Source organism: Myotis daubentonii, chromosome 4, assembly GCF_963259705.1.
Source record: "Myotis daubentonii chromosome 4, mMyoDau2.1, whole genome shotgun sequence".
NCBI classification, from domain to species: Eukaryota; Metazoa; Chordata; class Mammalia; order Chiroptera; family Vespertilionidae; genus Myotis; species Myotis daubentonii.
In genome coordinates this window covers 40,846,974-40,991,152 of record NC_081843.1, presented here as the reverse complement: position 1 = coordinate 40,991,152, position 144,179 = coordinate 40,846,974, and the positions used below count along the sequence as shown (strand labels likewise).

The 144,179-nt window shown below is 42.7% G+C and overlaps 1 protein-coding gene across 6 annotated transcripts; it reads right to left on the bottom strand.

Annotated features, from left to right (window-relative positions):
• Positions 1 to 26,654: 26,654 nt before the first annotated feature.
• On the bottom strand, positions 26,655 to 134,960 carry ZNF608 (zinc finger protein 608). 6 transcript variants are annotated; one of them, XM_059693748.1, is made up of 11 exons: positions 134,703 to 134,960; positions 131,120 to 131,336; positions 130,245 to 130,883; positions 86,947 to 87,202; positions 37,838 to 37,925; positions 34,874 to 37,325; positions 32,846 to 33,263; positions 32,113 to 32,285; positions 30,409 to 30,562; positions 28,189 to 28,270; positions 26,655 to 27,628 (listed from the first exon to the last, which is right to left on the bottom strand). In XM_059693748.1, the coding sequence occupies exons 3-11, from the start codon at positions 130,704 to 130,706 to the stop codon at positions 27,622 to 27,624; spliced, it is 4,092 nt and encodes a 1,363-aa protein (XP_059549731.1). In that variant the 5' UTR covers positions 130,707 to 130,883; positions 131,120 to 131,336; positions 134,703 to 134,960; the 3' UTR covers positions 26,655 to 27,621. The 6 variants fall into 6 exon arrangements, with proteins under 6 accessions (XP_059549731.1, XP_059549728.1, XP_059549729.1 ...); XM_059693745.1 differs by having other exon boundaries at positions 130,245 to 131,336; XM_059693746.1 differs by lacking the exon at positions 134,703 to 134,960 and adding an exon at positions 132,354 to 133,084 and having other exon boundaries at positions 130,245 to 131,336.
• Between the last annotated feature and the right edge of the window lie 9,219 nt (positions 134,961 to 144,179).

Below are 144,179 nucleotides of genomic sequence, written 5' to 3'. Positions count from 1 at the left end.
ATGTTTCCCTTTCTATTGTGACTGAGCCTTGGATAATTATGAAATCCATTTTGTTAGAACCATGAGCAGATTTTTCAAAATGATTCTTTGTTCTCTCTCCTAACTTCATTGAGTAAAACAGAACAAGCTCTCTCTCTCTTACTTATTGCCAAGTGAAATAAGAAAAATCATGAGGCCGAAGTTGGGTGCCCTCCAGGTTGTCCTGTTTCTTCTATTCTCCTCTTTGGGTTCCAGGTTACAACAGGGCCATCCACGCTGCCCAGTACAGATAGCAGGCAAAGCTCAATGAACTCAACAGTCATTTTCAGCAGGAAGGCATTTGTTTTTTCTTTTGAGGAGCAAAAGCTGGTAGGCCAAGAACAAAATATAAACTACATTACATATAAGCTAAATTCCATGTTAGAATAACAGAGTTGTCTTTTTAGTTTATTGTGCCAGATGAATACTAGAATTAGTGAGGTGATCACATTGCAAGGCACAAAAATGTTGAATCACTATATTATACACCTGGAACTAATGTAAATAATACAATATTGTATACCAACTATACTTAAAGTTTTTAAAAAGTATTTTATGTCAATGGACTAAAATATGCAAAATGGTCAATTATGTTCCTTAAAATATGACCCTTGGTATATTGCCATGCACACCAAATTGTACAGAGGCCATTCTCACACATATTCCAAAAACCATATGAATACACAGAGTAGAGATGTCAGTCAGCCAGGAGTCTGTGTCACTCAAGTGACACACTCCTAACTCAAGCTCACCTAAGTAAACTAAGAAACAAGTGACAGAGTGGGGGAGGGATGTTTCCTGGTTCAGAGAACTGGAAAATGCAGAAGGAGATGCTTCCAACACTACTGGATTCAGGGGTTCAAGAAGGTGTCAGGACTGTTTCCCTCCATCACTTGGCTCAACTTTCTCTCCTGTTAGCTTCACACTCAGAAAAGCCCTCGGCACATGGAGGACCCGGTCAGACCCGGATTTATATTCTGTCTGTTCAGCAACTCCCCTGAAAGGAAGGTGCCTCTATCCTCGTAGTTGCAGCAAATTCTCAGACCTGGCTACTCGCCTACTCTGAACCAATCATGGGGGCAAGGAGGGCAGGATATGGGATCACCCTTCGGGGAGCCTTGTGCTCCACCTGGACTAGGCATGAGGAGAGGGGGGCCCCCAAAGGAGCAGGGAGCTCCAGTCACCCACCAAAGAAGGGGAAATGGACACCAGGCAAGAACAAATCCCACAACACTAAGAAACACGGTTGTAGTAAACTAGTAGTATTCCTAGTCGTACTTCTTAAACTCGTTCATTTGTATCTTTGGGATTTAATTAAAACGAGAGATCTTTTTCTCCAGAAAAGTGCAGATGTGACCATGTCATGCAGGATGCTGCCTGCTGTTTCAGGAGGGTTGGTGCGTCCCGGAACCCAGCTGATAACGTGGAAACTAGGAAACATTTTGGAAGTTAGAGACACTTTTAGAAGAATCTGCATCACATATCTAAGGGCAATAATTTTAGGCTTTCTTTTCCTTTCATTCTTTTTTTCTTATTTCCCCCCAAGCAATTCCATTCATGAAGAATTTCCCCTTTTAGCTGTGTAGTGGGTCTAAATTAGGAACTCAGCATGAAGACATAGCCTGCCAAAAATAGAGACTTTCTTAGATCTTCTGACTTCATGCAAGACCAAATGTGACTACTACAGAGGAAAAATTATACATAATAAGGCAACCTTTTTCATAATTATGGCCAGAAAAATAAGTTGCTTAAATACTAAAGTGACTGTCCCCCCAAAAAAATATTTCATAACGTCTTCCTTGGAAATGTAAATTTAAATATTTAAATTAAAATAATTCTCAAAATTAAAAAAAAAAGTTAATTGCACCTCAGGGTAAAAACAAACACTCTTAGCAAAAAAATTAAAAAAATACTTTCCAGAACATCTTCCTAGGAAGATGTCTTGTACTGTTTGTAAGGTGGGATTTTAGAAATCTGCCTGAAATAAAAATCAAAGACAGAGAGAGAGAGAACAAGGGGTGGGGAGGGAGTATAACTTCAGTCCTCACTTTCAGATTTTGGAAAGAGGAAGAATTTAAATGAAAGTCCAGATAAAATAAATGAAAAAATCGCCACTATCATAATGTTCCACTTTTGTTGAACATTTTGTCCTTGAAGATAGAAGGAATTGTATTCCAAGACCAATCATTTTTAAAACAACCTATATATATATAAGCCTAAGCGACCATCTGACCATCCAACCAGTAGCTATAATGCACAATGACCACCAGGGGGCAGACGCTCAACACAGGAGCTGCTGAGCTGTGGCTACTTGCAGCGGCGGTTCTCAGGAGACACACCCCAGAATCAGAGAGGAGGGAGCCCAATTCCGGCGTGCATCACCAGAGACCTGCCCTCTCACAATCCAGGACCCCTCGGGGGATGTTGGAGAACTGGTTTCGGCCCAATCCCCACAGGCCAGACCAAGGAACCCCACCTGCCAGAGGGACCCCGCTCACTCCACTGAGGCCCTTTGAGCCATGATGCCACCCTAGGTATGGCTGGCTGGAGAGGGACTGCTGGAGGTTGGCTCCAAGGCATGTCTGGCCCGTCTAGCCCAGCCCCACCCCACTGGCCACCTTCTAATTAATTTCCTTTCAATGTGCACAAATCCGTGCACTGGGGCACTAGTTTATCAATAATTCCTGCAGCTATAGAATAAAAATGAAGTTAATGGTAGGATGAGATAAGGAAACTGAAAGCAGAAAAACACTGAGTTTTAACAAAGGACAAGATTAAAGGTGTGAATTTGAAATATATAATATTAATTTTATATACACACACTAGTGGCCCGGTACACGAAATTCATGCGGGGGGGGGGGGGGGGGGCGTCTCTCAGCCCAGCCTGCACCCTCTCCAATCTCAGACCCTTCGGGGGATGTCCAACTGCCGGTTCAGGGATTGGGCCTAAACCGGCAGTCGGACATCCTCTCACATGGTGGCTCCTAACCGCTCACCTGCCTGCCTGCCTGATTGCCCCCTAACCACTCCCCTGCTGGCCTGATTGATGCCTAACTGCTCCCCTGCCAGCTTGATCACCCCCAACTCCCCTCCCCTGCTGGCCTGATCACCCCCAAGGCTTTTATTAGTATAGATATGACCCTTCACAGAAAATTTCACTAACCATGCTTTACAATTAGGGATTGACAATTGAATCATTGGGGCCAGATACCAAGATTACCTTTCTTTGAATAGTGGAGGGAATAACTATCTTGTCTTTAAGTTGCCCTGAACATCAAATGAGATAATGACTTAGAAAAGTATAAAAGCACCATATAAAGACAACTGTCTTTTTCATGTGCTGAAAAGACAATAAAGTGGTAAAATGAAAAACACTATTTCTATTCTGCCCCTTCCTTTCTTTACAGCCTTTATTTAAACTTTGAAATTTATAAAAATTTCACTCCTATTTTTATTTCTTTACATTCAATATTATTTTGTATTAGTTCCAGATTTTATATTAGTTACAGAATAGTGGTTAGACAATCAAATACTCTACAAAGTGTTCCCGATATTTTCAGTACCCACCTGGCATCATACCGTCATTACAACACTGTTGACTCTATTCCCTATTTAAGTGACAATAGGTTTACAGGTTCCTTCCGTCCGATCTTTCTTTTGTGTTGCTCACCCTTCCTTTTCTTTCTCATTTATTCACTCATTTTCTTTATATAGTATTTCACTTGGCCCTCAAAGCTCAGTGAAAGCACTGGGACACACTTAACACATTTTACAGAGCAGGAAACTGAGGCCAATTCCAGTTGGCTATGGAACTGGAATTGGCCTCACAACTGCGCTCTCCAGCTTTCCTAAGGGACAGCCACAGGGCAAACAGAACAAACCTCCTCTCCAGGCTTCTGAGCCTTGTTCTCCAGCACCTCTTCATCCTGGATGCTCCGTATTCTTTCCTCTCCCCCGCCCCCTTCCCCCATTCTTTGCTGCCCCCCCTTCTGGGGAGCACCTTGTAGGCTTTGCACTCACTGTGCAGGCAAGCGCCACCATGGGGTGGGGCGGGAAATGGGGGCAGGGCGGGCACAGGCTTGCTTTGGGGCCAAGGCGGGAGCAGGAGTCGGGGCCTCTCAAGTGCGCAGGCTGCTTGGAGGCCCGGAGCTATGCTGAACCACCACAGTGGGGTACCTGGCAGTGTGGCGCCCCTCCACTGACATGGCGCTGTCCCTGGACCCCCGCCTCAGGGTTGCGGGTCCACGTCCCTCCACCTGGGCATCCTTTTAAGCCAGCAGTCGTTGCCTCTTGTTTCCCGCGTCTTGGGGCCACTGCAGAACCTCGCTCTCCGTGGGTGAGGCACATCCCCGCCTGCCAGCCCCCTGCCCCAGCCCCCTCCTGTGCACCCCGCCTGGGCACCACTCTGCAACCCTTGGGCCCCCTACCTCCTGGCCCGCCGCTTTGCCAAAGCCGGGGCACTCGCCTGGGAGCCGCCCCTCAGGCAGAGGCCTGTCTGCCCATCTGCGGACCCCCTGGCCGTGGCTCCTGGCCCACCACTTCGCTGAAGCTTCCTCTTCCTTCAGGCGCTCTCCTCACACCCCTGGGAGCTTGGCTCCGGCAGCCCCACCCCTCAATGGCTCCCTACAGCCCCCACTCCACTTGGCTCTCCTGGGCAACCCGCGTTTCAGGATGCTGCTGGCAGGCCCTGCTGTGGGCAGCGCGGTCCTGGGGCGGCGGGTGGGGGTGTGGGGAGCATCTCCAGTAAAGTTCAGTAAACCCCAGGTCGGCATCGGGATTCAGCTACAGGCCGCAGGGGAGTCTGCCTGGGCGGCCGAAATCACTTAGACCTGGATTGCTGCCCAAGGGCCCTGCAGCCACGCCCACCCTGTGACCGGTGGGGATGTGATGGCAGCTGGACAAATTTGCATATCCCTCCATTATATATAGTCATAGAGAAGTATTCAGAAGGGTATATACAACCAATGAGACATGGTTATTTTTAAGGCTTGGGAGGGAGAACCAGGGAACTTTTATTCCCTGTCTTCTTTTTTTTTACTTAAAATAATTCTTAAAATAATTATTTAGTTACATATGAATTGTGCAATGAAAAAAATATACCTTTTATTGATTTTTTACAGAGAGGAAGGGAGAGGGATAGAGAGTTAGAAACATCGATCAGCTGACTCCTGCACACTCTCCACTGGGGATATGCCTGCAACCAAAGTACATGCCCTTGACCGGAATCGAACCTGGGACCCTTGAGTCCACAGGCCGACGCTCTATCCACTGAGCCAAACCAGCTAGAGCACTACAAACACTATGATTAACGCTGCCTCAAACAGCCAAGACCAAGCAGAGCCCTAGAAGCTGCTGCTCTGGATGCAGCTGGGGGCACCTGGAAGGCTGGATGGCCCACGCTGGCAGCAGATTTCAACAAGTACAAGCCCAAATACACCTAGAATGAAAGGGATCCACCAAGAAGTGCAAGACTAAAGAAATCGATGTTCTGAGATAGCTGAGATCACGCATAACACAGAGATAACGTATTGAAACAAAATGTCTCTAAGGCGGCAAAGGAATCTTGAGTTACAAAGCCTAGAATTTCATCCTGCCCTACTTCCCACCTCTAACAACATGTTCTATAAATAAGTGGTCCATGAAAATCTAACCCAATTAATCCAGCAAAACATAATCAGCACAAAATTATATATGTATATATATAAAAAAATTGAAGCATCAAAATTTAACAACAGATTAAAAAAAACTCAGAAAAATATTGGCATACAGTAGATAAAATTTTTCACCACAAATTTTACTGTGATATTAAAAAAATAATAAATTATCTCCATAAAGAAAGATTACAAATAAAAATATATGCAAATGCAGAGCAGAGGAGACCAAACACCATGGGTATGTAAAATATGTGCTGGCAGAAGTTAGGAAAGAAATCATCAAAAAAGAAACTTTTTTTAAATGGAAGGAGCGAAGGAGAAAATAGAAACAGCAGAAAAACCAAAAAGGAATATTAAAGATAGAAATGAAATAAGCTAATAAAATTAGAGAAATAAAGAAAAAGTTTAAAAGAATTTTTAAAAAGACAAAATTTATCTAATAGATATAAAAGTCAAAGGTTATCCAACACAGTATATAATTGGAATCCTCTAGAAGGGAAAATCAAACAGAGCAAGTATTTTTAAATAATCAGTAATAAAACTGTTTTTGAAAAAAATGAGGACTTATGTCTACATTTTCAAAAGGCATATCAATATACCAAGGAAAATTAAACCAGAATTAAAAAATTAAACCAACATTGATACATATGCTAATAAAGCTATGGGGATATTAATATAAAAATAAATCCTCTGGGTTACTAGACCAAAAAAATCAAGTCAAATATAAGTTTTTATGTATGGAAAATATCCTATATAATAAAGAGGTGATATGCAAATTGACCATCACACCCTCACAAGATGGCTGCCTATGACTAGGCTGGCAGGAGGGTTAGTGAGGGGTAACCAAACAACTGAACAAGCAGGCTGCGTGGGGCAACAAGGCCGGCAGGCGGGTTAGTGAGGGACGATCAAACGACTGAACAGCAGCCTGCATGGAGCAACCAGGCTGGCAGGGGTGGTAGTGAGAGATGACCAAATGACTGAACAGCAGGCTGCGTGGGGCGACCAGGCCAGCAGGAGGCTGGCGGGGGGGGGGGGGGGGGCAGTTGGCGGCAACCAGGACAGCAGGGGGTGCAGTTGGGGGCGATTGGGCTGGCAGGGGGGGGCAGTTGGAAGCAATTAGGCTGGCGGGGATGCAGTGAGGGGCAGCCAGGCAGGCAGGCAGGCAGGTGAGCGATTAGGAGCCAGCGGTCCAGGATTGTGAGAGGGATGTCCAACTTGGATCGGGCCTAAACCGGCAGTTAGACATCCCCCAAGGGATCCAGATTGGAGAGGGTACAGGCTGGGCTGAGGGGATCCCCCCATGCACGAATTTCATGCACCAGGCCTCTAGTTTTTATATATGTTTTATAAAAATAATAACGTAAAAATTGAGAGAAGATAGGAGGTAGAAAACAGGTGAAGATAAAAGAAAGTTATTTAATATTAACAAAACAAGTGTTGGAGTGAAAATATAATTAGCACTACAAAGGTGACAATATAAAAGATAATACTAAAGCTGAAGGAGGGTGAATACAGGGAGAAAGAACAGAACATAAGCTCATTTTGTCACTGGTGATGGTAATTGGGAAAGTTATATAATGGTAGGCTCTGCATATGGAAGCCTCAGTATGAAGTAGCCTTTGTATGAAGTTACAAAAGAGTTGTATAAAATATTTATACAAAAATAAAAACCTCCCCAAATACCATAAGAATTAGGTTGTTAAACTAAGCAAAAAGAAAGGTAACATAAAATGACAAAATAAATATATTCATAGCAGTAAGTAAAAATTAGCTAAACTTAACTATTAAAAGACATGGATGATCAAATTGAATATCATACAGAAACTAATTTTTATTCTCAAAAAAAAAAAAGATATATATCTAAAATAGATAATTGAGAAAGCTTGAAATGAAAGGATGGGTAAAGACATTACAGGCAAATGCAAAATATGTAAAATGCAGGCTTGCCTCTACTGTCAAAGAAATACATGAGTTTTACTTTTGAAGTTATAAGCAGGCTTACAGCTCTTGGTCCTATTAGTTACTGCCTGTCCCTAGATGCTAAGCAGGAAAAAATAGGAAAGGGAGCCTTTCTGTTACTCTGGGCATTAACTAACCTTAACTCCTCTTCACTGAATTCATTTCTTACCAAACATCTAAGCCATGGTATATCCTCTGTCTCCCAGGGTTCTACACTACCTATTCTAGAATGGCAGCCAGAATGCAGATGAGCCCTCCTTCCTCCTAACTGCCCATCACAGCTGGGTTTCTTAAAATGAGAAAACTCTATTATTTCAAAATGAGATGAAATCTCTATTAAAAGAACTTTGTATAGACTTCTTCACAATCAATATGTTCTATTTTTAACTCTGAGATATTAAGTATGGTAGGAGGGTATGTAACCTACCTATATATATAAAACCCTAATATGCAAATAGACCGAAGGGCGGAACAACCAAACAACTGGTCTCTGTGATGTGCGCTGACCACCACGGAGCATGTGTGAAACATGGTGGGCGTTGGCCACGGTGGGATGGTGGAGCAGGTGAGCGGGGGCTCCAGACCAAGGTGGAGCATCAGTCACTGTCATTGGGGTAAGCCTCTGGTGGTTACTGAAAATTCTTCACTCCTGCATGCTGTGGTCCTGCCCGGCGCTCGCACCTGCTGCCAACGCTGGCCCCGCTTGCACCCACTGCCAGAGCAGGAGCCACCATTCACACCCGCTGCCAACTGCTGGCTGCCATCGCCCAGTACTGGTCCCAATCGTTTGGCGCTGTCAGTGGGTGTGAGTGGCGACTGCCACCCCCATAACCCCTAAAAGCTTCTCCACCTTCCCCTGCTCCTGAGGGGCAATCGGGGCAGCAGCTACTGCCGCTGCCGCTGCCACTCCCACTTGCACCCGCTGCTGGCACCAGCCCAATCACTCCATGCTGTCAGCCCGTGGGAGCAGTGGAAGCTGTTGGCAGAAAGGGGATCGGAGACTGCAGCAGAAGGGGTCAGGCGGGGGCATGGAGGATGGTCCAAGACCTGCCCCTGTACCCACTGCAGCCTCGTGGCCACAATTCCTTTCAAGGTGCACGAATTCATGCACTGGGCCCCTAGTTATTAATAAAGACATTTGGTTGTTTGATACTCCATTTGAGCACTTCCCTCTTTAAGCTTATACAAGTATGCACGTGATGTTATTATGCTAAAATAAAATATTATTTGAAAACAGCAAAGGACAAACATTGTAAAATTAAATTCATAGCAAACAGTTCACAATTATACTAATTAAGAATAAAAGTCCTTCCTCCTATAGGCCACTTCTATCCAAATGCAAATATACTGCACAAACACACACACGTATGCACACAAACATACAACCCATCCAGACATTTGTATATAAATATGTACTTACAGATATGAGATTGTACTCCTATACATAATATCCAGCAAATTCATTTGTTAACAATATGTTGTGGCCCTGGCCAGTTTGGCTCAGTGGATAGAGTGTTGGCTGCGAACTGAAGGGTCCCAGGTTCGATTCCGGTCAAGGGCACATGACCAGGTTGTGGGCCCAATCTCTAGTAGGGGGCATGCAGGAAGAAAGCTGATCAATGATTCTCTCTCATCATTGATATTTCTATCTCTCCCTTCCTCTCTGAAATCAATAAAAATATTTTTTAAAAAAATGTGTTGTGGCCACCATAGAATGTGAATACATAAAGGCTAATTTTATCCTTTTCAAAGCAGTTCACTGTGGCTCTACCATTACTGGACCATATTGATGGACAGTGTAACTTTCGGTAGTTTAAAATGATGTAGTGGACATTTTTGTAAGGTATCTTTGTGTAATTTAGCCTGACTGTAGGCTAAATTCCTAAAAAGGAATGTTACTTTGTGCATTTATACTTTGGGCAAACAGTGCCAAATTTGCTTCTAACATATTTCTTATTAACAGTGTAGTACTTTGGCCCAGACCCTCATCAACATTTAACCTTTGTCACATTAAGGGATAAAAACTAATCCTTTGTCCTTTTAATTCACTATATGACCTCCCTTCCATATTTATATCAGTCATTGTTCCCCTCTTCTGTTAACTAGTTCTTTATATTCTTTGTGTAGCTTTTCTATGAGATTGCTGGTTCAATGCTTTTTAAAAATAATTTGAGTATAAAAATTGCCCCTTTGCCTGAGGTATATTTTGCAAATATTTCCCCTAGTTTCTTGTAGTTTGATTTTATGATGTTACTCCCCAAATGCAGCTTGAAAATTCACAATGTAATCAGATTATTTATCTGTTCCCTTATGACTTCTGATTTGATGCCACATACAAGACACATCACTCCCACTCCAAGAATATAAATAATCATTGTTTTCTTGTAGTACTATGACACTGTCACTAAATGTTTGATTCTTCTAGAAATGATTTTGTTTTTAAGGCTCTATGTTGGATTCCAGGTTACTTATTTTTTTCCATGTGGCTAACCAATGTGCCCAGGTATATTTACAGCAATAAAATACCACATTTGCTGGCCAAGCAATGTTTCATTACAAATAAAAATAAATTTACTTTTACGTCTTCATGTATTAATTTTACTTTTCAGAAGTATTAATAGTAAACTAAAGTAATTTCATAGGTTTTATACGGTTTTTAAGAAACATATTCTGCAATTTAAAAATAAACAAGCACCTGTGAGTTCTATGCTATAGGAACATGAGAAAGAAATAATCATCAAATTCTTTTTAACAAGAGAGACTCCTCAAAAAGTAAAACCAATTATATTCCACAAGAACATTTTCAAATGATTCTTTTCAGTAGAGCTTAACTTTTTAGGGTTATATACGAGTCAAATTGCTATGCTCTTTTGCTTTATAAACAAACACTAGAAACACTTTTATCAAAGTAGCAAGTATGCTAATCTTCTGCCCCAGCTAACCCAAATCATAAAAATGGGGGTAAAGTACACAGTATTGTATCTCTCAAAACTCATTCAAATGGCCAAAAGGAAATATGCAAGGAATGATTTAAATAGGATCTTTTTGGGAGGCAAGTCAAGCTTTTCACAAAGATTGAATGATTATGAAAGCAATGGTGCCTTTCAATGTTAAAGATGCTACTTTATCTCCTCCCACCTTGCAAATTTCTCCCATTAAACTTCCTTCCAGAGCTGGCTGTGTCTGTTCTCTAAGCTGACTCCTGTCCACTCTGTGCTCAGAGTGCCTTCCCATCCTGGTGGCAGGCTCATCCCACCCGTTCTTTCCCCTTGCCACCCTGACAAGGTCAAAAGAGCTAATAAGCAAACACTTGAAATTAATATCATTCCCCCCAGTAACCCATATCCCATATCCTCAGCACCTTTTAAACTACATCTCCCTACAAAGAATCTGCTGGCACCTGCCTTTATAATTTTTCCTACCTCCTGCCTTTCCTAAAATCTTCCATACATGTTTTAGGCCAGGGGTGGGCAACCCCTGGCACGCGTGCCAAACATGGCACGCCAGTAACTTTTGCTGGCATGCGAAACCCTCTCTTATAATGTTCCATTTACAATTTTTTTCTTAATATCGACTTTTTATTTTTCAGATAAATTCAGTGTAGGTGCATCTTAGATAAATAAATAATTTTACATAACAAGTTATCTTAAAGACCATAGACATGGATTGACGAGAGAGGGGAAGAGCAATTTCTATGCCTCTGCCTTAACTCTCCCTGCCTTCCTAGATCCGACCAGTGTTTTGGTTTCATCCACATACGCTTGTGAATCTTTGTTCTCAGTGATGAATTTTGTTAAGTCTCGCAATAGGAGTAGCCTGAGGGATGAAAGTGGTAGCTTATACATATCTCTGAAGGTCACAAAATATAAACTTAATGTAAAATCTCTGTCATCAGTGATGCAGCAGCAAAAGCCCCACTGATAATATCAAATGGAGTCATAAAGTTTTCTGTTGGACTATCAGTGTACATGTATACATTAAAAAATAAAAGTATTTTTCATCATCATATACTGTGTTTTTGTCGCTCGAATGAATTTTATTATTTCTTCAAGGTTCTTCACATACGTACACCTTAAGAGATAGCAAGTAGGTGTAACATGTTCTCAAAAAATTAGGGTTGGCCAAAACCGGTTTGGCTCAGTGGATAGAGCGTCGGCCTACGGACTGAAGGGTCCCAGGTTCGATTCTGGTCAAGGGCATGTACCTGGGTTGCAGGCACATCCCCAGTGGGAGATGTGCAGGAGGCAGCTGATCGATGTTTCTCTCTCGTCGATGTTTCTAACTCTCTATCCCTCTCCCTTCCTCTCTGTAAAAAATCAATAAAATATATTTAAAAAAAAAATTAGGGTTGGCACACAGAAGAATTTTTAGTCAGAGATTTTGCTGGTTTTGGCATGCACTCACAAAAAGGTTGCCCACCCCTGTTTTAGGCTCATCTAAATAGACAGCTTTTTGATCCCCTTCAGAGTAAAAATAAAGTCCTAACTATATATATATATATATATATATATATATATATATATATATATAGTAGCCTAAGCAACAGTTATGACTGAACAAATGGAATGAGCAGTCAACCAGTCACTATGACACACACTGACCACCAAGGGGCAGACGCTCAATGCAGGAGCTGGCCCCTGGTGATCAGTGCATTCCCATAGCCAACTTTCCATGGCTGGCTGGTAGCAGTTCCTTCCACACCCAGCCCGGAGACCATTGCCTCCTCTCCCAACCCCACCTGGGGCCTTCAGGCCCTGGGCTGGGATGGAGAACAGAGAGTGGGAGGTGGCAGATGTGACCCCTTTCCAGGAGTGGCCAAGGGCTGGCTCCCTCCTCGGGGCAGGTGGCCAACCTCCCACATCCCATCCCTCCCCCAGGCCAGCAGGCCCCAATCAGCCCACCACCTGCCTGCCATGGTGGCAGCGAGGGAAGAAGGGGGGAGGCGGGGAACCGTGCAGTGGTGGGGTGCTGGTGTCTGGCGTCTGTTCCTTCCACGCCTGGTGACCGTCGCCACTTCTCCCAACTCCACTGGGGCCTTCAGGGCCCTGGGCTGGGACGGGGAACCAGGGATAGGTGGTGGATGCGGCCCCTTTCCCAGGTAACCAAGGGTTGGCTCCCTCCTTGGGGCCAGTGGCCAACCTCCTGCTCCCTGTCCCCTGCCCTGGCCAGCCCTGATTTCTGGCCAGGCCTAGGGAGCCACCCATGCATGAATTCGTGCACCGGGCCTCTAATAGCTTATAAAACCCTTATAATATGCCACCTCTCTACCCCAAAACACACATCCATCTCTTGGACTTCATGCAGGGTGCATTTGACACATTGAGAGTATTCAGTTCTAGCACAGAAGACAAGAAAACAAACAAGATTGATGTAAATCATTAGATGTGTTAAGCATAGATCATTAAATTATTTACCTGGGAGATATGGTAGACAGATAAAGCAAGTAGAGCATACATGTGTGGACCTAGATAGAAAGGAACGGGAGAAGCAAGTAAATACTAAATATTCATGGCTCACTAAGTATACATGAGACACATGAAGCACTGAATATTCATTATCTACTAAATATACATGAGGACACGAAGCTCTCAATATCCATGAGATCTTACTTCAGCCACTCACTCATTAGTGATGCTCAGCCAAGCCCCACCTGCTGTGTGTCCTGGACATACAAATAAAGCCCAGAGCTCCTCACCAGGCCACCGCTCCAGCTCCTGGCCAGGCTCTCCAATGAGTGAGCATGAACTGCCACCAGGCACCTTCCATCTTCTTCGCCCTCATCTCTGGCTCTCGCAACCTCACCATCAGCAGGGAAGGCTGATGCAGCACAGAGAGAAATAGACAAATGAACATGTATAACAGAGTTCAAGTGGTGCGGCCTTCCACTTGCTTGTACCCCAACTAAGTGTGTTGTTAATCCACTCCATTTCTTGCCACTGGCTTCTAATTCTATGCTTCAGTTTAAATTGCTTCTATCAACTGCGTGATTTGTGCATCTTAAATCTGTGAGCTTTCTGTCCTGACTGTGGGATAGTTCCCCTGGCTGTGAAATTGGAGGCCGCCACAGCTAGGCTGTGCCCACACACATCTTATTCACCATTCTACTCCTCACTGTGCTCCAGCCACACTGTTCCCCTTGCTCGCCCTTACAGACTCCAAACATGTTAATACCTCAGGACCTTTGCACTGTTCTTCCTTCTGCCTGAAACATTATTCCTCCAGACATCTACATGACTTGCTCCTTCATTTCATTTTGGTATCTCTTCTCTGACCCTCCTATATAAAATTATGTAATTTTCCAACAACAATTCTCCCATCCTTTAGTATCTACTGGATGTTCTACACTTCAGTTCATTTCTGACACTACCTTGAGTTAGCACAGACCCCACAAGGGTTCAGTCCCATATAACTGCCCCAAATACAGATGCCAGCTACATATGGAGTCCTCAGGCTACCTGTACTTCCAGTCAACTACAAATCTGGAGGGTCCCACAATCCCCATCAGGTCTGATAATGTGCTGAATGAACCATAGAACTTAGGAAGGTATCATACTTATTATATTTTTATCCTAAGGATACAATTCAGGAACAGCCAAAGGGAAGAGATGCCTAGGACATGAGAGGAGGGCACAGGTGGTTGGGAGCAGCCATGCCCTCTCCAGACATGCCACCTTCCCAGCACATGGATGTATTCACCAACCCAGAAGCATCCTGACCCTCGTTGTTGCAGTTCTTTTCAAAGCTTCATTTCATGGCCATGATTTGTTAAGTCCTTGGCCACTGGCGACTGAACTCAACCTCCAGTGCTTCTTCCCTCTAAGGCAGTGATGGCGAACCTTTTGAGCTCGGCGTGTCAGCATTTTGAAAAACCCTAACTTAACTCTGGTGCCGTGTCACATATAGAAATGTTTTGATATTTGCAACCATAGCAAAACAAAGACTTATATTTTTGATATTTATTTTATATATTTAAATGCCATTTAACAAAGAAAAATCAGCCAAAAAAATGAGTTCGCGTGTCACCTCTGACACGCGTATCATAAGTTCGCCATCACTGCTCTAAGTAGTCCAACCCTCTAATCACGTGATTGGCTCTCTGGAGACCGCCTGCCTCCTGAAGCAATCTATTGAAGGGCTATTTTCCTCCAGAGTCACTTCATTAGCATAAACTCAGGTTTGGACAACAGGGGCTCATTATGAAGAATGGAAGATACTCCTATCATTTAGGCAGTTCCAAAGTTTTAGGTGCTTTGTGACAGGAACTCAGACAAAGACCAAATAGATACATTCATATTTACAGGTTTATTTTACCACAAAAATAGAAATTTTCCCTCCTCTCTAGCTACTCCATATCCTCTTTGCTGTACTCTAACTTGTCTCTGTAACTTGGTATTTTATCACTTGTTTGTGTATCTGTTTATGGTCATCTCCTCCCAATAAAATATGAACTCCATGAGGGCAGGGTTGGGTCTCTTTTCTTTACTGTTCTATCTCCAGCATCCAGAACAGCTTTTAGCCTGACACAGGCACTCACTATTTATCAACGGAGTGAGTGAATGTCAAGTCAGGACACAGTTGCGATGCCATAGACTCCCCTCCTGTCTCTGGGAGTCTGCGTCTGGAGGTGACAGTCCTGGGTCCTAGCTGTCTGATTCTGCCCTCTTTCCCAAGACTGGCAGCCACATTTGGTTATACTAGAGACAGAAATCCACTGCCCCAGCATAGGAATTGGAATGGGAATTAAAATGCCAAGTCAGTCAAATGATGGTGAAAAGTAGGACAGAGTGACCTCCATAGCAATCCTCAGCCACCTTCACAGCAGCAGGGGAACCATAGAGAGGTAGAAAGAGTCTGTCAACAGATGCAGGAGAAAGGGGCAGTTGCGCCAAAAGGAGCAGGAGTAAGAGATCGCATGGCACTCAAGAGAGACATGGGGTTTTCTAGATACCATCGCCACAACCTGCCAACACCCTCCTTATCCCTGGATATTATGAAACTGACTCATAAGCTTTCAATAAAACCTCTTTATAACTAGGTTGACTTGAATGTGCTTCTCTTTCTGGCCATGTATGTTCCTTGGACACAAGGCTTAGATGGCAGTGGTATAGGGCTGGTCAACAGAAGCCAAAGCTAGGAGATAATTAGCAATCTGTTCCCACCCCTGGGCTCCAAGTTCATTCTAACCTGCAGTACCCTGCTGGCTCCCTGGCCCCAAGTAGGGTCACTTGAATCTTCTCTCCTGGGAATTTGGAATCAGGAAGGCAGTCCATGTGCTTTTAGAATCAGAGGGTCAGTGAGCAGAGACAGAAAGACTGGGGCAGAAGAAAGAGAGCAGAGGCTGTGATGAGAGAGAGAGAGAGAGAGAGAGAGAGAGAGAGAGAGAGAGAGAGAGAGAGAGAAGAATGAGGAGGGGAGGAGAGAGGAAAGGGGAGGCAAGGAGAAAGAAGAAGAGAGTCTGAAGATCTCTCAGGCCCAGTGCCAGCCTTCTTGAAGCTTACACACAATTCCCACCTTTGCTCCCATAAATTCTCTCAGCCTTGCCTTCAATCTGCCTATTTTGCTTATTAATGTGAACAATGTAATTTACCACTGTTATTTACCACTTTTAAATATATATACATACACTGAGTGGCCAGATTATTATGACCACCTGACGTTTGTAGGCAAATTAGCCGTACACTGCATCGCATGGGATATGGAAGCCGAAGGCCTGTTCAAACACCTTTGCTGTCTGCAGTTACCAAGATAAAACGTCTCCAATTCGCACAGGAACACAAGGGTTGGACAGTTGAGCATTGGAAAAAAGTCATGTGGTCCGATGAATCACGTTTCCAGTTGCATCACGCAGATGTCAGAGTGAGAATTTGGTGGAAATGGCATGAAAGCATGCACTCCACATGCATGAGTACAACTCTTCAAGCTGGTGGGAACAGTGTTATGGTTTGGGGCATGTTTTCCTGGCATGACTTGGGCCTTTTATTCGTGTGGAACAATGTCTGAATAGCACAACATACCTAAGTATCATTGCTGATCAAGTTCATCCTATCATGTTGATGGCGTATCCCAATGGAGATGGTTTCTTCCAACAAGACAATGCGCCATGCCACGGTGCTCGTATTGTGCGGGAGTGGCTTCAAGAACATGAGGGAGACTTTTACCTTGCTTAGGTGGCCCCCACAATCACCAGATCTCAATCCAATTGAGCATTTGTGGGACGAAGTTAAAAGAGCCATCAGGCAGCTGGTTTCACAACCATCAAACCTCACAGGACTGGACGGTGCTATTTATCAGGCATGGTGTCAGATTCCTTGCATCACCTTTCAACATTTCGTGGAGTCAATGCCAAGAAGAATCGCGGCAGTATTGAAGGCAAAAGGTGGCCCAATGAAGTACTGATGGGGTGGTCATAATAATCTGGCCACTCAGTGTGTGTGTGTGTGTGTGTGTGTGTGTGTGTGTGTGTGTGAGTGTGTGTGTGTGTATACACACATATATGTATATATGTAAATATATATATATATATATTTATACACACACACACACCATGTTCAAAGGTTGTTAAATTGCGTTGTTTACCCATATCTTCAGAAAAAAATCACTTCTACTGTCATGGTAAACAACCTGCTTCCCTATTTATAATGGTCTGGCACTCTAGCAACTTCAGTGTGAAATTATAGCTAATTTGCCTACAAACATCAGGTGGTCATAATAATCTGGCCACTCAGTGTATATTTTTATTGATTTCAGAGAGGAAGGGAGAGGGAGAGACAGAAACCTCAATGATGAAAGAGAATCATTGATCTGCTGCCTCCTGCATGCCTCCCACTGGGGATCGTGCCCACAACCCTGGAACATGGCCTTGGCTGGAATCAACCCTAAGACCCTTCAGTCTGCAGGCCAATGCTCTATCCACTGAGCCAAACCAGCAGGCCTGCGGACTGAAGGGTCCCGGGTTTGATTCCGGCCAAGAGCTGTTATTTACCACTTAGAACTCCTTGACTAAGGCATGGTGGCGTTTGCCAGCAGGAAGTACACAGCTGAGCCTGCTGAGCATCCAGAGGAAGCCTTAGAGGCCCGCAGAGTCGCTTACGTGGAGTGGGACAAAGTTCAAGACACTTGACCTTCTGGGAGGATATCATGTTCATATTTAGCACCAATTCTTGTTTCCAGTGCCAGATGAGAAAAGGAAGCCTCTTTCTCTGACCTTGGGGTTGCTGCTTGGTCGCCATCGCCTCAGCATGCTTCACCCACCAGACGCAGTCACAGGAGCAGGTCTGGGCCCGAGACTGTCAGCTGGGGTTTCCAGAAGCGGCATTGCTCAGTGCCGGACTCTCAAGATAGCAACCACTTCCAGGCGGGCCACGGCGGGGCATTGTGCCTTCCCTGGGCTGGGCACGTTTTTGCCTCTGCCTCTGCTGCTCACTCAGATGCTGGACACAATCCCGGCAAGGGGCTGCAATGAGTCTCTGGAGCTTTCTACCTCTGGGCACATCTGCCACTCCGCAGTGGCCCGTGATGGCTGAGCTCACAACGCCGGGTCAGAGGGCCTTCGGAGCGGCCTGCTGGGCCCTTCCCTCCTCAGGCCCTGCGTGGGGGCAGGCAGCCCTGACAGGAGACAGTCTGGTCACCAAACTGTTACCATAAACTCCATCTTTTCTTGTCTGTCTATGTAGCATCTGTTCACCGAGGGGACGCTGGGGGTTTAGAGGCGGCCGGTACACAGGCACCTGCGATTTCTGAGGCCAGGCGCGTCAGGCCTGAAGGTTGACAAGCTATAGTCACAGGCTCCCCACAGGGAGTGCCCGTCTGTACTTGAGCTCTTCCCCATCAACAACGGGTCTGCACGGTCTGCTTCGCTCCGCGATATGGGGACCTGGCTGAGCCGCAGAGGGCAGGGCTGGCCCACTGGGTTCAGAAGGGCTGTGAGCACCCCGTCTGGTCACTCTGTCCCGAGGAAACACCAGGCCTGAGTAAGCACTGGGGAATGTTTACTGAATGAATTTGGCCTCTTTCGAAATTCCTTCTGTGGAAGGAATTCAATCCCACCCCAAGTGTTCCGGTCGCTAGACCTGCTGGGTGGGGCCGGAGACTATCCCTGTCCAAGTCAGCAACCACTACCGAGCCACCGACTTTCCATCCCCCTGCACACAGGCTAGTCCTGTGCACACTGGAGCCCGGGAAGGTGGGTGGAGGGGCGGGGCCCGGGCCATCCCTCATCTTCTTCCCCACCCACTGCTCTGCTCTGTGGGAGGAGAGGGGCGGGCAAAAGCAAAAAGGATTGTGCCCTTCCACCCACTTAGCCCCTGGGAGTCACCACCTACATCCCCCTCCCTCCCCCTGCACCCCCTCGCCCCTTTCAGCACAGCAAGGCTGCTCTCAGAGACCCAGTCAAGGCTCTTCCTCACCTCAAAGCCTCTGTGACTGACTCCGTGACCGCGGGCTACAGCCTGGTGTCTCTTCCTCAAGGAGAGTGCCTCCCCACCCCCACTCTTTCTGCCCAATCTCCAGACTCTGCGAATCTGTTACTGTTGCTCTCTGAGTTCTAAGTGCAAATGACTGCCTGCCTCCCACCCACACCCACCGTATGCAGGCTTCCACCTCAGGAGAAGCGGGGAGCACCTGGGAGAACTACCCCCCCCCCCCCGGTCCCACTGGCCCTAGGTTTATTCTCAGATAGAAAACATTCATCCAGGCTCTTCTTCTTTCCTAACAGAACCCTGCTTCTAAGCCATGACCCCTCCCATGCAAGGTCCAGGACAGTCTCCTCTCCCTTAGCCTGGGGAAGTCCCGGCTGCCTCGTCCTCCTGTCCATGAGGTTCAGGAGTGAGATCGCACCTGCTCTGGCCTAGAAGACACGTGGGGATGTCTACCAGAGGTCTCCAAGCAAGGTCTCTTCCCTTCTGAGAGAGACACAGAAAGATTCAGCCCCATCCCCTGGGCAGCGAGGTCTCTGGATGGGGCTCCTGGAACTTCTGTGGCCATAACATAAGGGACAAAGACAGGACAAAGCCAAGAGCATTGCAGAGTAGCCCGGCCCGTGTAGCTCAGTGGTTGAGCATTGACTCATGAGCGCTGACTCATGAACCAGAAAGTCACGGTTCGATTCCCGGTCAGGGCACATGCCTCGGTTGTAAATCTTCCAGCAACTTCTCCCACTCTCAGTCCCGTGGGTCTGGGCTGATGCCCAGCTGCAGGAAGGGCTACGCAGGGGATTTGCCTCACAAAAACTAGACACACAAACTATACTTACTCCTGTGCCCTCTTACGGTAACAAAAGCTTCAGCAAAGGAAAGGTGGCTAGCGCTGTTCATTACCTAGGAGTTGACAGTCTCTTCCTGAGACAGGATAGCACAGTGGTTAGAAGCCTGTCCCTGTCACTTACAGAGCAGTGGGAACTCAGGAAAACTGCTTCATCGCTGTGCCTCAGCTTTCTCTGCTCTAAAATGGGAAGAGTAGATGGAGAAACCAAGATGGCGGCATAGGTTAAAGCCGGAGATTGCTGCCCTCAAACAACCACTTCAGAGATATAACTAAAGGACAGAACAGACAGCATCCAGAACCACAGGAAGGCTGGCTGAGTGGAAATTCTACAACTAGGAGGAAAGAGAATATCATACCCAGACTCAGAGGAGGTGCAGTGCTGAAGTGAAATACTCAGGTGCGGAGTGCGCGTGCGGAGCGGGCTGGCGGCGGAGGCCACGGTTGTTGTTTTCAATCAGGAGGGAGTTTCAGACTCTGAGCTCCAGATCCCGGCGAGTCTCTGGGGACCCAGACTCAAACGAGAGAAGCGGGACTGTCTGGCTTCGGTTGGAACTCGAAGGCAGCTTTCTCTCCGAGGTTTGCAGCCATTGCTGGGACTCTGAGAGGCAGAGCCCCTGGGGAAGGAACTGAGAGCAGCCATAACTGCTCGCTCTGCCCACCCTGTAGATCCCCGGGGACCCGCCCCACCCAAGCCCGGCGCAGAACCATTTGCCGGATAGCCTCAGGCAAAGGCTAGATTAGCACCGCCCTAGAGATCCAGCACAGAAGCCCTCCCACTGCAGACACAGCTGACTCTCATAGCCAGTTAGCCTGGAGGTCAAATCACCCCCGGTATTGCCGACATCAATCAAGGCTTAAAGGCAACAAGACTGCGCACAAAGACCACTTGGGGGTGCACCAAGAAAGCATAAAAAATTCGGAGACAAAGAAACAGGACAAAACTGTCAATGGAGGATATTGAGTTCAGAACCACACTTTTAAGGTCTCTTAAGAACTGTCTAGAAGCCGCCGATAAATGTAGTGAGATCCTCAAGAAATCTAATGAGACCCTCGATGTTGTGATAAAGAACCAACTAGAAATTAAGCATACACTGACTGAAATAAAGAATATTATACAGACACCCAACAGCAGACCAGAGGAGCGCAAGAATCAAGTCAAAGATTTGAAATGCGAAGAAGCAAAAAACACCCAACCAGAAAAGCAAAATGAAAAAAGAATCCGAAAATATGAAGATAGTGTAAGGAGCCTCTGGGACAGCTTCAAGTGCACCAACATCAGAATTATAGGGGTGCCAGAAGATGAGAGAAAGCAAGATATTGAAAACCTATTTGAAGAAATAATGACAGAAAACTTCCCCCACCTGGTGAAAGAAATAGACTTACAGGTCCAGGAAGTGCAGAGAACCCCAAACAAAAGGAATCCAAAGAGGACCACACCAAGACACATCATAATTAAAATGCCAAGAGCAAAAGACAAAGAGAGAATCTTAAAAGCAGCAAGAGAAAGAAACCCAGTTACCTACAAGGGAATACCCATACGACTGTCAGCTGATTTCTCAACAGGAACTTTGCAGGCCAGAAGGGAATGGCAAGAAATATTCAAAGTGATGAATACCAAGAACCTACAACCAAGATTACTTTATCCAGCAAAGCTATCATTCAGAACGGAAGGTCAGATAAAGAGCTTCACAGATAAGGAAAAGCTAAAGGAGTTCATCACCACCAAACCAGTATTATATGAAATGCTGAAAGGTATCCTTTAAGAAGAGGAAGAAGAAGAAAAAGGTAAAGATACAAATTATGAACAACAAATATGCATCTATCAACAAGTGAATCTAAGAATCAAGTGAATAAATAATCTGGTGATCATAATAGAATCAGGGACATAGAAAGGGAATGGACTGACTATTCTTGGGGGGGAAAGGGGTGTGGGAGATGCGAAAAGAGACTGGACAATAATCGTGCACCTATGGATGAGGACAGTGGGTGGGGAGTGAGGGCGGAGGGTGGGGTGGGAGCTGGGAGGATGGGGGGGAAAAAAGAGAGGAACAAATGTAATAATCTGAACAATAAAGATTCAATTAAAAAAAATAAAATAAAAAGCAATTTCATAAAGAAAACATAAAAAATAAAAAAAAAAAAATAAAATGGGAAGAGTAATTGGATTATGAAAGTTTAATGAGTGGTTATACGCGAAGTGTTTAAGAACAGTGTCTAGTGCATAATAAGTACTATGTAAATGCTAGCTATTATTATTGTGTGACTACTACTACCCAGGCAGAAAGGAAATTTTATTGGATGGTATGGTGGCAGAATAATGACCAAAGATGTCTGTTCCTTATCCCTGTGACTATATTAGGTTACCTAGCAAAGGCAAGTTAAGATTGCAGATGGAATTAAGATTGTTAATCAGCTGACCCTGAAAAGAAGAGATTACCCTGGATTATCTGGGTTGGCCCAATTTAAACAGGGATCCTCATAAGAGGGGGACAGGGATTAAGAGGGGCTGTGATAAGGAAGTAAAAAAAGATAAAGAAGAAAACACCTCCATAAATCAGTAGAAAGATGAATCAACTAATATTCTTGTTCCCCAATTTTCCTGACAAAAGGGATAAATTGTTTTAAAATGCTGAAGATAAACAAAATAACCTAAATTTTTCAATAGTGGGGAAACAGTGCCATGTTAAGTCTCCTGCCTTGAAAATGAGGAGATTCTGATTTTTGGAAGAGAAATAAAGGTTGTGATTCCATTCATCAAGAACTGTTTCTTTTTTGGATGTCAAATAGGCTTTATTTTGCAAGATAACCTTGATCTGTTTTCAGTAGCTGCCTGGAGAGCGGAGCTGAGAAAAGTTACGATGCCTTGCCCATGTTTAGCTGGAGACATACTCAGGTGCGCACAGGTGCACAGAACAACATAGCTAACATAATTGTGTGTGGTCTGAGGAAATCTGAGTTCCATCCCAGCAGCTCACTTACAAACGACCTTTTCCCAGGTTTTTCAACTTGAAAGCCTTCTTTCCAGGGAAAAATAAAATGCATGTTAGAGAGCCTGGGTGAAGGTTTTTAACTACATATATAAAACCTATCTTACTAATTGATGCGCTGTGAGCTGAATTCGGCCCCCTGGCATGGTTTTTAGGTTGAATTCATTTTCAACCTACAAAAACTATTAATTAATATGTTAAAACCTGGACCATCAATTCTCCTTAAAAAGCTAGATCTGGTCTAACTTTATCCCTGTTGGAAAATGAGCATCCCCATTATGATTTCATGGGATTACCAGCAGCCATTGGCGAGCTTTCTATTTCCTAGAGCAGGGGTGGGGAACGTCCAGCCCTGGGCCCTATGAGGCCCGTGAAATCCTTTGGTCTGGCCCTGCCAAGGCATTCGGGGTTAATTAAATGTTTGACCAAATAGAGCAGGCTAATTTTTAAATTGATAATTTTGTATGGCCCACGAATGATGTTATAAATATACAAATGGCTGTTGGCAGAAAAAAAGGTTCCCCATCCTTGTTCTAATGCAAGAAAGAACAAGGGAAGTTAGCCTTTTATCTGTGGGCCAGAGGCTAGGCAGGAGATCTGAGTTTCAGGACCGGTTGGTGGTCACAACTTGGAGTGTGTGTGTGTGGGGGGGGGGGTAGCAGTTGCTACTGGCATCTGGTGGGTAGAAACTCCCACAATACACAGGGTCATACCCCACCTCCACCCTCCAAAAAATAATTTTCTGGTCTAAAATGTCAACAGTGGAGAGGTTGGGAACCTCTGCTTTAGAGAGTGATGTTATTAAGAAATTAAAAAAGAAATCCATGACCAAAGCACCTCTCACAGTGGCTACACTTTGTTTTCTCCCCTAAAGCTAATCAAAAGCAAACAGCATGCGTGACTCGGGCTCCTGCAGGAAGCAGGGAGTGGCTGGCAGCAGTTAGTGACAAAACAATAATAAATGGCTTTCCCTGTCTTGTCTCTTTTTCAGAGTCGGGGAGGGAATGAAATGGCCAGCAATTATCATTTAAACTGCTGTTTTGTCCTGTAATCAATCAGAGCTATTCATTCTGGTTATTCTCAGACTCTGGGGCTGAAACCACACTAAATCAGGCCAGGGCTGGTGTGAATGTGGAAGGCCAGCCTCGTTACGCTGTTGCCTTAGTGACGTGGGCGGAACATCAACGGTAAGTTTCCACGAAGAAGCCATCAGAGATCCTACTCTAGGAGCAAACGGTTCTCTATGGTGCCTATTACCTTGTTTTTAATACTCTGTACTCGCTGGGACCACAGCTGTAAACAACTCCTCAGCCTCCTGTCCCCATGAAGTTGATTTGCAGGTATCGGCACTGCAGGCTCTTTGCACGTGTTCAGGATAAGGTGATATGAGCAGGCCTGCAATGAACAATGTTTAGTAAAATCAATAAATCCTATTATTAGTCGCTAAGGGGACTGATTTTATGTCTATAAAAGTAAAACAATTAGAACAGTATTAATGGCAGATTCATCATAGTAACATAATGGAGCCAAGCGTGCTTGTCTCTTGGGAACCTTTAATTTACTAGGCAGGTACTCTGTGCTCAGCTAGAGAAATGGCACACATAATAGAAACAAGCTCTGGCCTTTGGCAATTCATGTTGTCATCAGCAAAAACAACACTGGAACAGTGAGGGGAAGAAACAAAACTTCATTCAGTGATTAATGTAAACCAGTCATGAGTAATGTTCCAGTAAAAGCCTAGGAGGAGAGAGTATTCAAATTGCATTGTTCCTTTGGTCACTATCTCTCTGCATTTATCAGCACTCTTGTTTATGACAGCAGCAGGGTTAAGCATGGTCTGGTGCCCCTAGTTAAACCCCATCTCGCTAGGCACCCACTAGAAATGATTATAAGCCTGGGATGTAATGAGCACACAAGCAGTCATTTTGCAGCTGAAAGGCAAGATTGGTTTCCATATGATTGCTCAAAGCAGAAAGTGATCAGGAGTCCACTGGACACAGGACTTCCTGGTCACCAGGGAACTTGGTAATTAACCCGGGGGGGGGGGGGGAGGGGGAAGGGGGGGATGTAAATTGACCTTAGCTCTGCTCCTGTGTTTCAACCATTGAATGGTTTGGTCAGTTCCCGAACCGGAGCAGCATTTAGGAAACCAACAGGCACACTTTAACCATATGCTGAACAGAGGAAACATACTTGTTTAACTGGGATAAGGCCAATTACATCAAGTCTTCAAGGACACAGCTGGATATGATGCAAGAAGTGAAGAAATTTGATAACTTAAAAAAATGATGAAAGTATGTGAAAAACTCGTGTAGCAATAAGCACCATAAACAATAGCTTCATAAACGACGAATGGATGAAATTCAAAAGGAAAACAAACTGAAACCTGGGAGAAGGCTCTGCCTAGTGAAATTTACTAAGAACATAGACTAGACCCATAAGGCGCACAGCAAACACAACAGTTCACGGTGGTTTCCCACCAGCGGCGGAAGTATTTCTTTTTTATTGTAAACATCTATTCACTTGTGAAGCATGGATCCCTAAGTAGGGAACTAAGCAAATTATACCAAGACAAATTTTGTCAACTTGAAGAACTTTTTAGAAAACCAAGTGGTAAAACTGTCATTAGCAATTATAGTAAAATCATAAAAACTTACAGCTGGAATGAAGCCTTGAAATCAACCAGCCCGAACAGGGAAAGCACACACCTACGTTAACGCCTTTGCTCCCGCATTCCATCTCCCTGCAGGGCTTTGCCCCTAGATGCACGCATGGACCTCTTCCTCACCTCCTTTAGGGAGGCCTCCCGGATCACTACTGCTGTTACAAACTCCCACTCCCATGCTTTATTTTTCTCCACAGTGTTTACCAACCATCGAATATATAGTCAAGTCCTCACTTAACATCAACAATAGGTTCTCTGATTTTAAGCCAATGACATATAAGGACACTTTTACCATTGCCTAATTGATATAAATAAGAGTCAAGTTCCTATGGCACCTAATCAATGTTATAACAAAAAGAAATTGAATGAAAGACTTTATTTGACCTGATGTACTCTGCACATTACTTATATATTTTATTATGTTTGCCCCACCTACTAGAAAATGAAAACTCTAAGACAGTAGTTCTCAACCTTCTGGCCCTTTAAATACAGTTCCTCATGTTGTGACCCAACCATAAAATTATTGTTGTTGCTACTTCATAACTGTAATGTTGCTACTGTTATAATCGTAATGTAAATACCTGATATGCAGGAATGGTCTTAGGTGACCCATGAAAGGGTCGTTCGACTGCCAAAGGGGTCGCGACCCACAAGTTGAGAACCGCTGTTCTAAGAGGACAGGAATTTCCATCTGCTTTGCTTAATGCTATACCCCAGCACCTTGCAAGGCCTGAGATAAAGTAGGTCTTAACAACTTTTTATTCGAAGGAAGGGAGGGATTAATTCTGTATATTTGGCATAAAATATGCTAGTAAAACAATTTAATGACAAGTCAAATAAATGGCTAGCTGACTTTCTATATGGAAGAAACATGTATGTACCTATTTGCAGTAAATACTCCATGTTCAGTGTAAATATCCAGCACATATGCATATATCCACTGAATTAAATATACTATTTGACTATTATACCTGTGTATCATATAAGAAAAGTTACTATCTCTATATCATATTTTATACATCAGACATGCGTAACATTAGGAAACCTTTCTTTGAAAATTAGAATCACCATCAGCCAGCTGGCAATAACGTGACACAGACAAGAAGCCATTATAAAAAAAAACTTTTTAATTCTGATTGCCAAATTATTTAAGGCAGGTATAAAAAAGGAAAGCATTCAATATACATTTTACATAAAATAAACTAGATTACAGCATAAAACAAGTAACCAGGCAATGGCGTTAAAGTCTCTCTCTTCTAAAACTGGATAATTGTAAACATTAAAAAAAAAAAAAAAGGGACTGCAGGACTATTCAAGTAATAGAACAATCACAGATGTCTCTGGTATGCAGGCTATTGGGTTATTTGCCATTCAAGATTATCAAAAAAATGACACCTCATTATTCACAGATGCTCATTATGTCCCCATTTTAATCTTTACATTATGTACAACACAGTTTTTGTGGTACTGGCAACCCCATGCCTTCCAAAAGTATTTTTTCCACAATACACAAGTACAAACAGTGACTACAGGAACATTTTACACTGATGCGTCTTTAACAGGAGCCACCAAATAGACGTCTAAATTGTACCAAGTGTCATCATCACAGTTAGCCTTTCTGAGGGGCTTACGGGAAATATCTGAAGGATATGCAAGGTTCAGGCACACTGATACATAACATTAGTTATTTACAATTCAAAGAAAAAGGAAAAGAAAGTAGGCAGCCTTTTGTGGCTAACACTTTCAACATGACAGATACATTTTTCATTTTCTTTACTGAGTGGTTTGCAACTTGGCAGCAGACCCTGTGTGTGCGAGCCTGGTTACTGATACAAAAAGTAAAGAATATATATATATGTATATATACATATATGTATACGTATATATATATAAAACAGAAGTTTAATTACAGCAACATTTGTTACTCTGTGATAAAATCTGTAATTTACAAAAATGAAATGACTGGTTTTTGCCTGCCATTAAGGCATTTCAAATTAACACCATGGAACTGATGTCTGTATAAAGCGCTTCCCCATGTGATCCAGTCACATGACAACGTACATTTCCAATCTTGTTATTCTCTGCAAAAGAAAAGACAACCTTAGCACAGGGTTCCATCCACATCTGAAAATATGAAAAGCATGAGATTGATAGGCTTATTTTAGTTCTATTCAATTCATGGAATTCAATTCCATAGAAAGTGAATGAACACAGGGTAATGATATACATTGTAAACATGTATTCTTTCCCTTTTTAAAAACACTTGAGGGATAATTAAAAGAACAAACATTACCTTTAACATTATGAAAATAAATTTCTCCATTTGCAACTTTATTTTTAAACATAGTAACACAAAGGGAGTTATAGTGAATTGTTTTATCAGAGCTCTGAGGATAACCTTGGAAACTATCCAACTGTTTAAACAACGGACCAGTTAAGTACGGATCTACATTCCAGCTACAGACTGAGGATTGTGGAGCAGAAGTTTCATGTGAAGCATAGTGGCATAAAAGCACATTCAATACAACAACAGAAAACCTCAGGAAATAAGTTTTTGGTCTAAAATGCCTGGTCTTGCTTCCTCCCACCCATTGAAATGTCTCTACCGAAAAACTGATTCAAAAATGTAAAGAATAGTTACCTTCTTTGTGCAGGAAACATTCCTGATGCAGATGCCTGGGCAGCCACCTGCTGAGAGGCAACGAGGGCGGCAGAGGTCAAGCCTAGGGGGGGAAAATGCAGGGTTCTGAGACATTCAGAAAGATACAAGTAGGCACAGGCCAGTGGGAAAGGGCTGCAGACCCAACAGCCGCGGTATGTCTTTTCCTGAACACACACATGAAATGTTTCATGCAGCAAGGACAGACTGCGAACCGCTTGGCCTAACCAATATGTGTCCCTCTATCGAATACGCTGCGGTTTTCTTAATAGCTATCAGAAGAGAATACAGCATTCCATCTGTCTGGCTCTGCACGGTGCTAAACGGTTTGCACGCATTCCTGAATAGGAAGCTCAGGAGAAATAATGGCCACCAGGTAACAACAGGAATCAAAAGTCACAGTGAATTACAGAAATGACATGCTATTTGCTTAGAATACAACAGTTTCGTAATAACTTATCACGTTAACATTTTCCCCAGTGATTAAACACAATGCATCCCAAAGGTACATGGAATCAGTGAACCAAACTCAGAAATAGCCTTAACTTTTACCATGCAAGAGAAAGGTAACAGTCAGAGAATGTAATAGCTCCAAATGTCATGAAGTCGCCAACAGAAAATTCTTTTTACTTCTATAGAAAACAATTTCGGACAAAGTAGAGGAAACAAACCTAGGGAAGATCACTCTCTCCTTCTATGTCCTTTATGTTCTCTTTTAACACCCTAGTTGACACCAAGTAACATGAGTTGAATAATTTAAAATGACCCTTTCACAAGTGTATAGCTCTTCCCACTTTTGGAAGCACCTGCAAACATATCATCTTGTATTCCCATAGCAGAGTAAGAGGCAACTTGGCAAGCACTAGCTATGGACTGAATTGTGTCCCTCCAATATTCCTGATGGGAAGTCATATCTCCAATGTGACTGTATTTGGAGATAGGACCCTACGAGGAAGTAATTAAAATTAAATGAGTTCATAAGGGTGGGGCCCTGATCCAACAGGATTTGTGTCCTTATAAGAAGAGACATCAGAGAGTAACACTCTCTCTCCCCGTTCTCCCCCCACACCCCACCCCAGCCCTCCAGCACAGTGAACAGGTCAGACGAGCACACTGCCTGATGACAGTTGCCTACATGCCAGGAAGAGCTCCCACCAGAAACTGACCCTGTTGGCACCCTGATCTCAGACTCCCAGCCTCTAGAACTATGAGGAGACAAATCCCTGTTGTTTAAAGCCATAGAGACTGTGGTATTTTGTGGCAGCCAGAGCGAAGACAGCAAGATCCTAGCAGGTGATCTATTGGGAGAACCAGTGCCATGGCCCATCTGCTGGGAGGTGACAGAGTTAGGATAAATGGCACATGCTCAACTACAGCACCATGAGTTCAAGGCTCCCTCCTGTCAATTCTATGGCTTTTTAAAAGATGTTTCTCTATCCTCGTAAAATGCGGCTCAGTTGGTTGGGTGTCATTCTGTGCACTGAGAGGTCCCCAGTTGGACTCCTGGTCAGGGCACATGCCCAGGCTACAGGCTCATTCCCCAGTAGGGAGCGTGCAGGAGGCTGTCGATCGATGTTCTGCTCTCACATCGATGTTTCCCTCTCTCTCTCTCTCTCTCTCTTAGAAAATCAATAAAAACATATTTTTCTTTTTTCTTTTTTTTTTAAAAAAAAGATGTTTCTTCATCTTTAGCGAAAGAGTCACAGCAGTGAAGGGCTGTGGAGAGTCCCTGAATGAGGTTATAAAAAACATTAAGCGTGACCATGTTACTTCTGTTACTTCCATGAGAAAAGAGCAACTTAAAAGGCCTGCAGAAATCAGGACAATTTCACGAAGCCTCCCACCATGCCTCCCTGCTTCCACAATTTCCCTCAAGTAGCTATCTGATCTTCTGATTGCTATAGTCAGTGCCCCAGACACTGGCCGCCACCCTTAGCCTTCGAGATAACAGTAAGCCGCTGATAACATCAACAAGTGACAATTATTAAGTGGTAACCATTCTGTGTCTTAGCAGAATACAAAGGTGTGGGATAGCCTTAGTTTTGCTACTAGGAAATACTAAGAAGTACATGTTGAAAACCCTCCCCAGAGCTAACCTTAACTCAAAGCTCAATATCTTTTAAGACATGATATCTTTTAAGCAGTTTGGGCAACTGCTTTCCAAAACGGAAGGAAGAAAGGCACAACGATAGAGCTGCTGACCTTGAAAAGGGTCGTATTGACCAGGAATTAGCGGGTAGCCCATGCCTACATGGGTGTGATGATGCGTATGCAGGTGCCGCTGGCTGAAGGGGGAGTGGCGATCCCTCTCCCTCTCTGCTTCCCGTTCCCGCTCAGCTGTAGCCTTCTCCACCGGCTGCAACAGAAAAGAGAGATTATGCCATTAGTCCTCTGCAAAAAAGCAGTAGGAGTACCACCTTTGTCCTTTCAGCAATACATGTTAATGATTAAAAAGCAAATACATGGATACTTAAAATTACTTATTACTTCAAGATCAAGTCAAAAAAGCTTCAGTTTCCATTGGAATTAAGTCAACACTAAAGAACTGGTCCACCCTAAAGGGGCACCAATCGTCTCCTCAAATGACTGAAGAGGACTTCTCTATTTACTCATATTTTAGGTTTAGAATCTACTCAATTTCTTCCCAGAAACAACTTTTATTTTTATAAAATATATTTTTATTTATTTCAGAGAGGAAGGGAGAGAGGGAGAGATAGAAACATCAATGATAGATGAGACAGAATCATTAATCGGCTGCCTCCTGCATCCCCCACTGGGATTGAGCCCACATTCCTGATCGGGAATTGAACGGCGACCTCCTGGTCCATAGGTCAACGCTCAACCACTGAGCCACACCGGCCTGGCCAGAAACAACTTTTTAATATGGGGTCAAGGAAAAGAAGTAGTTGTAAGAAATTTCTTCAAGGTCAAGTTTTCTGATTACCCTTTTACTTCATTCACATTTTATGGGGAGAATCTATCTTGTAATTTTAAATATCTTTGTCTGTTTTGTTCCCTTGAAAAAATGCATCCTATTACATGCCACTATCAGGTACAGCAAATCATTGCCCTAGGTCTCCAAAAGCATTCCAGAATCTCCCATTTCAGTACACTCAGAAGAAGCTCTGTTCTCCCAGATCACAGTTTGGTTAAGGGTCATGTATTTTTTGATACATTTTTATCCACCAGAGCTTAACCACCCTTTCACTGAAATTCTTTTTCTCACTTGAGAAAAATCTTTGCACTAGAAGTAGTACTCACAGACAAAGATTCATAAATCATCTTTTCTAGTTTCTTTAGAGTCTCTAGTGGACTCATTCACATCACAGATGCTGCATTTTACTTTATTCCAAACCTCTCTTTCTCGCCAAGAGCAACCACATCCTTTCTTTTGTCTCTCTTCAGAACAGTCTTTTTGGGCAGGGGCCGGGGAGGCAGGGTGTCGGGAGAGCCATCTTTCACAAGGACACGCGTCTGCATTACTTCAGCGGAGTTATAGGGACATGACGACGAGTCAAGGCCAAAAAAGAACAGATGCAGCCACCACGCCTGAGCCAAGTGACTCACTCTGGCATGCAAGTGCATCCAAATATCTTGCATCACAAATATTTTGCACCAAAATATGAATTTAAATGTCCACCTAACATGCATCCTCTTGGAAAGGCAAGGTATAGATTTTGCAATAGAAAAGCTTGTGACCACCATACATGCTTTAACAATTCTTTTTTCCTCGTGTGAAACCATCTTACTTTTGAACATTCCACTCTTTATGTATTTGGATAAAACAGCATCCAGAAATCACAGCTGGGTTCCAAAACCATTTATATTTCAAGACTGCTCTCCAGTTTGCCCCTTTTCCTCCCCCCAAAACCCAGGACTTTTAAATGAGAACAAAAGGCGGCTTACAGCAGGGGACTTGCTGCGGTATTGGCTGGCGTGCTGCTGGAGCAAATCCAGTGCTTTAGATTCAGTGGTCGTTTTCGTGCTGATGCTGGGGCTGGTATTGACTTTCTCGGCCTCGTCTCTCCCCGACATCTTCCCATAAACAGGATAATGAAATCCTGGAGAGAGATAGGCCCCTGCAGATAAACAACAAATGCCACGTCAAGTTATGAGCTACATCTTAAAAAAAAGAAAATCATTCAGATTACATGAATTTGGGATAAGAGTCATAGACCTTAAAATAGGGGATTATGTTAAGAATGGGCTACATCACTGTTAAACTGTATCTAGGTCCTTCAATTTTCTTCTCCCAGTTAATTCATCCTGATGAACGGAGGTTATAAACAGAATTGAGCTTACAGCCATTTCATACATTTATGTGTCCGCTTAAGTGAAAAGAACAGTAACTATAATGATTATGACAGTAAGTGCTTAGAATATTTTCACAGGCAATAAAGTATCTGTCAGTCTAACAGCTATGGCAGCCTATCCGAGACGATGGAAACAATAGCCGAGGACTCTTGACATCCTAAAGAACTCTTATATTAAATCAGTTTCATCTTTAGGACTTTAAGCAGCATAAAAACAAGCAAAACAAATGTCATTCTTGAAGCATCTAATTTATCCTGAGTTTTTAATAGCTAAGATTTGAACACAGCCTCTTCCCTCCAATAGAGTTAGAACCCATAACACGTACCAGGGTAACTGTGCATTAGGACGGGAGAAACAGCCCGGTATGCAGGGTGGCTGGGGTCATACATCTGCGGGTAAGGATAAGCATGCAAGTACTGTATGTAGGACTGATGCTGACTCAGGGGTGAGGACACAGCCACTCTGGTTCCCCGAGAGTCCTTCCAGTTCACGGGAGTCTTTCGATCGTCACTCTTCAGCTTGCTTTCCTCCATGGACTGCGAGTCAGGGCGCTTGGCCTCTTTGGGCTCCTCTTTAATGCTGGTTAGTGACACAGGAAGGCTGGACATGCCACTCTCTTTATTGGGAGTCTTCCTGGGACTATCCTCCCTTAATTTCTTTTCTCTGTCAAGGTCATCTGACTTTTGCTGATCCAGGTATTTGGGCTGGTATACGTAATGATGCCACGTCCTTGAATCTGGATCCTGATTTTTTAGAAAAAGATTTGTTTTAAAATTTCGATTTTTTTCAAAGAAACCATTAATCATCATGACAGCACTATTACTATTACTAAGTTAACATTTATTCATGTGCTAGCACTGCACAGAGCTCTCCCTCCTACACAGAATAATCATGTCTGGGGTAGGCATTATTACTGATCACTTCTGCAGAAGACAAAAGCGAAGCTTTAAAGTTCCAAGTGACACCAGGGTCACACCGCTGCCCATGTGTAGGGCTGGGCTTCAAACTTAGGTCATTTCTCTACATTAAATAACATCCTTACACATATTTAATCTAACTCTCATTTTCCTTTTAATATCTCACATAGGCAAAAAGAATTTTTAAAATTCCAAATCAAGCTAATAATAGTAAATCCAAATAATTACTATAGCAATTAATATCATTTAGGAGGAAAAACACCCTTGGTTTCCTAATACATTTTCTTCACCCACAGCTGAAGCTTACTATATTGGCTCATATCTCATTATGTGCTAATATCTTAATCATAACAAAATTTCAAATTAATAGTACACATTATGGTTTTTATATTAGAAAACAAAGCCATTTATAACCCCATTCTACAAATCGCACCGTTCTAACAGCCCTGGGAAGCCACAGCCTGAGTCAGTCCTGGGGGGGGGGGGGGATTCAGGTCCCAAACGGCCTTTGTGACCCCCATCCCATTCATGATAAACCTACTGGGAATTTAGGTCCTAAGTGAACAAAGTTGGGTCTAAGGTCCGACTTTTGAACAGAAATGAATGTGAAGAAAGAATTTTGTTGCTCTGATTCACCAAGGACATCTAAGAGTGGGAGCGGTGGGGGTGGGGAATGCTGGAAAAATCCAGAATGGACACTCAGGGAACTGAAGGCAGTCAGGATGTCTGAACCATGACAAAAAGTGCTAGCATATGTGTGCTTTCACAGGACCGACTTCCAGGTGTTTGCACATGTAACCTCATGCTGCAGGGCTCTGGGATGACTGTTTGAGGCACATCTACCCAGACCTCCTCTCTCTCTTCACAGGTGACCAGCACCGAGCTCCATGTTGGGGCACTTAACACAGGTGCAAAACCGACATCCAGGCATCCCAGGTGCCGTGTGAAAGACATCTGGGTCCCAAGTTTCACTAAAAAGTTGAGTGGGAAATGAGAATTTTGGAACCCAGTTTTAACATTCCTAAAAGATGCCAACAGAAATTTGGAATGTAGAAAAACAAGTATTTTAGAGGTCAGACTCTCAATCGCAGTGTTAAGTCAGAAGGAAACTCAATGGCTTTGCGGCAGAATTCCCTCACTTTGGCCTCAATAAGAAATCAAGGGACCACGTCAGATTCAGTTAGTCAACGGCATCACGGACCATGGAAAGCACATGTCCACAGTTTGCTGTAGGAAACTGTGAATGATGTACATTTCAGAGGTACACAGTAACTCCTGAGGCAGTCTTTTAAGATATTTTTCAAAAGAAGAGGAATCAACCCTAATGAACCCTCTGGTTTATTTCCTGTCAAGAAGTCCTAGCCACCAAGCCCAGACATGTGTGCGCAAGTCTCAGCCTGCTCTCTCCCTGTGGGGGCCATGCTCCACAATCTTACTTGTTTAAATCTGGAGGTTGGGTCTACACCTGTCTGCTTCATAGAGTCCATGACAGATTTCATTTCTACAGCCTCCTTAATAAGCTGGTGGTTTTCCATCTGCTTAGCTTTGAAGCTGTCGGCCTGAAGCTGCTGCTGGTGATTGGAGAGAAGCTGCGATTTACCTGTCTCCTCAGTTTTATTAGGCACTGACGGCCCTAGTTTAGAATGGTTTTTGCTAGGCTCCGGAGTAGGGGGAGCTTTTGAGATTGTGGCCGATGGCATGTTTTTCTGTTTACTGTCCTCCTTGCCCAGCTCTTTCAAGGGGAGCTCATTTTTCCGTTCACAGTCTCCTCTCCCAGTCTGGGCCATTTTCTGCTCTGCCAGCCTCTGGTCCTCATAGTATTTCTCATACTGCTGTCTGTAGGCAGGGCTGGTGGCCATCAGAGACTTCTGGTCCATATAGAGCCCATAGGCATACTGGCCATAATAAAGGGACTGGGCCAGGGCAGGGTGCCTCTGGGTGATAACCGACTGGTGCTGAGGCTGTAGGGATGCTGAGGGATGGTCCACTCTCTTGGTATCTAGCTGTTCTGCCTTGTCTTTCTTTTCGGCCTCTTCTTCAGACTCCTTCTTGATCTTCATGCCCTGTGTGCTCCCACCATTCCCAGCTGCAGGGACGCCGACCTGCCCAGGGTGCATGTAACCTGGAGAATAGTAAGGATCGTAGCCATGGTAATAGGGAGAATGGGACTCTTTCATTTGAGAGGACGGTGCTGTGGTTGAAGAATGCCCTTTTCCAACACCGTCCTTACTGGCAATGATATCTGACGGGGAACTGGCTTTTGACCTCATGCCCTCCGACCTGCTGTCCGAACCGCCATCATCGGCAGCATCAGAGATGTCCGAGTAGGCGGGGCTGCTGGTCTTGGCCGCAGAGCTCTCTGCCCCGTTCTGTGTGAGCACGTGCAGCGGGGCCATGGGCGCCTGCCCGTTCACCAAGGTGTTGCAGTCCATTCTTGAGGCGCTCCCAATGGAAGGGCTGGGAGCGTTGTCTGTGAATGTGTACACCTTGTCAGCCTCAGCTTTGATGCTGGCCATGCGGCTCTCTTGAGATTCTGACAATCCATTGGCCAGCACTTCATTCTTGTTGAGGTGGTCCTTTAAAAAATGCCCGGGCAAATCTTTCCCGCCCCCCTTGGCGTCCTCCAGTTTACCCAGCTTTGCATCCATTTTCGGGCTTCCCGTCTCTTTCCCTTCTTTGTCCTTGAGCTTTCGCTTCTCCTTTTTCTTTTTGTCTTTGAGCGACACAAGAGCTGGGTTCACGGTGATGGGCTCCCCCATAATGGTGGGCTTTGGCTGAATGGGTTTTAACGGAGGACTCTTTGGTGTGGCCTGCACAACGGTGGTGGTGAGGGAGGGCAGTCCGGGGATCGTCCCCGTGGTGGTGTTGGTAAAGGCTGCCGTGGGGATGGCGATCAGTTGCGGGGGGGTTGGGGCCGGGGCCGGGGCAATGGGCCGGGCAGTTTTCAGTTTGGAGAGGTTTTTGTCCATTTTGCAATTGTTGGCTTTTTTGCCCTTTTCTTTATCTCCCACATTTTTCTTGTCAATTAATCCTTCAGCTTCCAGTTTGGGCATTTCGGCGGCCAAACTGCCATCCGCCGAACAACTGTCCAATGTGGCCGTCATGTTGGAGATGACTGGGAGGCTGTTCAGTTCATTGTTAAGGCCCTTCTTTTTGCCGGAATTCTTCCCAGCTTTAGATCCGATAACAGAACCTGGGCCATTGCTCATCAGCTCCCTCTTTCCCTTGGGGGTCCCAGGGGGGTTCCCCGAGCCAGGGGACGGGGGCGCCTTCACCTGGTCATAAGCTGATACGCTTGTGCTTGGCTCACCGCACTCAAGGGCCACGTTACTCATGGCCTCCTCGCAGTCCGAGATCTTGTCCTCACTGTCAGGCTCAAACTCCAGCTTGTTCTCTGGGTCTAAGTGTGCATGAGCCTGGTGGTACCTCAGGCCGTTGATGTGCTTGTACTTTTTGTTGCAGTTTGGGTGAGGACAATCGATTAACACTGGTGAGGAGCAGCCTTGGTCCAAAAAAGTAGTCTCTGGCTTCCCTTGAGGGGTGGTGGGAGTGCTTCTAGAATTGGTGCGGACACGCTTCCCAGGCTTATTGTCCTCGGAGCTGGAGTTCAGGTCCAGCTCCATCGGAGGCTTGTTTTTCCTTTTGTTGCTGGAGGAGGGGCTGGCTTTGATGTCCTCCGCGGCACAATTTGGGGGTGTCCTCCGCCCGCTGGCATTGAGGCTGCCCCGCCTCCCTTTCCCATTGGCGCCCCCTCTGTTCTTGCTCTGCAGCCCTCTGGACTCTGTGAAGCTGGCTTCTGAGCCCGGGGCGGCTGCGGCAGACCTCGCTCTCTTCCCTCGGCCCCGGCCCCCTCTCATCTCCAGGTCGCTGGTGGGTGACTCACAGAACCTAGAAAAGCAAGGAACAGATGTCACAATGAGCAACCCCAAAGAGCCAGGTGAGATCACAAGGTACACGAGGCAGCAAAGAGCAGCCAACACCCCAGCAGCTTTAGGGCAGGGCCCAGATAAGGAAAAGACACCCTATTCTCTCACTGACAATTTCAACACCTGCAAAAGAGCAGGCTACCAATGGCTTAGATTCTTCTTCAGAAAACCAAAGAAAAATGGCTCAGGTAGCCAGCTTCAAATCCAGTTCAAATTCCCATTTTGAGAAAAGAAGAAAACAAAGAAGAGAGTAGGGGCAGGGAGTAGCAATCTCCTGGCAGAAAAGAAATCCAGCATCTGCATTTTACTGTGTTCAGTCCTGAATTGCTCATTTCCCTTCTGCTTGGTTTCAATTACAGGCAGACTTTTATGTATTATTCATCTCTCTCTCTAGTTTCCTTGCAAAGAGAGGGTGGGGGAAGGAGAGGAAAGAGGAGAGAAAACAGAGCCTGAAACAAACGGCTCTGTGCGTACCTGGGAGGGGCCCAGTCGTGCTTGGTGCAGTCCAGGAGGGTCCCTACGTAGGTTTTGTTCCTCCACGTGACATTGACCACTAGGACACCTGCGGAGTGGGGAATGAAGGAGGACCCCGGTTAGCACAGGTTACTCTAGTTACAGTTCATTTATTATTATTATTACTACTACTACTTTACCAGCAAAGTTCTATTCTCATTTGCTTTCAAAAGCTGTGGTTTGCATTCTTCCTCTTTTTGGTTTCAGTGACCCCAAATGAAAACCCACAGGAAATTGTGTGTGTGTGTGTGTGTGTGTGTGTGTGTACTCATGCGCATGCAGTACAAAAGGGTAAGGCTGTGTGTGAGAGTGTAATCAAGATACTGCTGACAGAAGGAAATGGTCTTTGCCATGTCCTGCTGTAAAACAGCAACACTCACCTCTTAATTTTTCTATTATTACACATAATTGCTTTCGTTTGGCAAGCAGCCAACAAAAACTAAATGCCAGTCACCAATGCTTAAACCAGAAGGTGACTTAAAGAAATCGGTTTTGTTTCTAATTCAACAATATAAAATAATGGCGATTTTTACTGAAAAAAACATTATGTGGGTGCACAAATACAGGTATACAAGCAGGGAAGCAGGGAGCATGGAGTCCAGATAACAGACAATCAGATGATTTATCGTTCCTGATTCTTCCCCTCTCTGGCTTTGTGAGACAAGAATCAGCCTTGGTACAGTATCTGTTTCACTGTTTGGTCTTGTTTCATATTAAAGGCTCCAAAAATAGGCCTCTTAAGAAAATAAATGTGCACAATAGGTTTGCTCTTGGGGTTATCTTTAGAATCAACTCTAGTAAGCATTTGACACAGAAGATTAGAAAAAACCCTCAAACCAGCACACTTGTTTCCTGCAAACCATTTTGCTTTTCCCAACTGCTTTGCAGACAGACGATTTAATTTAGCACTGCATCTGTGAATCACGAAACTTAAGTGCACTTAGTATACCGAATGTCACAGGGAAACAAAATATAACATCCTCTTTATTTCACTAGAGGACAAGAGACATTTTTTAAAAATCACTCCTCTGAAGCATATATTACAAGGACCTAGATGTTGAGGCATACATAAAATATTAGGGTAAAGAAATAAAATATTTGAGTGAGCCTTTGTTTTCTTTTGTGCACCTACCGCCCCCCACCCCTCCCCAGCTTTCTTAGAAAAACAAAGGGACATTACTCAAAGTCTAGTTCTAGCTCAGGGGTGGGCAAACTTTTTGACTCGAGGGCCACAATGGGTTCTTAAACCGGACAGGAGGGCCGGAACAAAAGCATGGATGGAGTGTTTGTGTGAACTAATATAAATTCAAAGTAAACATCATTACATAAAAGGGTACGGTCTTTTTTTTTTTTTAGTTTTATTCATTTCAAACGGGCCAGATCTGGCCCGCGGGCCATAGTTTGCCCACGGCTGTTGCTGGTTTACTCCCTTGTTCACTGCCATTTTGAATTTTACAAAAAACCTATATTGAACTCCTTTATGGGTAAGGAATACCTCACAAGCAGTGGTTCTCAACCTGTGGGTCGCGACCCCTTTCACTAAGACCATTGGAAAACACATATATAATTACATATTGTTTTTGTGATTAATCACTATGCTTTAATTATGTTCAATTTGTAACAATGAAAATATATCCTGCATATCAGATATTTACATTACGATTCATAACAGTAGCAAAATTACAGTTATGAAGTAGCAACGAAAATAATTTTATGGTTGGGGGTCACCACAATTTGAGGAACTGTATTAAAGGGTTGCGGCATTAGGAAGGTTGAGAACCACGGCTCACAAGGTAAGACTCATTTCCTTGGGAGCATGTTAACACCAGGTAAAATATTTGAATGGCTGGGACTCAAATAGGGGAAAGGAAGGATTCCTTTCAGAAGCCTCAAAAAGAGATTCAAAAATTGTTTCCCATATGGTCTGTGTTGCTATTACTTAGGTGACAGCTGAATTTACTCACTGTAGCAATAGTCTAGCAGGGGAGGGAAAAGCTAGCATGAGGCAAAGCAAGCATTTCCTCACATGACAGTTGATTCCATTCTAAGCCCCTCAGGAATGGTTTAAAAAAACACACCATTGAGTATAACATTCACATTGGGATGGAAATCAATGGTAATTAGGCATTTGGTCAAAATTTGCACAAGACAACAATTGGAGGAAAGGATTCTTTATGAGCACATCCCTTCAGGAAAAGGGAGTGGGTGGGAGAGCAGGCCAAGGGGAAGACAGAGCTGGTTTTCACATCATGTGCTCTCTGGGGCACTATGTGTGGTGTCAAAGACCTTTACAGCTGCTTAAAATTCTTTAGCATGTCAGCTATGTTTACAGAACAGGAATATATCTGTATTGCCAGAAGGTTACTGCATTTCAGCTTTAGATGCAATGGGCTGAATCACTGCGTTCCAGAGTCCCTGATGTAGCACAAATGTATAATTAAAATTGCTTGAAAGGAAACATGAAAGAAACAACAAACCCTCCATTCTTGCAGTAATAAAATTAAAAACAGGAAAAGTCTGCACAGACACTTAACATTTGTCAGCAGTGAAAGGCTTTTGTTATTGCTTTTCCCCTAAGGGTTTCGCGGTTCCAGCAAATACTGGCCTCGGATTGGCCGGTGCCTGCTGGGAACGCTCGCGTCTGATTGGCTGGGCCCAGAGCCACAGGGAACAGGAGGCAGCAGGCGCGGATAAAGCACCGCTTGGGGGGGCGGGGGGGGGGGGGGGAGCCGGGTGAAGGCTGCGCCCCTGGGGCGGGCTGGCCGGCCAGGCAGGGACGTGCGCGCCCAACCAGGGTTCCCGGGTCCGAGAGCTGCCCTCCAGACCCTGCTCTGTTGATCACCGCAGGCCCTTCTGTGTGATGAAAGCTGGTCTGAGTGTTTACCACCACGACCCACGCTGCCTGCGCAGCTCGGTGCAGCCCACCAGCCCGCTCCAAACCTGCAGAACCGAATTCCTGGTCTCCAAAAAGGACAAAGGATAACGGAGGGCCAGTGAGAAGGCAGGGATCCCAAACAAGCAAATCCCTGATTATCCGGGTCTACCAGTTAAAGCTGTCACAAAGACTGAATCTCAGTTGCAGTTTCCACACTGTACAACTATTCACACCGCCGGATACCATTTCTAGAAGCCACACAAGCAGGCCTCTTATCTAAGTACAACTAATAGTATTATTAGCACTCGGTGGAGAAAAAAAAAAAAATCTTTACAGTCTTTTTTCAACTTCAAAGGGCCTTAATAGGTCAGCTTTATTTTTCTACCCTCCTTATTTAAAACGCTCTATTCCTGGGGAGATTTTGAACAGTCTCCATCACGCAGAGCTAATTAAATACGTGTGCTTGTGTCTATTTTTCTTTATATGTACAAGCCACTTCACAATGCCACCGAGTATTTCTATCTGCCGGAATTCCCGTGCGACGATAGCACGCGCATGTTTGCACAGCCAGATCTGCTGCTGTAGGCTGGAATGAAGGCTCAAGGAACCCTTCCCATAAACTACAAAGTGTATTGTTTCTTTGTAAGGAAGTCTCTGTTTAGACAACATCCTATTGTGAGAGGCCAAGTACAGAGGTGGTGTTTCAGCTCTAAAAGCTGTACATGGCTTGTCGTTTTGCTGAAGTCTCAACATCTTGAACATTTTGTAGCCCATGGTCACATAAAGCCGACTCCACTTTTTTTGAAGGAATAAATGTTCCCAATGAAAATTAGTCCTTTAAATGTACAAATCTGATTTTTTTTATAAATCTGTGCATATTTATGTTTCTGGCCTAATTTTTATGTAAATTGGAAATAAATATGGATTTATTCTAAAAACGATTTAATATTTCTTTTAATGCATATTTATTCTTTCAAACCCTAGCCTACGAGCTAGTCTCCAGGGACAATCTCTGCAAGTCCTTTTCATCTTTATATTCTCAAGTATCCCACCAGGTTTGTCATCCTCCTTTTCCACCCATGAACTGGGCATGTTCTTTCTCAAAATTCTAATAATGCCTGCCCTGTAACATTTTATATTTGAAAACTATCTGATGATTATTACCAATGAAATAAGAAGAGAGCAATGGATGGTTTGAGTGTGCTCGCCACACAGGGTTTTTCTTTGTATTAAGGCTTTGTGTCAGATACTGATACAGAATTTAAGCTGCTGCCCCCATAAAGCATATTACTTACAGGACACTTAATAATGTGGTCTGTGTTCGATAACCTGAGCCCCTTCCCTCTGTAAGTCAAAGAGCCCTGAGCTCTCAGAAGATTTCATAGTCGCACTGTTCTGTTATTTCCTCATGTCAATACTTAGCAGTTAAGTGGCCCAAAGAGATGGTCAGGCCCATTAAGCATTATTGTGCATCTACAGGGCATACACTAGGTACTTATCTGGTGCTGTGGAATCAAATCACATTTTGGCTAGAACTTTGGCCATCCAAAGACTTAGAACAGAACCAACACAGGGATACCCTATAATCCAGAAGTGGAAGCATAGTTTGCATATTTCCCATACTTAGTGAGTAGGGCTCTTAATCCATCACAGTGAACTAGATCCTGGATGTGACTTTCACAGTGCGTGTCCTGACCACAGTCCCTGCTCAGACGGTAATCTTAGGGGACTAGGCTCCTAGACCAGTAATCCCAACCTTGGCCTCACTTGACTGTTCCAGTGATGAGTGCCTGAAGCGGTGCAACCAAACAGGGACTTACTCTAGGAATCTGAATGAGTAACATGGAAGGGAAAGTTAATAAGTGTAGAAACCTAAAGGTCACAGGTACTAAAGGCTGAGAGGGCTGTGGTGGACCAAACCCCCAAGGATGCAGTGGCTATGAGATGAGAAAGCCAATACTTGTAGGTGTACGTCCCCTTTTCTCCATCACTCACAGCACCCATGACTGCCCTCTTATCCTCCAGCTCCCTTGTTTAAAAGTTGTTCCTGGTTCTAAACTAAAACCTGTGTGAACACCGTGGTCCTCTCTGTGCCTTCTGATACCCTAGAGAGACAGACAGTCCACCCCTCATCTAGTTCACACAGGCAAGGATGATGACCATGTTGACATTCTCGTCACCTCCAGTTCATATTTTCTCCTCCAGCCTAAACAAGTTTCCTTAACCATTCTGCACGTCACTTTTAATTCCCATGAAAAAAAAACTTTAAAGCTGTCCTAGTTCAAATCCCCAAGGAAAGTGAAGGTTCCCAATGAATTATCTCTTCTGAATCCTCTCTGGTCACACACAGACCATAACACAACACCAAAAAAAAAAAAAAAAAGCCACTCCTTCCTGGGTCCTCACTCACTCCATACAGTCCCCTCACCAATGAGCGCTCAGCAGAATCCGTGTTTCCTCTCAGCCAGCCACTTCTCAGCCTCCCTGCCAGTTAGATGTGATGCTGGGCCTCAGTTCTAAAAAAGGCAAGTGAGTCAACTACATGTGTCACTACCAGGCCTGGCCCATAAGAGTCTGGCCCATAAGAATCTTCCCCTTTCTGGCTGACTGGGATAGAGACTACGGCAACCTTGAAGGCCACAAGAAGATGGCAGGCTCTCCTTCATCTAGGGATAACCAGGCAGGAATACCAATTTAGTCCACAAGGTGAGCAGCAAATAAACTCCTACTGTATTTAAACAATATTGAGACTATCTGTCTTAACCTAGTACATGGTCCCTTGAACACTTACACACAGTATGCCTGTCTCTGCCAACTAGACAACAACTCCCTGGAAACAAGAGAAGTCTCTCCTCCCAGCAACCTGGGGGCACAGTGCCCCGCGCCCAGAGAGTTCATTCAGCACCCAGGAACTACCAGGTGGTGATGGAAGAGAATCTAGATTTGAATTTTAGTCACTTCTTTTCACTGTTCCCATACTTTTTCAATAAGCATAATCTTCCACTGGCTTATGGATGATAGAAATTCTCTGCGGAGAGATTTGGCTCCAAAGATGTTATAAATATGGTTTATGAATTACTGTTTCTGGTATTTGTGAAGATGTTTCTTCAAGAACTGGGCAAATGGCTGATTTCCCAGTGGATCAGCATAGCTGTTTGTATTACAGTTTAAAGACCATTTCAGTCTTTCAAGTGCCTCATCCCTGTGACAGAAGTTCTCTGCCAGCACTGCATGGCCGAATCTGGAATCAGACAGCTTTTTTTGAACTCTGATGCAGACTAGCACATCTGGATGGACTTGGTGTGCACTCATGCAGAAAACAGAAACCCCATTCTAATAACAACGAAACAGAACCCACTTATGGCACACACCCCTTTTTTAAAACTTTACACATTTCTTTCCTTTTATATATTTTTCCAGTAGGAACATTAGTGACAATTAAAATGCCACAATACGCTGGTTTCATGAGTACAAGATAAAGTTCATATATTTCAGATATCGTGTTACCCTATATTTTTATACAATGCGACTATTGTGCGAGGTATGGTTTATCACCGCTCCTTTGTACTGGACTCCCCCCAATGGCTTGTTCTCGTGGTTCTGTTGTATCCAATACAGGACCTTTTTAAACGGCCGGGGCTTGTGTAGTGCTCTTGTTCATTTTTCTGGCTTCAGAGTTTCCACCCTTCAGGTCGGTCTTTCTTCAAAGGACAATGCTGAGTTTATAATTATTTGGGGAAATTTTAAATTTACAACTAAGGTTGCCAATGAAATTCCAAAAAGCACAGGGACTTTCCTAGTGCCCATGCCAAGAATATATGGAACATTAGGACGAGAAAGTATTGTCACATGACCAGAAAATGCAGTATTTTTTTTTTAAAGAGCCCTACTGCTGGGCCGAATGTTTGAAGAGTCACTTTAACCACATCCTGTAATCAAACCATCTGGAACACAGTGCTGCGATTAGTCACCCTGAACATTGGGCTTTATCTGAACAAACAGTGTACGGCAATGGAGCTTGGGAGATAGGGCAGCACTAACAAAGGGAAGTGTAATGAAACACTTTATGCCCTAGTGTGCCGCCACCCCAGCCATTAACCCCAGAGACACACTGCTCTGGTGTTAATGTACTACTTTATGAAAGCACAGTGAGCTTAAAGATTAAAGGACTGAAGGGCTAAAAATTGCTGGTTTGGATAGACATTCTCTGTCGGTGGCTGGAATATGTTGGCACCACTCTATCTGCGTTAATTATAACCTCTCAGATGACAGTTCAGCATTCCTATTAAGGTTTGGCATTATTTTTCAGGACATTAGGAACAAGGTTCGTTTATGGGAGGATAGTTATGATTCTTTATTTGCCAGAGGTTAATCTGGGCACCCAGACGTTTCTTTTTGGTTCCCCTAAACCCTATCCATAAATAACAAGGAAAAAAAAGTCTTAACCCAAGTAAGTATACTAGACCAATACCAAAAAGCAATGGCAAAATGCTGTTCTAATCTACATGTTAAAAGATGGTATCCATTCCTACTTGATGTGCTCTTCTCTTTCAAAAGTAAATCTGATCATCAGATAGCATCTATGGAAATCTTTTATAAAAAATCTGAAAGGATTCCCCCCTCCGCCCGCCCCTAAATACAGTGAATAAGCCTTAAAAGAAAAAAAGAAAGAAAAAACATGGCTAAAGAACCCTTGTTTCCCCATGGGTCTTATGGTTTAATACACAAAAGAACACACAGCCACTTCCATCACTGTCACCTTCCCTGCAGCCTTTGTTCTGAGGCCTGATGAGCTGTATTGATTTGGAAAAATCATTGAGCTTCTTGGAAAACTAGACTCTCGCTTATTCACTGCCATCTATTTCTTTCCCGGGAAGACAGGTGGTCAATATCCAGTTGACTGGTCAGCTAAAAGAAGCTCTTGCTGCCTTTCTTTTCTTGCTTCCTTAGTAACATTATCCTTTCCCACTTCTAGAAAATACAAGCAGTCTTGTGGGTAAGAGGAGGGAGCAGAAATCAGGCTTTTGTACAGCACCTCCGGGAACACCAAAATGCTGTCCCATACATACATATGCAGATGGTGCTAATATTTTCACAGACCAAGTATTATATAAGTTTGAACATAAATAACAACTTCGATAGCCTAAGATATAACTTCTAAAAAATCAAATCAAAACACATCATTAGAGCTCCATGCTTACTGCAGAAAGAACTGCTTTCCTTCTTTTACATACTCAGTACATATGTTTTAGCAAGTTCCACAGTTACAAGATGTCACAGATATCAATATAGGCAGTTTGGGGAACAAAGAGAATAATGAAAAAAATCACATAGATCTTTAGAAAGTAATTTTAAACATGATCAGTAACAAAAAACATGTGCTTTTAAGTTAGGCATATATATATATACATCCTAAAGCAATATTATCCTTGATGGCTTGAGGCTAGTGTTGAAATGATATATATTGTAACCATTCATACCCCAATCTGTAGCCCTCAGTGCTTAGGCAGTTCCTCTCATAGTTTCTGCTAAGGTGCCCAGGGTCTCCACTTGGGGACAGGCAAGAAGACAGGTTTAGGTGGTAGTGCTGAGAGGGTGGGTGGCGGGCAGAAGACAAGCCTGCTGAGCTTGCTTCAACCAGGGCAGCAGGTCAGAGACACTCCGCCGGCTGCATCAAAGCCACCTCCTGCACCTCCAAGGGGTGCTTTCCAAGCTGTGGTCCATCAATGCTCAACCGCTACGCGCCACCTCCCCACCTCCCTGTGCAGGCAGCAATCTGTCCTCGCCCAAGGCTTCCCCTATGGCAGGAGCGAGGGAGGGAGGAGCAGGCAGGAAGGCAAAGTAATTATTGAGATGAATGAAAATGAAAGATGCAGAGGAACTAAAATGTAAGAATGAAAAACCTCATCTACTTCAGGGAAGGGCGGTAGGCTCGGAAAAGGGAACATGGAGGTTTCAGCCCTCCCTTCTCCTCCATCACCTAGCAGGATGAGGTGCTATGCTCAAGTGAATGATAAAAGGTGGAAGAGGGGAAGGAGGCAGAAAGGAAAGGGGTAGGGCAGAAAACAATAGTCTTCTGAGACAAACGTCTGGAGCAATTTAAATACATGAACTGAACATGAATATGTCTGGAATATGTGTAGGTATACATTTGTATAAAGAGGTTTCATTTCTTGTTGATTAAACTTTCCTTGAAGCTTGGTGGCACAAAGACAAGCAACAGCAACACTCTGACCTCCAGTGCAGAGTCTTAAACCTGAATTTTCTCCAGCTCCTTTGCAGGCACACATTGGTTTACCTGAAATATGATGAGTTTAGATGATTGATTTCTAGGGCCAACAGTTTCCTCATATCTTCGCCTCCTTTTAGACACATAAGAGTATCGGAATGATTTCTCATTCTCCTCCTCCCTTTCTTCACAGGTAGACCAGAGTTCAATGCCAACTATAACAGAACTGACTCACCTCCCACAACCCAGTCTCACAAGCTTTAATTATTAGCTCACCAGGAGGCTATTTTTTCCTCCTTTAAATAAAAGCATTCAAAAGTTTGGGGAGGGGACCTGGCCAGGTGGCTTAGTTGGTTGGAGCATCGCACCCTGTACCAAAAAGGTTGTGGGTTTGTCCTAGGTCAGGACATATATGGAAAGTGATCAATTGCTGTGTGTCTCTCTCTCTTCCTCTTCCTCTCACTCCAAAATCAATAAACGTACCTTGGAAGAGGCGATTGGTAAGTATTCACTCAACTAGGACCACTATGGAGCCATGATAATGACATGGTTATTGCTCCTAACATGCTGTTCCTTTAAGAATGTTCTTTTAGGAGACACCCATGTACACGAGGTTCTGGCACGAAGCACACAGCCAGGATCCCCCAGAAGGAGAGGGAAGCACTTCCGGACTCGCAGGCCATGAAGATAAGCAATTGAAAGAATGCAGGCCTTTCACATCATCGACCCTGTCATTTCCTGCACTTAATATTATTTACAGGATCTAACAACCTCTATAGCCAGGATCTACAATGCCGAGACTTTCAACCTGAAAAACGGATAAAGAAAAGAGCAAACCCAGGGGAAAAATAATGATCCTTAAGGCAAAATCTCCTCACCTTTGCCACTTCTCCTAAAAGGGAGTACTCTAGGGGTGGAGGGGGGAAGAAGAGTGTAAGATACTGTGCATTTGTAAAGTCACTTAACCGCTGCCCGCCACCTCCCCACCTCCCTGTGCAGGCAGCAATCTGTCCTCGCCCAAGGCTTCCCCTATGGCAGGAGCGAGGGAGGGAGGAGCAGGCAGGGAGGCAAAGTAATTATTGAGATGAATGAAAATGAAAGATGCAGAGGAACTAAAATGTAAGAATGAAAAACCTCATCTACTTCAGGGAAGGGCGGTAGGCTCGGAAAAGGGAACATGGAGGTATCAGCCCTCCCTTCTCCTCCATCACCTAGTCCTCTCCACAAACCTACTATAGATCCATCTAGGTGGCAGGTTAGCAGAGTTTCAGGTTTCAGTGCCAGCGAACTGCTTGTCAAAACATGTGTAATATCACTCCAGATTACAGGACCGTGTTTTAAAGTAATTTCTCATCATCCCCAGTCCTTGAGGTACAGGGGACAGTGGGAACCAATTGACAATTACACTCACATCAAAAAGATGCTATCGATGCATCTCCCTGGGCCTGAAGAACCTGGTTCATATAAATTATGATGCTTTATTTAAAGTCAGAGTGCTTATTTGCTTTTGTGCCAGCTCTGGGCCCTTTTCATCTCTAGCTCTACCCGGCCCAGGAGAGCACGCATTCCTACAGCTCTCCTGGCCACCAGCTGTGTCCCCGTAAATCACAGAACCTCTGAAACAAGCCATTCTTTACAAAGGCCAACAGCATTCACTGGAGATGATCACTCTGCTATTATTCCACTTGCTGAAATTTTAAAGTAGCAATTTACCACAGCGGCTGAAAAACACGGAACTGCCTCTCTCAACTGTGTGTGTGTGTGTGTGTGTGTGTGTGTGTGTGTGTGTGTGAGAGAGAGAGAGAGAGAGAGAGAGAGAGAGAGAGAGAGAGAGAGAGAAGAGAGAGAGAGAGAATAGGAAGGCTCTGCATGTACATGCCACACAAAGGGGTACATTTTGTGTGCCACGTAAAAATCACCATCTCTGCAAATATAAGAAGAAATGCAGCTATCAGAGAAACCAGAGCCAGTGCCCTTACAATAAAAGGCAATGGGGTGAGTGGGGCTTCTGTCCCTGGTAAACCTCCCTGCTCTCACCTGGAGGCGGCCTTGCCCCGCAGCAGCACAGCAGCGTGGGAGGTAGTTCACACACTCAGGTAGTGAAGCCACATAATTATGGCTCTGGTTCCGAATGGAATAAAGGAAGCTGGAGGAATTACCTCTAATCAAACTCAGTCTGCAGTCAATTTTGCTTTGAGGACTAGGGAGGAAGAAAGAATAAAAGTGATTGGTGATCAAATGGAGCCCCCTGAGTGCCTGAGAGAGGGCTCTGGAGACTCACTCTCCTGGCCCAAAGACCTCAAAGCTGCTTCTAAAACTCTCTGAGCCCCCCACCCCCTCTCGTTTCCTCGTCTGTGAAATAGGGACAATATCAATATCAAATCAGTGAACATGGGCCCTGGGGCAAAAGGGCCACTCGGCAAGTGGACTTGGGCTTGCTCACCTTTGAAACTCTCCCATAAGCCAGGTCACAAGCTGAGAAATGGAAGGTGCCAAAATACCAAGAATTCCCTAGTCTGGAATACAGCCAACAGCAAGCCCCCTGCATTCCTTCTAGATAGAGGCACCTACACTAACTGTCCTGTATTCCTGATGACCAGGCTAACCGCGCATGTGGCATATCTATCTTTTAGAATTTTTTTAAATTAAATTTACTGGGGTGACTTTTGTTAATAAGTTATAAGGTTTCAAGTGTACATTTCTATGATACATGATCTGTATAACTGCATTGTGTGTCCACCACCCAAAGTCAAATCATCGTCACCATATATTTGGCCCCCTTTACCCTTAATCACCCTCCAACCCCTTTCCTCTGGTAACCATCATACTGTTGTCTGGGTCTATGTACCTTTTAGAATCTTAAGGGTTATAAATTCCAACATTAAGGATTTTTATTATTTCTACGCCCAACACCAACTTCAACCAATATAGTTATCCTTCCAATTATACCCACTATTTAAAGCAAACATTTCCTCCTGCCACCACTCAGTAACAAAGCTGATTGAGATATGCGGTTCCAAACCACTCACGCCTCCTCCCTGGGACCTGGGGTAAGGAAACCCTCAAGTCAAGTTCCCAGGAACAGCCAAACGACCTGAACGCCTGGCATCTGTCTGAATTACCGAGGGCGACGAGGGCGACGTGAAAGGTTCCCAGCACCTGAGCAGCAGCAATGAGACCCCTCAGCAAGGCTCTGGGGACGCAGATGAGCTTAAAGGCAAACTCATCTTTGCAATTCCCATCTCACCAGGCCAGTTTTCTTGACAATGGTCAGAGGCTGCCTTCCCACCCTCCCCCACCCCACATTCCAAAGTTCTTATCTTTCAGGGAAGAAAAAAGCCCAACAGAGTTACAAGTATTTCAATAACGTGCTTAGAGACCAGCTCTTTTCTGTAAACAAGCCTAATGAAGCCTGACTAATAGTGCTCTCCTCAGCAGAGCAGAGGGAAAAAGGCCTTTGTTAGCACTTACTGGAGCAAGGCCTCGTTTTGCTGGAGCAGAACAAAACTTAGCTGGTTATTGATTGACCAGCCTCGCTGGGTGTCACTGCTTCGCTCTATTTCTGGATGCTGAGTGTATAAATGCATGTGTTTATGTAGACACAGGGATGCTCTTTGCACACACTCCCACATACAGCCACACACAGCCACCTAAGCTGACTTTTGGTTACATTTCTCTGCCAAACTGATGAAGAAGTATTCAAGGTGGCTAAGTGCAACCTAATTCTTCTCTGATACGTGTATCTCTACTAGTCCTTGATATTGCCTAACATTTCTCTCCATGTTGTCAGTGCTGTGAGCTTACTTTCAGAGCATGTAAGCCGATTCTCCCCACAGACACTAGTTTCCAAAGTCACTATGATTTAACCTGATCTGGTGCTTACATTCTAGGGGCGATTTGCTTTTGTTTTTTAAAATAAGTTCAAAATCACTGTTTTCCTTTCCCCGTTTCACCTATCAATTCTGAAACTCTTGAAATTTGTTTCCACATAACTACTAAATAAATATTCCAGAATGATTTTAATTCTCTTCTTCAATTAAAGTTTGTCTGAAGTGCTATTAACACAATGATGTCAGCGGATGATCTAAAGTTTGACCCAGACTTCTTTTGTGGACAGACTGGAATTGGAGTCAAAACTTGCTTTCCTTGCGACTCTAAGCACAAATTTCCGTATAAATTATTGACTGCACTTTGGCCTCCTCTGAAACATTAGCCCCCAGGCCGATCTGTCCTGACCCCAGGTGGCACATCAGCCCTCTCAGAAGAGGCTGGAACATTAGTGCTCTGCACTGGGGACTAAGGCGTGAGAGCCAATCAATCAAGCTCTCTGACAGCTTTTACGGCCTCTGAGCATTAGGCCCAAGTCAACCTCCAAGACTCCTTTTGTTCACTTTATTCTCTTCTCTTGTCTGATGAAGTTAGGGTTAAGTCCAAGGCTTCAGGGAGAGAGAAAGGCTATTGTTAGTAACTCAGTCTTTATTGACTCTGACCTGCAGGGCAGCCAGCTTGAAGTCTTTTCCAGAAAGTAATGCACTGTTAATTGCAGCTCGTCATCAGGGTGTGTTTTATATACACCTCTTTTCATTGAAAGAAGACCTGACTCAACATTTCAAGATCTTCCCACGTTGCTTTGTAACATTCTCAAAAGTTACACACACATTCTAGACAAAAATCTGATTTGTACCCACCAGCCTCTGAATTGCTCAATCTAATACCAAGGCAAACACAGAATGTTTGGCTGGACAATGCGAAATAACACTTGGGAGTTGGCATACGGAGCATTAAATATTTTTTCATGGCAAATACCTGTGGGGATTAGTACATGGGGCAGGGAAATGCTTGATGGAGAAATGAGATACAAACCTATTATTTCCTTCTGTGCCCTTTGTTTAAAATGACTAAAGATATTTTCAGTGGAAACTAGTAGCTATTTTTGTGAGCAGCCAGCAACTGACTGAATGGCCCCAGGGTGAAGATTACAGAATTCCACTCAGGCTCTGGGTGAAGAATTCTGTCCTCTAAAGACATTGCAGAATTAATTATTGGTCCAAAGTCCTCCCAATTCCTTTGAAAGAAAAACCAGGCAAACTCTTCTTACCTAAACAGACCTCCTGGAGGCAGGGGAAAGGCAGTGGCCTGGTCAAAAGCAAGCACCAGAAACCAGGCCTGTTTCTGAGTTTTTGTCCAATCCAGGCCCAGCACACAGCAAGCCCCAGCCCCCAAATATACTTGCTGAAAGTATTGAGCAACAGGCTAGAATCTGAATGATTCAAAGGAGAAATCACATGTTGACATTTTAGAAACTGAATTTCTTGCATACAGGGAAAAAAAAGCCCAAAAAACAAAGGCCTTGTGTGTGTGTGTGTGTGTGTGTGTGTGTGTGTGCGTGACTTAACTTTTAACTTTTAATTTGGACATTTTGAGCCACAAAATCCTTCAACATTTAGCCAAGAGATTATGCCATTTCATTCATATCCAAGTATATGAATTAGTATATATAAATTAGTGCCACTTTTCCAAGTGAGTGAATAGAAAGCCATTTTTCAATTAAATTCTGCTCTGTGTGCATTTGATAGTGTATTAACCCCCGGATATGTGACTATAAGCCTACATTTGATAGGCTTTCCATACAGGTGGTGGTTCTTAGAGTAAACTGTGCTCTCAGTACTGATAAAAGCCTCTTGGTACAGCACATTACAGTTTCTGGTGTCACTCAGTTCAACTCAACTTTAATATTACAGAAAATTGGAATTTTCTAATTTAACTAAGAATGCACAAAGCCACATTGAACTCATCAATATCATGGTCTACCAGGGTCCAAAATTGTTTTGTAAACTATTAGAAAAAAAACAAAACACCATAAAACTGAATGTGTAGCCTGTTATTACATAAAAGGACTTCCTTGGGTAGTCCTATTTCTTAAAGCGCAGAAATGAGTTAGAAAAAGATTCAAAGAAAATCAACTAAAATATTCAAGTAGGTGCTGTATATAAAGACAGACTACAAATTATAAGACTTGAGTCAATAAAGATGGAAGCTGCAAGGGCACCAAATAGGTATCATGAATGTGTGTAAGCCTGTGGACAAAGTGAACTCGAGATTGGCCCACCAAATCTTAACATACTTGTTGAATTTGTGGTCTCCTTTGAAGCTTCAAAGAACGAAATGCAAAACTAATAAAATAAGCATTAGTTTACACAACAGAGAGCTAACATTTGAGTTACTGTCCCGAGGGGATAAAGACACAAAATAAATATAAGGAGCATTGATTGAGTGCTTTCCTATGTGTAGGTCATAAGAATAAGTGATTTTACACATATTATTTCATTTCTCAGCACCTACATGCCAGGTCCTTTTATTATTTCTATTTTACAGATGAACAAATCAACTCTATGAAAGAAAGCTTAACCAACTGACTTGTCCCAGGTTGCAATGTCAGAGATTTGAACACAGTCACCATGCTCCTAAATACATTATGTCAGTTTACATGAACAAGTCTATAAATAACACAATTTCATGAAGGAGCTACATATGCAAAGATGGGGATCCATAGGGTGAGCAAGGCCATCTAAGTGGCGACTCAGGTGGGCTTGGAAGCATGTGCTGGACATGGAGCATATCTTTTCCCAAATCCACGTCCAAGGACATCCCATGGGAAGCTTGAAATTGACCATGGTGAGACCACTAGATACATCACAGAAAACAATGAACACTACGAATCAGAGTTCCCGTCCTCCTTGACCCCGGAACTCCCACCCCAGAGCTGGTTGTTAACTATTTCCCAGCACACCAATGGCTATGCACCTTAATTTGTTGAACTACTAGTCTCCTCTCCTATAATGTGCCTTCTAGGAGAAAACGGTGGTCTGGGGAAGGCATGGAACCTGGAAACTTCTATAATTATGTTGAACTGCGTAGATGGTAACAACAGTATATAAAACTTAGGGATGACTCTAGAATTCACTAGACTACAGTTCCAACTTTTATGACTCTAGATGTGGTTTCAAAGGAGACACAATTCACAAGTCCAGACTTCTCCTATTTAAGCACTCACATCTAACCAGTCACCAAATCATGCCTGTTTTGACTCCCTCCTAATTCCCAACTTTGTACCCTTGTCTCCATCCATACCACTGTCCAAAGTCAGGCCTTGATTATGCTTCCACTGTCATGTGGAACTCTCACCTGCCTCACACCTCCAAGTCCCTTTGAATGTCCGAGTTCAGGTGCACTGAACTCCGGGAGGCCTTGAGACTGCCTGACGGGCCCTGTGGATATTTTTACCACAGACCTTACCATGACATTCAGGATGCCTGCGTTTATCCCTAGCCTCTCATAGGAGACTAAGCACCATGCCTTTCGAAGTACCTGCAAAGACCAGGTGCTCAATAAATGTTTTCTTAAAGGCAAGTGAAATATTGAAATGAATAAGACTATAAATGAACTCCAATATTATAACTGTGCATACAAATCAAAATATAATAGTGAAAACTGTAGAGTTGAGAATTATTCATCACCTGCCTCTGATACCTCCTAAGGTGCCCATCTCAGTTGATTCTCTCCACTTTAAAAATAATTTGATAATGATATAGATGCAAATAATTTGGTTTTCTGTATCTTCTATTTTTTATTAGAAATTTTTGCAAAATAAGTACTCTGACAAGTTAAAGAAACCAGGAACCTCCCTCTGGGATTTCAGAAGCCATTCACTTTTATGGAATTATTACAAAAGCAATTGAAGAGGTACATCTGTCGCTCACCGGATGCCGAAGCTCTAAGCACAGACCGTAACCTGCCCAGCCACAGCAGATGCAGACTGCTGGCCTCTCCCACTACTCCTTGCAATTTAATGAGCAGTCACATCCAACAAATCTCCTTCCGATTGCCTGCCCGTGGTTATTCTCCCAGTCTCAGGGCCCCAAAGAGAGATTTGTCATTGCTTAAATAAATGTTACAGATGTAATAGATAAAGGCAATAAAGAAAGCAGAGCTTTTATAAAACAAAGCTGACAGAGCAGAAAGCTCTCTCTCCATAATGGCCTCGTCCGCGCGTGCGGCCGGCTGCCTGTGTGCACCAAAGGGAAACAGCCGGCGGAGCCCAGGAAGCATGAAATGACAGCCTTCCTTGCCTTTCAGGAAACATCAATGTGACTTGCTGAGTGTCCATTGGAAAGCCAGGGTTTCAATCTGCATGTGTGATAACCAGAAACTGATTTCAGGGAGATACAAAATTATTGAACTTAGTGCTCAGCAATGCAAATCCTAGGTGACACATTCACGATTATTCACAGTGGAAACCTCGGTGAAGCAGCTCAGGGCGATGTTTCCTTGTGATCTTTGCTGGCACAGATGCTCTCGCCTGCCTCTGGCTGGCGTGCCACTGGCAGTGTGCGGGCCTGGAGCTGGGCCTGGTTCGTGGTACCCTAATTGGAAGGTAGTACTACGGGAAGTGAGGATGATTCATCACTTGTCCTCAACAAGTGGCCCGCGACTTCTCACAGGGACTTTCTTGGTGCCAACTGAAATGCAGATTTTCTTTCCTGGCGTGCTTTAGAATAGCTCGTGCTCTCCCAGTTACCCAAATAGAGTAGTTTCTTTAACAATGTCAGGTCCTTACGCTTTTAAGGATCATGTACCTGACTCTTAATGCAACATCCCTGCCTGCATCATACAGCAAAAACACCCCCCTCCCCAGCCACCCCGGAAGGTTGTAACTCATTTTGACTAGTCTCTTCACAACTCAAATGACCAAAATACAAACTGGGCTTGCTGTGCACAAGTGTTTTCATCTGTTTAACAAATTGTGGCATTTAATGTTTAATTCTGGTTAATTAAATTAGCTTGATTTTATGTCAGGGCCTATTTTAAAACAGAAACTTGGTAAATATGCATAAATTACACTGTGCAGGCAAGTATTCTACAGTGTAACAAAGAAGTACTAAAAATTTTTTTAAATAAAAATTGCTATTCTAAAAATGCATGGCCATAACAGCAACGATGCAAATGCAGCGATCAGCACCTGAGTAAATATAGTCACTACAGACACAGGCGACTGCAGGTGTCAATGTCCAGTTACTCAATATAAATTAGCAAGGCAATTGAAAGTAAAAATGAGTTGCCTGAGTCCGTGAGGAATTTAGGCTCCATCTTTCAAGATAACTTCTTCTTAGACTGCATTCACAACCCCAGTCATTACATAAAAGAAATAAAAGAAAGAAATTTACCAGTATGGGTTTGGGGGCTGGAGAGGGAGCAATAAACATTTTTTACGAAGCATTTACACATGGAGCGCTGTTCCCAACTACACCTCTTCCTGCCGCTTCCACTCCACGTGACCTCAGAGGAAAGGTGCCTCTGACAAGCACTGAAGCTGGGCCCTGGGACAGTGCTCGCTCCCTGCAGATCCTGCGATACATCCGCGACCGCCCCTCGTGGTCACCTTTGTTGGAAGAACTCGCTGTGAAGATAGCCTGATGTGGCTTCCAGAAAGGACACATAACCCATGGACACAGACAGTAGCGGGGTGAGGGGATGTGCTGGGGATGGGAACAGCTGGGGAGAGGTCAATGGGGGGAAAAGGAGATATATGTAATACTTTAAACAGTAAAGAATTTTTTTTAAAAAGAAAGGACACATGTTACCGCCACTCTTAACTGTAAGAGTATGTACAAGTATGAGTGTCTTCCTATCATCCAGGCTGGAATCCCAGACTCCAGAGAGAAAGCAGGCTGGCTCATGAGAGCACTCCTGTCTTTGCCTAAAACAAATATTACAACACCACGGGTGGTACCTTGTTTGCTTGTTAATTTAACAAGTGCATTTAGTGCTGACTGTGTATCAGGCACAATTCAAAATGTCTTCAAAATATTAATTCATTTAATCCTCCTAGCAACCCAATGGAGGGGTGGTACTATGTCATCTCCGTTTCACAAACGATGGGCTGAGGCATGAAAGCAGGTCGTAAGTTGCCGCCAAAGGTCGCATAGGCAATAACAACAGAACTGGGAATTGGAACTTGGGGGCGGGGGTGGCGGGGAGGCCGGTGCTGGTTTGTAACAATCAATCACTCAGGATCCCCATGCATACCGGCCAAAGAGGGTGAACACACACAGCTGGCCCTCAATTTAAGGGGTTTGCCCCTTGCCCTAATATGTTAGGGTACTAAATCCAGATGACAAGGTACATCATTTACACACAATAAGCTTCATCTTATCGTGTCCAGAATCCCCATTTAAAAAAAAAAAAAAAAAGCAAAAATTTCATGTACTTTTCAAGCACAAAAGAATCTTGGAGATCACTTATTCTAAACTTGCTCCCTCTATGGAGAAGGAGGCCCAGATAGATGAAATGACTGGTCCCAGGCTCCAGGACTCCCCATTATCCTTTGTCCACACAGCAGCATCCAGGGTGGGTGGAGACCAGGACAGTAGTCAACAGTTTCTCAGTGCTTCTCCAATGAGCAGGGAGTTCCTTTAAAGCCCACCACACAGCTGGGAGGCCTGACCAACAGCCAGCAGCCATTGTGGCATTTTACCCAGTGAGACTGACGCACGTTCAAGTGACCAGAAGTTGCCATGGAGAAGAGGAGGATCAAGAAAAGGCCCCTTTGAGGTCTGGGTAAAGAAAGCGCCAGAGCACTGAGCAATAATAACCACAGTCCTGTGGCGGGTAACACAGGGACTCCCCTCTCCTAGGGCTCTGAGCAGAAAAACACGAGCAAAACAACAACAAGAAGTGGGATGAAGCAGGACCCCTGATTGCCTTCAGTGAGTGCGGCCATAGACTTCCAGGACAGCACCTTGGTAGGAGGTGCAAGTGACAGAGAACGAGCCTGGGGACTTCCCCCTCCCTCACCCACAAAACACACTGCCCGCCTCTCTGCACTGTAAGAAGTCACATTACAAAACAGAGCTTATCTAACCGGCACCGCCAGCCACTTGTTCTGCTGCTTCATTTTATCACGAGGCTCAAAAGTAGCCACTGGTGGCTCAATGGCAGGGCTGCACCCCAGGCACTCACTGTCTCTGCTTCGGAAGAGGCAACCAGTCACCACACCTCCTGGGCCAATGGAGGGGGGACCCGGCCAAGGCACCTCGCAGGAAGGGGTGAAAACACACCACACCCAAACCAAATGGAGCGATCCTGACAGCCAATTCATAGGCTTTGATTTGAGGCTCTGGCTTTGGCTAAATGTTAAGAATCAGGGTTCCAATTTTGAAATAAATATAGGGCAGGTTTCTGAACCTCAGGGTCCTGGATGATCTAGAGAAATCGGAATCTCTTCTCTCAAACAAACGTGCATCCCTAGAAGATGGTATATGTGGGTTTCAAACCCAGGCCTATCAGACTCTTAATGTTTTCCCAAATTAGCTGGAGGATAAAATCCCCTTGGGTGCTTATTAAAAATACTGATTCTTAGCTCTACTCCAAGCATCTAAAGTGATTCTTAGAGCAACAAGGCTAACATACTTTAAAGAAAACCATACATCTTACGAAATAAGACATGCATAAACCATGTTGAGGTCTTCCAGGAAAGAAATGGGGAATGAGGATTTTGATTAATTACTTTCCAACATTGTTGGGAACGGGCTGCATGGGGGTGGGCGGTATTCCGTGATTCCTTTAGGGAAAATCACCAAGGAGCCTGGAATGCGGCTGAGAACTTTTCATCTACCTGAGCCCTTTGACAGGAGTATTAATACAACAGCTTAACTTGGTTTAAAGAAAGAATTATTTCCCCATCCACACTAAGCTCTTCTGACATGAAGCAGAATTCTGCTATGGCTACTCACAAAAGTAGAGGGGAATTGGGGGCTTCTCACAATGTTAATAGAAGCTCGCTTATTAAGATAAAATGGAGATTCTCACACTGGAGCAATTATTTTCCTTGCAGTTTTTTGTTTTTGTTTGTTTGTTTTTAGTGCTTGTTTGTTTGCTTTTAATAGAAAGAACCTATAAATAAATGTATCCATTTTTACATCATAGCCTAATACTAACATCTTGAAATACTACATCATTGTGTGTGCTTTTACCAGAAGTCAAATAACTGAATAGATCACTGCGTGAGACAAAATAGATTGTGGTTCAGAGACAGAGCTAATAGCAAGGTGAGCTTCTGCAATGTTATGGGCTGGATGCCTCTGCTAGGGACCCAGCAGTAAGTCAGGGTGGGGGTGCCTGAGGGTAACTTCCAACTCCACCTAGTCACTGCTGCAGGGTTAACAAGTACCCTTTCCGTTAAGTTTATCAAAGATCTTTTATTTCCTTTTTTGAAAAGATAAGAAAAAGAAAGAAAAGAAGTGGGGGGCAGTGAGTAAGGGAGGGAGAGAGGAAAGAAGAAATAATGGAGTCAGGAAGAGAGAGAAGCAAACACAGCCTCGCCACAAACCTCTTGTGAGGTCTTCAAAAATAACAGTTCAGCAAAAAGTGACAGCAGAGCAACCACCGAGTCAGCCCTTGCAAGTCGTTTTCAAAAAGCTGCTTTCAGTGCATCAGTTTTCAATGTTGTTTCAGTTATTCTTAGATAGGAAACTCTCCACCCTTCCCCTTCTCCTTTGGAAATTTGGTAGCCACGGTTTCTGTCTCCTGCTGAGACGTGATATGCAGAGCTGCATTCTACCTGCTATTAAGCTGCTGATAGCAGTGTTTCTGTTGCAATTTATGAGCAATGTCAGTTGAAGGCAGAGAGTATTGTACACACTATATTTTCCCAGCTGGAGATCTCCGTGGATGGAAAGCACAAACGTGAATACACATGCACTGTGGGCTTGAGGGAATAAAAAGGCAGGGGAAAAAGTCAGCAGCCTAGTATCAGAGGCGTGGTCTTGATTATAAACCAAGTAGATAATGAAATAGTCAAAGGAACCTCTAACTCAGCGGTTCTCAACCTGTGGGTCTCGACCCCTTTGGCGGTCGAACGACCCTTTCACAGGGGTCGCCTAAGACCATCCTGCATATCAGATATTTGCATTACAATTCATAACAGTAGCAACATTACAGTTATGAAGTAGCAACGAAAATAATTTTATGGTTGAGTCACAACATGAGGAACTGTATTTAAAGGGCCAGAAGGTTGAGAACCACTGCTCTAACTAAATGGTCAAGAAGTAGAGATACACAATATGAAGAGAAGTCCAGAGAAGCCTTTTTCAACCTATATGTCTCCCGGTGAATTCTTAGATTGGTGATGCACCAAGACTCACCTTGCCACCCGGGGTTTTTAATAACCCGTGGTAACCACAAGGTCATCTCAAACCACAAACCACAAAAACAAATCCCATTCCACATTAAGCTTCTAACAATGACTACAGCACAGGTGAGTGTGTACCACACATCCAATTTCCAACCTTCTCTCCCAAATGCCTCCACTCACACAGTACCTCAGGTCAAATTTATCTCTTTGCCTTTAGCCAAAAGCATTTTACAAGAAAATAGAAATAGTGGTTAAGAAATAGACACATTGTATTGTCCTTTGGCTCTTTTATCCTGGAGTGCACAGGATAAAAGCCCAATTCTACAGAGAAAGGGTCAAATAATGAAGAAATTACTCAGTAAATTATCAAAAAGCTGAAATACTTTCTTTCCCTGAAAATTCTGAGAAAACACAACATAAAATAATAATAGGTACCTAGTTAAATAAACTTGACTTAATTCTTACTTGACAAAATGAAATGAATAATTGGCTTGTATTAGTGGTTGCCAATACACATTAGATTACTTTCAGTAACCATGACTTGGTCTGATCCCTAAATACTGTGTGATTCAGTTGATCTAGGTTCCAGGCCTAGCACTTTAAAAAATCATGATCCTAATACTCATGAAAATAATCAATCTGTAAAGAACGAATCAAACTATACCCTCAATTACATCAGTAAGCTATATTGACTGGGAAAACTGGAAATATCTCCAGGGACTAAAGGAAAAATGCGTGCAAAATGGATAATTACCAAAAAAAAAAAAAAAGGATCATTCACTATTTTCACTGAAACATAGTTTAAGATTTTTTTTTAATCCTCGCCCTAGGATATGTTTTTTATTGGTTTCTGTGAGAGACAGACAGACATCGATCGGGTGCCTCCTGCATGCACTCCACCCAGGAATCCAACCCGAAACCCAGGCATGTACCTTGATTAGGAATGGAAACTGCACACACCCTTTTGGTGTAAAGGACAACACCCATACAACTGACCACCTGGCCAGGGCTAGTTTAAAATTTTAAATAACACTGGACAGATCCTCAATCTCGGTGTTCAACTGTCTTCCTAATCACAACTTAGTGTTTTTGATTCTGAGTCTCATCTCATAGTACCAACAAGCATAACAAGAATACTGAGCCAGTTAAATTTACCAAGCTCAGAGCTAAACCAGGAGAAAAGTAATTACCATTTAAATGGCAACATGGATTTCTTTGAAGGAGCAGCCTTTTGATGTTAGCATCTCAAATACTAAAAGGCAAAAACATCAGATCTTGACATTGTTCAGAGGAAACCCAGAGAAAACAAATATGTCTCCTAAAAGTTCTTTCATGGGAAAGAAGTATGAGTTTGTCAGAGGCTTGGAGACAACAGCCAGGTCCTACTAAATTAAGGTGACTACGGATAAACTAGGGGACAAGGGAGTGCACTGGACTGGCTTCTCAAAACGGCAGAGAAAGCATAACATGAGAGAATGGGCACATGCAATTAATAAATTTCTGGAGCCCCTACTATCTTCGATGTCCCACACACCTGTTCATCCTTTCAAATGGATTCAGCACAAAGTTGGGAGTGCTTGTCATTATTAAACACAGTCTCTTAACTGGGGAGGGGGATGGAGGTGGGATCTTTCTCCCACAAATGACTGGGAACCTCTTACAAATGATCAGAAACACCAGGCGGTATGATATATTATATATATACCTCCCACGCTTAATTATCATCCAATTGATTAACCAGCTGGTAGATTAAACAAGTTGTACATTATTTAGACACTGCAAACATTCATATTTATCCTCCAACCACAAGAGATAGTCCCATATTTTTTATACTTTTCATTTCTAGTGGCTCACACAATGCTAGGCACATAACAGAATTAGGTCAGTTCTATTGAACGCTCTTGGCTTTTCACCTTTGCCTATTCATTTCTTTGTTTTTAATATAATACTATATTTGATTATATCCACAAGAGCAAAATCATGAATGAATTAAATTGAAACACAAACCAGACAACAGCCCCCGCCCCCCCAATTTTAGAAAGACTACATGAAGAGGTGCGGAAGGAGAGAAGACCTTCAAGTACAAGGAGACTTGTTCATCAGTTTTAGCTTTTAATTACCCAAGATATCCCTACTCGTTATAACAAACAGTTGCGAATATGGCATATTCCTTTGATCAAATGTCTGTCTCCAAATAGGCTTTTTATTCAAGGATTTGTGCAGCATTTAGTTTGTGATTATTTAACTACAGAAAAAGAGCAATTGCAATTGTTCGCTGAAAGGACATAATTGAGACCTTTTCCTGCTCATATACATTTTGCTAAATCTGAGAGACTTTTGTTTTATTCATAAGGCAGTGAGTGTCTACAAAGCAGGTTTCTCTGCTCAGAGGCAGACCAGGTAAATTATGAGACAATTCACCCATAACCATAATACAGGAAGAAGTGGAGTATTTATGGGGTGAGGGCCATGTCCCCCTACTTGCCTGATCATAAAAGCATCTGCAGAGCCTCAGGTTCCCAACCACTTTTCTGGCGATTCTAGAGTTGGGTCTGCTTTTCGGGGGGCATTCCTGGAAAATAATAGCACCAGGCAAGGCTGCACAGACCTTTCTGTGTCTGGTACTACCTCCAATGAGCCCCGAGTTGTTCAAAACTGCTGCATATTAGGATCATCTGAATGGTCTTTTGAAAACCCCCGAGGCCCGGCCAGTTTAAATGGAACCTTTGAGAGGGGCACCCAAGCACCAGCAGGTTCTAGTTCCCCCGGTGATGCTAGTGGATGTTTGTGAACTAATGACTATTCTCCTTTACTGGTTTCTCAGCCCTGGCTGCTGATCAGAATAACCTGTAGGAAGTTATGAAGCTAAACAAAATATCTAGACTTCATCTTAAACCAATTGAGTAGGAATATTTGGAAATGCAACGGCATTTTCCCAAAGTTCCTAAAAGGATTTTGATGTGCATTCTGGGTTGAGAAAAACAGGATTCTAAGGTTAAACAAAAAAATATTTAAACAGTAAGTTTTATTCAAATAATCGTTCTCTGTGGAGCACGTGACTATGTTTGTCCGATAGAATAACAAATTAAAAAACCAAAACAGTCTCTCCTTTGAAGGAGAATACACCTCAACTGATCAGATAAACAATATTCCTAAATGAAAGAACAAGAGAATATTACAACGAAGTACCAGCCAGGGTAAATTTACAGATCTCTGAATACTTAAGTGCTGAGCGGAAAATAAAAATGTTCTCCTCAAGTTTCCAGTTCATATCAGTTAGGTGCATATATTCAAATGAGTGCCTATTCTTGATGAAAATTAACGAGGCTGACTTGGAGTCATGGGTTTGAGAGACACAGTCTCGTGGAGCCTTTTAACCTAACTGGCACATTTATGCTTGAAGACTGTTTTTCCTATAGAAAAATTCTAAAACACTTTTAACCCAAGTTCCCTTTGACAACCTTAAGGGCAGTTTATATAATGCAAACAACACATATAATAACAACACATCTTTTCCATTTTAAATAAAGCAATTTTATAACAATGTTTTTGTGGTTTATTTTTTTAATCCTCACCCTAGGATATGTTTTTATTGATTTTCGAGAGAGAGGAAGGGTGACGGGGGGGGGGGGGAGAGAGAGAGAAACATCAATGTGAGTGAGAAACATTGATCAGCTGCCTCTCACATGCACCCTGACCAGGGATCAAACCCACAATCTAGGCATGTGCCCTGATCGGGAAATGAACCTACACACACCCTTTTGGTGTATGGGAAACACCCCAACCAACCAAGACACCCAGCTAAGGCTATATCTATTAATGTTTTTCTATTTACTACATCCATACCACCATTTTACAGATGAGAAAAATAAAGCTTAAGGCGTTTGATGTCTTGCTTGAAAATCTCATCTCTATTAGGACACATATCATAAGACTACAACTATTTTTTACTTAGAATGTCCTTAATCTATCTGCTATTAAGGAAAATTAATGGACTCAATCCATTTTTATGCCCACCCCCTCCATGTGCTAGGCACCACTGGGTGCTTGGAACACAGCAGTGAACAAGACAGACTCCAGGACCACCTACCACATGGGATGAGACGGAGAATGACCAAGCAAGCAACTATAATGTTAGATACTACGTCCTTGCAGAAAATAAAAGAGTATAAAGGTTTAGGAAGTGATAGGACAAAAGCTGGTTTGGAGAGTCAAGAAATGTCTTTCTGGGGAGGTAATATTTGAACCAAGACCTGACAGATGTGACTATGCAGAAGATCTGGGAGAAGAGCGCTCTTGGCAGAGAGGAAAGGGGTAGGAAGATGAGGCTACAGGAGACACGCAGAGTTCTACTTATTCAACATGGGTTCTCTTAGAAGGCATACTTGAAGAGTGGCGCATATTTATGGTGTCTAGTATGTTCTCAATGTATATGAAGTTGAAGAGATGCCACTGAAGGCCTTTAATGAGTGCCACTGGAGAAACAGAACCAGAACAGCTAGTGGCAAGTGCAAACAATACACAGTAAATGCTCTGTGAGCTCAGAAAGGTGAACGAAGCCCACATAACGGAGGCAGGCGTTTCATGTTGGAGGTTTCCTTTTCCTAATATTTATCTTTTTTATCTTAAAATTCCACGTCACTCTTCATGCTGTTGTTTTAACAAACATTAATGATATGTATTTTGCAGCAGCGATGACTTTTATCAGACCACTATTAAGAGCAGAGAAACTAAGCTACTGTTCCTTTACACTGTTGTGTAAATACAGGCCTTTCTTTGAAGTGTGGAATAAGTGGCCATTTTATAATCTATAATGCCTAAAATATTTTGAGGCTTACCCTCTTGGCAAAACAAATCTTTAAAAAAAAAATAGCAGCATGCTGTTTAAAGTAGATTGGTTTGTTTAAAAATGGGCCTGTATACCAGGAGACACATACAAGAATGTTCACAGAATAACATTTGAAATAGCAAAGAACTGGCCACAATCCAAAAGTCCATGGGCTCAAGAATGGATAAATAATAATGATGTATTCAAACAACCCGATAGAGCGGTGAAAATGAACAAGAGCTTACTGCTGAGTGAAAAGAGCAAGTTGAGAAAGTATACTGCATATGATTCCATTTATAAGAAGTTCAAAAACAGACAAAACAAACAATGTGTTGTTTAGGAATTCAGAGAGATGTAATAAAACACGGGAATAAAAAAACACAAAATTCGGAATGCTGGCTTCATAGAGGAGAAGGCGAAGCAGAGTGGGATGAAGGAAGGGTCACCGGGGGTGTTCAAAGGGCCTGACACTGACTTTCTATTTCTTCATGTGGGCGGTGGGAAATGTGTGCTACTCCCATGTTGTTCTTTGTACCTTAACACGTGTTTAAAATAGCATGTACTTAATATTTAATGTGACAAGTCTTTAAAACAGACTTAGGTAGAACACAGGCCTTCTTTACCTGAATGCTGCTCTGGCTGACTTCACATTGGTATCGAAGTGCTTTTTTAAAGCCTACATTTCCCACCCTTCCTTCCATTTATCCAATATGTGGGTGAACACAGCCTGAAGGGAAAGCAAGCCACCTGGAAACACAGGGAAAATTGTGAATGAAAGAGCCCCGGGAGTCTGGAGCCGGCTCCCCTGCTCTGACAGAACCGGAGTCGCAGGGTCCTGCTCCACTGACCCACACAGGGCCTCCGAGGCTCGCTACCGCTACAGCCACTTACCAGGGTGCATTTTACAGAAAACCAAGCATTCATTTTCCCCAGGTTCCTAGGCAAGAACTTTCCAAAAAGGGAAAAATAAAACTATTGCATATCCGTGCAAATCAAAATTCATAGAACAGTGGCAGGCAGCCAACCAAACTATTTCAGGCCTGCTCTCCCATCTGCTTGGCCTGTTAACTGCCGGAAAATACAAGCAAATCACTTCTTCTGCAACTAATTCTCAATAGGGCTCCTAAAAACCAGACTCCATGATGCAACTTTAATAAGACTGAACAGCTTATTATGATCAATAAAGCAAAGCCTTCCAGCAGTTACTGAGCCAAAAGCTGGCTCAAATGCCTCTTCGATGGACATGGAGCGTGAACACCAGCCTTCTCCGGCACTGAGGGGGGCCTGGGGCCAGGAAGTGTTCAGGCACCAGGAAGCAGCTCTGTCCTGATTCCCTTCTACAGAGGGACCCACAGGCCTTGTCATCCTGCTGGATTTTATTAGTCCCAATATATGGTAATTAATTTACTGCAGGCTCTTAATTCATAAATGGATCAAATAAAGCCTTCCCTGGCTTTTGGCAGCTAACCCTTACTAAATTATGGTGGCTAGAAGTTTGTTCAAATGCTGCCCATAAGTCAGCCCCTTCAGCTTGTAAAGTTCAATTAGAGTTTTTAGCTTATTGTGTGCCTTCGAGCTTCAAAGAAGGCATTATTCATGCAGTTTCCATTGCCAAAAAGAGGAGAGCTGGCAGTGAAGCAATTCCTAGAATGTGGATCCAGGCATTACCAGGAAATTTGAAAACTTCAACTCTCAGAACCCAAACGCCCCCACTTTGGGACAAATCTCAGTGAAATGTGAAAGACTAAAATGAATCTAATGAAGGGTGGAAATCTACATAATAATGAAAGTTCTGACCAAGAGTGCACAAACCAAGAGTGCACCTGCTAGCGTTCCTTTCTCTGCATTCCTCTTACACGTGCCACTGGTAGGTTCCTGTAAGTGTAGTCTAAACAGGCTGGTGGGGGCTTCACCGAAGGCCAGAAAGGACATGTTGGAACCACCCCCACCACGATGGGCTGCCGTGTCAGTTCTCATGTCCATATTCGAACTGGCAGGAAAGCCAGGGGTACGACCTGCCAAAGGTTTGGGTCTGACTGGCGTTTTCTGAGGTTGCACTTTAGCAGCCGTGCGTGTTTCCTTTGTATGCTGTCTACTCCAGGCAGGGCTGACAGCTCTGCCCAGGCGAGCAAGGCAAGAACTTTCGCTCTGACGCTTCCTTTCCCGGCAGGTAAGTGACTGAACTCTAGTCTGCCTTCCCATGGGAGGTTCTGCGGTTGCCCTCAAATATGAAAAAGAATCGGTGTGTTTTCCCAAGAACACACCATTAAGTCAGAAAAAGTCCCTGGCAACAAATCTCCATGCCTGTCTGCAAAAGAAGAACCTGGTGCTGCCAGTTCTGTAAACATCCAGCCTTTGCTATCCATGAGCAGGAGGCTTAGATGAAGGAGCAGGAAAACAATTCCACTGCGAGTTACAGCCAGGGAGGCCAAGGCTCTAAATCTCCTTGAAGCTGAAAACAAATTAGCAGCTTTGCCTGCATCAAGCTGGCCATCTGAAAGGAGCCTTCTTTTCACGCCAGCATTACAAACTGTGCTCCTCGCAGATAACACTTGTAAGGATATAAAAAACATTTCCTTCAGCTTACTGCCTGTCACGTTATTGACTCGACTGGTTATTGACTCGACTGACAGAATTGCGTGAAATCCACCCAATGAGCTCCCCCTGGGCACCAACAGGGGCTTGAACAACATGGGGGAGACAGGCAGGAGGAAGGACAGTGGCTTTTAAAGTCATGGACTAACTTGACTCCTTTCTCACCATTCATTCATTCAGACAAGAATGCTTCAGAATAAGATATCGTGATTATTTATAATCATTTTTCACAGTCTTTAAACTCAGCAAGGAAGGTAAGCACCCTTTACTACACTAAAGGAGATGGACTAAAGGAAAAAAGCACCTTCCTAGGCTGAGAAGAAAAACTTAAAAATACAAGTACAGTTGACTCTTGAACAACACCGGTTTGAACTGTGAAGGTCCACTTGCAGATTTTTCAATAAAAATACAGTCAGTCCTGTGTATCTCCAGACTTTGCGTCCATGGACTGCGGATCAAAAACCGAATTTTAGGTCCACAGTTGTTAATCCAAGTGTGCTTAGCCTACATAAATTATGCGTGGGGGCGGCCCCCTCACCCTGGCTTTGTTCAAGGGTCAGCTGTAATTGCAGGTGCTTTGGGTAAGTGAGCAGAGTGCTTCTAGATATGCCCTTCCCTGGCGCCTGATTCTACCACAGAACAAGGCCAAGGAACCTGGGCTTTAATGAGGTGTCTTCAGTGCTTCTGTCCTGTGTAGAATAAAAGTGCTTATGAGACCTGCCTCAACTGCCCTCTTAGCGAGGCAGGTGTTAAAAGGTGGGTCAACAACCAGGTGGATGAGGGTTTTGCTACAAACATTGAAAGGACTTTGTGAGAAACCAACTTGTGAAACAACTCATCCCAAAAGCGACTAAATTTCTTTAGATAACCAACAGCCAAACAAAAAAAGGCAGTGTTGTTTCATTTATGTGCCGCTGTTTTAAACTTACAGTCTGCCTGAAAATCAAGCATAACTAAAGACACCTTTGGAAAAACACAGGCCAAGTAAGCTATGACAATAGTCAATTGAATGACTTGATCTCTCCATAAGTGGAAAGTGGTAATTATGATGGCACATTCCAAATCAAATGAAATCATCTCAAATTCAGGTCATAAAATAAATGGTAGCTACCAAGAAAACTCAACAAAGACACTTAGGCTCTTTAAGAGTTTTTTCATATCAAGGATATTATGATTAACTTAAAAAAATTACGTTTTTTTATACAATGGAAAGTGAAACCTTCACCCATATTTTTCCAAAATTGGCACCAAAAAAGTTGGTGGCCCGGAAATTAGAGACGTCTTTTCTGGGGAAACTGATCACAGCAAGAGAAAAGGTGCATGGAAATGCCCAGCTGGGGAACCCCCGGGAGAAAGAATCCACCCAGATGCCTTGTACCATCAAAAGGTCCACCTCTGCACGTGGAACTTCAAACTGGCAGATCACTGGCAGACTTAGCTTAGGGTCGGTCCCAGGCACTTGAGGATGGTCTCCAACACCAAATACAGAGGCCAAACAAACCAACGAAGTAATGTAGAGGCCTTAGAAACAATGCTGAGAGAAAGAAAGGGAGATCAAGAGGGAGGCAGGGAGAAGGAAAGAGGAAATTAATATCCTCAGGGAAATGAGACACAGTATAGATGAAACTAGAATAGGATTTTAAGGAAACAATCCCAATAACAAAAAGAGCTTTCAGAAATAAAAACTGTATGAGAACAGACATTTTTCCATGAAAAAAACAAACCAGAATGATTCACCCTCACAAACTCTCAGCACTGCAGTCATGAGTGTGGCGCTGCTGTTTGAGGATGCTCCGCTGTTTCCAGCGCCAGACCCTTCGCCTTGCTGCTCCGGCTGGTCATCCCTGCCTCCATTTCCTACCCTCTCTTCACCACACAGGAACCGCCATCATAAATCCTAGCAGGTTGCAGAGAGAGCAGGAGCAGCCACAACAGCAGCAGGGACTCCATGCCCAGCTGTGGGGAGCAGGCAGACAAGGAAGAGTTGAGGGATCTGCATGAAGATTTCCTCAATGCTTCCCAGGAGGGAAGAAGATAAAGAGATTCTGTGCTGCTCTGTCACTTGTTGGTCTTCAAAGCAAAGCCTGGGAGGGCTCCACCAGGGCCCAGACACCTCTCCCCTTCTCCCTCCTCGCTCACCATCCAGGTGACTGACTATGGAAAACAAGAGAAGTGACTGGGGCGGGGGGGGGGGGGGGGGGGGCGGGGGGGGACTGGCTACATTTTTTTCTTACATTTTGAGAACAGACTGTGGACAGTAAGCAGAGTCTCACCCTCTGTGTCTACACTCATCCATTTCAGTGTCCTGGGCTTAGTCTGAGCTGAAGCAAGAAACCTCAGTGTCAATGTCTGTGTGCCAGAAGGTAAACCCTCTCCTGCACTGAAAACAGCAACAAGGACGGAACATACACTGAGTTGGTCCCCACAGATTTCACCTGGTGCCCCAGAGTGTGAAAATTGAAAGTCCTTGGCGCTCAGGGATCTCAGGTGGGTTCTCTGGCTCCAACTCCAGCAACACGGCCTATCTGACCTCTGCAGGCCTTTAGCCTGCGGATGAGGCTGATTATTACTCTTCAAAGCCTAATGCTGACTCAGTGTTTCAGACACACGGGGAACTGAGACAAATACCTGCCCCTGTTCCCTGTGACCACCTGTGACAAACACCAACAAAAAGGGTGACCATGGAAAACACACCAACAAACACAAACACGGAATGATGAAGCTGGGAAACTCTCTCCATATCAGAAAGTATTTAAGAACCTGTAAGCCAGAGATTTGAAAAAGGAGAAAAAAGATCAGAAAAGCAGAAGATTGATACAAGAAATTCAACTTCTAAATAACAGGAGCTCCAGAAAAAGAGAACATGGAAACAGAAATTATATCCTCTCCAAAGAATTACATCTGCAAAACTTCTAGCCCTACAGGGCCTGAGCTTCCAGTGAGAGGACCAAGCTCAGCACAGATGATCAACAAAGATGTCATTGAAAAATGTCTGGATGCTGGGGACAAAGAAAAGATGAAGGCTTGGGAGATGGGATAACAAATAGATACCCTACGGCAGATCTCAAATCAGGATGGCACTGAACTGTCAAAGCAATGGAGCTCAAAGAAATGGAGCAACATCTCCAAAATCTGAGAGAAAATGATTTTAACCAATTCTGTATCTAGCCACTTTATCAGTCAAGTGTGAGGATAGAAGAAAAACATGTTCAAGCATCCAAGATTTCAAAAATTTTACTTCCCATAAACCGTTTCATAGAAGCTATTGGAAGATGCGATTCACCAAAAGGAAGGGGCAGAAACAAGAGAGATGAATACACAGATCCAGGAAATGGGGTATTTATATTTAACATAAGAGGCAAATGGAATCTTCAGGATGGCGTACGAGAGAGCTCAGAATTTTACAGCTCAGCACACGGCCCGAGCTATCAGTCCTGATTGGAGCCGATCAGAAGACCCTGCAGAGACTACTTCAAAAGATAAAATCTATAGATTGCTTGATGCATTGCTACGAACTGTGAGTGATTTGTATTTCTGGCCTGACAGTTTATGCTCAATTAGTGATGGGTATATGGAACACTAGGCAAAGGAAGAAAGCTGAACGAGAAAGGAAAGGGACACGGCTGTGCTGTGAATAATACAGGGTGGGGCAAAGGCAGGTTTACAGCTGTGAGTCTAAGAAAGAGCTTAGTCTTGTATTCTCACTTATTAATTATTAATTAATTATTATATTATTTTCCATATGAACAACATAGTCATAACAAAAACAATGAATATTGATCAAACTAAAAATTACTTGTGGTAGGCAATCCATAATGTGTGTAAGCTAGACCATAATGAACCCTGCATCTTGGTATTCACACACTTGAGTGATGCCCTCCCCACCTTGAGTTTGGGTAGACTTACTTCTAATGAATAAATGGCAGAAGTAATGGATTGTCGTTTCTCACATTAAGTTATACCATGACTCTGGAGTATGCTGGACTTGCTCTCTCCTGGATCTTGCTGGGGAAGCAAGCGGCCAGGTCATGAGCAACCCTAGGGACAGGCTCATGTGGGACAGCAAGGGATTAAGGTCCTCAGTCCAACAGCCCATGAGGCCTGACAACAACCAAGTTAAGTGAACTTAAACGTGAATCCTTCTGCTCCAGTCAAGTTCCCAGGTGACTGTGGTAACAGGCCCATAGACAGACTGCAACCTCATTGGACAAGTTGAGCCAAAATACCCAGTGAAGGTGCTCTCAGAATCTTGACCCACAGAAAAACTGAGATAATGTTTATTGTTTTAAGGAACTACATTTTGGAGTAATTTGTTACACAGCAGCAGACAACTCCTAACTACACTGGGAGAATGAGAGGCAGTAAAATGTGTGCTGGAAAGGGGAGTAAAAGAACTAAATCATCATCTTCCATAACACGAAATTAATATAAAATAGTGAAAACTGAAAAAATACATCAAGAAATAGCCATATAAAGATGTGTTTTCAAAATATAGAGAAAAAGAAACAGCTAAAAGAGTTTAAAGTTAGTTGCTTCTGGGGAGTAAAATCTAGGAGAAGGGAAAGGTGGACTAAGAAACTACTGATTTTTGTTAGAACTTGTAGAACGCTGTGGCTTCCTTAACTATACACACATATAACTTAAATCGAGTTAAAAGGAACTTAAACTATACTTGTATGTTAACTCTCAAGCTTCCAGTTAATTCTCCATTTCACAGTCATCTTTGTAGCATTTTAAGAAACTTGATGAGTCTTTTAAAATTAAATTTGTAAGGGTGACATTAGTTAATAATATTATATGAATAATGAGTCTTAATACAAGGTGGAGACAGTAGCACTAGAAGTCAGTGGAGCTTGTGCAGGCATTTTGGATCAAGGACTTGAAAACCGGCTAATGAAACTTATGATTCTACATTTTAGGAATCTTAACAGATAATGTCTCCAAGGTGCTTCCTCCTCCTTGGAGTGATCAGAGCATAAAGTAAATGTCAGCTGCTCAGACCAGACTCCACTCCACTGCACAACTGCTTCGAGGCCAGTAAGTGATCTGAGTAACGAAGAGTTCCAGAAATTGATCCAAATTTTTGGAGACTTAAGTCATGCCTACCTGCTGTTCAACAGCACTTGGTCCTGACCCAGATGGTGATATAAAGGGTATGGCCATCAAGGCTGTTTGCTAGAAATTTTATTCAAAAACCCGCAAGTCTGAAATGATTCTGGCAAGAACACTCTATGATCTTCATACGCCTATGCTCCCCCAAACTGCAGGTACCTTCAAGAGATTATGTATGCCAACCCCCCCGCCCATTATACCCCCATTTTACACATGGAGGAAAATGAGGCCCAAAGCCAAGAAGACACAACTTGATGGTGAGAACAGTGAGACGACAGCCTGGTTCTCTTGACAGGTAGTCTAGTGGTTCTCCTGGGGTTCTTGCTTTCCCTTGTACTTTATCAAACCTCCCGACAATCCGAAGGCATTTCTGAACCACAAGTTATTCAGCTTATGTAAAACGCACTACCTTTCACAGTGAACAAGGGAGAATGTCAGCAGAAGCAGAGGAAGCAACCGGAAGACACTAAAAGACCTTTATTAGGTCATTAGATTACACACAGATGTTTTAGAACAAATGTGGATGGATGGTGGGAAGTGGGAGTTCCCAACAGAAGTTAAATAGCCACATAGTTTACCTGTTTCTTTCAACCAGTCTCCCTTTTTTTCTTCTCTTAAGACCAATACAAGACAGTAACCACAAAATTATAGCAATCACATAATTTTGTTTTAATTGGTTTTTCTCATGGCATGACCACACATCTTTTCTCAAAAAGTTTGTCTAGTAACAGTCATAACTAGAATACCAAGACTCTTGAACATTCTGTAACAATATAGTTTTAAAAATTGCTTGATGGATAGATATTAGAACACTGCAGCCAAAAAGGATAAATGAGAATTTTTAATAAAAATATTACAGGTGCTTCTTGATGTATGCAATCAGGCCCTTCGAGAATATCTTAATAATCACAGTATTTTGTATGAAATATAAAATGCTCACTGTGCTTATCATGGGGGATTATAAAGGAGCATAACTTTTATCGGTTTTTCACGGGGTTTTTTTAGTTAGGTACTGTCATTCCAGATACTCTCTACTATTCAAATAACCAAAAAACAAAAAGTTCATGTGCCGTAGGAGAGAGCCTCTGGCTGCCTTCAAGCAATTGTAATGTTTTCATTTTGGGTTCTAATCAATCATATTATGCTTACCAACTGGCCTGGCCCTCTTGCTGTCCCTTTTCACTTTTCATTAATGAACAGAGTGAAATAAATGAACCAGTGACACCAAACACTGAACCGCAACAAGTTGAAGCTGCCAGAATTTGTGGGGTAAAAGAACAACACAAATGTAGGCTCCTTAACGGGCCCCCAACAGACCTCTGTAAAAACCAGACTGCTATTTCTAACTTCCCAAATATGCAAACTGTTTCCACTGAGTAAATGCACACAGGTTAAAGGTACATACCCTTGACTAAGTATCTGTACCTCCCTTGGGTAAAGTGCAGGGTAAACTCTGACCCTGTGCATCACAGTGTTAGGGTGGGAATCAAATCTGAGTCATGGGAGACCCAGGGGCAGGGACTTATCAAAGAGCCCGCATCCAGACCCCAGGGGGTTTGTATCAGCAGCCAGGCCTGAGTGACTCCTTGCGGGAGGAGCCAGTATGGTCCAGCCCACCCTCTTCAGAAACCCTGAGGTGAGCCAATGTGGACAAGACAACTAGATCCCTTCCAAGCCATTGCTGAATCTACAAAAAATTATATGGCATTTGATTCTTCTTTATACCCTGCCTTGATTTCCACCCGAGTCATAAATTCCCCACACTTCATTTTCCTTGCTTTGAGAAAATGAGGATGGTGATGCCAACCACAGTCTCAAATACTTAACAGTCACACTCAACATATGTCATGCTTTGTTGAAATTCTGTACTTGGAAATGTGCTACTGCAAGGAAGTGCAAGCTCAGGAGGACTGGTATGAGTGATGATGTTTATTTTAAGAAGATATTTAATTCAAAAGCCAGCTATAAAGTGCGATGTCCTGACCTAGAGGATGTGCACTTCAGAGGTTCTCTAGCAACTGACTGAGGATTTTGTGGTTCTGAATCACCAAAGAGTCACGTGCAGTCAATACAATTTTAAGTAGCTCACTGCATTCTGCTCCTCTGAAAACTGACCTGCCGTTCCCCTAACCCCACCAGGTCATTTGTCCCACTGTCAACTTAGAACTTCACATTTTTTAAGAACTCCCTGTGGCCGAAACCGGTTTGGCTCAGTGGATAGAGCATCGGCCTGCGGACTGAAAGGTCCCAGGTTCGATTCCGGTCAAGGGCATGTACCTGGGTTGCGGGCACATCCCCAGTGGGAGATGTGCAGGAGGCAGCTGATGGATGTTTCTCTCTCATCGATGTTTCTAACTCTCTATCTCTCTCCCTTCCTCTCTGTAAAAAATCAATAAAATATATTAAAAAAAAAAAAAAAGAACTCCCTGTGAATAGGATAATGCTCGTCAGTCCCCCTACCAGGCAGAGGTGTTGCGGAAGAGACAAGTTCAATATGGTGCTACAGCTTTGCAAAGGAGACTGTCACAGTTCTGGTCTCCGGCCTCCTAATTTGTCTGCCCTTGCGTATCCAAAGGTTCACTGAACTCAAAGCGCCTCTCACACCCTTGCTTACCACAGCCAGCTCCGTTCCAGGTCCAGAGGGTGCCAAGCCAATGCCCCCAATCCCAATTACGGTTTTTCTGTTTTTCCAGTACCCACCCCCCTACATGTTTGTTTGGACAAGAAATAATTGTATGTGTGTGCGCTCAAGGAGCTGGAAAGAAGCGGCTCCCTGTGGGTACCGTCTGGAACTGGCTGGCTTGTCGGTCTTCTCACCAAGCTGAGGGAGGCGGTGGAAAGAGGTCTTTGTTGGTTCTCTTTAAACGAGCTGGCCTGTGCTGCTACTCGAGTGAAATAAGACACAGTAAATGTTCTCAGTCAGCTCTTTCAACCTGACTTGCTTCCAAAGCTGTCTGTCAACGTGAGTATCAAGGAGACATCTACGTGACAACAGACAAGCTGTGCAGATGTACCTGGGGTCCCGGGAGAGCTGGTGGGACCCAGCTGCCCACTGAGCCAGAGAGACCCGGGCACCGCCTCAGAGGCTTGGGGAGCGAGGGGCGGGCCACTGTTTTTTCTTGTTATGAAATACATACTTGAGAACGACATTTGGGGTATTTTTTGTAAAAATATTTGGTGAGTATTAAATTTAAAAAACATTTCACTCTATAAGCCGAATTAAGTTCCCACATTTCAGCCAAAACCTCAAATTGACAAGCCAATGTTTATTTGCCTGTTAGCATATTTTTAAAATAATTGGTTACATTCATACACATACAACATCCATAAAGAAGCACAGACTTAAAAATAGGAAAGCTGATCATTTTAGGCAGAAACCAGAAGTCCAGAAAGGACACACGGTCATTTTATTTGGACTGTCTGGACCTGTTTCTCCATCAGCGTACCAGTGCAAGTTACAGGAATCTACCACTTAAATGAGCCGATGCTAATTAGATGGTGTTGGCAGAGCAACATAAAGTTTCCCAGGCAAAGTGTTTAAATGTTCAGACACACCAACTGCGTCATGTAAAGGAAACAGCCACATATCTAGCACCCACGGACTGAAACACTGTGAAAGTGTCTCAAATTCATATATGAGCCACAGGCTTAATGATGAAATAAACACATATGGGTGTGGTGTGTATATAGTTGCTCAATTTCCTACTCAGCTATAAGCAATTAATGATCAAATGAGCAATAAGGGTCTTGCCTACCTCACACAACACTCTTTATCCGACCTCTCTTGGGTCTCCTGACTGTGTTACATCAGACTTGGCTAGATACCCTGCAATTGTGCCCATGAGCCAAATTCCTCCAACTTACTTTGCTGAGAATGGCTTTTTGCAACCCATGATACGCCTTCTCCCATTTTATAGCTTATTTTCCTTTTGCAGGGAAATAATAGCCAATCTTATTTGAGAGCATAAGGGCTGGGAAGGGTACATATGGGAATGCTTGGTAGATATTACCTTTTAAAACGACATGGATAGTTCCTCCTACAGCAGCTACACATGGAAGAAGCCTCGGGAAGAGGCGATGGGGGTGGGGGTGGGGGGGTCATTGTGGGGCTAGGGTATGCCTGGGAAGAGGCTGCAAATTGCTTGAGTACAAGTATGTCAAGTGACAAATTACACATATCAACAAGTCATGAAGTGCAATGGTTGTCTATAAAGGTCCTACCCTTTGTCCATCCTTATTTTGAAGGAACAGAACCCAAAAGAAAGATGGCTGCAGAGAGAAAAATACGAGTGGCTAAGACTCCTCTCAGTTCAGAATGGATGCTTATTACAAATTTCCTTGGCTGGGTGTTTGAATTCCTCATATCTAAAAGTTTCTTTTAACTTCTTACACTTGAGGGGGGGGGGGCATTTATAAAATGTCATTCTAGACACAAGCAAAATTGAAATCTAAACCTTTCTATGATCCAGAGCAAAGACCGCCACCAGGGCAGAGCCCAGCACATGCTCTCTCAAGAACATTGCTTGCACACTTGCTTTCTCTGGCTGAACCGTTCTGATTTCTGCTATAAGGGGAAGCCTCATTCCCGCTCTATCTAGGGTAGCACCCTGGTTACAGGCATCGCAAGCTCTGCATCTGACCTCCAACCTCCCCAGTCAGGAAAGCTAAATGAGAAGGGCGTTCTTACCCAGGACAGTGGGAACTAGCATAACCTTTTGGGAAAGCAGTGAAGCGGTATGTGTACCAGTGTGTTAACACCAATCAGAAGGGATATATGCACCCCTATGTTCTTAGCAGCACAATTCACCATAGCTAAGATTTGGAAACAGCCTAAGTGCCCATCAGCAGATGAGTGGATTAAAAAACCATGGTACATCTACACAATGGAATACTACGCTGCTGTAAAAAATAAAGGACTCTTACCATTTTCATCAGCATGGATGGACCTGCAGAGCATTATGCTAAGTGAAATAAGCCAGTTGGAGAAAGATAAATATCACATGATATCATTTGTGGAATATAATGAACAATATAAACTGATGAACAAATATAGATCCAGAAACAGAGAAGCATTGAACAGACCATCAAACCTCAGAGGGAAGGCAGGGGAAAGGGGTGGGGGGTAAGAGATCAACCAAAGGACTTGTATGCATGCATATGAGCATAACTAATGGACACCGACACCAGGGGGGTGAGAGCATGTGCTGGGGGTGGGAATGGCCAGGGAGAGGTCAATGGGGGGAAAGGGAGACATATGTAATACTTTAAACAATAAAGAATTTAAATTTTAAAAAAAATGTGTCCTTTGACAGCAATTCCGTTCCTTGAAAACTGATCTTATCATAATAATAGAAAATTCACAAAACACCACACAAACTTCATGCACAAAGATGTACTATGTAGTGGTTGTATGTATCTAAGAAGTTGAAGGCAATGTAAATATCCATCATTAGAGGAATTTAAATTAAATCTTGTATCTATCCCACAGAATATTTATCAATGGTCTTATCTTAGAACATGTTTTAAACATCAAAAATGCTTATGTTTTAATGTTAAGATTAAAAGAGAAAGCAATATTCAAAAGTGAATCTACCAAATGACCTCAAGTACATTTAAAAAAAAAAACATACTGAAAAAGCAGAGAAAGAAGTAAACTTACAAATTAAAGTGGTTGCCTATTCAGAGAGACTATAGTTTTTTTTTCTTCTACTTGGGTTTCTTCACCCCCAAAATGTCCTAAAATGACCACATATTCTTTTTTTTTAAATCAGCAAATAAAAACCATATTGAAGATATAAATGACTGAAGGAAAAAAGCATACCAAATAATTTATTTCTCCTTTTGTGTAGAGAGTGAGCTAATAATAGCAAGGTTGGAAGCTAAAATATAATAAATCAGATTTTATAATGGATTTTTTTTAAAAAATCAATGACAAAGTAGATTTCTAGAACTATATTTTCCAGATTGTCTAGGCCAAACTAAATTTTAAAACAACGTATTCTTCACTAGAAAGCTACGCTACTCAAACTTAAACAGGTATAAAACTATATCACTTTGTTCCATGAATTTATTCAACATTCAACAAATATGTATGGCACCCTTAACTCTGTGCCAGGCGCTGGGGATCCAAAAGCGAGCAAAACAGATGGAATGTGTGCACTTGGGAAGCGTACAGGAGAGTGGGCTCAAAGGGAGGGTTTGTATACATCAACCCAGCTGAGGCTGACTCAATTACTCCTGCCAAAATCAGATGCTAGAACTGTAAAGAGTTTCCTATCATTCTGTATTAAAAATAAAAACACCCACATCTTACTCCCCCTTTCCATTTGTGATATACACAAGAACTTTGGAGTGATGGTAGTTAGAAATTCAGAATACTGACTCAAATTCACCCATCAGGACCGCTGCCTGCCTTGCACAGGTGTATCTTCCTTAGTAAAATACAGACGGTAATACGGCACGCTGGATTTTGTCCTGGGGATTAGGGCAATCGTTGCTTGGCGAGCAAGCCCAGCACAATGCCCAGCACAGAGTGAGTGCTCAGCAAATCAATCATTTCTCTTGAAATATACATGTTTACACATAAAACAGTGAAGAATCAAGTAAGGATAAATATGTGAAAATCAATAAAAGGGGGGTTGGGGCTTTGTGGCAATGACTGCTAATGGGTACAGGTTTTTTTCTGGGTTAATGAAAATGTTCTAAAGTTAATTATGGTGATGGCTGCCTAACTTTGAATACATTAAGAAACTACTGAATTGTAGACTTTAAATGGGTGGATTATATGTTATGTGAACTATACCTCAATAAATCTGCTATAAAAATTGTATTTTTAGAAAGTCAATGAAATGCTTCAATCAGTAGGCCCAGGTGAGCCAACAACAGCTATTCTTTGCAAAAAAAAAAATAAGAGCATCTGTATTTTGTAATTAGGAAATATATCTTCAGTTTAAAGTCAAAGTATATTATAACGCTTTCAAGATTTTCTAACCAACTCCTTTACAGGGAAAAGACAAAAAAAGGAAACAAGGCAATACCACACACCCAAATCTAATGCGACAACTTCTTAAATCTTTTAGTATGCCTAAGTCCGAAGAAAATTTTGGTTTTCAAATGTCTTACATTCTGTATTCACATATAAGAATAAGTTTAGCTATAATATCAACCAACAAAAGGAGTAACGAAACGCCTTTACACTGTGAGTTTAAAGCTTTCTGCTTCATTACTTAACACCTAATGTCACCGCCAAAATATACACACAAATGATACAAAAGAACAAATGTTTGGCCTAAAAACATTAGGCTGAATCCTACCTATTAGCAGCTTATTTTTCAAATTGACAGGAGGTGAAGTGACTGTCCATGGTTTTGTTTTCCAGCAAAACCCACAATCACTCATCATATCCAAATGTTGGCCACATGACCTCATCAGGAAAACATGAAACAGGCAGGACTGAGAGCCAAGCAAAATCCAGGACAAGCCCTAGCCGGTTTGGCTTAGTGGACAGAGTGTCGGCCTGCAGACTGAAGGGTCCCAGGTTTGATTCGGGTCAAGGGCACATGCCTGGGTTGCAGGCTCAATCCCCAGTAGGGGGCATGCAGGAAGCAGTCAATTAATGAGTCTCTCTCATCATTGATGTTTCTATCTCTCTCTCCCTCTCCCTTCCTCTCTGAAATCAATAAAAATATCCTTCATCCAGCAAATCCTTGAGTGTCCACTATGTGAATACCCGCCCTCCAGTTTTACTTTCTGATTTTTCTGTGAAGCTAGTAACATTAGTTTCAGCCATCTTAAAAAAGAAAATACTTACATGATATGTTTTATAGGTATTTAGAACATATATCCTAAACCAATTTTATTTTTTTAAAAAATGTTTCACCACTGTACACATGGTCAGTCACTTCACCTCCTGTCAATTTGAAATATAAGCTACTATTAGGTAGGACTCAGCTTAATGTTTTTAGACCAAACATTTGTTCTTTTGTGTCATTTGTGTGTATATTTTGGTGGTGACATTAGGTGTTAAGTAACGAAGCAACTACACTATTTCATTTTCTATGTGGGTTGCCCTTTGCATGTGAAAATGGGCAGCCCTTATGCAGTTTGGAAGGTGCATCCTGAGTTGCTCTGCCACCAATGATGATAAACCAAAAACCATCCACACTTTCATTGGCAACCACCGCTGCAAGATGGCCGGGGAGACTGACGACAAAGTCCGTGACCAGTACACAGAGTGGCACTAACTACTGGTTCTCTCAGCCCCTCAAAACCTCCGGGAGTCCATGTTGATTAAACAACGCATCTACCTACCATGCTCACACATGGGGGCTGATTCCTCTCCACTTAGCACAGTACTGACAGGGAACGCTGATCCACTGCCATCTGAATGTCTGCCCTGACTGCCTGTTATAGTCATCACTGGTGTGGCAGGTAATGAAATGCAAAAGCAAAAGTGGGCACCTTACTCCCCTTTTGTGAGTCACTGGGAAACATTTTAATAAGTAGTAATACTTCACTTGGTAGAGTCTTGCAATAACTCTATGCTCAGTTACTAAAAATACCAAGTAAGCCTGGATTAATATTTCATCTCTCCTCAAATCAAAATTTGAAAAGGAATGTTCTATTGTCAGTAATAAGGTTGGTGGGTAAATACTGCAGAATAGGAATAACAATACCATATGTTAGATCTGTTATTAATTACATAGAATCATTTGCCAGTTAATGAATTAGCCTGAAACCCCCTATACTGCACATTTAAACATTTATCCTCTTTATGACTTTGAGATGCAGGAGAAGCAAAAGAATTTAAGAACATCTCTGGTGGTTTAAAGAGTATCGTTTACTTCTCCAGTTAATTACCTTTAACACATGAATCCCCAAGATCACTTTTCTTTCCTTGGAAAACACGCAGCCCATCAGGGGAAAGGCCTCACAGAAACAAGCATTCCTCCTCTCACACCAGGTGTTACATCTTCTCAAAAAACCACACTGACTATCACAAGTTGTCCCCTCTGGAAACCCCCAGTGATTCTCCAAATACAACCTTTCATTTGCTACCTCATTAACTTCTTTAATACTCTGGGTTTCTGAACTATTTAAAAAATAATTTGACAGAAACCACACAAAACCTGCGTCTGGCTCACTGCAGAAGCAAACAGGGCGGTCCACCTGACCACAAGGATTCACCAGGAAGAGTGGGACCAGTTAGTTGTTCATTAAGCCCCCAAACCTCTGTGCAGTTCACGTTCAGGATCAAAGCTGGACCGGACCCTCTTTCTCATCAGCACTGTGATTGGAGAACTATGCTCACCTGCCACAGCACAGCATCCTGACAGGCAGTACCTACCTGTGAGGTAAGTAGGAAGGTGTCTCTCTCCATTGCATACCCAAGAAAATGAGGCGATAACACATGTAATTCCGTAAAGGGAAAATGTGAAGTAGCTTGCAAAGGACCAGGACATCCCTTCTCTCCCCTGAGACGGTGGTTCTCAACCGTGTTTGCACATTAGAATCCCCTGGGGAGCTCTGAAACAACATGCCAATGTCAGGTCTCCAACCCAGACCACACGGCCAACCCAGGCCCAGGAAATGCCTGGAGGCGGTTCCTGGGCACCAGTGTGTTCTAAAAGCTCTCCAGGTGACTAAGCAAAATAAGCCAGTCAGAGAAAGATAAGTAACACATGATCTCACTCATATGTAGCATCGAATGAACAAAATAAACTGATGAACAAAAACCCAGAGACATAGAAGCACGGAACAGACGGTCAAACTTCAGAGGGAAGGCAGGGGAGGGTGGGTGGGTGAGAAGAGATCAACCAAAGAACTTGCATGTATATATGCATAACCCATGGACACAGACAATGGGGTGGTGAAGGCCTGGGGTAGGGGGCAGGGATGGGCTAGAAGAGGTCAATGGAGAGGAAAAAGGGGGGATATATGTAATACTTTCAAAAATAAAGATTTTTAAAAATAATAATAAATGAAAAATAAAAGCTCTCCAGGTGATTCACATGCCCAGAGCTAAGAACCACCATCCTGTAACCTACAGATGTTTAAAAGGTTGTCAGTGGCAAATACCAGTATTCTTTCTCTCGCTTCCGTTTCTTCAGTGGCTTTGCTTAACCAATAGGAAAGTGGAGGGGACAGGGATGACAGAGAGAACATGGGCACTACCACACCAAGTATGTACTTGGTAGGGGGGAAAAAAACCCATAAATAAGCCCAATAAGAAAAATGATTCAATAAAAATCAAAAGGAAAATACATTCACAAGAACTAAAAGCCAAGTTCAACACATATGTGTTTACACACATTGCTATATACACCATGTTTTGTCTGTTTTGTTTTACCCCTCTCCCCGCAAAAAAGAGCAAATTTTCAAACAAATAACTATACATAGGCATGTGTGTCCCAAATGTCAGGAATGAAATGCTAAGGAAATTCTTTCCAACATCTGTGAGTAATTTTGTACAATACATCATTGCTCCTATGCATGCACCTTAAAGTAGAAAGATCAGAGTAGAATAACTAAACATCCAAATGCAGTAATAGTTTTTCTCTCCTATTAAGTATGATCTGAAACCCACTAATGATTTCCAGAGGAAGCTGCTTGGGAACACTTGACTCCTGAGCACAGTTTGGTTCTCAGCAACCAGACTCCATGCATTGGCAGGACGACGAAGGGGAAAGTCTGTGACTAAAAGTGTCTGTGACTAAAAGTATCCTCCCTCAAACGAGGAACTGCAAGCACAAGAAAAGGTTAGGTCTTTAGTGGGGATTTCACATTCCAGTCTTGCAGTTCCCCAGCACTATCCAAAGAAATCATGAGAACATTCAATATCCCCCGAAAGACTGCAGAGAGGAGCTCTCCAAGTTTCTAGGATCTTGAAACACACACACATATACAACCTTCACACACGCGTGAATGCACATAAATTAGGTTTGTGAAAAACACTACGCTATACAATACCCTCCAAATGACAACACCAGGGAAGAGATTTTATTCAACTCAATCTACAGGATATTAGTCAAAGGCTACTGACAGTTTTATAACTGCTCGACTTGCTCTTTGTTCAAGAAGCTCACGCTAGAAAACTGCGTGGCTTACTTTCTCCTCCCCTGCTCCCCAAACCCAGCTCCTTCAGCTCTCCAAATGCATTTGCTCTGTTTTGTTCTTTGTCCTTCCCGAAAGGAAAAAATTAACAGTCAAGTGGGTTTAATTTTTAAATTGGTACAAGAGCCTTAAACACACTGTACTGAGGGGAAAATGCAAATGGAATGCTCTTGGAAATGGTTGCACATTAAACACACATCTTCGGACCTAGGCCTTTATTGAGACGAGTTCTTAACTTCTGTGGAGGTCAGAAGTTTAGTTTATTCAGCAAGAATGACTCTATTAACAGCTCCAGCTCCTGTTGTCATCACAGTAAACATCCATACATTCCAAATCCTGGAAAATGTGAAAATAAGGCTGGAGCGGCCCACATTTCCATGACTGTGTGTGAAAAGCTTCCCCAGCCATCAGGCTGCCATGGGAGTGGAACGACATCCAAAGGGAGGGATGGATCACAGCATACAAAGCAGGTCCACCAGACTCAGGAGATTGAATTTTTCAGAAGAGGGTGAAATGGAGGGGATATATATATATATATATATATATATATATATATATATATATATATCATACAACATAACAGCAATAATAATGATGTTGGATAGTAATACTGTAAAGCTCTTTAAGCTCATGTGCCGAGGATCAGAATTCCACATCAACTTTATCAAGTTTTTAAACGCATATTTTTTTTCTAAACAATCCCATCTTTTATTAGAGGCTAAGGTTAAAAGTCAAAACCCAGCAGACTTCTAAGCAAAGTGGAAAATAACCCAAGCCTTACAGCTGTTCCAGAAAGTCTGTGGCTAATTTTACAGCATCTACCACCCAGGGAGGTCACACTGCAGGAATTCGATCCTGGCTCACACTGGAATAAATAAACGACAAGCGCTAAGTCACAGCTAAGTAAGTAGTGGAAGACAAAGCTTCACTCCAACGAGTAAATTATCCAAGTACAAGAAAATCTTACTTTCAAGTTTAGGGAAACGTACAGCCCTTACTCTTTCCAAATCTTTTTTTCTGTTCCTGAAAAATCAGCGCCTAAACGAATGAACTGTGACCTTATGGTGTCTTAAGTCCTCTTCTATACATTTCACACCAGCATACCCGTTTGCAGCCCTTGGATGTCACCTCTGCTCTAGGGAAAATCTAAGGGGGGCGAACTATTCGCACAGCCTACCGAGAGGCACTGAGAGAAGCTTGCGCCTCACCTGGAAACCCTCACACTGGATGGGGTCTGAACAGGCAAGAGGGCTGGGGAACTTTAATTCCCGCTCCTCTTATATCAATCCCTCCTAATGTGGTTACGCAGTGCTGTTTTAAATGGCTTCCCAGTTCAAAGTTCAAAGGAGGAGGAGTCCCCAAGCCCTCCAATTTTTTAAAGGCAAAAGTAAATTTTAACTGTCACTTCCATTTGAGCAAACCAGAGAACTTCTCACATCTACTGCTTTCATTCCATCTCTGGTTCCTTCTTAGATAATTAAATCTTTATTAATCCTTACTGACACTATCTACACATGTTTTATCTAATGATGAAATATGTCCTATAAGAGCATATTTGGCCAAAACCGGTTTGGCTCAGTGGATAGAGCGTCGGCCTGCGGACTGAAGGGTCCCAGGTTCTATTCCGGTCAAGGGCATGTACCTGGGTTGCGGGCACATCCCCAGTGGGAGATGTGCAGGAGGCAGCTGATCGATGTTTCTCTCTCATCGATGTTTCTAACTTTCTCTCTCCCTTCCTCTCTGTGAAAAATCAATAAAATATATTTTTTTTTAAAAAAAGAGCATATTTGATATAATATGTAAAACTCAATGATTTTTCTAAGAATTTGTTTTTCTATCTTAAAACAACTTAAGCTAGTTTCTGCCTTCAGATAATTGTTTACACCTGTCACCTGATTTTCATTATTTTTATTCTCTCCTTTCATTCTCCAGTTTGTCGCTATTCTTAACTATTCTCTCAACTACTTCTTTCCCAACAATTACTCCCAATATAGTCCCTTTTCCCATCCACTCAGCTTTTTTTGCATATATTTTACTTTCTTCCCTTTTGCTTTCACCCCTCAATTTTTCACCCTGTTACAGAAGAACCTAAAGGATGATTTTGCGTCTCAGACCCTTCTTATTACCCTCACCCTTGTCCTTTCCCTTCTCCCAAAAGACCATGATATTGACAACGGTCACCTCCTTTATCGTTGACCAGTCTAGCTTAGAGGGGAAAAGTTTCCCCAGTGTCTTCCTTTTCCTCTGTTCTCCTGGTACAGCCTGGCATGCTTCTTCCTTATCTTTTCTATTAGGTTTGTGAAAAACACTACACTTTTCTATTCTGCCACGCCCCAAAGGACAGCTCTCTCTAGTTTTCAATGATCTGTTGGCCTCTATTAATGACACAGGCCATCTGAAACCTGCTGTACTGGATGATCGTGTGCTGCAGACAGGGCAACCAGGGTCTGGATCCACTATCAGTATGGCGTAAGTCTGATCTGTGTTTCCAGTAGCAGTGATAGATTAATCTTGATCCATTTCTCTTGCACCTCACTATGACTCATGGACTGCATTTGCCAGATGGCCTGCTGACTTAAGGAGCAGGGAAGGTGCTGTGGTCTCCACCTGGCCATACAAGAGAACTGACTAGCTCACCGGGGGCTTAAGCCTGTGACCCTGGCTTCACCTGAGCACCCACCAGCCAGAGCCACATCAGGGTGATGGCCTCCAATAAACGCAAAAACCCTGGCTCAATTCAGAAGGTAAATATAAGCCTCAACAACACAAAAGACACCACATCAAGACAAACAGAGCAGTTGGCACACCAAGAAACTCGAGATCTACGTCACTTTCTAATTTCCATGACACCTCTTAGGGGAAAGGGTAACCCTCACCCTGCTTCTCACAGTCCTTCCTGTTAGCACTTACAGTGAAAAGCCACTTGCAGGGACACCTGAGTCATTCTGAAAGTAAAAGCAGTCATGAACAAAAAGACAAACAGTTATTTCAACAAAAATCCAAAGAGTAGAAAAACCACTTTTCTTTCCTCTCTCAATACCACAAAGCAAATTCCCCTTACAGGTGGACAAAAACACATCACAGGGAAGCGGGCACAAGGAAATATATAAAAATAAATTGTATTTACCTTCTTCTGTTTCGTGCCACACGATCCCTTCCAAATTCACACTGGTCCCAGGTTCACAGGGCCCGAGACACTCGGGCTCTGTCACTACTCCAACTTCACAGGTATTGACACCCACGGAACGAGTCCGCACCAAAAGCTGTTCAACCGGGGCTGCAATATTGGATGCAGCCGGGGAAAAGTAGGAGGGCAGAATCTGAGGCGTGAGACTGCTGGAAATCGGCGGTGGAGGCGCTGGCACTGTAAACAGGGGGTCAACCTGAAAGACAGACAGGCTTACTGCAGTGGTGCTGCTGCTGTGAGTTCTTTTCAATGCAATCTGTTTACATCCCGTCTAGAATACATCACCCTTCCAAATTCCATTTGCAATGGTAAAATGCTCTGAGCGTTTTAATGGTGCCAAAACATAAAGCAGAATAAGAGTGAGCATTTTCTTTTTTTCGTGCCAAAGAAAGCAACTATCAGAGCTCTAGCTTCCTGAAGATTAGCCAGGCTTTTCGTGTCCTAAATTCACCAACAGACAAACTTTAGCCTCAGTAGACGTGAATAAAATATGCTTTGCAAAATTAGGACTATTTACCACTCGTAATAAAATCTTATTTTCAAAATGACAGTATTTTCCAAAGGAGAAACTCCAATAACCACCATATATGCCTCATTGGACATCTAAGCAGAGGAAATGGACTAAAATTGTTTTCAAAGTACTTTATAAATCATAATGAATTTAAGTCACTACTAAAATACATGAACTTACTCTGTCAAATACATAAAATACATAAACTTGATTATATACACACTGAAACACATAAACTGGATATTATTAGCATGTATTTATTAAGCATCAACTCCTAATTAAGTGTTCTACTGCAAAGTTCAGGAGAATTCACATAAACGGAGAAATAAATGAATGTGGCCAACATCGACAGAATTTCAGTCTCTTCAAAGCACAAGTCCTTTAGTTGTTGAACTTGTAAAGATAGATCCCTGATGAGTTCAACGGAGACTCTGCAGCCCTGTCTCTTTAATCCAGAAAATGAAATTGACAGCCAGCACAAGACCTTGTGATACCATGACTCCTGTGCATCCCTATCCTGAGAACAGTAAAGGAGCTCTTCGCCTCAAAACATTTGGGCATCTGGCCACAATGAAACCAAAGGCTATGCACATACTAAATAGGTAGGTCACCAACCAACTCATCCATTCATTGGACACATTTTAACAACTATTATGACTGCTACACAATAGCTTTGGCCTTGCTGATAGGTTATCAAATGTGAAAGAGCCACATGCAAAAAGCATGCCTGCACCAGGACTCCAGGTCCCCTATGTCCTCATGTTGCACACAGACACCCTCTACATATCAGAAACAACACCTTGCATGTTTTATCAGCGGGGCTAGAAAGCTGTATGTATAACAAGACACATAGATGGTTGTTTTGGTAAAATGCCAGGTTAGTCTGTTGTACATATATTCCAAGTTAGCCTTTGTAAGAAATCGACACTTGGCTACAGACATAATATTATATAGTCTTTGTTGTTTTAAAAAAAAATGCAAGAGTGCATTTCAAGATAAGTCACAGAAGAAAATGTGCTCCCTAGTTCAACAGCTGAAGCAGTCATCTGTGTGGCCTCCTTGTTCATATAACTGTGTGAGCTATTTCTACAGTTTGCATTTCACTAAAATGATAAAATGACGTTCACTTGCCTGAGTGATCCAAGATGCAATAGAACAGCCCTTCATCCAACTGCATGTTAAAGAAACTTAATTTCCTGCTCTCAAAGCTGCCATAAAACTTCTTTTGCTCCATGTTTTTTATTGTTCTTCATTCTTGATCACAGAGCCCAAGAAAGAAAAGCATTTAACAGCCTCAAGCCCCAGATCTGGTGATTTATGCTTTCGTGTAAATGCAGCTTAATGTGGATCAAAGTTCACACTGATAGTTCCTATTTTAAAACCGAGCTGACAAATGAAGAAAGAAGTTCTGAGGGAGGAAATTTAAGGGTGAGGAGAACCAATGCTTCCTTGTAGTCTTTATTATAACTAAAAGATTGTGGTGATTGGAAGAGCTTTCTAGAATTAAAAAAAAAAAAAAAGAGCAAGGAAACTTATAAACTAGCTACTGCACTTGTTTCCCCAATGTCTCCAACAAAATGTAAATTTGTAGTTAGTTGTAAACTGGCTGTAATTTAATGCAACACATATAAACTGAAAAGACTAAGTGGAACAATATTCTCAAACTATTCTTTGTATCACTTAATCGACAGTTTTCATTAATTTCAAGAGAAAAAATTGTACAAAAATTGGATAAACAAGAAAATGAAATAAAACAAAAGAGGTGAGGAGTCTTGGAGAGCATCAGTTCTCTGATCAGGACACAGTGGGAAAATGTATACAAGAGAGGCACAGAGACAGGGCATGTTAACACTAGGATTCGGGCCCCAACTCTGACACACTGATTAAGCTTGTGATTTGGGAGAATCAGTTAACCTCAATGAAGCCCATTTTCCTCAACTGGAAAATGTGTTTTTTGGCCTTCTAATATTAATGACAAATCCTATCACAACAATTTCTAGATTAAGTCCTTAAATCCATATAACTCAGCTTCTGACTACATTTGCATACAGACACTCACATTTGATAACCTGTCACTATTTGGGATATGTATGTAATTCCAAAAAGCAAATTTCTAGAGAATCTAGATGGTTTGTAGGGAGAGACTGAGGTATCCTGGGCCTTCTAGCAACTTAACTGTGTTTATTTCCATCAACACAATCCAAAGCAATGAAAAGGTTTAGTTCATGATGTTCACAGAAGGGACACTGGAGCCCTGTCCCACATGTTTCCAAATGAGAAAGCTAAGGTTCTGTAATTCCCTACCCCCTATAAACATGAAGCTAACCTAACCCTAAACAGTCAGCCAATGTGGTAACAGCCTAAAACCCTTAAACTTGATAGGAAAATGCAATAGGTAATAGAGTTTTAAAGATGACTCTTTACAAGTGAATTTCTCTCTTAGTTTTCCCACTGCACCGGCTTCCTCACAGTCGCTCAATATTGCCATTCTCATAGGCACAGGATCACCATGACCAGTGAGAGGGGGAAAGAGAACTTTTCTCCATTGGGATTTCAGGAGTTGGAGTGAAGAACAAAGACCACCCACATGGTCTGCTGGCGGTTCCTCTTCCCCAGAGGTCACCTTGGGAGAGGGGGTAGGGAATTACAGCCATCCCTGAGATGTTGTATTTGGTAGGTTTGCTACTTTTAAAAACCTTCCAATTATTTTTTTATTTTTATTTTTGCCAATACAAAAAATTAGGAAAATATCTGAATTTCCATGATCTCTTAACATCATCATTGAATGTGCTATGCTCAGCCCACATTCCTCATGACATCAACTGACAGGGCCTAGCCGCCCTTCAGCCCGCTGACTCAGCCAGGCCCAGCAGCTGAGTTTGTCTCCCCACTTCCCCCAGGAGACAATCCCAGAATGTTTTAGGTAGAAGGTCATGTAGCCCAACTTACTGATTCTAGAGAAAAATGTGACCCCTATCTGTACGGGGCGATAAGTTATCCCCAGTGGCAGCCCAGGGGAGCTTGAGAGAGCAGCCTCCTACATGCAGAAACTTTACAGCAGGCACTCAGAAGACACTCGGGGACAAAGAAAAAGGTGTGGGTGGGAAATAATGCAGTGTGGCCAACTCTTTCTGCCTGTGAACGCCCCAGTGGGAGATGTTCCCCCCAACAGGTTTCAGTTCTCTTGTGTATCTCACGGTGGCTAACACAAAACCACATGCACCATATGTAAAGCAGGATTTGAGAGAGTTTTTAATAGTTATTTTTGCCTTCCACAGAAGATCAACTCCACTGCACCCTGATTTCTCAGGTCACTGATCCCCTACACTGAACCGTAATTTCTTCAGCTAACGAAGTTAAGACAGAGGGTAGCAACAGTTCTCACAAGGACTCCCTCAAGGGAAGAGGCAGCTTACACTTGGACTTGATAGTGGTGGGCCTTGGGGATGTACTGGGTTCAAATCCTGGTCCTGTCGTTACTTGCTGTGTGGGACCCTGAGCAAGCTACCTGGCTACTCTGGGTCTAAGAAGTGGGAGTAAGAATAACATTACTCACATAAGGTCACAGTGAAGACTCAATGAGATAATTCATGCAAAGTGAAGGCTCAGGATAGTGCTCAGCTCAGAAACAATGGTTTGTGCGGTGGGTGGGGGGAGCGGGGGGGCGGGGGGAGAATGTCCCTGGTTGGATAGTACAGTTCCCTAACTCTTCACACAAACTCACAAAGCTCCTTTTTATGTCCTATTATGTTTAACATAAATCTCTAATCCCCTCCAAATACATGGGTAAGAGCAGTTAAAGTATGTTAAATGTGTAAGAAAAAGGGCTTAACCCTGAAAAGCTCAGCCTGGGGAAACACTCCTTTCCTAAACTGGCATCTGGTCAGGTGAGCCCTACACTTCTGCAAAATCCCTGCCCACTCATCTCCCATTGCACCCCGTTATCATACACTGCTCCACCCAAAGTCTCCTTTTATTCACCTACACTCAGTCAGATATCCACCCGATAAATAACTTCCACACACCTGCTGTGTGCCCGGCACTGTGCAGCCTGCTAACAAAACAAGAGTGGGCAAAACTGTGGCACTAATCAAATACGATCATACAAACACAGCAAAATTACAGCTGTAACTGCAGACATGCACCCGAGGGCAACCAGCAACATGTGGGGGGTGCAGGGTCCGTCTCTGAGCTGGAATCTAGCTCCACCTCTAGTGACATAAACTCAGGCGAGTCCCTTGATCTCTGTGAAACTCAGTGGCTTCATTTGTAAAATGGAAATAACCCCTGGCTAACACAACTACCACATGAGATCACCCAGACAACATTAGCTCAGGGCCCAGTACAGAGCAGCTGTAATAAAGTAAAGGGACTGCCGTTGTCAGGGTTACTATTATTATTACAAACATACTTGAGACCTGAACTAAAAGGTAATCAATAGGTGTTTTGGTCCTACAAGGCCAAATGCCAGGCTTCGCTACATTCAAAGACAATTAAAGAGAGGCGGTTATAGACACCTTTCTGGGAGGGTACCCTAAAGTGGCAATAATCACATGTTCCGTGAAGAAATCAGTGGGGAATCAGTAGTCAAATAACACAAATAACTGGAATAAAAAATGAGAACAGAGCACTGGCTGGTTTTAGCAATGGTTCCTTTGTCAACGCCCTTTTCTGTCATCTTGATGGGACACTGATGTAGCCTATTACAGCCCAAAAGAGGGAAGCAGGAAAGCAGCCATCTCCAGTGGAAAAAAAAAAAAAGACCCATAAGTCTAACAGCTGGTGGTGGCAGCCTGTCAAACTGAGGAAAGTTAATGTCAAGAACAGACGCTAGGCAGTCTCTCACTGTTATTTTTGCATGATTATTCCCAGGTGTTGGTGCACGCTGAGCAGTAGCCTGGCTATTTATCACTCCAGAGAGCCTGGAGCCTGGGAGTGGGGGAGCAGGGAGGGAGCGAGAGGTGGGGAAGAAAAGGTTATTTACACAGATAGCGGCACTTAGTGTGTGTAATCAGAGGGCTGGGGGAAATCTGCAGCGAGATTCTGGCAATATTTTCTCTGTTCACCTTATTTCAAGGGCTCCCTGAGTGCGACTGTATGAGCCTGTGATGGCTTCCAGGACCCAGACACTGACAGCAAAGGAGGAAGAGTCGCCAGGGCCAGGCTGGGGGTGCTCCAGTGGGCACTCCTGCTCTGCTCAGATCCAACGAAGAGCCAGTCAGGTGGCTCGGGGACAGCGAGTGCTACCAGGCCAGCGAGAAGGGGAAGCCCAGACGTTGGGGCAGATCTGAACCCTACCGGGGCCTTGCCCCAGGTTTCTTCCATCTGTGACCACAAAGCTCCACGTCTTGCTATTAACCCCTCCATCCTGGAGTTCTGAGACGGCCAACAGCCACAGTGAGAATGGCGTTTTCTTTGGCTTGGTCAATACTTTTACATTCTATGAGCGTGCTGGGGCACAATTACTTAATGCTCACGTTTTCTCTATGCCCTGGTGTTTGGCTGTTTTATGAGATTGCCCACAGCCTCCTCTTTAATTTAAAAAGCATTAGACAGAGGCTGCACCTTGCGTAGGGGAAATCCCCGCTCTTTAAAGGTGACCACTGCTGCCAGTCTCGCACTTTGCATTTTAACCACCCTTTCTGTCTGACGTCACCGCCTCATTAGCAAAGCAAGGGAAGCTTAAAAGACTGTTTCCTGAAGCGCTGACCTTTTCTCCATCCTTGAAAGACAAACCTGGAACAACCAGATTCGGTCGTCCCTAATTCTGTCTTTCCTAAATGGGAGCAGACGTTTCCCTTCAGAAGCACAATCAAAGCGATGTGTGCTTTCCAGCTTGCTTTGAAAACACTACAGGCAAGTCCTCGCTAAGGGTCCACTGTGTACCAGGCACCACACACTTTCCACGTCCTTTAACTCTCATAACATCCCCATTTTATAGAGGCAGAAACTGAAGATCTCGGAGGATGGGCAAGTTATCTGAGGAGCTGAAATTCAAGGCCAAACCCCACCGAGTTCAAAGTGTATGGGGCTTTCTTATAAAAATAAAATAGTAACAATATCAGCAGCTACTGTGCAACACAGGCAACACAGGAGCGGTTAGGTTCTACTGTGCGTTCTTTCATTCAATCTTCACAAGACTGTCAGGGAAGTACTATACAGATGAGAAATAAGAAACGGGAAAAGTAACTTTAAAAGGTCATTTAGGGTCAGTGGCTGAGCCAGAATTTGAACCCACATCGACGTACACCAAAAGCAAGCTCTCCGAAACGTAAAACAGAACACACGTTGGAAAGAAACCTTCCTCCTATTTTTTGACCTTTTCTGTATGTTGGAAGCCACACACACCTGTGTCGCTTTTTATTGCACGAAGCTCAAACCGTGACCCTCAATCGTCCGCTCAAATACTGCAATCCCTTCAGAAGCCTCGCTTATAAACCTCACTGAAACCGAAGCTCAGCTTTGTCTTGTTGTCATTGTTTTAAATCATCCCATTCCAAAAGCTACAACCATGTACAGGGCTGGGAAATTATACCACTATTTTCTTTTTCTCGTTCCCAGGTGTGAAGACCAGAGCCTGCCCTAAATAAAAAGCCAAATGTTTAGCTGCTCAATTGCTTTTAAAGGCTTAGCCTCTGACCTGGGCGAGCTCGGCCTGGGGATGGGCCAGGGCTCTGGCCCCAAGGCCAGTGGGGCCAAGACGAATGCTTGCATTTCCAGCCAGAACTCCAGCCACCCCGAAATCACAGAAGGAGAGGTGGCCTAGGGAGGTCACAGACCGCGAGTGCGTCACTCCAGAGGTGGCCCTACATCCAGGGCCCAAAGCAGAGGCACAGACGGGCCAGCCACCTGTGTCAAATATACTTTAAACGGCAGTGACTACTTTTCACGTCATCCTCTAACAGTGACAGTTTTGCAAAGCAAAAGAAAAGGTACTGCGGATGTAAAGACCGAGTTTGATGAAACGACTCGACTCAGTGTCTTAAATGTATTTGGTTGTTTTGAAGCCAAACCAAATTCCTCACTGGGAGGCTCTCCCTGAGTAGGAGCTCCACAGGAACCTGGCACGATGGAGGTGGCGGGACATTTCCACCAGACCACGTCCGTTATCACATGCTTAGCCTCACTTGTGCGCTTTGAAAAAACCTGTCCTGTTGCTGAGCCACAGACGCTTCATCTGTTTCAAAAGTGCCACTGACATCTCCCAGGGCTCAGGGAGCTGGGTGTGCTTTAAATAGTAGCAGTAAATGACCCGTGTTTTCATATCGTGTTCGTAAGGGCTGCCTGATTTCCTCTCCTTCTGCCTACTTCCAAAGCTGCTTAAAAAACAAAAACCATCCACAGATAAAGGAGACTGTCCTGAAGGTACTAAACACATCTGTCTCCTTGAATTTATCCTTTTCGCGCATCCCTTTACTTTTGCACAAAGGGGAATTCCTGGAAAGTTTCACACCAATCCCATATTTATCCGTTAGATCTGGTCCCCAAACCTTGGGAGTGAAACTTTACTCTGGATTTCTCACTGTGGATTTTGCACTGATACTAACAAATCAACCTCAAAACCTCTGAATACTTGAGTCTCTTAGTAGATCCTGGACATCAATACACTGCCGGGGTTGGCAGGACTCTAAATTTCTCCTGAAATGAGGGCAAGATTGGAGGCCTCTCACCCTCACTCTTCTGGACACAGACATGATTATAAGAAGGGAGATTGGAGCTCAGGGAGGAAATAAAAGCCTGTTTTGTTTTGTTTGGGCGAGAGGGGAGTCACCTTATTCCTAATCCTTTCTATCCACAGCACTTCTTTACCTTACACCATGAAATCTCATTTGCAACCACCTGAAAGGAGTATTTTAGACATTTGAATTATCAACACAAAACACGCTGGCCCTACAAATAACAAGGAAGTGCCTGGGTCACACTGTGTGGGAACGAAGGTGGGCCAGCCACAGAGGGGGCGGTTTGGACCCCCTGACCACACACTATCTTGGGACCGTTCACTCCTCTCTCTGCCCACATAAATGCATGTCTGAGTCACAGCATGCATGTCTTCTCTCTCTTCCCTCCAGGCCTCCTAAGTGCAGATTCTAAATACTGATCAATCTCAATAAAGAAAGCTTTGAAATTTTAATTTCATAGCAAATCAAGCCACTCAGTAAAGAGCTCCATAGTTTATCACAGAGATCAAAGGTTACAGGGGGAGATAAAATCAGAGTCCTGCTCCCACAGCCATCCACATGCCCATGTCCAAGGACACCTTGGAGACACTCAAGGTCACTGCAGTGTCTGGTTCTTACAGCTCCATGAGAGCAAGGGTGGTGTTCTCGTCTGACTTTGGAGGATCTCCTGGGAAGGACTGTCATGACCTCTACCAAGTTCTGTACCATAACCCAAACTTTTAAATGCTTCTTCTCGTGAATAGTCCCTCCCCCACCCAAAAGCTGTTCCCAGTCCCGAATGCAGTTCTGCCCCTGAGCACGGAGCCGACTGGGCAGCCAGTGGAGGTCCTTCTCCAGCGAGAGCCTCTCCTCTGTGTCTCACGCCTCCTTCCAGACATTTCATCCATAAAAATATGGGGGGGGGGGGGTCACTTTTCATTTCACAGCCTTCTGTGCTGCCTGAGTTTTGACACGAACACATATTCCTTTCATACTGTTTTTTAAGACTAATTTTCAATTAAAAGATGTTACTTTAGAATACAAGTAGCCAAACGCTAGGGCAGACAGGAGAAGGCGCGTGGTGAGGGCTGTCATCTGGACTCCCCTTGCGGAGGCCCTGCAGCCAACAAGCCAACGTGGTCCAAGGACCTCGTCTGTGTGAGGGGGACAGTGCATGGGCCCCCGGCCGCCCCTGGGGCAGGGCCTGCTGAAAGCCGCCTCACCATGGGAAGTCCTCTCATCATCCAACAGATTTTTGCCAGGTGCCAGGAGGTGCCAAGCATCGCTGGGAGATATGGAGGGGCCGAAGCGCAGAGGCAGCCGCGGGGCCACGGAGGAGCGTGTTGTCAGGGCTGAGCCGGCAGTTGGGCCCGGGGCATTGTGGGAGGGAGGGTTGTGGGATGGGGGGCATTGTGGGAGGGAGGGTTGTGGGATGGGGGGCATTGTGGGAGGGAGGGGGTTGTGGGAGAGGGGACCCAGAAAGTACAGGAGGGACCCGGGAGGAAACCCGGGGAAGGAGGGAGGTGCAGAGCCATCAGGACATGTTGGGGGGGGCAGGGCGGGTAGGGACCAGAGGGGGAGCTGAGGCTGGAGAATGAGGCCTTTGGGGGTGGTGTCTGGGTTCTCTTGAGCCCAGGCCAAGCTAAGAAAATGGGGGCGGGGGGGTGGGGTTCCTTGTGAAGTTAGAAGCGAGCACTGAGGCGGGAAGGCAGGGGCGGCTCCTTTGGGGGCAAGCGCACAGGAAGCTGTGGGAGGAGAGAGGAGAGGGGGTGCGTGTGGGGAAAGGACAGGCCATTGCAGTCCTGGGAAGAGACGGTAGCGGAGGCGGGGAGTTGGGGGAGATCGGGGGACGGAGCACTCTCAGCAGGTGGGGGGGGGGACACAAAGACGGTCTCAGGTTCTGTTTCCGTTGGTGAGGGCGCACCCCCACCTGTGGGGAGAGGTGCCACCGGCAGTTGGGAAGACCGTGTGCAACTCCAGGGGATGCGCTAGACTAGCGAGGAGTCACAGGCAGCGAGAAAGGGGGACGGGGTGAGCGGGCGCAGGGGACATGTAAAGGGTGTGAGGAGAAGGGGCAGAACCCTGCGCCCCCACACTGCGCCCCCACACGGCAGGGCAGGAGGAGAGGAGGGTGGCTGTGGGAGGGGCTGGGGGCTGTCGGGAGAAGACAGTGCCCGGAAGAGCTCCACCCTCGAGGTTCCCCCCCTCCCCTCAAGGGCAAGTTCTTTAAAGGCTAATAATTGCCAATGTAACCCGTACTTTCCCCCTAACAGCCACTGGAGCCCCGCAGCGTGGCCCCTACGCCCCCTGGAATCTTGTTTCCATTGGTTTGCAGCATTGCCGCAGCCCTTTCCCATGAGCCGACTTGCTCTCTGAGAGCCCAGACCCTCCCCGCAAAGGCCAGCTCCCTCCACCTCCCCATGTCCTAGGCCACCGAGAAGGAACCGGAACCGAGGCCTGGGCTTCAGGAGGCGAGGCCACAGAACCCCACCCCGGGCATCCTGGCTGTGCTGCTTCCCAGAGCGGTGCCCCGCGGCACCCACCGAGGCACCTCGCTGTCGCCCTGGACAGAGAGAAGCTCCCTCTGCTCCCTTCTCTCTTCCAATTCTCCACCCAAGGTTCCTGCTCCCAGTCTCCAGATCCCATTTCCTCCGAATGTGAGCTCCTCCCCTTCCCAGTCTCAGAGCAAGGAGCCTTTACAGAGGAACTTAAGGGCAGTTTCCCTGCGTGGGGTGTCTTCCCGTCCACAGTTCAGGCCAAGGGTCAGCCAAGGAAGGCCTGGGCGCCAGAGCCGGCCCACTACCAACTTTTATACAGCCCACAAGCTAAGAATTCGTTTCCAAATGAATGTTTACAATCCATTTAATGAACGCAATCACTAAGGCTGAACCCATATTACGCGAAATGATATTACTATCCCCCCCCCTAAGTAAAGAGAATTCCATTCTTCTCATTAGAAGACCTGTATTACCAACAAATTGGACTCAATTACTATCATTAGGTTTGCATTTTCATCCACTTAAAAAAAAATCTGTAGGAATTGTTTTCTCTCCCTCATTATGTAAGTACTTCCATAATACCCTTGTTGCATCTGGGCCCATAAAGTTCAAAATATTTACTCCGGGCTCTTTGCAGTCTGGGTGACCTTTGGTCTCATTAGTGGCAGTTGGCCTCTGAGCCACGTGGGTTTGAACTGAACAGGTTCACGTTAGGTTTTGTCAATAAGTGCTGTAAATGTAGTTTTCTCTTAGGATTTACTCAACTTTTTCTTTTCTCTAGCTTACTTGTGTAAGAATACGGTACATAATACATATAACATATAAACTGCGTGTTAATTGACTGTTCATGTTATCAGCAAGGCTTCCGGTCAACAGGAGTCTATTAGTAGTTAAGTTTTAGGGCAGTCAAAAGTTAGAGGCACCTGGGGGGGGGGGGGGGGTTGGCACTCCTAACCCCATGTTGTTCGAGCGTCAACTCTACTTTCTTTTATTCCCTTTTTATTGAATTTATTTATTGAATTTATGGGGTGACACTGGTTAACAAAATTATACAGGCTTCAGGTATACAACTCCATGACACATCATCTGTACACTGTATTGTGTGTTCACCACCCCAAGTCTCCTTTCATCACCATCTACCCTCTTCCACCACTGCCACCACCACCCCTACAACTCTCCTTTCAATAGCTCACTTAGGTCTACACCTGGACTCTAGTATAAGTTGGTAGAGAGTGGGCAGAAAGGAGAAGGAATGGGGGAGGAGTGTCAGAACAGAGCAGGAAGAAATGGGGAATAAGAAAAAGTAAGCATACACATCTATTTCTGAATAAGGGAAAAAGAAAAGAATTAATGTACCCACTACTTTTCAGCTTTCCCAATAAAACCCAGGAGTGATAACCGAGAAAAGTGACTCAAGGAAGTATATTTCAATTTTAACTTAAAACATTCAATAAATGTTGATCGAGCATCTCTTTATAATGCCAGCCTTTGTGCTGCTTGGCACTAATATAATGATAATCAAGACAGACAAGATCCCTGCCTGCACAGAGCTTACACACAAGCAAAATAAATAAACAAAAACACAAAAAATTTTCAACCAATTAGACCTCTCTACTTCTATAAGACTAAACAAAACTTAAGCATCCTGTATACTTGCAAGGTGTGTTTTTTAATAACGTCTTAATTATGAAAATCAGGATACTTTCATTCCCTTATAAGTGAGTGCACTGGATGAAATAACTGATGTTCTCAACCACATTTTGTTGGAGACTATCAATGAATCAAGCAATCCCAGACACCTGGAGTTCTTTCACCCACAATCAGGTCATGAATGGGACAGCTAAGATCATCAGGCCCAGAAGCTCCTTCTCAGAGAATAATGACAGTAATACACTTCATAAAATTCACATACATATATTACTTTTTAAAAGAAAACATTAAAGTTGGCAAAAAAATCTTTTACTGTCATGTTTCAGAATATGCTTAGAGAGCTGCAATACTTTTGACCTGGGTAACAGAGTATAAAAAATATAAAAAATAAGAATGCAGTCTCTGTGTTTGGCTCTCAGACCATTAGCTTACTAGCTACATAATCTTACATTTTTATTTTACTTTTCTAAGTCTCAGTTTCCTTACCTAAAGTGGGATTACCAATTTGTATTTATGTAATAGCTACATCAAACAAGATAATCCACATAAGGCCCTTATTATCCCAAGCACATAATAGGTGCTCAACAAAAGTTAGCTACGACTGTCATCTCTAGCACGCACTGTGCCCACCAACCTGAACAGCACATGCTTACAGGCCCTGTTTAACTTCTCACATGGCTAAACCAACACATGCTACTCTAGTCTCTGAAAACCAAATGAAATGGAAAACCTCAAGATATCTGGCTCTATAATTGAACACTTATAGTTATTTAGAATCAGGCATAGAGCAAGATTTTATCTGACAGACACAATAATTTTATCCTCTTCTAGAAGCTGTTGTCCTGGGAGGAATCCTAGCCTAAGAAGGAGATCAAGAGCTTCCAGGGTCAGCTTCTGTAAAACGGCATGAAGAATGCTAGCCTGAGGAATTTAAATAAATTCTATGAAAATGGTCTCAAAAGATTGCACAAAAGCGTATTAAAATGAATATGATGAGGGCTTAGTGGGGAATGGGAGACGGGCCACACTATCTTAGCATCCATCCCTATTTCCAGAATATTTAATTTTACTGTCATGTTTCAGAATATGCTTAGAGAGCTGCAACCCTGCAAGGGACAGTGATTTTGTGTTTCAGAATAGATTTCAGATGGCTCTCACGAATTATTGAGACCAATACTAGGGGCAATTCACCCAATCTCATACTTATCAAATAATACTTGCCCTAAATGTAAGAGATCAGTTCCCAAATTAAATGGGTGGCCGCAGCTTTTAAAGTGGACAAGATTTTTCAGCCAGTAAACAAGGAACTTTATATGATGTAGCAACAAAAAAAAAATGATGGAGGACATATTCTATATACCAACATTAAACTAAAAACACCCTGGGGGTGATAGAGTTTCCACATTTACATTAAAATGTGTATTTTTGCTATGCCTCCCTTAATATTATAGTAATTTCCAGTTACGTGGTAAACACCTGCAAACAGTGTTAGCATTAGACTAAGCTAAATTTAAATTAAGTTAATTTGAATTATGATTTGTCATCAGTCAAGTAGAACTGTTATATTTTTTAAATGGAAAAATGCATAATTATTTTTGCTATGACAGTAATACACTTCATAAAATTCACATACATATATTACTTTTTAAAAGAAAACATTAAAGATGGCAAAAAAATCTTTAAAACTATTCCAATTTTTATTTCTAATAGTACCACCCAGACTTTACATATGCATATATTTTATATAATCAAAATCATACTCAATCTTTTAATAGGCTTTTCCCCCCCTATTTTACAGCTACATTAGAAACTCTAATATAGTTGCTAAATGAAGAATCCATTTACATCACTGAAAGACTATCTCCTCTAAGTTAATCATGAATATTTTTCTATGGTGCATTAAAATCTAATAACCATAACCAAACTAACTTACATTTAAATTGTTTTGTCTAATAAAAAAAGGGAGGAGGTATTTCCTTCAACCACAAATCATTTTAAGATAAGCAGCTCAGTTAAGTACCTTTGGTTTTCAATGCTAATATATATCAATAAATATTTATTACTTGATTATAGTGCTTATTTCAATTATAGCCCTACATATACTGGGGGGAAAGGGTGCTCACGTCAAAGCCACTATCAGGCAGTGAAGCAATAAACCTGGCACCTAGAAGTGAGGGTGCAAGTAAGAAGCTAAACCGGGAAAAATAGCTTTATGTATGTAAAAATACCAAAGATTATATAAAAGGCACATCTATCTAGAGCATTTAACAATTTTAAGTCTTTAATAAAAACTGGGAAGCACTCTTGAGATCTGCTGTAACTTCTGTTTTGTTTGGGTGTGGTGGAGTGGGGGAAATTTGTTTCAAGTAGCTTTGGTGGTAAGAGCATTCCCCTGCATTCTTACATTCTAGAAATCTAGTAACTCATAACTATAACAATTTATTAACAAAACCCCGACTCCCAATCTTTGCCACATAATTTTATTCTACATAAAAGTTGTATATTTTGAGAAAATATTTAACCTCTAACACCTCATAATGATATGAACATCTCTTAAAAGCAATGTGATTTTTTAAATCCAGTAAAAATATATATATATATATATATATATATTTCTTAGTCAAATAATATGATATAACCACTTCTTTGACATCTAATATTTGACCTAGAAAAGAATAAGTGAGGATTAATTAACTAAATGTTAGCAAGAGGACTGAGGGACTCTGGAATAATACAGCCCAAGGATACGCAAAGGTATACAAGGAGAGCAGCGGAATGATTTTAGAAATTATTTTCTCTCTTTTGGGGGGAGGGGAGGGTTGTTTTATAGATGAGGAAAGTTAGCTCAAGGACACAGGAGTTTAGAGTAGAATAAAGGCCCAAGACTCAGCAGTTCCCAATCAAAGCCCACCATGTATATGCAATGTGCAACCAGATTTGATCTCTGCAGTGCCCGGAGCTCTGGGCAGGTGGATGTGTCTGCAGACAGCGAAGCGTCCCCATATGGGCACTGAAGAAGGACAACAAATATGATTTCTGGGGCCATTCCCGCCTCCACTTGTAAAGCCCTCTTGCTTTTCCTTGCCTTCCCACAAAGTGGAGTCACACCCTGACGCATAGGCTCTGCACACACTGTGACTGGCAGTGCAATTTCACAGCTGCAGGCGGCCCTCCCAGCCATGTGACAGTCTGAGTCTAGGACTCCCTCCCCGCTGGCCTCCTCTCTTCTCTCTCAGAGTGGCCTGGCCCCACTCCATTCACCTCAGCATCTGAGTAGCAAAGGCCAGAATCCGACCTGCCACCCCAACCTGTACACCTGCCCGTGGAGAGCAGGCAATCTTTCTCTGCCGATCATGCTCCAAGTGCCTTGTTAGAGGAACAAAAACATTCTCTCTCACAAGCATTAGAAAGTCTAATATTTTGTCAAACAGAAATGAAAAATAAACCTAATCTAAGCTGTCATAGAATCATGAAATGCCTCTGGCAGTTCTATCAAAGTATGTAGACATGTACGGACTCTTTGAAGAAATGAAACTGCACTTTATCAAGTATGATTTATAAGCAACACTGATGTAGCTGGTAGATAACACTGCTGTCTAATCATTAGTAGTCAGACAACAGCCATGTGAACACATCAATTATGGGCCACTGCCAAAAGCCCTTGAGATGGTGGAGATTAACAGCCAATCCTCTGTTTTACAAGCTCACATCAAAAAGAATATTAATAAGAGGAGGGGCGATGTGAAAGCTTGTCGGAGTAATTCAGCCACTAAAACAAGGCATTTCCCCCTCTCCTCTCTGTTGAGTTGGCCCAAGGAAGAAGCTGGCATAAGCTACAAAGTGCAATGCTGCCAACTTCTTGGAAAATGTTTTCCCCTAACATATGGGAATTTGTAAAGGTCTGCAAAGCTGCTATTTGGTGAAGAAAGACAGGCAAGCCTTCTTCATATCCCTTTTTTAATGCTAGAATGAAACAAATGAAGTCATGATTGAAATACTTTTAAATGACTATACATTGGCTTTTTCTTTACCCTCAAAATCAGAAATTTTGTAAAACCTCACATATTTCTTATATTTCCACAATCCACAAAAATTTAATTAGCTAAAAGCACTAACCTGCACATTAATGAGTTACTTCAAATCAACATGGCTCTTCCCAATGAAGAACAAAAATCAAAATGTGTGCTAACTCTAAGTACTTAAATTCCCTCTTTCCAACCATCTCAGGAAGACAGATATAAATCCCACTGATATTTCTGCAATTAGAATTAAACCAGCTCTCACAACCCATATATAGAAAGCATCTGCAAAAATAGAAGCCCCAGGCATCAGTATTTAATTCAGCTATATCAGTATAGGATACGTACCAGTGAGGACTGCTATATTTTTGTAAATGATCAAATTAAACCAAACAGCTGGCACTAATGGTTTAGTGGGGTTCCAGCACATTCCCTAATATATGAACATAAGTCACACTACAAAATGCAGAGCCTGGGTTTCCCCTGCTAACACTTAGAAATCTCTTTGAATTTTTATTTGTAGCAACATTATATTTACAGAGTGTTCGTTGTCCATCATTTCAAACCCAGCATGGGGTAGTGGGAAAACATTAGGGGAGGAAAAAGAAGCATGGGGTTCCTGTTGCTTCTCAGAGGTCAAGCTGTATGGCCCCCAAGTAAGTCACTTAATTCAAGGGCTTGCTGACAAGCAATTGTTAAATCACAGATTCTTTATCTGGAGTTCAAAGTCTTTGTGGAGTCTGAGAAATCATCTATAATAATCTATAATAATAAAAGCATAATATGCTAATTAGACTGGATGTCCTTCCGGACGAAGCCGGGACTTCAAGGGAAGCCTGCGCCAGCAGCCAGGGGAAGGAAGGTCTACTCTTGCATGAATTTCCTGCATCGGGCCTCTAGTGTAATTATAGAAGCAAAGGTTTATGTGTTTGTAATAGGTATACTTCCTCCCCCACCCCTGAGACAAAGAGTGCATAGATGCTCAATAAAATCCTAACCTAAAGTTAGGAAGATTGGACCTGGTGGTAAAGTCAAGACAAGAGCAGTCCTTCTCTTTCATTGTGCTGCATGCTCTATGCACGTTTGCTAAGTAAAGGCTCTGCATTAGTTCTACACCTCAGTTTCTTCACGGGTAAAAACAGAGCAATATCAAGTTCTCTGACCAAAGGCTGAAGTGAAAATCAACAGGTTATGGCTTTAGAAATACACATAATTTACAGTGTTGTTAAATTAAGCAAACATTTCTTGGGCAACTAGATGCTACATGCTGTACAAAGATTCATTATTATTGATTACATTTTTGATACTAGAAAGGAAATAGCCTTTGGAGTAAACAACTAATCTGGGAAACTTACTTTGGGGGTGGGAGGGACCCTCAAAAGGAAATGATTCCTAGGCCCTGTTGATGATATGCCAGCAGCACCCTCCAAAAGATGTCAACATTCTCATTAATGGCACCATCAACATCATCTTTTATAATACATCTGATTTTTAGATTTTCCCCACCACTTTTCCAGGAAAAGCTCCCTTAATGTCAAAAAAGCAGACAACTTACATGACTCTAGAACAGTGGTTCTCAACCTTCCTAATGCTGCCACCCTTTAATACAGTTCTTCATGTTGTGGTGACCCCCAACCATAAAATTATTTTCATTGCTACTTCATAACTGTAATTTTGCTACTGTTATGAATCGTAATGTAAATATCTGATATGCAGGATGTATTTCCATTGTTACAAATTGAACATAATTAAAGCATAGTGATTAATCACAAAAACAATATGTAATTATATATGTGTTTTCCGATGGTCTTAGGCGACCCCTGTGAAAGGGTCGTTCAACCCCCAAAGGGGTCGCGACCCACAGGTTGAGAACTGCTGCTCTAGAAGAACCACAACCGTGCCCCAGCTGTCAAACACAGCAACCACTCGCTCAGGTGAAAAAGACCTTCACAATAAACACATACATTTCAATCTATTAAATGTATATTGGAAAGTGTATTTTTTTGCAAAAAAATTGTATTTTAATAACATGTTGAGTTTAATGAGCTACTTCAAGGTAAAAAAGAAAAATCAAACCACTGTTCTAATTAACAACAGTTATGACTATTAATGGCATATGATTGTAATCAATGATTATAGACCAAAGCTGTCAGAATGGGCTGTGCTCCAAATACTTACACAAATTTCGCCAAAGATGAAGGGGCCAAATTCCATCCCTGAGTTCCTAAGGTCTTATTACACTCCCAACGCCTGGGCTGGCTTTTTTATATATACATACAAATTAGATTGTTAACTCGGTTTAAACAAGGTTCCCAAGGTCACACCTAAGCTCTAAGCTGTAATAGGCAGGTCTCTCTTACTTGGATAATGACTTTTTGAAAAGAGTAGCCTTCCATTTTAGCCCGGAGGGTTTTGTGGGTGACAAAGAAATCATCAGACAAAAATGGGCCAGCAAACAGGATGCCATTGCCATCTGTTATTCTGACACGGGGAACCCTTCTGGGTAAAGCATCTTTATTCTTTAACCCCTTGTATGCCATAAGCGTCTACAGATGCAAGCGGTGGGCCTTTATTAACTAAATTCAAAGTATCGTGGCAGTTAACTGATTAAAATTCAACAGACATGCTCTACCAGACCCAGGAGAGCAGGTGCAGTATAACCGAGTGTACAGACGCTTTAAGTCATTTTAAAATGCCACATAAAGGTAAGATAGGTGGAAACCCAGATAATTCCCAGCAACGTGTTTGCCTATGATCTCAATGGGGAAGAAAGACAAAAAGGTGTGGAACCTGAGCAGCCATCTTCGGGGCCCTCCTTTCCCTGCAACACAGCACGTGTTTACTGAGCAGTTCCTAGAATCAGGCACAGTGCTGGGTGCTGGGGAGATAAAAACTAGTAAGATATAAAAAGGGAACTTCCGTTTGACCCAGGGATCCCACTTCCGAGAATATACTCTAAAAACCCCAAAACACCAATCAGAAAGAATGTATGCACCCCTGTGTTCATAGCAGCGCAATTTACAATAGCTAAGATCTGGAAGCAGCCCAAGTGCCCATCAGTAGATGAGTGGATAAAAAAGCAGTGGGACATTTACACAATGGGATACTATGCAGCTATAAAAAAGAGGGATTTTTTACCCTTTGGGACAGTATGGATGGACCTGGAAAATATTATGCTAAGTGAAATAAGCCAATCTGAAAAAGACAAGTATCACATGACCAAAAATATAAGACCTGAAGCAGGGAGGCATGGGACAGACTGACATACCTCGATGGGGATGGGGAAGACAAGAAGAAATAAACCAAAGGACTTATATGCATAGCCCATGGGCACAGGTAATAGTGTGGTGAAGACCTAAGGGGGGGGGGGGAGGGGAGGTTCTAAGGGTTGGAGGGGGAATGGGAGACATCTGAAATACTATCAACAATTATGCTGAAACCGGTTTGGCTCAGTGGATACAGCGTCGGCCTGTGGACTGAAAGGTCCCAGGTTCGATTCCGGTCAAGGGCATGTACCTGGGTTGTAGGCACACCCCCAGTAGGGAGTGTGCAGGAGGCAGCTGATCGATGTTTCTCTCTCATCGATGTTTCTAGCTCTCTGTCTCTCTCCCTTCCTCTCTGTAAAAAATCACTGGAATATATTTAAAAAAACAAAAAACAAAACAAAAAAAACCCAATTATATATATTTTAAATAAGTAAGACAGCTTCCATGCCCTGAAAGGTCTCAAGCTGGCAGAGGAAATGTGCATTCACAGACAATAATTCACAGACAATAGCAAAAGGGGGAGATGTAGACACAACACACTTGTCCCCAGTGCAATAATAAGTAGGAGCGGAGAAAATTCCAACTCTTTTTGAAACTGGTAGGGCACTCAGAAAATGTAGTCCAAGAAGAAAAGGCCCAGAGACAGTGGCTTTTGCCCGGGGTCATAAAAGAAAAGTTAGAGCCAAAAAAATCCACCCAATTCCCAGTTAGCTCCAGAGCTTCTTCCCCTGGCCCACAACCCAGGCAGGAGTCCAAGTCAAGGCTCTGCTACAGGAACCATCCACCTGAAGGCCGCCTGCGACCAACCTCAGCAGGACGTGCTGGCTGTGCTCTGCTGACTGCGAGGGCGTGATTGCAGGCTGGCGATTTTCTGACGCCCAGCTGACCAGAAAGATGACCTCCACAGACCAGCCCCAGAGCACTGATACTCACAACTGCATGCTTCCTGCACTCCCAAACACTTCCTCCTGCCTCCACGACAATTATCTACGTGCTGCTAAACCAGAGGGCTAACTAAGCAAAGCCATGGCTCATTTTTACTGCTTATGCAGTTCACTGTGCAGGAAGGCTCTGCTCTCGGAGTCTAGGAAACACGAGTACGGGTATTTGCCTGGCTGTAAATATTCCTAAGGCTGGAGCTGCAAATCATTAGTCCTTCCTGCTCCACCTCCCATTTGACCAAGTACACTAATTAACCACCTGCAAAACACTTAATGCAGTCACGGTTAAAGCAATACTGTGGTGATTTTTCTATAAAGAACCTTAAGGAGAAAAAACAACAGGAAATTCTATAACCATTCCTAACATCTGCCTTTGAGGGAGAGAAAGCAAAGAGACATCTTCAAATGAGCCATGTGAAGCTTTGTCTAAATGCGCCCAAAGAAGCCACAGAAGTAGAGAATCATAATGCGGGAGGGAACCTGGGACTGGGTGTTTGGGAAAGGAAAAAAATTAAGAACTCTTCAAGTGATTCAGATGCACAGATCTGATGAAGTAACAATGCGTTAGCCTGGCCGGTGTTGCTCAGTGGTTGAGCATTGGCCTATGAACCAAGGGGTCATGGTTCTATTCCCAGTCAGGGCACATGCCCAGGTTGTGGGCTGGATCCCCAGTAGGGGGTGTGCAGGAGGCAGTGGATCATTGTTGATGTTTCTCTTTCATCAATGTTTCTATCTCTCTCTCTTCCTTCTTCTCTGTCTAAATATAAAGAAAACATATTTTTTAAAAAGAAAGACAATGCTTTAGATTAAGGGTTCAAGGATTTTGGATATTGGGTCAAAAGTTATTTATACTGAAATGTAACCCCCAAAGCCAGTAAGACGGGGGGGGGGGGGGAGGGGGGACGTCAGGCCCACATGCCCTATAAGGTCTACAAAGTCATTTTGTCTGGCCCTGCCAAGGCATTAGAGGTGAGTTAATTAAATGTTTGACCAAATATAGTAGGCTAATTTTTAAGCTGATAATGTTGTATGGCCCTCAAATGATGTTATAAATCTCCAAATGGCCCTTAGAAAAAGGTTCCCCACCCCTGCAGTAAGATGAAAATTATACTCACCTTCAAGTTGAAAAACTATACAGTCAACTACCATAAATGTCGTACAAGAAAAAGAAAAATTAAATAATCTTGGAGAAAAGTCTTTCTACACCAATACAAAATGTAGGAGCCATAAAAATAAATGAATTATAAACCTAACTACACAATTTAAGATACCTGCCTGGGGGAGGGAGGGAGAAACTAGTATAAACAGAATCAAAATCAAAATAAAGAGAGGAAAATATCTGTGAGCACATGGAAAATATTGCAAAACATGAAAAAAAGTGTATTTAATTATACACACTAAAATATTTTAAAATCAGTAAGAAATGGCCAACAATTCACTAGAAAATTAGAGGTTAGAAATTGTCAATATGTAGGAAAATACAGTGGCTTGTTAACATGAAATGGGCAAATTAAAATGATGAACAACTATCAGATTATCACAGATTAAAGTCAAAAAATTATAATTCACAGTATTAGATTATAGGCATATAGGCAATTCAGTTGAGAATTCAACTGATGAAAGCAAGTTGGGGACAATTAAATTTTGAAATGCATTCAAAATGAAATCCACCAAAACATTTTGTAGCTGAAAAAGACTGAAAAACACCTAAATGTTATTAGTAGAGGAGCAGTTAAATAAATTATGGAATCGAAGGTAGAAAGGTAACATATGATACCCAAAACATACAGTTATGGAGAAAGAACAAGGTGCAGGTGTTTCTCTCCTATGCTCTGATCTGTGTAGCAATACAAGAAACATAAGTATATACGCTTGAACATATGGAGACTATTTCAAGAAATACATACAAACTGTTAAAAGTAGTGGGCTCTGGGGAGCAGGTCTAAGAGGGAAGTTAAAATCTACTTTCCATTATATAATATTTTAGTACAATTTAAACTTTTATCAATTTATGTACTGCTTTTAAAATTTCTTTTAAGTCTAATAAAAACTATTCTAATCAATGCAACTAGTTTCTCAGGACTCTAAAGCAGTCTCCAACGTAGGAGGCACGTTAAATTCCCAGGGAGTATACACGAGCTCCAATGAGGAGCATTAGAAGGGGGAGTTTCTATTTATACTATCTCATCATTTTAAATTTCTGTTGTTCACACTCTTAGTAATCAACTACATCAATACAATTGAGGGTGTGTGCACACACAATTAGTGACCCCTGGGAAACATTCATTCTAGGAAAGTAATAGCCTCTTTTTGATGTCTTCTGAAAAAAAAAAAAACCCTGAATATTTATGATCTTGCACCTGAAATCAGTTGATATAATTCACACAAGATAACACCTCCATTTCCCTTAACCACTTAAAGACCAGAATAATCAAAGACCTGAGGGACAGAGCCAGAGCGAAGCTCAGGGTAGGTCCCACACTGAGATGCCCCTGGGACACAGTCACAGCCTGGCTCTCTGCGGCTCAAAACTCCCCAACTCTCCCACCTCTGCGTCTTACTTGGTTCTTCAGAGTTCCCTGAAGCCTGGCCTCATGCTCCTTCTTGAACTTCATCTCCTAGACCTCTCCTCTCACCCTCTTTCAGCTCTGGCCACCCTGACGTCTTCTCAAACACACTCCCTCCTCCAGGCGTGGACGCAGATCTGGCTCCTCTGCCCTGCACAGTCATGCACGCATACGACATTTCAGTCAACAGCAAACCGCATATACAACAGTGGACCCATACGATTATAATGAAGCTGAAAAATTCCTGTCGCCTAGTGACATCATGGTAGCCCACCTAACATCATAGCACAATGCGCTATGTGTTTGTGATGATGCTGGTGTAAACAAACCTCCTGCCCTGCCAGGCTAATGAAAGTACAGCCCGTGCGATTACAGTAGTGAGGGATAGCATCTAGGTTTGTCCAAGTGCACTCAGTGATGCTCGCACAGCAATGAAATTGCCTGATGAGGCATTTCTCAGAACATATCCCCGCTGTTAAGCGGCACATGACTGATGAGCAGGTCCCTTCTCAAACATAAACAAAGATAAACTCTCCTTTCCCGCCATCCCCCTCTACCTCCTCCTCCTGCTTGATTCTCCCTTACAGCACTTTACAGCAACCAAAACGTATTTATTTGTCCAGAATAAACTAGAATATAAGTGTCACGAGAGCAGAGACTCTGCTTACTATTGTATTTCCAGGACCCAGCCTCCGGGCATATAATCAGCATTCCAAAAATATGTGCTGAGTGAACAAATGAATAAAGGGATGAATGAAAGAATAAACTGAGACCTGCACTGACACACACCCCCCTTTCTAATATGCCTATTGTGAGAACACAAAATAGTCAAAGCTGTCTACTGTAGGAGGAGGCAGGAAATAAATGAAGAAATGGATACTTAATTGTTGTCCACAATATCTGTATTACAAAGAATCCCTTAACATCGCAACTATATCCTAAACATCAATGATAAAAATGAAGACTTCTTAACTTTTCCACCACAAAACCTACCAACCGCCCTGCGTCTGTACATATTTTCTGACTTTCCAATGGAGAGCCTGCCCCAGCTCCAGAGGCCCACGGAGCTCCCCCCCTACCCTACCCCTCTCTCTCTGGTATGTGCAACGTTTTTCCCTTGCCTGTATCATTCCCATCGGCATATAAACAGGCTATTATTAGAGGTTCCTACTTTTAAAAATGATATAGATAGATACTTCCTGACCTCATGTTGCCCCTTATAGAAAAAGTGTGTTAGCCATCATTTTCCATGGTCCTCACCTCCCAGTAAAATTCAAGCACTCGGATCAGACTTTGATTGCCCCCATCCCCACCTCTCACCCCAGGACCACTTGTGTTAAGATCAGCAACAATAGTCATCCTTCCAAAGCCAACAGTCTTCTGCGTCTCATCTTAACCTGACTTTTGGAGGCATTTGACACATTTGATCACACCCTCCTTGCTAAAATTTCTTCACTTGCTTTCCAGAAACACCAGACTGCCTGCGGCTATTTCCTCCACAGTGGACTCAATGCTGGCTCCCACCACGGCTCCCTGGCTCAGCCCTGGGTCCCCTTTGGTTCTAACAATACTCTCCAGCCCCAAACTCTGAAGCCCACTTTCCCCGATCTATGCTTCCAGCACTGGCCATCCCATTGGGCATCATCACCTGGCAGACATGGGGTGCATTAAAAATGTTTTCCAACTCCTAATCCCACCCACCTCCAAATTTCTAGATTTTATCCTTAATTCTCATTCTCTCACAACTCCATAGCCAAGTCCTGTCCTCATTGCCTTAGACCAGCCGTTCTCAACCTGTGGGTTGCGACCCCTTTGGCGGTGGAACGACCCTTTCACAGGGGTCGCCTAAGACCATCCTGCATATCAGATAGTTACATTATGATTCATAACAGTAGCAACATTACAGTTATGAAGTAGCAAAGAAAATCATTTTATGGTTGGGTCACAACATGAGGAACTGTATTTAAAGGGCCTGAAGGTTGATAACCACTGCCTTAGACAATCTAAGCACTTCTCACCAATTTCATGATGACAACAAAAATTCATCCTCTCACTGGAACTACTGAAAAGGTCTTGTAACTAACTGATTTCCCTATTTCTCTTCTTGCCTCTCTATAATTAATTTTCCACATAGCAGTCAAGAGCAAGTTTTCATAAACAAATCCAATCATGTCACTCCCTTGCTCAAAATTCTGTAAAGGTTTTTCATCATCCTCAAACTAAAATCTTCACCACGGCCTACAAGGCCATGCATGATCTGGCCTGCACCCAACTCCCAATCCAATCTGCACACGTTTGTCCAGAACACATTCCATGTGTGTTATCTGGATGGATTTAACAGCATGTGCAGTCAGCCAAGAGGGAGACTAAGAAGCATGTCCAGAAAAAAAGTGCAAACATCCAATCAATGAAGAATCCAGGCTTTGGTTCCCCTCAAGTCAGTTGTTCAATCTGTTGGTTGTTTTTTCTCTCCCATCTCAAGTTTATACTTGACACAGCTCTCTACTCTATAATTGGACCTCAAAACCACAGCTACATCAGACCTTGCCTCAACCCTATCTCTTACAGTACAACCAGCCCCTAGTGCCAAAGGTCTTAAAGAAAAGTCAACACAAGTTCTCAACAAGTAGGCAAATGTTCTACTCTGTTTTCCAGTGAACCTCTTCTCCACTGTGCCCTAAGATGTGCCAAGATTTCCAACAGAAAGAATACACAACCGTGTGCTCTGTCAGCCCTCTCCTTAGCTCAAGTCAAGGTATCGGAGGAAATAAAAACTAGCACTGGCATATAAAAGTACAGCATGTGTGATTACAATAGTGAGGGATAGCATCTAGGTTTGTCCAAGTGCACTCAGTGATGCTCGCACAAACTGTGGGGAATTCTGGCCTACTGTGAACTGAGAGGAGGTGAGAGGTACACTGTAAGTGTATCACACCCATTATCTTTCTGACCTGTGTCCTTGAAATTCCACCTGGACCTTGTACATGTGCACGCACAGAATCTTTTTCAGCAATACACATTGCTATTATTTCTATTCAAATCAAATGACTCAGGTATATTAGAAATGTGCAGTGGAAGACAAGACGACTTATATCAGTGGTGCTCAACCTTCCTAATGCCGCGACGCTTTAATACAGTTCCTCATGTTGTGGTGACCCCCAGTTTCATTGTTACGAATTGAACATAATTAAAGCATAGTGATTAATCACAAAAACAATATGTAATTATATATGTGTTTTCCGATGGTCTTAGGCGACCCCTGTGAAAGGGTCGTTCTACCCCCAAAGGGGTCGCGACCCACAGGTTGAGAACCGCTGGCTTATACAAATGCGCATGTATATACTATGTATTATATAACATATATGTATCAACAAATAAGGAAAATAGAAATGTACGACAATAATACTACTCTCAAGTCTAACTCACCCATAGCTTAACGGCAGTGTCAATCCTCAGGGTTTCATTTGCCCATTGAACCTCACTCCTTGCATTACTTATAAAAGTACCTTAAAATATCCACTGTAAAATCAGAAGAAAGGAAAAAAAATAGCCATGTCAGACCCTGTTTCAACCTCATCGCTTACACCTTGTTGCCAGTTTCAAATATCGTAAGAAACAGCTACAGAAAAGAGTTTCTCCAAAACCAGCTTTACAAAGAACCAGCTTTGGGGGTAGAAGAGGTGTGATTTAAGACCCCATAAAAGCTCCCTTGCCTCTCCCCTACCAGATAGTCCCCACATTTGAGCTCCATTCTTGGACCTTTAAAAGTCTTTCTTCAAATCACTATGAGGATCATTCAAAGGATTGCTAATGGAGGGCAAAGATCTTGATAAATGGAGACAAACTGGGCTCTAAGCAGATAGGGACATATCAGAAGGTGAAAGAAAGATATTTTTAAAAAGGAACTCACCCAAGGGGATCACAGCAAAGATCACCTCTGCTCACCTTTGAGCATCTCAAAGATCTACACTTACTCCTCCTCAGGGAGCACCTTCTCTTGGCCTAGATTTCACAGGTTTCCCACAATCTGAAAATCATTAGCCCAGTACAGCTGGCCTGCTGCTTTAAGCTCATTCCTTGTGCCATTTTAAAATTCTGAGGACTCAAGAATCAAATATTAAAGCAATGGATATATGGCAAATATAACACATATAAGTTGAACCCATTTCTCTACATTTTCTGAATACATATTATAAAATGTATTTACATATAAATAATAGGCATTTATCATTCCTGTGCAAGAAATGTGGCCATTTGCTTGCCCTGTAAGTCACGATGCCATAAACCCCAGGTGTTCTACTAGAATAAAGCAGATCTTATCAACAGCCCCATGATCTAGCCTTCTCCTGTCCAGGATACCTTATTCTTCTTCCCTCATTCTCTCCTTATAAGTCTGGGTAATAAAGGGTGTCCCAAAATTCAGGCAAGATTTGAATTTTGCATGAGCATTAACAACAACAACAACAACAAAATAAAAGCCTAATTTTACTTGGTTTATTGAATCAGATTCTAATATCTGTTGTCCTTTGATTTCAATCCCTTCAATTTGATAAGCATTACCAAGTACCAATTATGGCCCAGGAGCAGGGACAATGAAGACCAAGGCTTTGCGTATGTGCCAGCAAAGCCGTGGAGGCCATTTACCCGAAGTGCTATTTCATACATAACCCTATACTGTATACTTTATGAATCAATAAAAAAATTACAATTTTTAATTATAAACCTGTGTCTTCTATCAAAATTACTTCTTGCGTGAATTTTGGGACACCCTTTACAAATAAATTTCACCATAAAGCCCTATTAGCCTACCAACTTCAAAGCTAATTTATTGGCCCATGATTTAGGGCAGGGGTGTCCCCATCTAAAACAGAAGAGGGGTCAATCTCTATCCTGTTAAGCTCTGATTTGCACAGGATGCAACCAGCAGAAGGTCTGGGTAGCTTTTAAAGCATCAGCTCAGATCATTGTATTCATTCCAGCATGGCCATCCAATGAAAGAACTGTGAAGAATAGATTGATGCTGAAAAGTAGGCTGGTCCTTCGACAGCACTAATCACCATCTAACCTCCCCTTTCTGCAAGCTGACTCCCTCTTTGAGCTTCACAGCTGCAGCTTCAAAACAGCAGGCCTCAGAGAGGCCCACAGCTAGGGGATAGGAGCCAAGGCCTGAGCAGAGCGGTATTCCCCAGGGTCTGATGAGGTAACTGCCACTGCTCTAACCAACAATAGCAGCTGACAGGGAAGTGGCAACTTCTTAACACGTTGGAGAGGAAACCTATTTTGAGCCCAGAAAAAGCCAAATCACTTTAAACAGATATACCAAATCATTAAACAGTAAAAACCACTTCTCTTTTTGATCCTATCTGTTCATGTGGACCCGTGGAATAGATTCTGCAAGCTTGTCCTTGACTGCTACATATTATCAGTGATGTGCAACCCATGTGCCGCAAGAATTTTTAAAACATACTATACCTAACTATTTAGTCAGGGCACTGACGTCTTTTCCTTTAGATTGTCAAATAAAAAAAGTGACAACAGCCAACACGACAATAACTATCCGGTGTGAATAAATCAAAATTATATTTTTATTTTTGTCAGATTGGCGAAACATTTTTTTGGTGTGCCACAGAATTTTAATAATTAGTTTATGTGTGCCACGAGATAAAAAAAGGCTGAATATTGCACAGACACATATATTTAAGTATATTTAAGTATACATATCTATATAAATACATAACATACAAATAGTCTATATTTAGTGACTTGTAGTTACTTTTCATTCTTTTTTGTTTAGTTGTTGTTTCCTGCACTCCCTCAAAGGGTACTTTGAAATCTTTCCAGTTTTTACAATTAAACCTAACCATCTGGACTGAAATCTTCACATTCACCAAATTAGTCACAGATTTTGTGGGTAAGCTGAGAAAGTAAATGCTATGCTCAGTGCTAGGATTTAAACCACATCTACCACAGCAAAACACTCTCTCTCCAATAATCTCTCCAATTATGCACGCACATTCAGCTCAAATAACATGGAGGCAACTACACATCACTGCACAGAGTGTTTGTACAGTTAGTGTCACTCCTTAGATCCCGAAGTGAGTTGTAACAGACCCAAAATGCAATTCTTCAAAAACCTTTCAGAATTTATTTTACAGACAAAAGATAAAACAGTATCTATTTTCCCACCACCATTTGACTTCCAATGTGTGCTCACCAAATCCAGAGGCCATTTGAAGATATCTCTATCTATGTATTGAGCACCCGTAAAAATGTCATTTGAATACACTGGGCATTTTCTAGATTTTTTAAGTACAAAAGTCTTCGAACCTCTTCACATTTCACCATAAGTGTCAGAAAAGGAAAATTCAACATGTTTAAGATTCAATATACTTAGAGAACTGCAATCCTACATGGACAGTGATTTTGTGTTGTCATCTAATCACCAGTAAATAGCAGTAGATATTACGGAACAGCCATCTGTCTAAAACTGGACAGGATTATCTGCTGGAAGTTAATCCCGCAGCTGTACCAACTCCAGGTAAGTGGAAAACACTAGTTCTTAACAAGGTAATAATGCACATGAATCTATAGCAGGCGTATGGGTTCATATGCTAGTCTTCCAAGGGAGACTTGAACTAAGCCTTTAAGATGAGGTAAGATGGGAAGTATAGGGTGTCCCAAAATTCACACAAGATTTGCAATTCAATTTAATTGCAAATCTTGTGTGAATTTTGGGACACCCTATACTAGACGTGGGTGTAAGCAGGTTCACAAAAATCATTTTCAAAGCATCTTAAAAAGGTTAACATTTTTCCTTTCATACTTTATGTGAGTAACAAAAAGCATCCACTTAAATGGTACCCATAGAGAGGTTAGAGGAGAAGAACCAGGCACAAGGGGAAGCCTTGTTAGTAAGCAAGAAGCTCACCACCAATTCCCCCATGCTTTATATGCACGTGAACTGGACTAAACTCACTGAAATACATGGTATGTTTAGAAGGTTTTTTTAAACCCTCGGAAGCATTCACATTGTGGAAACACTGACAATTTGATAAAAACAAAACAAAACAAAACAAAAACTTTCCTTCCCAGGGGGATTAAAACTGTAAAGAGATTTCAAGTTTGCAAAGGTTCTAAGCTGTCACAAATATTAACATGAGTATGTTTTTTATCTTGGCACTTCTGTTTCAGTTTGCTAAGTAAACCTAAGTTGAACACATATTAACAGGCAAACACCCAAATAAATCAAATTTAGGTCAGCAGTGGCAGGGATTTACATCTTTGGTAAAACATGTGGGGTTTTTCTGCATGATCTTTTAAAAATGAATTTACACAAATTTAGTCTACTTAATGACTATAAAAGTCATAAACTTTATGAGATTTAAAAGTTTGACATTTTAAAAATTATGTTGGATGCTCACAGAAGTAAAATCCAGTCTCCTCACTAATATATAAAATATTAATTAAAAAGCATTTGGATTGAACAACAGCACATCAAAAAATTGCTAATTTGACAAGGCTGAATCCATTTAGACCTAAATCTTTACACCCTTTTTGTTTCCCCATTCTTTTTACCCTCCTGTTCCTCACCATCACCACCACCCGCGCCCCAAAAAAGAGAGAGATCTGTAAAATGAAAATGAAGCTATCAGCCATAATTTAGTCTCAAAAATCAAGCCATTTCAAAAGGACCATATCAAAGTAGCAGTACCCAGAATTTAGTAAGGAGAAAAACAAATGAGATCATGTTAAGACAATTTAACATACTTTAACATTCAATTTATCTAGTAAGTATCAAGCAACCAACAAGTAATTTTAAGGAATGGGCTTTGCTTTTCCATGGCCAAACAGAATACAAAGGCATCATGGAGAAACAATAGTTGTAAGTATCCTGAGTCATAATTAGAGTGACAGTTTATACACAAAAGAGCACTTTGAGATAAAGGGTTTCACTCCCAAGATTAATGTAAAAATAAAAACTAAATTGGGGAGTGTCCAAATGATACTTCTGGAAAACAACACTTTACTAGTGATTTCCTTACCAGCGGTTCTCAACCTGTGGGTCGCGACCCCTTTGGCGGTCGAATGACCCTTTCACAGGGGTCGCCTAAGACCATCCTGCAGCTGTAACTGTAATGAGATATTTACATTACAATTCATAACAGTAGCAACATTACAGTTATGACGTAGCAACGAAAATAATGCTATGGTTGGGTCACAACATGAGGAACTGTATTTAAAGGGCCAGAAGGTTGAGAACCACTGCCTTAAACCTATTATTCACAAAAGGATTAGAAGGACAGGCTACAGCTACAACGGGAACAAATGCCATGACTCTGGTCTTCTACTGTTAGATACAATGCAGTCCTTAAAAAAAAAAAAAAAGGGCATCCTGAAATTCTGGCTGCCAGGCAGCTGCGCTCCCCTGCCCCTCCCCCATCTTCACTGCCTTTGCAGGAAGAGTTCCACTCTGTTCAGTACCATGGCCCCTAACTAATGAAATAGTGGGTAATTTCCATAAAGGGCCCCAAGTACTCAAGAGAAGTGCATTGTCTACTCCCGTTCCCACACACCTTCTGTCTACTTTTTACTCCCTACCTCCACCACCATCACCACCACCTCCACCACCACTATTCCCAGTCATTTGAACAAACAGGAAAATTCAACAGTAGCCATTGTCCTTCTCTCAGTGGAAAGAACCTTGAATTTTAGCCTCCTAACCAAGCAGCAAAGACATGACAACCTGCCTCCGCCTTCCTCCCTTCTCTCTTTATAGCTTAAGTAGTACACTTGGCCTGGCAGCTCTCACCATTAAAGCATTCATTCCTTCTCCTTTTGTGAAAAAAATGGGTAAAACAACTGAGCATGATCACAAAACATAACACTGGGCATTCAATTCCTATACCTACGACCTCATTCTTTCACCTCCTGGTCCATAGGATTTGGTGACCAAATAAATCTTAATCTATAAACAAATGGTTTGCTTTACAATTAAACTATTCATTCCTTTTTTTTTTTTTTTTAACTGCTTGGCAGCTACCCAACCCAAAGACTTCTAGGTTCTTCCATTATTTAGTGCTCCCAATGGTTAAAAGGCAATAAGCTCATTTGGAGTTTATAAAACTATGCACCATCAACAAAAGCATGTAATGCTTCCAAGATGCACAGTGGCTTCTACTCACACAATGGCGCGCTGTGTGCAGTCTCCCCCAAAACAAAAATGCCCAGCCCCAATTAAGCGCCCTGGGGGCCTTCAAAGCAGTTATGCTAAGTTGCAAATACAGCAAGATCCACTTGAACTCCAACTGTCTTGTGTGATTTTCCTCCCAAGGTAGGAAAAAAGCCTGGGCAGACTGACCTCATTAAAGGGTAATTAGTGAACCCGGGGACTTGAGGGGCCAGCACAATTGTGCCTATTGTGAGCATTTCACTATGGGCAACTATTTCCTTTTTTTTTTTTTTTTTTTTATAACCTAGGAGGTCCCTACAATCTTAAAAGGCCCACACTTAAAATTTTTAAGGTTTTTCAATCTGGCTATTTTTTCTACCAGTCCAGAGGAAGAGGAAAGGAAGCAGTACAAAGAGCACTCCTACATCTTTTTGAAACAATAGCTAAAAGTTCTCAAATAAAATAATTTAAATTTTATTATATATATATATATATATATATATATATATATATATATATATATATATAATTTAAAATAAATTTGTTTTAAATAAAGTGAAATAAATGGTCCACCTCTGGGTTACAGAGATTGAAAACAACCCATTAAAAAAGACAATAAATCAACCATAGAGCTTTTATGATTATATATGACAATGATGTTGAAAGAAAAAACACCAGTTGATCTGTTTACATGTGAAGGGGTTATTTAGAAACTAATACAAAGTAATGTGATCAACATAACCACTTTACCACTTTACCTTCACACCTCTTTAAAGCCCATTCTTACTGTTGATATCAATCTGCCAAGATGCTGAGGACAGAAGTTACTATAAAATGCACCAGTAAATTTGGCTGTTTACATTCTTTACCTTAAAAGTAACACCTTTCTACAAATACTGCACCACAGACAACTGCTTTGGTACTAAACTTCGCCAGTACATGAGAAAGTAGTTTTTAAGGCAAGTAATAAAATTAAGCTAAACTTAACCTTAGCAACCAAGATTTAAAGAACTCTAATATTTACATATAATCAGGTTAATCAATATCTTTGTTTTAAAAAAAATATTGTAAAGGAGGACAGATTTGGGGTAATGACCTCCCTCAAAGTTGAACCAGTTCCAACACCCAGAGCCCAGCGCATTCTCCTCATAGTGGATTATGCAAAGTCACGGGAAGCCATGGACTATGCCTACTGCAGCCCTAACATTCTAACTGCTTCCAGAGGGCTTGCTCTACCGGGCATGGTCAGATCTAGGCACATTTATTATTTTTTTAAATATATATATGTGTGTGTGTGTGTGTGTGTGTGTATATGTACATATATATATATATTTCAGAGAGGGAGAGGGAGAGAGAGATAGAAACATCAATGATGAGAGTGAATCATTGACTGGCTGCCTCCTGCACGCCCCCTACTGGGGATCAAGCCCACAACCAGGCATGTGCCCTTGACTGGAATCAAACCCAGGACCCTTCAGTCTGTAGGCCAACGCTCTATCCACTGCACCAAACCAGCTAGGGCTAGGCACATTTAAAGCCCATTGTGACATCTTTAATATGGTGCTGCCCTTGTATTTGTTAAGCCAATTTTAACCACCCAATTTATTTATTTGGCTTTATAGCTTTTGAATATCAATGAAAGAATTTAAAAGTGTGTAACAAGTCTTTTATGCTCTGGCCAAAAATACTTAAGCTATATTTAGAAGTGAATTTGTATTTGTGTTCCATTAAAACACTGCACTAGGACCCTTCCATTCAACTTGGGCAAACATCCCTGTTTTGTTTATTTTAGAAATACTACAAAATTTATTTGTTTAACTTAAACATATGTAATACATTTTGAGAAATCTTGAAAAGATGGAAAAGGCTTATTAAGAGATGGGGAGGACCCCACCCTTGTTGCTGTGTGTGTGTGTGTGTGTGTGTGTGTGTGTGTACATATATTCCCAGTATTCAGGGCTTTGAGGAAAAAATACAAGTCCTGGAAGTCATACCACACAATTGGAAACACTTCCTCTTAAAGTAATCCAAAGGCTCAAAAAATAAATATTCAAGAGCATTAATTTGTTTCTAGATGTGTGCGTGCAAGTAAAACAGCAGTCATAATGTGGAAATTTCAGTCACATTTTGCAACTAATTGGAAGCAGATTAGAATTCCGCCTCAAGGGAACGTTGTCAAACTAGAAGCTGGAGCAAATGAAGAAAGAGGTAAGGGCGTCGTGAAGAGCTGACAGATTTACAGCGCTCGGGGCTATTAACGGGTCCAGGGAGGGAAGGAGGGCGCGTCCCCGGCGGCGCTGCGCGCCCCCGCTGCCCCCCACAGGGAGCGCGCAGCCGGCGCGGGCACGAGCGGACCACGCCCCCGGGGCCCGCGGTCCCATCTGCTCCAGCCCGGAAACAATAAACGGGGCCTTCCGAAGGGACCAGAGGTCCTGATAAGATAAACCTGCAGACTGATAAACTGGAGCACGCAAGAGTCAGAGGGAGAGGTTTCTTTATTTCCGCAGTGGGGGAGGGGACAGCAAAAGAAAGCAGATTGTGGAGGCTAATACAGCAATGGAGTAATGGAAACAGCTGCTCGCTTTCTACTTCAATGTCTGGCATCTGCTGCGGCATCACGGGAAAGGCTGGTGAAGGATTTGGGCAAGGAATGCAAATGCAGACAATTGGCCAAATGGAGTTTGATGCGGAAAAAGCTCCATTGCTCTGCTTTCAAATCATGTTGTTCCCTTTGGGGCGCAGAAGTGAACAATATTACGGACTCAGATTCCACCTTCAAAGCAGTTGCAGGGTTTGGGAATGTGAATCGCTTTTCAATCAGTTACTTAAGATGTGAAACAATATAAAGGGATAAAGCCTTGTGGTTGGAGCGGCCTCCATTTGTCAAAGTGATAGGCTCATCTTCCAGAGATCTTCACGGAAAAGTTACATGAAGTACTTTTCTGTATGCTTCACTTACTTTGAAAAAATTTTTTTCTTTAAATCACCACCGCTTACTTCTGAACTGGCTCAAGGGACAATTTCTATTTGTTGTGCTTATTTTCTCCTTGGCTGCAAAGATTCATTTCTAATTTCATTTCCATCACAAAAGAATTGGCAAAGAACTAAAACGCAGAAACACATAACTGAAGTGCTGCTGTGCTAGTCATAAGCCTATAATAAAGCACAGATTTGATAGCATTATCCATGTACTGTGGTGAACCACACACAAATAAACAGTTCCCCATGAAGAATGAAAACCCGAGGCTTCAGCCCTTCCAATTCAAACATTATTGTTGCTTTTAACATGAGCCATCCATAAAATCAGCCAAGGAGGTGACAGGAAATCCAAAAGCAAGCTGGTCTGGCTTGCACACACTTTGCCAAAAAAAAAAAAAAAAAAAGAAAAAGAAAAGTTAGGAGATGCTTTCCAACTCATCCCAATGATGTTCTCAGGGAATAATGGGTAACACTGTAAAATCTAGGCATAGAACAAATGACACTTTTAAACCAAGTGAATTCAAACATAAGGTGGATGTAGCAACCAAAAAGACTACAGCCCTTCAGAATGGGGAAGGCTTGCTAAACTAACTACCAACAACTTAGATGTGACCTTTGCACCTTCAGTGACTAATGTGAAAGACAAAAAAAGTGTACCTAAGGCAGCCCAAGGGCCAGCTGTGCTTTCCCAAGAAACCAACCAGGATTTTTCTTTAATCAAAAGGACGAACAATGACTTCTAGGAGTTTATGAAAGTGTGACCAATAGGAACTTTGTCGTCTGTTGCTAATTGAGGCATATAAAAGAGTCCATTTCTTAAAACGTACAACAAACACTTTTTTTTTAATTCACTGCCACATGACAAAAACCAGAATCAAGTTGACTGGTAGAAGATCAGTGCAACCAAAGACCAAGCTATTATTTCAAACTGTCAGGGGAAGGCAGTAAAATTGCTACCAGGTCTCCTTAAGTTACCCTTCAATAAAAAGAAGCCATCAGGGAAATAAGAGGAAAAGAAAACACATCAAAACCTTAAAAGTCCCTTTAAGTAAAATTATACGTCTGTGGCACCATGCCATCTGCTCTCCGGTTAACATAATAAGCCAATTCCACAACCTAAATATCTGCTTTCTAAAATCATTATGTACAACACAAAATATAATCAATATATTTTTAAACTGTAAAAGCTACATTCATCTGGCATTATTGGAATATGCCTAAATGTCCCTGTAGGCACATTTTTCTTAAGGTGCTAGCTGACAATGAGGATTCCCAGGAGGCAAAAAAGCTCAGTGGTTGAGCTAGAATGTCACAGTGAATAATAATCAAACTAGGGAGGGGGTGGGGATGAGACAGAAGAGAGTAGCTTTGAAAAATCAGCAATAGTATTTATTCATCCCTCCAAACCCATTTGTTCTAACTGAAATACCCATTCCCTTTGAGTTCTCTTTTAGCTGCACTGGGGAGGAGGGGGGAGTGGGGAAGGAAGCCTTCTGAATAGCAGATGAGTATTATGTAGTTCAGGGCCTACTGACCTATAAAATATAAGAAGTATTTGCTTTGTAATCACTTCAGTTCTTCTGGCAAAACGGAAAGGTAGTTCTAACCAAAATTTAGAAGATAATACATATCTCAGCTTTAAGAGCAATGTGCCCATCTTACCCTCTGGAATGTCCTTAGACCTCTCAAAATAACATTGCAAACCACCCAACTGCTGGTCAATTGAAGAGCTTAACATCCTTTCATTCAGTTGCAAAAACTTTGTTCCAGTTGCCAAAACCTTTATCTTAAATTAAAAAGACCTTGCAAGAGAGAGCAAGCAATCCCTAGTGAAACTTCAGCTGGGAGAGAGACCTGAAAACCAGTGGACCCACTTACCCTGCAGCAGAGTAAAATTAACAGGGACATAAAAAAAAAAGAAAAAAAAGAATCCCAAACTAGCTCAATGCTCTCAATCCGCTCGCAATCCCACATCTATACATGCAATTCGACAACATTTATACACACACACCTATGCAATACCAGGGTTACAGGGCACCAGTGTGATCCCTATGTTCGTCTATAATGATGACTTAAATCATTCTTGTTCTCTTTCCCTATCTATAACCTTAAATGTACAGCTTAAGAGGGAATTATTTATTGACAACAATCCTAGTGAAGAAAGGTTATTTCCACGATGATGTTGCTAGGAAGGCTAGCCCAGCATTCCTTAGCTCTGGCTTCCATGTTCTACAAGAATGTTAGACTAAGAATAAGGAATTTAGGAATAAACTGTTTAGTATTCAAGCAAAACCCTCGATGTTCCTGACAAGTTCAGAGTGCCGGCAATCAAAACTATGTTGTGCTACAGTAATTACTATGAAAAAACTTCCAGTGCTCAATATTGAAGAACAGAATAGCATGATCCTTCCACCTCTTCTACACCTCCAGAGTGTGTTCAACACGGCAATTATCTCCGTTCAAGAAGCAGAGTTTAAACTGCATTGAAACTCAATTATACCCATGACTTTTTAAACATACACTTCAAAAGGCAGGTTTCATCACATTCAAATCACTGAGCAAAATCTTTTCCCCCACTTATAAAAAATGGATTTCATCTCTCTCCCATGAGACATCTTCAAGTTTAAAAATTATTTCTTTTTAGCTTTTGGGTCCACTTTTTTGCTTTATTAAAGTAGAGGGATGACTGTGAATGATGTAAGACAAAGACAGATCCCATCTGATAAAGACAGAAGCACAGGTCTCCCAAATGTCACTATGGGCCAGCCCAGAGGTGCCACCATTTAAAAAACCAGATCACACACTTGTTAACAAAAAACACATTACTTTGCTACTTTTAAGAATGCAGGGGGACTAGGAGTAGTAGATTTATGATTTAAGTGCTTGTGGCTAAAATAGCTTTCCAATTATCAAGGGCCTCTTAGGAAGAGCAAGAATGCATTATGTGTTAATGACCACAACCAGGGGTCCCTTCTCCACTCTTTTGTCAGAACCGGAGCAGATCCTCCCCGCAGCTTCACCATTAACATGTCTGTTTCCTGTCAGCCCACTCAGAGATAATGTCATTTATCTCAGGGAGGCACAAGCCCAGTTATTAGCTTCTATAAAAGACCTCAAACAAAGGCCGGATAATGTTTTACCCAGGGCTCTTACTAAAAACCAGAACTCAAAAGCCTCCCTCCTAAAAATCAAGGACTCAGAAGTTAGCATCCTTGAAAAAATAGATCCCTCGTTACCAACAATCCTAGACTACAGCTCTTAAGGAGCGTAAGGTCTCCATATAGTAAACACCAGTCCCCTGCCCTATCACCTACAATTAGATTAACCGATAAATGCCAACCAGAGTTGGCCTGTGCGAGCCTTTGCTCCCCTTGCCTCCCCTTGCCTCCAGGGAGCAAATTGACAGAATAATTCAGGTACTGACTAAACAGTCAGATCTTTGAAGAACTGACCTCTCGTTGTGATTGCCTGCAGGAACCGAATAACCATTAGAAAGTGTTCAATGGCTGGGCTTCTGGAAATCTTTTAAATAAAAGTGGAACTGGTTAGAATAAATGTAGAAACATGTGTTTTCACAGTGTTGCTCATATTACTGCAATTTCAAGTTTCTATGAAGTACCAGGTGAACTTTTTTAAATTAAAAAAAACAGACACAGTCAAAATTGGAGCAAATCTCAACCATTCAATCCTTGTTTTTCATGCTGAAAACGAAGAACAGATGGTACTTTCCATGTTGTTTGAATCTGGTTATTGAACACCTCTGTGGTTAGGGAGATTTCTGCTTAGCACTTTCGGCATACATTTCATTTACTAACTATAAAATGCTGCTTAGGAAAAATAAGTCTTTATAACACTCTAATTAAAACCATCTTGCAGCCAAGCAATTTCACTTGAAGAGCATTCTTAACCTCCTGACATCTGGACAATCAATTCCTTTCCCCACCCCCACTCCCAAACACACACCTTTTTTTACAGACTATTTGCAAAGTTATTAAAGTTGCTAAGCATTATTTATCTCCTTTTAGCACTAACTTGATCAGTTGAAGGATTTTTTAAATCTCTCCAGCAAACCCAGCAGCTTTCAGATACTATGCTCAGAACTCAGCGGTGTGCGCAAGTCATGCACATTCTCCAAGCTGCATGGGTTCTCACAGAAGACTTCCTTGGGGAAAGGTCAGCCCCCCTGCACCCACCTCCAAAGCCCTGTTACCCTCTGAGGAAGACCAAAGAAAAGTAAGGAGATGGATCCACGCTGATTGGGAGCCACCCTTAGTTACCAACGTTTTTAACAGCTAACTCCCTTGTGTAGCTTTCAAAACAGTTTGCTGTCTGACAACAATGGACTTTGTTCTTTAATTATAGCAAGTGACCTTTCTGCCCTTTTATTTCACAGTAGATAAACTGCACTCTCTAAGCAGAATTTGTAGGGGGCACTATATATGGGGGAAGAAACATATCATCCACAATACTCATTAATCAAAACATGTTCTTAAACTGCTCACACTCACTTAGAAAATGTGCCAGAAATCCCTAGTGAAGTGTTAAAAGGCCTCTGCAAGAGAATAAAATACAATGAATGATATCCTTTATAGACAGGTCCATTTGCAGACACCACCTTCAGGCTGTTAAGGACCAGCTTAGTGAAAGCAGTATGATATTGGAGAATGAATCTCCTTTCTGAATATGTACTGAGTGGTCAGACCCCTAAGGCACAACTGTAAGATCTCCTTTGCATTTCATGTCTATTCAAGTTATCAGTTGTTTTTAAGAAATCAGCTAGGTATTTTTGAATTTTCCAGCGATGAAATAAAACCATGTAACACTAACCATTTAGCCCAGCTGAAGGCCTGTGTCTGATAAGTCAAAACTGCTAAGACAGCTAAGGAGGATATATGCAGAAGAGCCTCAACACAGGCTATTATGCTTCAAAAGAAAGGCGGGGGAAGGTGGAGAAGCAGGTTTTAACAACCAAAGCCAACACGTCAAATCTACTTATTCAGACATGTCACTGGTGGCTTAACCACAAAATGGGCTATAGAAATAGAGCTCAAACATCTTAGAATTATGGCATGTTTTGATTTTGTACACGTATTAAGGGAGTGGCGACTTTTACAACATACTTGTGGTTTCCACATAAAGGAGTAGAACACTCATTGATTTAATTAGATTTCATAAGGTCCAATTTATCATGTTTTACATGACTTTGTGTAGTGAAGAAACAGAATAAACACACCAAAAATAGACATTTAAGCATGCTGTGAAATTAACCGGTGGCAGCCAGCCTTATGAATCTTCTGTGAACCAGGAAGAAAACACACACACACACACACACACACACACACACACACACACACACACATCCCACACCCTTTGGTTTTCACATTTGGCCCATCCTGAGCCATATCTGATTGCTGAAAATTAACCATCTCCATTTCTGAGGCACTTACTCTTCACAAACCCACATAATCAAGCAAGACTGAAATTAAAATGTACCAAATGTCAAAAAAAAAAAAGACTCAAAGATGCCTCAGTGTTGAAATATTTCTGTCAGGTGACACTTGTCCTTCTAAATCTTTACTTCCTAAATAGGTATCCTCCTATCATTAGAAAGTATTTTCTAAATTGAAGTCTAATTTACACAACCACAAGTCAGTGGAATTGGCAGTTAGTTCCCTGGGTGGCATCTGTGCAAGGGAGTGACAGATCTGTGTGCCAAGGATGAGAGCTTGCTCCAGAGAAGCCTTTCCAGGGTGGGGTGGGGCTGGGGTGGGGAGGGAAGCCTGATGGAACCGTGTCCCTGAGCCAATGTCCCAGCTTGACAGAGAATGGCCAACACTGTGGGATTCCTGCCCCTCCGAGCCATCCCTGAAGCGCCCCTGTGCGCCAACACCAGTGACTTCGTTGGCAGTGGAGTGAATCTAAATGCACTGAGCCCTCTCCCCTCCTCCACCCCAGCCCCATCATGACTTGTTTGCTCTTCATTTATGTAATTCACATGATCACATTTATACCATCCTGACTGAAGATGAGTTACATGGATATGAATAATTTAATTTTTCCATTCTTCATCCAGTTTCCTCTGTGACTGGAAAGTGAAAAGAACACAAAAACTGGAGAAGCGACCCCACGCTCTAATCTCAGTTGCCATGACAGCAGCCTTTGAGATACTGAAATGTTCCGATTGCCAGCTAAACAAAATTGTTGAATGTGAACATTTGGCTGGAAGATTAAAAGGCTAAGGGGAATGCAAAAGGGCAGTACCTCCCACATTCCACGCAGCAGTGAATCCAATCAAATGGCTCTGACTCCTTAACCACAGCCATTGTGAGCACTGGATTAGGGCAATTCATCTAGATAGTTAGAGCAGATTAGAACTGCAATTTGCAGACTATTGGCAACAAAAGTAAATGCCCTACTGTACTAAGTAATAAGAAGACTTCAGAACGCCTTTTAGCAGAAAGTATGCAAAACTACACATTTAAACATAAGAATTTAAACCTGAGTTTTAAAAAATCCCATCGAAAGTCATCAACATAAAATGCTGTCTGACCAAGGGGACAGGAATAAAAAAAGTGTTCAGAGGATTTTCGTGATTTTGGCATTATCTACACCTTCATCAACTTCTAAAGTCATCAAATCAAAACTTTATTCCTGTACTCCAACTTAAATCTTGACCACACGAACACGGGTGTACAAAGGTTTAAGTAGAGAGCAGCGAATCACTGTACACAAAAATAATTATCCAAAGACATCTTACAATTCTGAGCAAGTTAGAAATAGCAAAAATCAAACTATTTAATGAGCATATTTCCAAACAACCATGCCACAAACCACATGATATGAATTTTGCTTCTGCAAGGCACAACCTGTAGACTTAATCTCAAGATTAGTTGCATAGAAACATCACTCACACCCCCAGCTCACTCCCAACCTGCCCAGTGGACAGAGCACCGTCAGTCCTGAGACATTACTCAATGCACAACAATCACCAGGCCAGTAAGTCACAGGCCTCCAGCACCCAGCAGCAGAACACTGGGCAGTTTCTCAAAGGCGGTGTGTAACTAGACTTAGACAATGACAAAGATGGGCGGGAGGGTCCATATTGCCTAAGTCCACCATCCAAACTGCTCAAACGCAACACATAAGTCTGGTCTCCTTTGGCTATGTTAGCACATTTCAGGAACACCAATCTACCAAATCTATTTCACTTTTTTTTTTTTTTAAACCAATCTTTCAGCTCCCTGGTCAAACTACAGATCTTAAATCTCCAGCTAAAAATTGGGCGAGGGAAGAAGAGTAGAGTCCTACCTAGCGGCAACCAAAACCATCCCAGTCTTTCTACACAGTTATGAAACCAATGACCCAAGGACATGAAGGTTGAGGTTTAATTCAGGACCAATAAAAGCCACCCATCCAAGGATGAGATCCTTTGACTTTCTGGTGAAAGTGACCAACGGAAAAAAAAAAAAATGGATTGTGGGTGGAGTGTAAATTAGCATCCTTACATACCTCTCCAGGGAGGGACCATGAACCCTGCACCTAAGGACACATTACCAGAAATACCAGGCCATGTAAATTAAAACAGAACACGGTTCTCCTTAGGGGAGAAACCAGGACAAGAGTCAAGTGGGTACATGCACAGGCTTTCTATTAAAAGCACACCATGGCTGGCTGGCTGGCCGGGAGGCTTCTGCAGGGCAAAAGGCACTTAGAACACCCAGCCCTCCCACCTGGGCACCCAAACACCAGCACCACAAGCAGCAGCAGCAGCAGCAGCAGCAGCAAGAGCTAAACACTGCACCCAAGTAAGCTCCCCCACACCGAATGGTAAGGGAGAGGATGCACGTAATAGAAATCTCACAAGGAACCAAAAGCACAAATAAGAAGTGCAAGGCACACAGCGGCACACCCCTCACACACACCCACACAGAGGCACACAAAGAGGAAAGTGGGAGATCGAGGAAGGCGACTTTATCCTACCTTCTCCGTTTTCAGTTTCTTGATTCGCCTGTGGTTCTCCTCCTCCTCCTCTTCCTTCTTTACCAACATACAGTTTCCCATGAGCCCTGAATCCGGGGCACTTTTGCTAACTTCCCCTGCAGCCACGCCGCTGCCACTCCCAGCGCCCCCGCAGTGGAAGGGGCTCGCGCCACCTCCATTGCTCTTGGCCCCAAAGCCATAGAGGTGCCCCCCAGAAGGGGCCTGGCCGCCACTGCCATTCTGGTGGCCCTGCAGCAGGTCGTGCTTGTCCTTCCTGGATTTCCCCGCATCCTTATCCCGCTTGGCGCCTCGGCTGCTCTGGCTTTTACCTGGTTTCTCCTCCTTGCTTTTCCCGCAGGAGGTCGCCCCCGCGGTGACAGCGGAGGTGCCGGTGCCGGTACTATTGCCGTTTGGGTTGCCGCCGCCGCCGCCGCTCACACTTTGACCCAGCGCTGAATTCATGCCAGTTGCCTCTCCAGGGCGCCCTTGGACTTCCTGCCTCTTGCCAGTGCTGCTGATCTCGGGAATCCCATACAAGGCAGCAGAAGGCAGAGATTTATTAGCATCCTTAGAAGTTTTACTCCTTTTCACTTTTGATTTGCTGGTCTCTTTGTGTGAATTCCCCTGGGGAGCAGAGGGCTGAACAGAAGCAAATTTTAGGCCATCAGCTAAGGCTGCAGTAGCACCGGCCCCACCGGAGGCCAGACCTCCACAATCCTTCGAGTTGCTACTGCTAGTGGTATTGGTGGAATTATTCATCTCAAATTTCTGTCTGTCCTTCTCCAAATCAGCGTCCAAATCAATTATTAAATTTCCAACCCCGATTTCCCAATCATCACCACTGTCATAAGTATCAACCGTATTTGGATCCACACCTTTTCCTGCAGTAGAAATGTTCACTGACATCCTGAAGATGAGCTCTCTAGAATAAAAATCCGATGAACTTTCCTTTGGAGATGAGGGGACATTCGTTTAGCTCCGCTGGGCTTTCTCTTAGGGGAAAAAAAAAAATCTTCTAATCTTCCTCTTCTTTTTCCTGCCCCAGGAATGTGTCCAGGGATTTTACACCCTTCAGTCCAGGTCCACCTTTTCCTGTGAAGGGGGGAAAAGTCGAATATTTCTTGTCTGGGTGTTACCAGAATAAAAAAGGATTAATACTGGGGGAGTCGGTAAGGGGTACAGGGAAGGATGGAGAGTAAAGTGGCTCATGTATTGTCTCCACAGTCCAATATCAGGTATAAAGGAAAATAACCAAACCCCAAAAACATACCCACGACAGTAAGCATCTTACAGTAGCTAAAAAAGAAAGTCCCTTTAGCAACAACACAAACAAAATCACTTTTTTAAAAGCATTAAAATATCTTAAGGATCTGAGTCAATTCCAGGTTTAAAAAAAAAAAAGGAAAGAAAAGAGCTTAAGAATTTTTTTTCTAGCACATACAAGTGATATCTCAACCCCAGACACACAGCACGAACACTCAGACAAGAGGGAGGAACATGGTTTTAAACATCCCTAAGCATGTCCCAGATCTTGCAATTTAAAAGAGCAGACCCTGGAAGTTCTCTGAGGTTAGTTTCAGAATGATGTTGCTATATTTTCCTTATTTCTAATTTTATTATTTCTTTTTACAAACTGGGCATTCTGGGTTTTGTTCCCAGTAAGGAACAGAAAGAAACAACCAATAATCCACCCCCCCCCCATACACAGCCCCTCCCCTCCTATCCTTTCTTCCCCAACAGTTTATACAATTTTATTTTTGAAATACACACAACATGTCTTTAAGAGCATTTCTCTATAGAAAAGACAGTGTTAAATAAAAAGTGAAATATCTGCCTTTCGATTAAAAAAAAATACATCTAAACAATTCTACCACAGTCCCAAGTCACAGACTTGCTCAATCTGTTAAATATGGTGCTACTGACTGTACAGGGAACCTGATTAAGACATACACTCTAAGTGATCTGCGCCAAGGTGGCCTCAATGACCGCAAATGAGTGTGTGTTTGACAAAGATCAGTTAAAACGGTTTTTAAAGGGATCAGCCCCTTTTTAACAGTTGATTGTCAAGAAAAATAAATAAATATACATACACACACAGACATTGCTTACCTTTAATCCTTTATCATTTTTTAATTAGGCCAGCAAATCAAAATGCCTTTCCCACTCCACTCGGCAAACAAGCTTGTGCCTCATTTTACTTAAACACCAAATGATCAAGAAGGAAGAAACCAAACAACACATCTCAGCCAGAATAATCACTCGATAACATTATTCCACCTCCCCACCCCCCTTTTGGCAAACGGATCAGGAGTCCTTTTCTCCTTAAAAAAAAAAAAAAAAAAAGTGTCACTGTACAGCTGGAAGATAATGTTTCACATTCATAACAGAAGCACCAAAGGTTTTTTTTTCCTCTTAACAAGCATCGAGAATAATTGTGTTTTTTTAAAAAAAGAGAAAGTTTAGAGAAAAAAAGTTTTCCCAACTTCTCATTCCGCCTTCAGTTCCAGACTTCAGAGTCACCGTGATCAGTAAGTAATGATCCCATGTAGCAAACCTACAGGCGTCCGCTAGTAACAAGACAGAATGTGCTAACATCGGGATAAATTAGTGAAAGGGAAGAAAGAAGAAGAAGAAAGGACTGAAAATCTGGGCTGGATTCAGCCTGTTAGTCGGGAAGTGGCATTTTTCCGCCCGTCCTGACAGATTTGATTTCTTGAACTAACTTAAGAGGAAAGGAGGGGGAAAGAAGAGGGGGAGCAGGAGGAGGAGGAAGAAAGGATGGGATGAGTCGCGGAGCCAGAGGAGAAAAAGAAAGGTGTGGAGGGGGAGGGGAGCAGAGGGTTCAGCGAGCGGATGAGCCAGTTATAACAGCTCTCGCTCCGGGCGGGGGGCGTTGGGGTGGGGAAGGGAAAATAACGGCGTTTAAAATTGGTTCAGCCTTCGAAACCTAAGGGATGTGATGTTTTCCTGTTTTATGTTGTTTTAAGAAAAAGGAACCGAGTTCCTAGTATAGTCCCCGCGGGGGGAAAATCCGCTGTCGCTCAAGCCAATCAGTCAGGCGGTAATTCGATAATTAGAGTAAAAAAAAGATTTTTTTTTTTTCAAGCGACCTTCTCCAGGACAGTGTTCCCCATTTATAGTCACAGCAAACGGTGCGTCTCCCTTTTATTTATTTTTCTCTTCTCCTCCTCTTTCGCCCACCCCCTCCTGTGTTTAGTCAGATGGCCCGGGAGCTTGGCTTAGTATTTTTAATTAGCTGGCGTTTGGAAGCTAAAAGCAGTAATGAATTGTTGATGGATTGGAAGTGGAGAGTCGCTTTGCTGGAAATGTCGGGGCTGGGAGAGGGGGATGGGCGAGTTAGCAACAACCAACCATCTAAAAGGAGCGATTTTGTTACAGTGCAAGCCTTTCACATCACGTGAGGATCAAGGGCTCAATTGGTTGTCGTGAGAACAAAAATGGTGACAAGCGTATCAAGAAAATACTGATCTGCTCTTTAAAAAAAAAGCTGAAGGTCTCTCCCCTCCCTCCCCCTGCACACACTCTCCCCACCGCCGCCTACCCACCCACCCCCTGCAGTGGGCGCAGCTACAAGTTATGAATGTGAAACATTTCTCGCAGATCTAGGCTCTCGGAAGTTCGGAAGGAGTGAAATGTAATGAGCACGAGAGCAAAGCAGATGTTTTAAAGAAACACCTTATAAACCTTTCCTCAACTTATCTCCAATTTGTAGGCTTTCCCAAGGGGCCAGGGATAGGGACGCCTGGGCGAGGGAGGGAGGCACCTCGACGCTACTTTGGTTTTAGGGAACCCCCTCCTGTCTTAAACAAAGAAAAATATTTTGCTAGCTCCAAGCCAGGTCCTGTAATAAACACACCATTGTTACTATTTGTGGGTTTGTTTGGGTTGGGTGGGGCTTTTTTTCTTCTTCTTTCCTTAATGGTGTTTTGCTGCTTGCTTTTTTTTAAGGAGGTGGAAAATGGTCCTTATCACCATTACATGTAATGGGTGACTATGCCCTTGTTTAATATTAAATTATTGGGCACGAGGATGTGACAGGAGACTGAAATCGTCTTGTTTTGCCCTTGCCCCCATTTTCCTGGCTCGGTTTGGAAGGTCTTGCCCAGCGAGGCTAGGAGAGGGAGGGGTGGAGGTGAGCCCCAGAATGGACATTGCAGATCAGGATATGTAACTGTGTCACTTTTCTTCTCCTTGGGTGACAGCCCAAAAGGTAATTTACTCTAAGTTACCCCGAGTGCCCAGTCAAGCTTAATTTGTGTGAAGAAGTTACAAATGCTTCACCCCCCACTGGCTAAAATTCACCCTTCTTGGGTTGTTGTTCTCAATGCAAAAACCAAGCCCTGTAACTAGTTCCTCATTTCAATGCATAAAACTCGAACATTCCCCTGCATGAAGCCCGCTAAGTGCTCCAGAGACACACCACGCAACCGTACTTACGGTCTGTATTGGATCGAGTTGACCTTTTCCTTCTAACTGCATTGAATGTATTTGGTGGCAGCCGCTTTATTTTGGAAATTATAATCTCTTCAACAAATTTATTATTAAAGAAGATGGACCAGCAAATGTCACAGACTGTCCTGTGTATTTTTTATCAAAGCAAAAATTAAAAGAAAAAAAAAGAAGAAAAAATCCCCCTGGTGCACACGCACAAGCTTGTTCTGCAACACTGAAATCAGGACTGAAACACAACACACACGGGGGAGTGGAGCAAGAGGAGCTCTCAGCCTCTATACCTGAAAGGGACTTTTCTTTGTTCCCATTGCCCTTTCGCACTGGGCCAATCAGAGAGCAGCTTTTATGAAACTGGGCTCTCTCATTGGCTAGCTGCTTTCTCTGGGCTACTGTAGGGGGTTGAGAAATACACACGTATAAAACACACACTGAGAGCGGGTGGGGGTGCGGTGGGGGGTGGTTGTGGAGACAAAGCGTTTTATTTTCCAACCAGATTGGGGTAGAGGAGCCTCCTGCAGTAAGAAGGGGGGGGGGGGATGGTGCGCCCGTTTCAATTACTACATCATTCACCTAAAACACTTACTTATTAAAACAATTCTCAAACAGGCTGCGAGGGGAGGATGTCGGTAAATACGAGTTTGATTGTGTTATCTTGTGGGAAATAATGTATGTGATCTCTCGGTGGCGGAGAAAGCCAAATGAGCCACCGGCGCGGCGCGGGGAGGAGGGGGTGGGTGCTGGCTGTGTGGCAGTGGCTGCAGGCGTCCTGTTGGCTTCCCTTCCTTGTAGCAAGGGCTCGGCAGCGCGAACTCCCGAGACTGATTTTCCGTATAGCAGCTTTGGCTTTCAACCCTCCCCCACCACTTTGCCCTTCTTCCTCCCCCCCGCCCCCCCCCCCCCGCTCTGTCTCTCTTTTTTACTCGCTGATTAAATAAGAAAAATCGATCTGGGGGTAAAGGCGGTGGTGGGGAAACAAGTAACCCTTTTGTTTCCAGTCTTCGGGTCCAGCAGCACTGACGTGCAAGCGCTGGCAACCATTTAACCAACACTAAGTGAATGGTTCTTCCCTGGAATTAATAACAAATCTTTCCCACCTGGCCCTAGGTGGCTCCAAAAAAATGCAAAATAAAATAAGATCCCAGCCAACCACATTCACACCTCAGGCCAGCCTCATTTTTTTTTTTTAATCTATCTGTGGGAGATAAAATATACTGGGAAGATTAACCCATTAAACAGTGCCAGTCAGCATTTTTAAACCCATGGATTGTCAGAGTTCCCCTTCCCCCAAATCTTTAACCTTTCCCTGGGAAGGAGGGTGGGGGTGGGGGTGTCAAAGTCCTCTGACAGCTACAGAGGACAACCCATCAAGAATACAGAAGTATTTTAGAATGTATTGTGGGACAAATGCCAGCAACCAAGTTAATAGGACTCTGAGGTCACTGGATAAGAGAGGTTAATATGAAATAAGTTCAGTATTATACTGTAACAGGTGATATACTTTAGCTAATGTATTTGTATATATTAAGCCTTTAGAGCATTTTTATTTTTACATTTTTATTGCTATTTTCCAGTACTTTAAGGAGCTATAATATGGAAAGTCTAAAGTTCAGAGGTGGTCTGAATTTAATCGAAAGCATCATGATCCCAAGTATTAACTATCTAGTGCTACTGGGATTGTAATTTCCACCTCACAATTGCAATTTAAGATTGTCTCAACTGAGCTGAATGAACATATAAAGTGAATTACTGCTAGCAGAAGATCCTTATGACATAAATATTCAGGGATAACTTTGTGGATCAATAAAAATATTTGTCACATGTTTTAAGTATTGTCTATTTACTCATTTTTTTAGTTTTCAGTATATTTAGCTCATACAAAACTATTTGTTACTATTTGTTTCCCACCTAGGGCCAGGTGGGAAAGATTTGTTACTAATTCCAATTGTTTCACAATCCAAGATGAACTAGATTTGATGCTGCAAACAGTAATAAATAGTCGTGTCCACCCTTTTCTAAGGTATATTAACTAGAGAAATGCAATCCATAATAGTCCTTAGATCTCCCTAAATAGGTCTGTATTCAAGTCAAAACAAAATAAAATAGGGCAAATTAGATACTTGATATCCACTTACCCTCTGTTTTAGTTTTGGTATTTTTATATTTTTTAATGTACAGCTTTTACAATCTGTGCATGTCCCATTGACAATAATACGGCACCACATGGTGATTTCTAACTTTTCTTCTTTTAGAAGAGGGATTGGTTCCTCAATGGACCAGATCACTCTTGGGCACTTGCTGTGTCCCTGGAGCATCATCTGTATTTCAGACTTTCCAAGTCTGTGACTATCCCATATGTTATGTCAGTTCTGAAAAATCAATGGTTAGCTCTCAAAACAACTGGACTTCAAAAGGCATAGACAATAAGATCTGGTGAAGCTGGAAAAGGGTAAAAGCACTCCTCTATCACGCTGCCGTGATAAAAGCAAATCACAGGGCCTGTGGCACAGATTTAGTAAAACTAAAACCAAAGTGTAGGCTTTCTAACACTCAAATAATCTGATCTAACCCTAACTTTAACACCTAGCCCTAAATCTTCAACCTTTTGGATAAACTGGCTAAAGATCGAGGTTTACACCAAGCTCAACCACATATTTAACCCAAACCATTTCCATAAATCAAAGCATTTTCCTCCCGTTCCAACATCTCCACACTCCATTTGCACCCGCCTCTACCTCCTGCCCTCTTTCTTCCAAGAGACTTGAATAAACCACAGTTGTTATGCTAGCTTTGCATGTGTTTGTTTTGTGTTGTTTGACAAGAGCCAATCAAGAGACATCAGAGGGCTATCAGCTAATTGATGACTGACACTAAGATAATTACCAGCTTAGAAAACTGGAGCCACTCTCTTCACAAAATTGGGAAGTTCAACTATATTTTGAAGAGACAATTTTATGTTTATCTCTTATCACGATAACAGCGCACCCGTCTCCCTACTAATATCCACATGCATATATTTGATAATACTAGTGCAGTTTTGTATAATATGTGCACTTTGTAATTTTACCTTTTAGTGAGGTAGAGGAGAGGACCTGTCTGGAAATGAATCTAGGAGGAATGGAGAGCTTGGGAGCATGAGGATAGTGTAGAAGGAGCAGGTAACTGGTGTTATCCCATCTCCAGTCACTACCACCACCAGCTCTGCCCCTGCATTTACTGCATTGATTACCAGGTACTCAGAAGGTCCTGGAACAAGATTTTTACTCCATTTTTAGTGCAGAATTACACAAAGCTGAGGAAGTCCGGGCTTCAAGCAATAATACAGGAAAACTCTGTAGTCTTTTTTTTTTTTTTGGTGCCTATTTCCTCTGATTTCCATTATATTATTAAGGATCAGAAATAATTTCTTGGATTTTTGATTTTTTGGAAGCAACTCTATACCTGGTCCTAGCTTTTCTAAATCTATGCCAACATTGACATGAGATTTATTCAAGGTCAAGGTGAAAAAGTAGGAATCAAAGTTATATAAAAAATAAAACATACCTGGAAAAGGGCTTAATTTATGAGGAGAGGAACTTAATTTAGACATGACGAGAAACTTTCTGGCTGCTCAATTAGATTGTGAAGAAAAAAATTCTTACCTTTCTAGAATTGCTTATGAACAGATCTGCCTCCAGGCAGTGGGCAGGTGACCTGCCCTGGTTTCTAGGGGATATAGAATTGGTGATTTATTAAACACCCACACAAACACTAGAAGGTCTTCTTTCCTTTTACCTATGGTACCATCCTAACTTCCTGTCTCTGAAAGGTCTTTCAGAGAAAACGCTCTCTCTACCTTCTCACTCACGCTTACTGACTCCAATTAAGGTTTCTGTGGAATATTTTTAATAATATCCATCTTTAGACAAGTGTCACCAAAAAGAGGTGAGCAGTGTTTTTGGTCAAACATGTGACATTTTTGCAGTATCCTGAAACATCACTGGACCGAAATAAAGTGCCACGAAGAAGGTGGCCAATGAAGAGAGAGGACCCTGCATGTGAAAACATTTCAGTTCCTTCCAGGGCACTGGGGGATCGTGTTAGAGAAGAGAGACACCCATGAGGTTCACCCTGCCCTGGAGGACTCCCAGACATTCTGATATACATTTTCTGAATATGTACGCTTACATGTACTGTATAACAGAGCTGTGCTAACTTTTCATGTCATTCCTACGTATGTCTGATTGGCTCACCTTCCATTTAAATTCCAAAAAGTATAACAAAGGGACCATACAGCCAAGGGAAGGAAAATAATGGCCGCCTTCACAAACCTTCCTAACACGGCTTTACCTAAGCAAATTGAAATGACATAAAGCAACTTTTCCATGCTCTGATTTAAGACGACAGTGAGTTTTAATAGTAAAGAACTATAAAGTGAAAGGAGGTACGTCTCCCTCTACCTGTAGGTAGTTCCCCATCTCTTCTCCCAATCCTCAGTCTTAAAATAATCAAGGAGAAGCAGCACATCTTGCCCCTTCTATGCCCTGCAGTTCTAGAGAACCTAGCAAAATACTGCAAACCAGCACATTCTTCTAACGGAAAGCATTTGTATACTTCTCGCACTGAGAGAACTGCAATGTAGGTCAGTGTTAAGTGTCTGAAATCTTACCTCCACTTGGCCCAGGCCCTTGTGGTATGCTGCGGGCTACTATATCTGAACCGGTGCCCGAGCAAGGTCTGCGAATTGGTTAGCAAAGTAAGGCAATTTACATCGCCTGTAATGAAACCATTTCTGGACAAGGATTTTTCTTTCATGCCAGTGGAGACCGGGTGCATAAAGAAGATCAAAACACGAGCTACATTTTTTTTTTTTGAACTACTTATTGGAGATTGCGATTGCTGGTTTTATTACAATATGTATTTTACAGATTTAGGTAATAGCCCTGATTTTTCAAATCGACCTCTGTTTAGACATGTTTCACTTTGGGCTGTTTCTTGTCTGCAAAATTACAGTCATTTGCACGTTATTGCAGCGAGTAGGAGACAGATTGTATTTAGCGTTGGGTGGGGGAAGGGTTATTATGGGAAGTGATCTGCTACGGTCAGCACATAATTTCAGCCTGAAGAAAATTGCTTCTGAATGGCTGGTCTGTTAGCCAGCCAAGGAGTGGTCACTGGCAGAGACTGAGAAATACTTCTGCTTAATCTGCATTATAGAATTATTCTCATTTCCAGAAAGATGGTCTGTGGAAAGAATGATTGTAAAATAAATTTTTAAAACTTGTAGGCAAAACATTGTCACTGCTCTGTTTGTCTTTAAAACGAGTACAACAAAATACAGCCACCAAGCAGGAGTGAGCCCAAAGGCAGCAGCATACAGACACTATGCTCCACTCTTTCTTCCTTGCCTCCCTTGTTCTGCTCCCCCTTTTGTCATTTTTGAAATCTCTATGACTTAATGACAGTGGGGTTTTATATATGTGCAAAAATTTGTGAGAGTAATACAAATGCATTGGTAAATGTATCTGTGGTTTTCATATATAGTATACACACACACACACACACACACACACACGGCTATAAGAAAAATTTCCCAATATAGCTTCTTTTGGGAGAATAGAAGAGTAACAGAACACCCTTAATTGTGAAAGTATCTCATATACTTTTGGCTCTAGAATTTAAGGATTTCCCCACACTTTACAAAATACATTCTATTTGTGTATATTTCACAAAGCCAACAGATTAATAAAGCAAAGTGGTTTATCCCTGTCTAATTAGTAACTTAAATCAAACCCTTATAAATCTCCTAGGAAACCTTAACATATTTGGTTGGAAAAATCAGGCAACTAAAGTTTATTTTAAAGAAAAATAAAGGAGTAGCATTATACTCAGCTCCTTTGGCTGCTGAATATCACTTGTGTTGTGAACAACTGTGCCTCTTTTGTTTTCAAAACAAGCTTTCCTAAAGGATGAATCACTATAATCATTTGGAGAATATGCAATAAACAACAGAAAGCCAGAAAGTTGTTTTGCTATTTTCTCAGCCCAGCATTTCCTCCCCATTTCCTCTCAGCTCAGCTGAGCCTCCAGTCCATGAGCCAATCATCATTATGGAAATGTGGTTCTCGGCATCCTGATTGGCTGACTCCTGGGCCAGTATGTTAAGGTTTCTACAGCTCAGTGTACAATCCATGCCAGCCTGTTCTGTGACCCTCTTCTTTCAAAATTATTTTTTCATTGCCTTTCTTTTCTCTTTTCCTGCTTTTTCTTCTCTTTTTCCTTCCTCCACCTCCTCTTCTTTTCTTTCCTTTTGTCTTCTCTTTTTAAGATTTTTAAAATCAGCCTAGAAAGCACCTTGTGTCTTTTTTTTTTTAAACACCTTTACGCATAATGATCACATTGGAGATCTGCTAAGAATAGAGTTTAATGTATGTGGACATTCCTTCTAAGCATATTTTAATGCTGTTTGTTTATTTGGGTTCTTATGGTGTTTCTTTGGATTTTAATAGAATCCCATTAACAAAAGTTAAATGAATCAATTGCTCCAACATGTGCTTTAAATTTTATATTCTGAACAGTATCTGTCCTGACCAGAATTTTTCTCTGAGATTTAAAAAATTAAAACATTAAACTAGAACATTTTAAATTTAATATTAAAAAGTAGTCATGTCAGACCATTTTTAGAAGCAAAGAAGACAATGTATTTTTCTTTATAATTAAGATGTTACACCCTCTTTATCATTTTAAAAGGTGTTTTAAAATTTTACATCATTATCCTCAAATACTAACACCTGCCTTAAAGATGCACAATTATTTTAAACTTAGAAAGTGAATAATAATGGGATTTATGATTACCATGTTCCAGAAACTTTTTAAAATTCCTCATGCATATTAATTCATAGGAGCCCCATGAGATGAGTACTATATCATCAGAGAAGGAAACTGAGATGCAGAAAAGACAATTAGATTTTTAAGTATCAAAGCTAAGCCCTGGTGGAGCCAAGATTTAATATAGGAAGTCTGGCCTGTACCTGGATGCTGAACCACTGCACTGGATGGCCATTACAGCATGGCTCCAGACAACAATTTCACCCATTTTTTTGAAAATGGGAAAAGAGAAACATGCCAGTGACTGACAACTTCTCTTCCTAAAAGGATAATGAGTTTAAATGCTTTTCAATCAAAGAAAAGCCATGTGGCCATTTTTCACCAGAGATCAATATTATGCCAACCAGAAGTGGCACCTAAGACTCAGGGTTCTCTCTCTCTCTCTCTCTTTCTCTCTCTCTCTCTCTCTCTCTCTCTCTCTCTCTCTCTCTCTCTCTCTCATTAATCCTCACCCAAGGATATTTTCCCCATTGTTTTTTAATTTTAATTTTCTAAAATATATTTTTATTGATTTCAGAGAGGGAGAGAGAGAGAGAGAGAGAGAGAGAGAGAGAGAGAGAGAGAGAGAGACATCAATGATGAGAGAGAATCATTGACTGGCTGCCTCCTGCATGATCTCCCCTGGGGATGGAGCCTGCAACCCAGGCATGTGCCCGGATGAGAAATTGAACCATGACCTCCTGGTTCATAGGTGGATGCTCAACCACTGAGCCACGCAGGCCAGGCTCCACTGATTTTTAGAGAGAGTAGAAGGGAGTGGAAGAGACTAAGAGTGAGAAACGAGAGAGACACATCGATTGGTTACCTCCCACACGTGCTTCCACCAGGACTGGGGATCAAGCCTGCAAATGAGGGGTGTGCCCTTGACCAGAATCGAACCTGGGATCCTTCAGTTAGGGCTGATGCTCTAACCACAGAGCCAAACCGGCTAGGGCAGGATTTTTTTTAAAAAAACAGTTTTTGTTATTACTCAACTGGAAATTTTTAATCATTAAAAAAATGAACATAAAAGGTTGCAGAGGGAGGTTAAAAATGACATAAGACTGGTCATTGTTGACACTGGTGGTGTGTGCACTGGGATCATATTATTCTTTATGTAACACACACATATATTTGGAAATTTCTATATTAAAAATTGAAAGATAAAAGCTATTAGATTCAGATAAGGAAGGAGCTATTCAGAAACATAGTTTATCCTTTGACTTTGAAACATTTTTGGCATCAGTCCAATAGAGTAAAATAGTCTCAACTGACATTGTTATTCATACAAACAGCAGCAGATTATACTTGCTTCCGACCATTTGCTTACTCTGGTTTTTATTTGTTTATTTGTTTTAGTTCAAATTCACTTGCTAGGCCATATATGGTGAAAATCTATAATGCTCTCTATATATTTTCAACATGCACTTAGGAGACTCAATTGGACACTTAATAAATTTCTTATATAAACTATATTTCAATCAAGAAGGAAAAAATCTCATGTACAAATATATTCATTTGAAATTAAGGAGAGAAGATTTAATACTATGTTACAGATATATTACACACTGGAAGAAAAGAAAATATTTGGTAACAGATTTCTTCAGTGCATGTTTTCTGTCTTATTCAAAGAAAGAGTTGTAGAAATGAAACCAACAGTTCAACACAGAATTAAATTTTTATATAAAACTAGAGGCCTGATGCATGAAATTCATGCAAGGGGCTCAGCCCTCGCAGCCCTGGCTGGCCCTCGCAGCCCTGGTTTCATCTGGAATGTCATCCGGACAGTTGTCCGGAATGTCATATGGATGGTCATTCGGCGGTTTGGTCTAATTAGTATGTTAGCTCTTTATTATATAGGATAGCAACATTATATAATATAAGCAACATTGAACAGAATTAAACTAACTGAAGAGAAAAAGTGTTTAATCTTTTCACAAAGAAGGCTATGTCATGGAGATTAAAAAGAGCATTGAAAATGATGAAATCATGGTAATAATTACTATTCTTAACAAATAGGATATAATTTTGTGAAATAATGAGATTATAACACAAGGAGTCACTGATAAAACTGTTATAGCAGAAAATGGATAAATCATTAAATATAATGAGATTTAACTATCATGGTGAGAGAAATGATATGTAATTAGAAAAATGAATAGAATATAAAAAGAAAGCAATGTTTCTATCCATGGTTCCACATTACTAAAAGTCTAGTGATAAAAAAAGGAAAGTTTTTCTAAATCTACTAATAAATTATGGACACAATTATCATCTATAATAATACAAGTGTAATATGCAAATCGATTGAATGGCCGAACAGTGGAACGACTATCTGGACGACCATGCTATGACATCCACTGGCACTAGGCCAGCCAAGGTTGGTACAATGAGATTGGTCACCCCGCAGAGGGAGGCCCAGGCCACTGGCTGGCAGGGTGATCAATGGGGGGGCTCCATGATTGCCTGCCCCAAGGAAGGAGGCCCAGGGTACCCAGCGGCGGTGCTGTGGCAGGTGGGTGGGGCCTCCCTACGCACGGGTGATCCATCATGGAGCCCCAGCTGGGTGGGTGGGGCCTCCCTCTGCGGGGGCGATTGATTATGGGGCTCCCGGACTGC

Coding starts and splice junctions, on each gene's coding strand:
- ZNF608 (XM_059693745.1), bottom strand. CDS start 131,150: ATGTCAGTGAACATTTCTACTGCAGGAAAAGGTGTGGATCCAAATACG. Junction 37,926..86,946: donor GTGGCACGAAACAGAAGAAG/GTAAATACAATT, acceptor CCCACTCCGCAG/GTGTCCTAGTGGTCAATGTC. Junction 30,563..32,112: donor ACCGCAGCAAGTCCCCTGCT/GTAAGCCGCCTT, acceptor TTTCTGTTGCAG/CCGGTGGAGAAGGCTACAGC.